Source organism: Vipera berus, assembly GCF_964194415.1.
Source record: "Vipera berus genome assembly, chromosome: 2".
NCBI lineage: Eukaryota > Metazoa > Chordata > Lepidosauria > Squamata > Viperidae > Vipera > Vipera berus.
In genome coordinates this window covers 213,371,631-213,515,460 of record NC_138203.1, presented here as the reverse complement: position 1 = coordinate 213,515,460, position 143,830 = coordinate 213,371,631, and the positions used below count along the sequence as shown (strand labels likewise).

Here is a 143,830-nt window from a genome sequence, read left to right as displayed (position 1 = left end):
TAGTCCCTCTAAAGAAGAAAGAAACACAATCAAATATGTGAACAACCGGTTCTCTGTGTGGATGCCGCTTCCAAAAGTCCATTCTGGGCAAAGGCAACAAAAAATTAACTACCCGTTCTGCCAAAGTGGTGTGTATTGTGTAGTGGGTTCTTGGCCGCATGGTCAGACAACAGACAAAGGATTCAACATGGCAGCTCTTTATTGGAAGCAGTACCGAACGAACAAAGGGGTTACCTGTACCCCCTTATATACTTGGCCAGGTGCACTGGCAGCCAATCCCTTATTTGGGTTTTCCCGCCGGGCACTTACCAGCCAATCCAGATACAGTACAGTGCCACCTGATGGTCACAATGAGCTGCTGCTATATTTTATTATCCCCATACATAACACCCCTTCCCCCATAATAAAAAACAATAAACTTTTTTTATTTTTAAAACACAAGTTTCTTGGTCTTGTTTAGACACCTTGCGTCCTTCCTTATGTCCTTGCATAGTCCTCTAAATAAGCTGGTGGCCGATGAGTCCTGGTTGACCTACTCAGGGGTTGTTCTTCTCCTTGATCAGCAGCAGCATGTGTTGAGTCCTGGCCCTGGAGCCTTGCAACCCCTTGCTGTTCCGGCCTGCAAAAACCCGCAGGCAACATTACAGAGTCCGGGAGATCTTCTTCCTCCCCTAAACCCCAAGTTTGTGGCTGTGAGGATTGGTCACCCTGTGACCCTTCAGGAACCTGTTTCCTGATTTGATCTATGTGTCTCCTGACCTGGCGACCCCCCTCCACCTCTACAATGTAAGACAGTGATCCTGTTCTGTAAATTACCTTCCCCAGAACCCACACATGTCCCGGCCCGTAGTTCCTGGCCCAAACCAGGTTTCCCGTGTGAAGTTCCCTAGGGGGCAAAGGTTGTTCCATCTCTGGGGCCACTCTGTCAGGATGGAGTCTGTCCAACTTTGTGATGAGACGTCCGCCCCAACACAGTTCCGCTGGGCTCTTGCCTGTGGTTGTGCACGGGGTAGTGTGTTGAGCCAGAAGGAATTGGGCCAACCTCTGATGCCAGTCTCTGGTGATGATGCATCTCACAGCGTCCTTCGTCATCCTCACCATATGTTCTGCCTGCCCATTAGACGATGGGTGAAAGGGCGCAGAGGTGACATGTCTAATCAAGTTGGCCCTCGTGAAATCCTGGAAATCAGCAGATGTGAATTGCGGGCCATTATCCAAAACTATCACATCAGGCAGGCCGTGAGAAGCAAAGAGTGCCCTTAGAGCCTGAACCATTTTGGCTGTGGTCATACTGGTCACTGGTACCACCTCTAGCCACTTGGAGTAGCTGTCCACTACCACTAAGAAAGTGTGGCCTTGAAACGGACCAGCATAATCTATGTGGATTCTAGACCAGGGGTTGTGAGTCACTTTCCACTTGTGAACCGGTGCGTGTGGCTGATTTGGCCTAGATCTTTGACATGTGTAACATCCCACTACCTGCTCTTCAATAGCTTTATCCAGGCTCGGCCACCACAAATAACTCCTGGCCAAGGCTTTCATCCTGACTATGCCCGGGTGCCCCTCATGTAATGACTGTAAAACCTTGTCTCTAAATTTCTCGGGAATGATGACCCTGCTACTCCACAATAGGCATCCCTTATGGAAAGACAGCTCATGTCTCCTCATGAAGAATGCCTGGAATTCTGGCCCAGGACTCTTTTCTTGCCAACCGGAGGCCACCCACACCAGTACTCTGCTGAGGATCCTATCTGCTGTGGTACCTGCAGCAATGTCCTTAGCATGGAGTGGGCATTCTGGCAGGTCCTGGATTGCCATAATCTGTTCAGCAGGTGCTGGGTCCGGTTCTGTAGTGGTAACTGGTAATCTGCTTAATGCATCAGCATGACCCATGTCCTTTCCTGGTTTATGAACCAGTTTGCACATATATGTAGAAAGGAATATGGACCACCTCATCATCCTTGGAGATAGGATTTGCCGGGTTTGTCTGTCAGTCGTGAACCACCCCAACAAGGGCTTATGGTCCATGAAAATAGTGAATTCCCTACCGTATAAGTAATCATGGAATTTCTTGACCCGACACTATTGCCAGGGCCTCTTTGTCTATTTGGGCGTAATTCCTTTCTGCCCTTGACAATGTCCGGGAGTAATAAGCGATAGGTCTCTGCTCCCCATTGTCTTCTATGTGACTTAGAACAGCACCCACTCCATAGGGGATGCATCGCATGCAATGCAGATGGGTTTGTTTTCAATAAAATGACTTCAGCTCTTCAGGAGAAACAAGATCCCACCTTCATCACCACTATTGTGTAGTGGGTTCTTGGCTGCATGGTCAGACCGTTGAGTTACATGACAATAGGTCTTTTAAATTCCTAAAACTTTGTTCATGGACCTTGGTCCAATTCCAAGGAGTTTTCTTATCTAAGAGCCTGTGTAATGGTTCAACAATTGCTGCTTTGTGGGGTAAGAAAGCATGATAGAAATTAAGCAACCCCAAGAAAGCTTGCAATTCAGCTTTGTTCTTTGGAGTAGGAGCCATTTTAATTGCCCTTACCTTTGAATCAGTAGGGTGAATTCCTTTGGCATCAATTCTGAACCCCAGGAATTCAGTTGATGCCACTCCAATACTGCATTTATCCTTCTTAAGTTTCAGCCTTGCAGAATGAAATCTGTTTAACACAGCCTGCAACCTGTCAGCCAGGACCACCTCAGAATCTCCAGCAATGAGGACATCATCAAAGTATGGGCATACTCCAGGTATGCCCTTCAGAGTCCTCTCCATCACCTCCTGGAAGATGCCTGGAGCCACAGAGACTCTGAATTGCAGTCAGTTGACTCTGAAGGCTGCTCTGTGAGTTACAATAGTCTGTGCATCAGCTTTCTCCTTGGTAACAGAGAGCTGCTGATATGCTTGTGCCAAATTGAGCTTGGCAAAGATGGCGCCTCCCTGGAGTGCAGAGAGGACGTTTCTCACCATCGGGACCGGGTAAGTGTGCGGATTTAGGGCCCGATTCACCATGGCCTTATAATCCGCACAAATTCTTACTTCCCCATTGGCTTTGAGTGGGATGACAATCGGGGTCTCCCACTCTTCCCCGTCCACGGGTTCTAACACCCCTTGACTCATTAATTTATCCAATTCGCTCTCAGTCTTGTGCTTGAGAGTGAAGGGGACTCTGCAGGGCTTTATTCTCACAGGGAGAATATTGGGGTTCAATTTAAACTTAATTGGGGGCCCTGTGTATTTACCCAGCTTGCCATCGAATACATCTGCAAACGCTTTGCAGACGGCTTCAAGGCTTTTGGTCTGGGTGCTATGGATTCCTGAGATCCCTATTCCCAGAGCCTGAAACCAATCAAGCCCCACTAAACTGGTCCTCCTGCCCTCAGCTACCAGGATGTCCAACGGACCCTGGAAATTCTTGAACCCCACTAACATAATGGCCACCCCCTTAATTTTAATGGGTGCATGCTGGAAGTCAGCTAACTGAATGCTGATGGGCTTCAAAGAAACCCACCATTTACTCCGGCCACAAACTGTTCTAAATGTATCACTAGAAATGATGGAGTCTGCAGATCCTGAGTCAAGCTCCATCTTGCAAGGTACCCCTTGCAACTGGACCTCTAATGTTATTTTTGGTGTGAGAACCCGGTGAATGTCTGTGTGAGAGATGGTCACCTTGTTCCCAAGGAGTTTGGTAGAGGAGGGCAGAGGAGATTTGAGATGAGGGGACTCAGTACCTTGCCACGCGTCCACCGATTGAAGTTCGTGCAAGTTGTCCCGCGTGCGATTTCTGCAGACAGCCGCGATGTGTCCTGTCTTACCGCAGGACTGGCACTTAACAGATCTGAACTTGCAGGTCACCCTCGGATGGTTTTCCCCGCAACTAGCGCATTTTTGAGTAGATTCTTTGCAGTTGCAACTTGTGCATTTGCTAGTTGATGTTGTCTTCTGCTGGCTTCCATTGTTGTCGCGCCGCGGTTGCTGTCGTCCTTGCCTTTGATGCACGGCATCAATCTCAGCCTCCTCCTCCACTTCTCCGATTTCGCCATCCACAGCCGCTCCGTGATGAATGGAACCACCTTGGCTGCTGGGTTGAGTTTGGGGGGGTCGCGTTTACAGCTTCCCCAGTGGCTTTGCTGGCTAGGATCTCATCCTGAGCATCTTGTAATGTGATCGCCGGCTGGGCATATAAGCGCTGCTGCAGCCGCTTGTCTCTGAGCCCACACACCAATTGATCCCACAACCTTTCTTCCAAATTAGAAAAATTGCACAGGCGCGCAGCTTCCTGGAGAGCTGCAATATATTCAGAAGCCGTCTTACCTGGCCTCTGGCACCGTTGGTTGAACTGGCCTCGCCATGCCAGTTCAGATATTCACGGCTTGAAGTGATTGTTCAATTTCTCCACGACGTCCTTATACAACACGGTCTCGATCGCTGTTGGCATGCAGAGGCTAATGGCCAGGTCATGGACTGCGGGGCCGCTCAGGCAGGTCAGGAACGCAGCTTTCTGGATGTCATCAGTGATCCGGTTAGCCCGCAAGAACCCTTCTACCTGGCTCAGGTGTGAAGCCCATCTCTCAGGATGCCGCATGTCGAACGGCAGCACATGTCTGTACTGTGCCGTGGCCATCCTGTTTCTCCATTTTGCTGACCACAAGCTCTTGCTTAGCTGGCCGAGGAAGGTTCAGGGAATTGCTTTCCACTGATCCTTAGTGATTTCAGCTCTTCAGGAGAAACAAGATCCCACCTTCGTCGCCACTATTGTGTAGTGGGTTCTTGGCCGCATGGTCAGACAACAGACAAAGGATTCAACATGGCAGCTCTTTATTGGAAGCAGTACCGAACGAACAAAAGGGTTACCTGTACCCCCTTATATACTTGGCCAGGTGCACTGGCAGCCAATCCCTTATTTGGGTTTTCCCGCCGGGCGCTTACCAGCCAATCCAGATACAGTACAGCGCCACCTGATGGTCACAATGAGCTGCTGCTATATTTTATTATCCCCATACATAACAGTGTGAACTGGCTGAATCCCACCACTGCACTGATGTCAGAAGAGTTTCTATTCCTGAATCTAATTTCCTGCAAGGAGAAATAAATGTTACAATCCTCACATGCACCATTAAAACTTTCTTCAGTTTCCCTGAAGGCCTCTTCTTGTCTGCCATCAAATGAAATGACTGGGGAATATAAATTTATTTATTTATTTATTTATTTATTTATTTATTTATTTATTTATTTGTTTCGATTTATATACCGCCCTTTTCCCGAGGGACTCAGGGTGGTTTACAGGGCAAATTAAAACAGTGCAATGTACAAATTAAAATAAAATAAAATTAATAGCCCCAAAAGAGTTTAAAATTTAAAATTTAAAACCTTAAAACCCCTCAGTCCAGGCCGGCTAACTCAAATAGCCAGGTTTTTAGGTCCTGGCGAAACGAGCGAAGGTTGGGGGTGATCCGGAATTCCACAGGCAGTTGATTCCATAGGGCAGGCGTGCCCACCGAGAACGCTCTCCCCCTGAGGATCGCCCGCCAGCACTCCCTGACCGGCGGGACCCTGAGGAGGCCCTAACTGTGGGAGCGCACAGGACGATGGGAAGTTGATGCTGGCAGCAGGTGCTCCCTAAGATAATCTGGACCCATGCCATTTAGGGCTTTATAGGTCATCACCAGCACCTTGCATCTCACCGGGAGGGAAACTGGAAGCCAATGTAGCTCGCGGAGTAGAGGCGTTACATGGGAGTATCGGGAGACCCCCATCACAACTCGCGCGGCTGCATTCTGCACCAGCTGAAGCCTCCGAGTGATCCTCAAGGGCAGCCCCATGTAGAGCATTGCAGTAGTCTATCCGGGAGGTCACAAGTGCATGAGTGATTGTGCGTAGGGCATCCCGGTCCAGATAGGGCCGCAACTGGTGCACCAGGCGATCTCCTTTGGCTTCTAAAGAAGTGCTTTTAATTTAAATGATACCAAGGCATTTGTGGTGATACATGTACTGTATATAACTATTGTTTGGTGAATAATGATATTTTTCACATTTTCCCCTTTGAACATATACTGTAGTTTTCTTGCTTATAATTTATGACTTACCAAATGTTTACTGTTCCCAAAGATTCATTTAATATTTAGTAATAGAAGCTGACTAACAGAAGCCTTTCACATTCCCTTATACTAATAGAATGGTGAAACTGAAAAGTGTTTGCAATGTCAACATTCTCTTATCTTTTTTTGATAAGGTTGTGGTGACTTGCATGTGTAAATATAAATGTCCAGCTAGAGCTTAAACAGCACTTGTGTCCGTGATAGCTAGAAGCTATTTCAGTGGAAGAACTCTGGTGTGACTGATCCTCTCCTACCAAGATGAAGGTGGCTTTTTGCCTGTTCTTCACCCTGGCACTCTTCTTTTTGCACTCAGGTAAGACAAGCACCACTTTGCAAAAGACCCTTTTCAGCTAGATGGCATTTTGAGACTTAGATCCACACTATCAAGTCGTTCTCACAAAAGTGGGCATTTTAAAGGCTCCTTCACATGAATGTCATGTTTATGCAGGATTTCCAAGCCCAAATTACAACTGGTATTATATAGAAATAATATAAATCTTTAGAAAATAAAACTTCAGCGCTCCAAAGTCCTGACACCAACAAATATCAAAGTTTAAAGACTAAGTAACTTTCAAATGTTAAAGCCACAGAAAGCATTTCTGATGTGAATCAAAACCTGGAAGCCTGGCTTTAATCAACTAAATTCTAACTACCCATTATACTTAGCCCAACATTGTATTCCAACAAAAGGGTTATAAATTTAGATTCACTACAGTGTTTTTGATTGCTTATTTTTGTGTTTATGTTGTCAGCTGATTAAAGAAATTGATATTTAATTTGATCATGTTTTTATTCAGTGATAGTTGCATTAATCTGAATATATTTGCATTTGAGTCAGAAAGAAATGCGTACGGTCAAATACTCTTTTTTTGCAGGGAAAAATATTATTTAGTTGGCACTTATTCAAGCCATGATTTTACTTTATATTGTTTATGGATTTGATCTTTTTTTTTTAGATGCTGTTGAAGAAGAAAAAACACCAGTAAGTGTGACCTATATAATGAACCCAAATGATCACAGTTGAGGATTTATATATGCAATGGTTTTGCAGGGGTGAGAGGCTGGGGGATGGGGAGGACAGATAGCAATAAAAGCAATGTCTGGGGTGAAATTTATGTGGACTTTATGGATTTTTTTTAAGGTAACCAATTTTTAGTACGAAATGGTAAAATTGTGATTTATGTTGCAGGGAATAAAAGACAGAACATTCAAGGAAATAGACCTTCCAGTATAATAGGTGTAGAGAACTGAAAAATAAATTAGATGTCTTCCTCCTCTTTTTAATATTAGAAAAGTACATGGTGGAAAATGTATTGTCTCTGACTTTAAGAAGAGCACAATACATTAATTTTTGGGGGGTCCTTGGTGCTCTCTGAGTTTGGTTGTTTCTCATTACCCAAACTAGGTAATTGTTAATCCACACTAGCACTGACATGTTATCTAGTTTGGGTAATAAAATATCTTCAAGAAAACAAATAAGCTCAGAAAGCACCAAGGACCCCTCATTTCAACACTGAGCTACAAATATTCTCCTTTATTGTTACATAAGTTATCAATATTTTTTTTAAAGAAGATGACAAAAATATGCTACCTTTTGCAGAATCAAGCTTGACATGAAAGGGAGTCTCTGCTACATTTTGTCTGACAAAACATTCAACAATCAATCCCTTCCAAGTATAGATGCTGAAAACTCAAAACAGGATTAGAATGTTGGAAGAAAGATGTTGCTGTATCACCCATTTGCTGCCCAATTGTCTCTCTCTGCGATAGTGATGACAAACTGACTTCAAGTGCAGTATTGCAGTCCTCCAAACAGATGGCCCCTAGAAGGATATGCCTTCATGCCAAAACTATCTAGTTGGGATTTGGCATCTTTTAAGCCCTATTCCTAAATATTATACTATTATACTATTCCTAATATTATTAGATACAGTAAAGGGTCTGGGAGGAGAAAAAAACAACAGGTTTCTCCTTTGAAATGCAGTAGTCCTAGACTTGGACTGCCTTCCACTTGTTTTAGACAGCAGTCATATTAAGAGCATTCTTAAATTACTTTAAATGCAAATAAAACAAAATCAGATTTGGCCCTAGTCATTTTACTCTGGAGGATGGCCACTGGGTCACCATTCAAGGGACACCTATATATCTGGGGTGTCAAATTGCTGACCCATGGGCCGGTTGTATCATGTGGAGGCTGCGCCCACCCCAGCTCCGGCAATGCATAAAAAGTCACGATACATAACGACACGAGTTCTATTTGCTGGAAAGAATGAAGGAAGTCTAAGACACCTAAATACCAGCAAATGCTAAAAAGAACAAACACCAAACCTTCAGAAGAAAGAAAGGAGCACCTTCATTCTGGATGGGGGGGGAAACAACTTCACCTGTTCCTGAAATTTACTTCAATCAAGAATTAAATTTTGGCATCTCAGTGGAGCTCCTCAGCTGCATTACTACAGCTGCTTTCTAAAAGCAGAGTTCTCTCAAATAGTTAGCTGGGTGGGATATCGTTAGAAATCATAGGTGGGGAGTACTGCTTTTTTAAAATGCATTTACTGAAGTGCAAAATAATGACAAATGTAAAATAATGACAAATGAAGATAAATGCAGGTAGAAGCATTTCCCCACATGTTTAACTGATATGCTGTAAGACATATCACAGCTCTACAATATTTGGGGAAGGTTCATTTTATTTATACAAATGGATCTTACATAAAACAGCAAGATGGACTGTTAACAGAAAGTTATGTCAATAATAAGCACATAAGAGTCATTACAATAATACTAATGGGGAATAAAATACCAGATTTTTATCTGATATAAAAAGACACATAACCTCAGGGCAACCTGGCTTCGAGAAGAAGGCTTTTTAAAGTTGTCCATGGAGATTCTCATTCACCCAGGTCATGATTGTCCCAAAGGTGCTTTTTTCCAAAAGGCAATTGCACTCTCAGGCTGGTTTACAAATGTCAGCACATTGTTCCCAACAACCTGAGTTCTCATTTTACCAACCTTGGAAGGATGGAAGGCTGAGTGAACCTTGAGCCCATCAGGATCAAACTCTGGCCTGTGGGCAGAGTTAACCTGCAATACTGCATTCAAACCACTGAACCGCCATGGCTCTTCATGGATTCTCTACATGGGTCAATTCCTTCTGATATGTAGACTTCATTGTCCAGAATTTCTCAACCAATATGACCAGTGTAGAGATTTCTGGGAGTTGAAGTCCCCACACATGGAATTCTACAAATTGGAAAACACTGTTTTATATCACTGGATTTGGAATGATACAAGATCTTTAGAAGCTTGAGATTAACCAAGAGAAGTTAAAACCCATTGTTCTCTCCCAAGGTTGATTGCACTGGCTTTCCCAGACTTGCGTGCACAAAGGAGTACATTCCCCATTGTGCTTCCAATGGTAAAACCTATCCCAACAGATGCTATTTCTGCAATGCATTTGTGTAAGTATCAGTTTCACTCATGATGCCAAAATGAACCACTTGAGTAAATTTCTTTGTAGGAGACCTGAATTTGTTGCAGTTTATATTTGTTACAGTTAGGCTGACAAAGATTGTTTTGATGTAAATGAATTCCCTCATTGGAGGACTTTTTCTCTATTGTGATACCATAGCGAGCTAAGATGAAGCAAGGGTTAATTTTGCTAATTACAGTAGATTCTACAATTCTAGTACTGTAAAACACGTTGGGTATGTATTTGTGAAAAGGGTTACACCTTCTGGTTTTTCAAATTCTGTGCTTTATCGTTCTCTTCATAGTGAAAGCCGTGGATTATTAGCATTACGCTACTATGGAAAATGTAAAAAGTAATGCAGTACTGATCCAGAGGACTGAGATATTCCTCCAAGCAACATTCCTCCATCCTTCTTTCCTCCACTTTTGTTTGTTTAGCCAGGGAATATCTTCTTAATTAATTTCATTTGTCAATAAAATGAACTATGCATCCTAACCTGCTTCTGAATTTCTTTTGCTCCATAATCTCTGTTCCCTAATGTTTATTAGATTGCAGGGTTACAAGATAGATAGATAGATAGATAGATAGATAGATAGATAGATAGATAGATAGATAGATAGATAGATAGATAGATAGATAGATAGATAGATAGATAGATAGATAGATAGATTAGATAGATAGATGATAGATAGATAGATAGATAGATAGATAGATAGATAGATAGATAGATAGATAGATAGATAGATAGATAGATAGATAGATAGAGCAACTCTTTTACAATGAAAGATTTTGTAAAAGTCTTATGGACAACCTCTAATCCAGGCATGTCAAACTTGTGACATCTCATGACGTCGCATGACATATCGGGGCTTTTTCCCCATTGTCGGCAATGGGGTGAGCACGGTTTTGACATGATGCATCTGGCCCGCAGGCCGGCAGTTTAACATCCCTGATCTAATCCATAGCATGAGGGGGCAATCATTTTAAGAGTGATTCTAAAACAAAAAAAGTGCTTTATTCTCAAAAAGGTACATTTAAAACACAACATGAAAATGGGGTCTGTGTTTCATAGCAGATTCCCAGGGACCTGGATTGGGATGGGTTTGGGGTTCCCTTTGGATGAGGGAATGGCTCAAAATGCACAAGATCCCATCACAGGTATGGGCGGGACCATAACTTTCTATAGTTATTCTCTAAAGTTTTGGAATTGTTAGGCAATTTCTTTGGCAATACAACTGTATTAAATCTGGAGCTGCTCCTGTAAAATGGGATTTGGTTCACACTTTGGTTTGTTTTAATGTCTTTTGTTTCATGCTCCATACAGAATTCTTGAAATCTATATGTTTTGTTTCATGCTCGTGACTCTCAAATCAACATTTTGAGGTTGGAACATTTTAAGGAAGAAATGTTTCATCTGTCCCTGCTCAAAGCCGTCCTTCTCAAAGCAGCCATATTTTGTTTCAGACTCGAAAACACAGGCAGTTTGTTCCACCCTCAAAACACTCAAAAGTAGTCATTTTAGGCTGGGAATATATCACGATGGAAACATTTTGCACATGTCCAGATATCAATTGATTGATAACATTTACACAGCCAGCTAATTCAATCAAGGTAAGTCTGGGTGGCTTACAAACATTGAACAAAACATAACATAAAAATAATAATAAAACTGTGGAACGTGAACCTACAAACAACAATAAAACAACAAAACTGTGAGTGAGGCAGAAATAACACCATCATCCAATTGGGGCAGCACACATCATGACTTAAAAGCCCAAGGAAAGAACCAGTTCTTGACAGCCTTTCTAAAGGCCCTCTGGGGTAGGGCTAACTGTATGTTGAGAAGAAGGTTGTTCCATAAATAGGGGCTGCTGCTGAGAAGACACATCTCCTGGCTACTAGTGAAGGGGTCTAGATTGTGTCTTCCCTATCAAAGTGGGTGAATGGGCAGATATTCTGTTGTCAGCTCTTCAAAGTAGACTATTTATTTATTTATTTATTTATTTATTTATTTATTTATTTATTTATTTATTTATTTATTTATTTTATTACATTTATATACCGCCCTTTCCCGAAGGACTCAGGGCGGTTTACAGGGTGATTAAAACAAAAAATACAAAAGTTAAAAACAATTTAAAAAAATTACATCTGTCCCTGAACAAATAAAACCCCAGTTAAAATTAAAATTAAAATTAAAATTCTCAGCCTGGGCCAGAGAGCTCGAAGAGCCAGGTCTTCAGGTCCCGGCGGAATGAACGGAGGTCGGGGGCAGTCCTAAGCTCCACAGGCAGCTGGTTCCAAAGGGCAGGCGCACCCACTGAGAAGGCCCTATCCCTGGGTGTCGTCCGCCGGCAATCTCTTACCGGTGGCACCCTGAGAAGACCCTCCCTGTGGGAGCGCACTGGACGAAGGGAGCTTGATGCCGGCAGCAGGTGCTCCCTCAGATATCCCGAACTGGGAACTCCATCAGTAGGCAACATGGTCATAAAGTGTAAACTGAACACAACCATGCCAATTCTTATCATAGAATCCTAGCAGTTCCAGCTGCAATCTTTAAGCAAAGGGTCATCAAGCACAATGTCACATGACTATAACTTGCAACTTCCTGCCAGCTTCCTCAGTGCCACTTTGCTTGTTGGAAGCTGACAGTGAATGGTGAATGATGATCATGCACAGATGGGACACTCTCATGATTTCCCCCCCACCCCGCCAAGTGCCCAAATAGGAATCCTGTTATGGGACGCCGCAAGAAGTGCAACTTTGTGGATCCATTGTAAGTCTCCTCATTCAGCTCCATTGTAACTTTGAACAGTTGCTGAATGAGACGCTAATAAGTGAGTACTATCTGTACTATTTTTTACCAGTACTTAAATAATGCTTCAGCCCACTCTGCTTATGCAACAATAATTTCCCTGATTCTCTACAGCTGGCGGGAAGGAGTCCCTGGGCCATGAATTGCTTTAAAGGTGACAACCAGCATCTTGACAACTGAGAACCAGTGCAGCTTCAGAGTAATGGTATTACAAGGGCACGTTGAGAAACCTCACTGCAGCATTCTGGAGCACTTACAGTCTTCAAAGACAACCCCAAATAGAGAGCTTTGCAATATCTAATTGGGAGATGACTAGGGCTTGAATGATTGTGAGCAGGGCCTCTCAGTCAGAAAAGGGCACAATTGGGGCATAAGAGGAAGTTGTGCAAAGACCCTCTGGCCTATGAGGAATACCTCCAAATTGCATACTGACGTTAAGTGAATGGTGGCAGAATAGAAGGGACTTTGGAGGTCTTCTAGTCCAACCCCTTGCTCAAGCAGGAAATCCTATACCATTTCAGAAATCATCCCTCTCAGAATCAAGGAAGGAAACTCTTTAAAACCTGTGGCCACTCAGTCTTGTTGGAGTTGAAACCTGTTCTTCCCCAACCAGGTCCCTATAACCTCCAGGCACTGGGACTGAACCTTGGCCACTTCACCTGGGTGGCCCAGGGCAGAGAAGCCCACGTGGTATCCTCAGTATACTGATGCTATGGCACGATGAAAGGAAACACGGTTCAAGGGGATTACACCTGTGCTCCTTCTAGACCCTCCCATTTGAATCTTTCCCTAAGGCCAGTATGGCTCAGCTGCCAATAAAATTTATTTCTTCCTCCTATCTGAGAGGTGAAGTCAAGTAAGCAATCAGAAGAATAATCTATTGACAGTCCAAAACCAAACAGAAGGGAAACAAAAGCTTATCTTTCCCCTGCCCCCCCGGGGTGGGTGGGAGATTCCATTCTAGCCCCGGGGGACAGAAACTGCTTTCTCCTCTGTGGGAACAGGTAGTCCAGAAAGCAAATTTGAAGCCCCCAGGAAACACCCTTTAAACCTATTGGCTGCTGCCTAGTGGCCAACCGTATAAGTAGCTCGGAGAAGCCTCAGTTCTCAGTTCTGTTCCAGTTTGACTAATAAAGCAATGTTCCTGCTTTCAACCTCTCATCTTGCCTCGTGCTTTGAAAGAACTCACGATACAACAGAAACTCTTTAAAACACGTGACCACTCAGTCTTGTTGGAGTCAAATCCTGTTCTTCCCCAACCAGGTCCCTATAACCTCCTGGCACTGGGACTGCTTTCCCCTCTGTGGGAACAGGTAGTCCAGAAAGCAAATTTGAAGCCCCCAGGAAACACCCAGAAAGGTGTGATAGCGCCATCTGCTGGCCCTTTAAAGCTACAATAGAGCAGAATTGTGTATGCAAACAGGTGAACGAACTTAGAGGCAACCCAGTGACTGCAGGCTAGGTAGCGGGCACAGCCTTGTGATCCAAGCCCTCATTCCCTGGTATGTTTGGGGTGAATGGATGTATAAAAAAAGGTGCGGCAAATGTATCCTCTGACCCTCGCCAGGCACACAGAAGCACTCAGTCCAGAGCAATTCGCAATTTCATTCTGCTCTTGAAAACTTGCACAGTTGACATAACTGATAAGTGGTCATATTGCTTCCTTATATGTTTTAGTTCACAATCAATACTGTCATTTATTATTATTTATTTTTATTTTTTTATTGAAAAGTTTTACAATTTTTAAATACAATGGACTCCCTCCTCCCCCTCCCCTCTCCCCAACCCTCCCCTCCCCTCCCCCCTCCCCGACTTCCCAGAGCTGAATACAGGGTATAATAATACAAACATAAACTAAAATATGCTAACAACAAAAATAAAACATTAAGTTCTATCGGACTTTAACTCTCTATAGTCATAATATTAATAAAGTAACAAATAACTAATCATACATCATAAAAATCCACTACTTATTCAAATGCTAAATGAAACTTTTTAGTCCCATATTTATTCTGAATATATTCAATCCATCTTCTCCATTCCACACTATATCTCTGTTGCGATTGATCGTTCAAATATGCCGAAATCTTTGCCATTTCCGCCAAGTTGGAAACTTTCAAAGTCCACTCTTCTATAGTCGGCAATTCCTTCTTCTTCCAGTATTGCGCAACTAAAAGTCTTGCCGCCGTAATTAGATGCAACATCAACTTAGTGTCTATAACAGTAGTATCTGTAATAATACCCAATAAAAACAATTGCGGAGAAAACTTTATCCTTTTCTTAAATATCTTTTGCATATTCCACCAAATTTTAATCCAAAAGGCTTTAACCTTTTTGCAAGTCCACCATATATGAAAATACGTTGCATCCTCACAACCACACCTCCAACATTTGGGCTGGCAGTTCGGATACATACTTGCTAATTTTTTGGGATCTAAATGCCATCTATAAAACATTTTATAAAAATTCTCTCTTAAATTTTGAGCTTGCGTAAATTTTACATTTCTCACCCAAATCTTTTCCCAAATATCCATTGTAATAACTTCTTGGAAATTCTGAGCCCACTTTATCATACAATCCTTAACAAGTTCCGTTTCTGAGTCAATTTCTATCAATGCATTATATATCCTTTTAATATGTCCTTGACCTTGATCTCTAATTTGTTTTACCAAATTTTCATCAGTCATCGAAAAGCCAGCTTTCTGGTCCTCTTTCCATCTTGCCTGTAATTGCCCATACTGAAACCAAGTTTGTACAATCTTTTCTTCTTTTAAAATATTATATGGCTTTAATTGCCATACATTCCTTTCTAGACTTAAAATTTCCTTATATGTAGTCTCATCCTGTTTGAATCCCACATTTATATTTTCTATTGCATGTTTAGGTATTGCCCAAATTGGTATCTTATAATTTAACTTATGTCTATACTTTTTCCAAACTCGCAACAGAGCATACCTTAAAATATGTATCTTAAACACATTATCCACCTTCTTATCATACAATAAATATGCATGCCAACCAAATAACAAATCATGACCCTCAAGATTTAATAATCTCCCTTGTGTTAAATTAAACCAGTCACTTATCGATGACAAAGCAGCAGCCTCATAATATAATTTAAAATTAGGCATTTTATCTTGCATTATCTTAAATTTAACTCGTGGCTTTTTCCCTGCCCAAACAAATTTATTAATTCCTTTTTGCCATTCCTCCAGATTTAAATCCTTTTTAATTATAGGTATCATTTGAAACAAAAACAAAAATTTTGGCAAGACATTCATCTTCACTGCTGCGATTCTTCCCAATAAAGACAATTGTAATTTTTTCCAACTATCTAATTCTTTTTGTATTTTTCCCCATAACATTTCATAATTATTTTTATATAACTTCACATTTGAGGCTGACAGATATATCCCCAAATATTTAATCTTTTTAACTATTTCAAATCCCGTTAACTCTTCTAGAGCAGCCTTTTGTGGTACAGTCATATTCTTAGACAATATTTTAGTTTTTTGTGTGTTTATCTTAAATCCAGGAACTTTCCCATATAACATTATTATCTCCATCAATTCTACAACTGAGTAATCCGGCTGAGTTACTGTAATAACCAGGTCGTCCGCAAACGCCCTCAATCTGTAATCCTGATCTCTTATTTGAATTCCCCTAATTTTATTTGAATCTCATATTTTAATCAGTAACATTTCCAATGTTAAAACAAACAATAAAGGTGACAGCGGACACCCCTGTCTTGTGCCCTTTTCAATATTGCATGATTCTGTCAAATTGTTATTTACTATTATACAAGCTGTTTGCTTCTGATATATTGCCCTAATAGGTTGTAAAAAAAATTCCCCAAATTCCATTTTCTCTAATACTTTCATCAAAAATTGCCAGTCCAATTGATCAAAAGCTTTTTCCGCATCCAAAAAGATCAGCGCTGCGGGGATCTGATTATTTCTTTCCAAGAATTCCAATAGATCTACAATATGTCTCACATTATTCTTCATTTGTCTACCACTTATAAATCCAGTTTGATCACTATGAATCACTTGTTGCATTACCTTCATTAATCTATTGGCTAAAATTTTTGCAAATATCTTATAGTCAGTATTTAAAAGCGATATTGGTCTGTAGTTTTTGGCTTGGGTAGCATCCTGATCTTCCTTTGGGATCAATGAAATAAAGGCAGTTTTCCACGATGGAGGCACTCCTCCTCCTAATTGAATTGTCTTAAACAATTCTCTTAAGGGTTCCACCATTTCTAACTGTAAATTTTTATAATAAACGGCAGTCAAACCATCAGTCCCCGGTGCTTTACCCACTTTTAATTGTTTAATTGCTAGAAAAATTTCTTCATCAGTTATCAATTGGTTCATCCCTTACTTTTGTTCTTGCGTAAGAACAGGAATATTAGCATTCATCAAGTATCCATCTATATCTACATCTCTAATCTTATCTCTAGCATGCAACTTAGAATAAAAATCAACAAAAGTCTTTTTAATAAGATTCTGCTGATATACTACTTTACCCTTATGTTCTATTCTATCTATATTGCAAGCTCTTTGCTTCTTCCTTAACAAGTAAGCTAACCATCTACCCGGTTTATTAGCATTACAAAAAGTGTTATGTCTAGCATACCGTAGGTTAGTTGCCACTTGATCTGCCATTAACATATCAAACTGACCCCTTAGTAAGGTAATTACCTCTTTGATCTTCCCATCAGATGGATTCAGAATTAAAGCCTTTTCTTTTTCCTTAATTTCATCCTCTAATTCTTTCCTCTTAAATTCCAATTTACGTCTATGTTTATTGTTCAAATATATTGATACACCTCTCATATAGGCTTTACTTGCATCCCAAACCATCTCAATAGAAGTACCTTTATGCATATTAATTTTAAAAAAATAATTCATCTGTTTTTTACACTCTTCCACATTTTCTTGATAGCTAAACAAATTTTCATTTAAATGCCAAGACCGTCTGTCTCCATTATCTTTTTCTATCTCCAACCATACTGGACTATGATCAGATATAGTTCTTGGACAAATCTTGATCTTCTTAATCCTAGAAAAAAAATCATTAGTAATTAATACAAAGTCGATCCTGGAGAAAGATTGATGCCTGTCAGAGAAAAAAGTAAAGTCTTTTTCTTGCAAGTTCCTTTCTCTCCAAACATCTCTCAATTCCAAGTCATCCTTCATCTCGAAAAAAGATTTAGGCAGTTTAGCATGACTTGGCGTGCTTTTAAAAAGACCTCCCTTGTCCATTTGTACATCCAAGACGCCATTCCAATCTCCCATAAAAATACAAGATTTATAATCCCACTGAATAATCTTGCTGTGTAATAAATTGTAAAAGTCTCCTTGCTGTTGATTAGGAGCATATAATCCAACCAAAAGCGTTTTCTTGCCTTCTATTAATAATTCAATTATAACATATCTTCCTTGTTTGTCTGCTTCAATTAAACTCGCTGTTAAAGTATTCTTGACATAAATAACAAATCCATTTTTCTTATCAGGCGCAGAAGCAATAAACTGTGTGCCCAACCTAAAGTTTACCAAGTACTTTTGATCAACCGCTCGAATATGTGTTTTCTGTAAGCAAATAACATCGTTTTTAAATTGCTTTAGATATTGAAATACTTTCTTTCCCTTATGTGGTGAATTTGGACCATTAACATTCCAGGTTAGAAGCTTTGTCGCCATCTTTTGCGACCTGAAGCTTTTGGAGCGCCCCTTCCAACATCACCTGCACTCTCTTTGGCTTCGCTCCTCCCACTGCTTCACTGTAAGTAAGTTTTTGAGATGCAATCATAGCTCTCTGCTGTTCTTGCTCTTGTCTCATTCGTCTAGCTGCAGCCCGTGTCATTCTTTGGTCTCTGACCTCCTCCGTTGGTACTGAAATCTGATCCACTCCTGTAGCTTTCTGGAATTCTCCATCTTTCAACTGCGTAACTCCTTCAGCACCTTGTATACTCTCACTTTGTGGTTGACGCTCTCCTTCGCCATTCTTCCTTTTAGATTCCAGAAGTGGTATGGGGCCTGTCTTCAAAATATTGGCATAAAAATCACATGCCTGTAAAACTGTGAGAAGACGGTATCTCGTGCCTGCGTGCATCACCACCATACCTACTGGGATCTCCCATCTGAACTGGATATCCCGTCTTCTTAATTCTTCTGCCAGAAAAGCAAATTCTTTCCTTCTCCTTAAAATTCTTGGAGGGATCTCTTTTAAAATTAAAACTTCTTGCTCTGCAACTGTAAATTTGTTATTATAAAAGGCTTGAATAACCTCATTTCTAATTGCTCTCTTTGTAAAATAAACCACCACATCTCTAGGTAGCTTCCTTTGTCTTGCAATCCAGGAATTAACACAAAATATTTTATCTATATCCACCATAATATCTTCTGCTGAACGCCCCAGAACCTGTTGAAGAGCTTCTGAAACTACTTTTTTCAAATTTTCCTTAGGGTCTTCCTTCAACCCTCTAATTCTCACAGCAAACTCCATCTCTCTATGCTGGACCAATAATAAATCGTCATCAATCTTTCCCATCACTGTTTCAGCATCCGTCATTTTGGTATCTAATCTCATATTATTTTGGCTAAGTTCTTCCACTTTCTCATCCAGACGTTCAATACAAACAGCCATGCCTTGAAATGCAAGTAAGATGTCTGCCCTTATTTCTGTATTCTTCTCCTCAATAAGCTCAGCTAATTGCTGAGATTGCTTTTTCAAAGCCTCTTGCAAAACATCCTGCAGATCTTTTATTGTCAAGGCTGGTGCAGGTGCGGGTGCCGGAGGGGGGGCATTAAAGCCTGTAATGAAGATTGCTGAACTGGCGAAGCCCCTGTGCTTCTAGGAACTTTAGTTGACTTGGCAGCCATTTTCACCCACTTAATTCTATTGCGCACTTTCACTTTTAAAAGTCTCCAGAAAGTTTATTGAGTTAAAGTTCAAATACTTGCTCTGACAGCATTCTCCTGCACAGCTCTGCCTGCATCCAAGTAATCCAAAGTTCACTCTCGCTGGCAGGGATGGTTGCAGCATCCTGCTCTGCTCCAAAGCCTTGGAGTAGAGGCGTCCCGGAGTCCGGAGCAAACTCAGGCTGCGGGGGGGGGCCTCAACCCTTCAACCACCAGAGTTTCAACTCTGGCGGTCTGGGGGAGCTCTACCCCTGCCTGGGTTCTCACCCCCTCCTCTTCTCCCGAGGAGCGGGCTTCCGAGCTGCCAAACAGCTGATCGTCACTGTTTTTGCCAGCTCTACAGAGACAGCGGGGCTGACAGCCGAAATGGCTGCCATCAACGGAGCCTTGCCACCTGGAAGCTCCTGTCATTTATTATTCAAACAGGAACTAAAGGACACACAGTTGAGCTTCATTAACCTGTATACAAAAATAAATCGTGGGAATTCTTTATGACAATAATATTTTATCATGGGCTACTTAAATATCTCTTAAAGTAATGAGCAAAGAGATTTACAGCTATTTTCCTTGTCTGTACTGTTCTATGTAGGTTAAATATTTCACAGTGGCCATCTAGTGGATATTGTTCATTCTCGCACAGCATGAGTGAATTGTGCTTGAAATGTGGATGATAGTCTTGACTAAAAGGTGAAAGTAGATCTGGGTGTCACAAAGTAATTCTAAACCCCTTTCAAGAGGGAAGGGGACTTCTTGGCCCTCCAAAATGTGAATAAAACCTACCTTTCTTCTTACCTCTTTGAAGTCTGGTTGCCACTTGCTTCTTCCTTCACAGGTCATTTGTCCTGAGTTCTCTTCTAAGAAGGAACATCTTAAATTGATACATATGCTACTATCACATCATAATTCCATAAGAAATTCAAACCAAGTATCTTTTCAAATTTTATCTAGCCAAACACAGATGGCATTTTTTTCTTAATACTTTGACATGTCTTTCTCAAAGGACATGAAGAATGGAATAAAAACAAGTGACTACTTATAGAAATTTAATTATATCCAAAGAAAAATCTCTATTAAGACTTCTCATACTTACAGCTCCTGGGCTGGTCTCAAGCAACTTTTTTTTTAAAAAAAAAACCTGATCAGGCTGATGAAAGCATAGTAAGGAGGAGAACCAAGAGGAGTTCTTCTAACCCCACTATCTTGCCAAGATCAGCTCATAAATTAACCAGGTGCCTTTTCAAATTTTATCTAGTCAAATACAAGTGGCATGTTTATTTTTCTTTAAAATTTGTCAAGTATAAGTGATCATTCTTTATTTTTAAAATATTAGGTCTGCAAAGAATGAGAGTGGTTTTTGCTTACAAAGGAGGTGGGAGGCTGGAGGTAAAGATAAAGATAAAAAGTAAAGATAAAGGTGGATACCTCAGAGTTATGCCCAGAAGGTGTTCTTGGTGTAGAAAAGGCTACCTATCTCTAGCCTACAATTTAAAAATAAGACCACCTTTGTGTGTTATGTGTATGTATATAACATATTATATTGTTTGCCATTCTTACAATTTTGCGCTTTTAAGAAGGAAGGAAAGCCACAAGTGTGTGAAAGGGAAAACATTAAACTTGATCAACCTTCAGATACCAGTTACTTGTTTTCCTAAACTAGCCATATTTTCTAGTCCCTCCAAAGAAGAAAGGAACAATTTCAGCCCCTGATGTCAGAAGAATAAGATGGAGTTTCTATTCCTGAACCTAATTTCCTGCAAGGAGGAAGAAATGTTGCAATCCTCACATGCACCTGAAGGCAACATCTTGGGGAATATTAATTTACTTTGTTTGATGATCTCCTTTGGCTTCTAAAGAAGTTCTTTTAATTAAATGACACCAATGCAACTGAATCAGGGCTGAAGATACACCTCAACATCTTCTGCAAGCAATCTTAATTCTGGGTGGGAAAAGATGGCAATTTCCATGGACATTTAGCACCTGATTATAAGATACTGTATGTTAGTGTGGCACTCAGCAGATGTTTGCCCTTTTTATTTGTACTATGACAACATATACAGTATATTATTTGAGAATAGAATAGAATAGAATAGAATAGAATAGAATAGAATAGAATAGAATAGAATAGAATAGAATAGAATAGAATAGAATAGAATAGAATAGAATAGAATAGAATAGAATAGAATAGATTCTTTATTGGCCAAGTGTGATTGGACATACAAAGAATTTGTCTCTGATGCATAAGCTCTCAAACAACAAAGTGAAAGTTATAGATCATAAATCAGAAGATGCAATCCTAAGTCATAAGATACAAAAGACAATTGATAAATCTTATATACCAATAGGAGAAGGTAGTAGGAAAGATGAGAAGATGAGGAAGATGAGGAAGCGAAAAGAAGGGAAAGATGACAAGATGACAAAGATAACAGCAGTGCAGCCCTATTACATGGATAAATATCTTTAGGCATAAGACAATGCTGTGGGTGTTAGGTGTTTAGAAGAGTGATGGCATGGGGGAAGAAACTGCTTGTTTTGGCATGCAATACTCTTTAGCAGCGTCCTGAGGGGAGAAGTTGAAACAGTTTATATCCAGGAAGTGAGGGGTCTGTAGATATTTTCTCAGCCCTTTCTGGTTTGTGCATTGTACAGATTGTCAGTGGAAGGCAGTTCTGGTTGCAACTGATTTTTCTACAGTCCTAACTATCCATTGAAGCCTGTAAGTTGTCCTGTTTGGTTGCTGTGCTGAACCGGACAGTTGTAGAGGTACAAATGACAGACTCAGTAATTCCTCTGTAGAACTGTATCAGCAGATCCTTGGGCAATTTGAGCATCCTGAGTTGATGCAGAAAGAACATTGTTGTTTTTTTTAATATGAGTTTTTATTGGGTTTTTCCCCATACATTCAGTAATAATTTTTCAACAAACGTGCTGTCTGAGTTTACATTCACTAATACATATTTAATTCCTAATCCTTTATTCTTTCCTCTAGCCATTGATAAAATAAGTCCCATGTCTGATAATATTCCATTTCTTCTTTCTGTTTCAGTCTCATAGTCAGTCTATGCATCTTTGCGCATTCTAGTATTTTTTAAAATTATTTCTTCATCAATGGTATTTCTTTTTCCAGTATTGAACAGATATAATTCTTGCTGCTGTTGTGACATGCAAAATCAAATATAAGCTTTGTTTGTTAATCTTTTCTGGCATGATACCTAATTAAAATTTAAAAAGTTCAGGTTTAAAATCTACATGTTCTCCTAACATCTTCTCAAGCCAGGTATGCATCTTTTTCGAATAACTCTTTATTTTGTCACATGTCCACCAAACATGGTAATTGTTGCCTGACTTATATTTACATTTCCAACATCCATCCGACATGTTTTTAAATGTGTTTGCTTGTCTTGCTGGTGCCAAGTGCCATCTATAGAACATTTTATATAAATTTTCTTTGTAGGAAATTGACATTGTCAGTTTCTAATTTCTTTCCCATAAATATTGCCATTTTTCTAATTCTATATTATATCCAAAATTTTTCACCCATCTTATCATTGTTTCTTTAACTTGTTCGCTTTCCATTTTCAAAGTTAATAGAAAATTATACATTTTCTTAATTAGTTTCTCATCAGAAGTTAACAATATCTTATTAAACACCGTTTGTTCCTTATAAAATCCATACAGTTTAACATCTTTATCATATCTATCTTGCATATGATAGATTGATACCCTGACTTTAAACATTTAACATTTAAACATTTCTTGTTTAGATTTTAAATTCCCTTCAGAGTTTAGAATATCTCTGTATGTCCAGATTTTTTTCAAAGGTCACTAAATTTGGGTGTACAAATGCTTCCATTATTAACAACCACCCTGGAATTTTCAAATATATTTTGCATTTTATTTTTCCCCATGTTGTTAATAATGCACTTCTTATATAATGATTTTGGAAATATTTATGGACTTTATTTTTCCTGTACCATAAAAAAGTGTGCCACCCCAATTGTAAATCATGCCCCTCCAGATGCAGTAAGAACATTCTTTGTTGTGCCTTTTTAATGATGGTTCTAATGTTAGATGTCCATTTCAGGCCCTGGGAGATTATAGAACCCAGAAACCTGAAGATCTCTACTGTTGATACTGTGTTGTCTAATATTGTAAGAAGAGTAGAATAGGAGGGTTTCTCCTAAAATCAACTATCATCTACAGCAGGGGTGTTGAACTCAATTTTATTGAGGGCTGCATCAGCATTGTGGTTGCCCTCAGGGGGCCGGGTGGGTGTGGCTTGGGTGGGCATGGCCTAATGGGTGGGCGTGGCTAGAGTGCGTATGGCCCACTGGGTGGGCATGGCCAGCTCTACATTGTTTGCATCAAGGGTGCCTATGGGGGCCTGGGCAGGAGTGGGACAGATCTGAGGGTCTCTGGCAGAAGGAGGGTCTCTGGGCCAGGGCCAAGGCAGTGGGGGCCATTCCCTCACTGTTTCCAGGATGGCTTCGCAGGCCACATGAAACCACTTCGTGGGCCGGATCCGGCCCCCGGGCCTTGTGTTTGACATGTCTGATCTACAGTTTTAAGAGTGTTCAGCTTGACTGTTCCAGCTGCACCAAAAGGCAGGTTGTTCTACATCCCTCTGTATGCAGACTCATCATCACCTCAGATGAGACCAATAACTGTTGTGTCATCTACAAACTTCAGTACCTTAACAGAGGAATCCTTTGAAATGGAGTCATCAGTACAGAGAGAAAAGAATAATGGAGAGAGTATACAGTCCTGGGAGGGGGCTCTCATGCTAATTGAACAGATATTCAATGTGATTCTACCTAGCTTCACCTGGTGCTTCCTATATGCCATCTGCAAGTGTGTTCAGGCACAGCTAGTTGAGTCAGTTTGGAGAGAAGGATTTCTGGAATGACAGTGTTGAACACCGAGCTGAAGTTTTCAAAAAGGACCCTTGCATAGGTCTTTGGGGATTCAAGATGTTGTAAGATGTAGTGCAGTGCCATATTGACAGCATCATCTGCTGATCTATTTGCACAGTAGGGAAATTGCAAGGGGTCTAGCAGCAGATCTGTGATGGCTTTCAGGTGGGCCAGCACTAACCTTTAGAAGGCTTTCATAACTATGGATGTCAGAGCAATCGGTCTATAGTCATTCATCTCTGTGATGGAAATCTTGGTAGAGCATTTGAAGCAAGAAGCAAGAAGTGACAAAACACATCTCCAGTGATTTATTAAAGATATGGGGAAGATGGGGGTCAATTGATCAGCACACATTTTTCAAGCAAGAAGGATTTACTCTATGTGAGCCTGGTGCTTTTCCAGACTTTGTCTGTGAAATAGACCTTGAACCTATTTTATGTGATCACCAGAGGTGGGGGATCAGAGATGGAATCAGGTGTAGGAGACTTGGCTGTTGTTGGTGTGTCCGAGATGAAGAGGGTAATGATAGTTTCCTCTCAAACCTACAGTAGAAGACATTCAGGTCATCTGCCAATTGCCGATTCCCTTCAGTAAGGGAGGGTGGTTTGCTCTAGCCAGTGATATTTTTCAGCCTTTTCCATACATTTGCTGAGTTCATTTGTTGACCTCTGATTCCTCAGCTTTTCAGAGTAGCTTCTCTTTGCTGCCATTATCTCCCTTGGCCTGATTGTATAGCATTTTATATCCTTTCCTGTAGACTTCCTCTTTGACACGACGTAGTTGTTTAAGCTTAGCTGTGAACCAGGGTTTATTATTACTGTAGATGAATAAGGTTTTGATCAGCACACATACATCTTCACGACAGCTAACATATCACGTCACAGTGTCAGTGAGTTCATCCAAGCCCGCTAAGGCAACTTCAAAAATGCTCCAGTCTGTGCAGTCGAGGCAAGCCTGGAGCTTTAACTTTGCCTTTTCAGTCCAAGACTCACTGTCTTAACTATTGGTTTTATGATTTTGAACCTTTGTCTATAAACAGGTACCAGGTGAATCATACAGTGATCAGAGTGTCCCATAGCTGCTCTTGGTAGAGAGCAATAGGCATCTATTAGTGTTCGGTAGCAGTGGTCTAAAATATTCTTGTCTCTAGTGAGACAGATGACATGCTGAGTGCATCTTGGCAGCTCTTGGCTTAGGTTAAAGGTAAAGGTAAAGGTTCCCCCGCACATGCGTTCTAGTCATTTCCGACTCTAGGGGCCGGTGCTCATCTCCGTTTCAAAGCCGAAGAGCCAGCACTTGTCCGAGGACGTCTCCGTGGTCATGTTGTTGTTGTTGTTGTTAGTTGCGAAGTCGTGTCCGACCCATCGCGACCCTATGGACAATGTTCCTCCAGGCCTTCCTGTCCTCTACCATCTTCTGGAGTCCATTTAAGCTCACGCCTACTGCTTCAGTGACTCCATCCAGCCACCTCATTCTCTGTCGTCCCCTTCTTCTATTGCCCTCAATCTTTCCCAGCATTAGGCTCTTCTCCAGTGAGTCCTTCCTTCTCATTAGATGGCCAAAGTATTTGAGTTTTAGCTTCAGGATCTGGCCTTCTAAAGAGCAGTCAGGGTTGATCTCCTCTAGGACTGACCGGTTTGATCGCCTTGCAGTCCAAGGGACTCGCAGGAGTCTTCTCCAGCACCATAGTTCAAAGGCTTCAATTCTTTGGCGCTCAGCCTTTCTTATGGTCCAGCTTTCACTGCCATACATTGCAACTGGGAAGACCATAGCCTTGACTATACGCACTTTTGTTGACAGGGTGATGTCTCTGCTTTTTAGTGTGCTGTCTAGATTTGCCATGGCTTTCCTCCCGAGGAGCAAGCGTCTTTTAATTTCTTGGCTACAGTCCCCATCTGCAGTGATCTTGGAGCCCAGGAAAATAAAATCTGTCACTACCTCCATTTCTTCCCCATCTATTTGCCAGGAATTGAGAGGGCCGGATGCCATGATCTTGGTTTTCTTAATGTTTAGTTTCAAGCCAACTTTTGCACTCTCCTTCTTCACTCGCAACAAGAGGCTCTTTAGTTCCTCTTCACTTTCTGCCATTAGAGTGGTATCATCTGCATATCTTAGGTTGTTGATGTTTCTTCCGGCAATCTTAATTCCAACTTTTGATTCATCTAGCCCTGCCTTTCTCATGATGTGCTCTGCATATAAGTTAAATAGGCAAGGCGACAGTATACAGCCTTGCCGGACTCCTTTCCCAATTTTGAACCAATCAGTGGTTCCGTGTCCAGTTCTCACTGTTGCTTCTTGGCCTGCATATAGGTTTCTCAAGAGACAAATAAGATGGTCTGGTATGCCCATCTCTTTAAGGACTTGCCAGAGTTTGTTATGATCTACACAATCAAAGGCTTTAGCATAGTCAATGAAGCAGAAGTAGATGTTTTTCTGGAACTCTCTAGCTTTCTCCATGATCCAGAGTATGTTAGCAATTTGATCTCTAGTTCCTCTGCCTCTTCGAAATCCTGCCTGTACTTCTGGTAGTTCTCGATCCACATACTGCTGAAATCTAGCTTGTAGAATTTTAAGCATAACTTTACTAGCATGAGAAATAAGTGCAATGGTGCGATAGTTTGAACATTCTTTGGCACTGCCTTTCTTTGGAATTGGAATGTAAACTGATCTTTTCCAATCCTGTGGCCACTGTTGAGTTTTCCAAATTTGCTGGCAAATTGAGTGTAGCACTTTTACTGCATTGTCTTTTAAGATTTTGAATAGCTCAGCTGGAATACTGTCACCTCTACTAGCTTTGTTGTTGCTCAGCTTTTCTAAGGCCCACTTCACTTCACATTCTAGGATGTCTGGCTCAAGGTCAGTGACCACCTCATTGTGATTATCAGGGACATTAAGCTCATTCTTGTATAGTTCTTCTGTGTAATTTTGCCACCTCTTCTTAATCTCTTCTGCCTCTGTTAGGTCCCTGCCATTTTGGTCCTTTATCATGCCCATTTTTGCATGAAACGTTCCCTTCATCTCTCCAATTTTCTTGAAAAGATCTCTGGTCCTCCCTATTCTATTGTTTTTTTCTATTTCTTTGCATTGTTCATTTAAGAAGGCATTCTTATCTCTTCTAGCTATTCTTTGGAATTCTGCATTTAATTGGGCATATCTTTCTTTTTCTCCCTTGCCTTTTGCTTCCTTCCTTTCCTCAGCTATTTGCAAAGCTTCCTCAGACAGCCATTTTGCTTTCTTGCATTTCTTTTTCTTTGGGATGGTTTTGGTTGCTACCTGTTGTACAATGTTGCGAACCTCTGTCCATAGTTCTTCAGGCACTCTGTCTATCAGATCTAATTCCTTAAGTCTATTTGTCACCTCTACTGTATATTGAACAGGGATATGATTTAATTCATACCTGACTGGCCTAGCACTTTTCCCTACTTTCTTTAATTTAAGCCTAAACTTTGCAACAAGAAGCTCATGGTCTGAGCCACAGTCAGCTCCTGATCTTGTTTTTACTGACTGTATAGAGCTTCTCCATCTTTGGCTGCAGAGCATATAGTCAATCTGATTTCTGTGTTGACCGTCTGGTGATGTCCATGTGTAGAGCCGTCTCTTGGGTTGTTGGAAAAGAGTGTTTGCTATGACCATCGTATTCTCTTGACAAAATTCTATCAGCCTGTGCCCTGCTTCATTTTGTACTCCAAGGCCAAACTTGCCTGTTATTCCAGTTATCTTTTGGCTTCCTACTTTAGCATTCCAATCTCCCATGATGATAAGGACATCATTTTTGGGTGTTAGTTCTATAAGGTGCTGTAGGGCTTCATAGAACCGGTCAATTTCATCCTCTTCAGCACTGGTGGTTGGGGCATAGACTTGGACTACTGTGATATTGAATGGTTTGCCTTGGATTCGAACTGAGATCATTCTTTCATTTTGAGGGTTGTATCCCAGTATTGCTTTTCCTACTTTTTTATTGACTATGAAGGCTACTCCATTTCTTCTGAGGGATTCTTGCCCGCAGTAGTATACCTGATGGTCATCTGAATTAAATTCACCCATTCCTGTCCATTTTAGTTCGCTGATACCTATGATGTCGATGTTTAGTCTTGTCATCTCTTGTTTGACCACGTCCAGCTTTCCTTGATTCATGGATCTTACATTCCAGGTTCCTATGGAGAAAGAATCTTTACAGCATCGGACTTTCCTTTCACCACCAGACATATCCACAGCTGAGCATCCTTTCGGCTTTGGCCCAGTCGCTTCATTCTTTCTGGCGCTACTAGTACTAGCCCTCTGCTCTTCCCCAGTAGCATATTGGACACCTTCCGACCTTAGGGGCTCATCTTCCAGCGTCATATCGTTTAGCCTTTTGGTACTGTCCATAGGGTTTTCATGGCAAAGATACTGGAGTGGTTTGCCATTTCCTTCTCCAGTGGATCACGTTTTGTCAGAACTCTCTGCTATGACCTTTCCGTCTTGGGTGGCCCTGCACGGCATAGCTCATAGCTTCATTGAATTACACAAGCCCCTTCGCCACGACAAGGCAGTAATCCATGAAGGGGTCATGACTGGACGCCAAAGGCGCACGGAACGCTGTTACCTTCCCACCGTAGTGGTCCCTATTTTTCTACTTGCATTTTTACGTGCTTTCGAACTGCTAGGTTGGCAGAAGCTGGGACCAGTAACAGGCGCTCACTCTGCTACGCGGCATGCGGGATTCGACCCGCCAAACTGCCGACCTCCTGATCGACAAGCTCAGCATCCTAACCCACTGAGCCACCGCGTCCCTTGGTTTAGGTTAGTACTGTTAAAATCTTCTAGTACAATGAGTAGGGAGTCTGGATATCTCTGTTCAGCCCACAGGATTTGGTCAGCTAAGGTTTTCAATACCTTGTTTATGCAAGGTTGAGGTGGAATATATACTGCAGCTAATATGAATGATGAGAACCCTCATGGGGAGTAAAAGTAAAAATTAATGAATAATGCCCCTAAGTTCCCATCACAAAATTTATTTAGTGTAGTGACATTTTTACACCATTAGTTGTTAATATAAATACAATTACCCCCTCCCATCTTTTTACTTGATATTTCTGCAATTCTGCCTGCTCTTTTAATCTGAATAAATGAACAGAACTCACAGGGGGAATAGAAGGTTATGTAATTAATGCATAGCATCTCTAAGTCCACATCACAGAATTTCTTTAGCATAGTGGCCTTTTTACACCTTCAATTGTTAATATAAAAGCAGATACCTCCTCCCTTCTTTTTACTTGACATTTCTGAAATGAGCTTATTTTTGATTAATTTATTTTTTCTATTTATTTAAAATATTCATGAGCTGATATATCCAATATCTGATAGAATTATGGGACTTGGAGGATACGGGTATTCTGTAAGTTGAACTTTGTGCACCTCAGAGTTGCCAAGGTTGAGGAACAGCTTCTTGGCTACTAGATTGCAAAAATACACATAGAGTAGCTCTGTAAGGAATGGTGAAATGGTCACATGCATTCTTCTTGGCCATAGATATTCAGTTGTAATATTTACACAATTTCATTGCTTTTTGTTGGAATTTCATAATTGGGATCATAACTAAGATATACATGCTGAAGGTTATCATGAGTTTATCTAAGAACTGAATTCTGTGTGTTCTTTAATAGGTGTATAACTGTTGTTTGATGAATAATTATATTTTTTTCATTTCCCCCTTTGAACATATAGTTTTCTTGATTATGATTTATGACTTACCAAATGTTTAATGTTCCTAAAGATTTACTCAATATTTACTAATAGAAGCTGACAAACACAAGCCTTTCACATTCCCCTATGCTAATAGAATGGTGAAACTGAAAAGTGCCTATAGGTACCTGCAATGTCAATATTCTCTTATCTTTTTTTGATAAGGCTGCAGTGATATATTTATATACTGTATATAAATGCCCAGCTAGAGCTTAAATAGGAGCTGTGTCTGTGATAGGTAGAAGCTATTTCAGTGGAAGAACTCTGGTGTGACTGATCCTCTCCTACCAAGATGAAGGTGGCTTTTTGCCTGTTCTTCACCCTGGCACTCTTCTTTTTGCACTCAGGTAAGACAAGCACCAGCTTGCAAAAGACCCTTTTCAGCTAGATGGCATTTTGAGACTTAGATCCACACTATCAAGCCGTTCCCATAAAAGTGGGCATTTTAAAGGCTCCTTCACATGAATGTCATGTTTATGCAGGATTTCCAAGCCCAAATTACAACTGGTATTATATAGAAATAAAAGGGACGCGGTGGCTCAGTGGGTTAGGACGCTGAGCTTGTCGATCGGAAGGTCGGCAGTTTGGTGGGTCAAATCCCGAGTGCCGCGTAGCAGAGTGAGCGCCTGTTTACTCGTCCCAGCTTCTGCCAACCTAGCAGTTCGAAAGCACGTAAAAATGCAAGTAGAAAAATAGGGACCACTCCGGTGGGAAGGTAACAGCGTTCCGTGCGCCTTTGGCGTCTAGTCATGCCGGCCACATGACCATGGAGACGTCCTCGGACAAGCGCTGGCTCTTTGGCTTTGAAACGGAGATGAGCACCGGCCCCTAGAGTCGGAAACGACTAGCACGCATGTGCGGGGGAACCTTTACCTTTACCTTATTATATAGAAATAATATAAATCTTTAGAAAATAAAACTTCAGCGCTCCAAAGTCCTGATACCAACAAATATCAAAGTTTAAAGACTAAGTAACTTTCAAATGTTAAAGCCACAGAAAGCATTTCTGATGTGAATCAAAACCTGGAAGCCTGACTTCAATCAACTACTAAACCCTACTTACCCATTATTCTTAACCCAAGATTATAGTCCAACGAAAGGATTATAAATTTAGATCCACAAAGTTGTTTTTGCTTGCTTACGTTTGTTTTTATGTTGTCAGCTGTTTAAAGAAAATGATATTTAATTTGATCATATTTAGTCCAACTGTTATTCAGTGATAGTTGCATTAAGTTGAATATATTTACATTTGGAACAGAAAGAAATGTGTAAGATCAAATACTCTTTTTTTAGTAAAGAATTACTTAGTTGGCCCTTATTCAAGCTATGGATTTTCTTCATATTGTTTATGGATTTGATCACTTATTTTTAGTTGCACTTTATAATGGTTGTTCTCTGTCATTTTTTGTATATAACTCTTTCAATCACCTCAGGTCGTATAACCTATGCGCAAGAAAGCAAGTGAATACCTTATTTGTTATCCAGCTGGAGGCTAACTGTTTGCCAGGCAGATAAGGAAGTTGTTATTGAAATTTAATGCAGAAGGACTATATTTCTATAGCTAAATATTAATCTGAAACAGTTTTATCATCACAGTATTTGCATATACATTCCCTACATAAAGCACAGACATAGAAGAGTTATTAGATCCCTACTCTGGTGGTGGAATCTGTGAATTAGAAAGTGCTAGTAGGAACCTAAGAAAGATCAAACAAGGCAATCATGAAGACAGCAGAGGTTCTGCTCCTCACCCTGATGCTATTCTTTTATACGGGTGAGTCCCACATCATAATTGCTAAAATCCCTTTCCAAAGAAGCCTTGCTCTTAGAAACAGGTATATCCATCATGTATTCCTCAGAAAGAGAGACATTCTCCTGCAAGCTTTCTAAAAGTTTCTGCAATCAGAAATGATCCTTTAAGTTAAGGATACAGTGGAAGGGCTGTAATGGATTCCAAAGTCTACCATGTGGAATTGATCCTCTTACATGAAGAAATCACACATTGCTAGTTGGTGAGACAGGAAAATCCCCATGTAACGAGGTAAAATCTATAGGCAAAAAGCTTCCATATCACAGTAAGTGCTTATGGTGTACACTTTATTCATGGCTGACGTTAAGATGCAGAAATTTCACAAAGTTTCAAAACTTGCATCCAGTTTCAGATATCTATGGAAGGAAACTTGAAGATCATAAGATAATTGGTTCATTTATTGTATATTTATTTTATTTATGTTGTCAACTTAATGGATTGTTCTTGTTACAAATATAATTCAGTGATATTAGAAATAATGTCCACATATTGGTATATAGATATAGATTTCTTTTGAGATAATAAAGGAGAATGTGTAATAAAACACATTCATGTTTACATAATCCAAGAAATGTTCTGTAGTCAACCATTTTTCAATATCAGCATTTATATTACTGTTGTTTGGTTCTAGATTTTGTTACCGAAGCAAATGAAGAACCAGTAAGTGCAATTCTGTCTTTTAATACATTATTACTTCCATATCATTATAGTTGAAAATTAAGATCAGTACTTTTTACGGAGCAAAGAAAAATCAAAATCAAATCTAAGCATGAAAATAAATTGCAATGTTCTTTTTGACAGATTTACATGGTGCAGATGTAAACTCTAATTCTAATTGTGTTCAGTTTCTAAACTGAGAAGTGGGTTGGCTACTAAAATAATGCATGGTTAAAAAAACATGGTTCAATATCTAAATTATTATTATTCTGTCAGAGGCATGTAGAAAAGATAATCACTACTGCTGAGAATAGTCACCTACATTCTTCAATTTGTTTATAATTAATTTGTTCCATGAGAGATCAAAATTCACCTAAGATAACAAACTGATGAGAATAATAGAATTGAAAAGGGATTGCAAAAAACCTCAAGATCTTTCCAAAGTGAGTGAATTGGTGTCAAAATGGCAAACACGGTTCAGTGTAAGCAAAGACAGATAAATGTACACATACACACAGTGGCGGGATTCAAATATGTGAACAACCGGTTCTCTGTGTAGATGCCTCTTCTGGAAGTCCGTTCTGGGCCTGGGAAACAAAAAATTAGCTACTGGTTCTGTTAAACTGGTGCAAACCAGCTGAATCCCACCACTGCACACACACACATATACATTAGTACAAAACCCTAATCTTCACAGATGTATTTATGGAATCTGAATTGGTAGGTGATTAGTTAAGAAGAGAATCAGCCCAATCTGCAGTTTCCATGCTTGAAGCATTAGAAAGGGAATGAAAATAAATCAGCCAAAAAGCAACATGTTTATATGAACCTATGGCTTCAGGTGGCTGCATTATCTCCACTTTTAACACACACATACACTTGCACACCCCCAACTACAACTTCAGTATTTTTAGGCCTTTACCATGTGTTTGCTTCGAATGTTCTGAGATCAGGATTTCAGTGTTTGCAATCTGAAAAGGCTTTCATGATTAGTGAAAGGTGATAGCTGCAATAATAAAACTGTATAAATCTAGCTAATATAGACTAAAGATCTACATAAAGTTATCTTTAATCTGTTACAGCTTCATTGGAGCAGATAAATATGGTTCCATTTACTCTAGTTTTGTGCCAGCTTCACTGGAATAAATTAATGGATTGAGGCAATCAGAAACCTTGTCTTGTCTCAGATGAATCTAAGACATGATTATAGAATCATAATCTGGCTATGTCTTAAATCCTGCTCTATGTTCTTCCTGTGGAAACTGTCTATACAAGGACAGGAACTTAAAGTCTTCTTAATCAGTGCCCCCCAATCTTTTGGGCAGCAAGGACTGGTTCCATGGAGAAATGTTTTGCACCGGAATAGAGGGGGTGTGGTTTTGTGTGCTGCTTGCATCCCGCGGATGGGGCTTCGCTTATTTGCGTGAGCCGATTTCTGGCATGCCGTGGACTGATACCAGTCCATGGGCTGGGTGTTGTGAACTACTGTTTGAAATGATCCATTTAATGATATTCCACAGGAGAATTTTCTCCCCCCCCCCCCAAATTATTAAGATTTAAGCAGAAAATAAGGCCACTGTTATTACTATACGTTTTGAGATAACATTGGTTGCCCAAGAATGGGTATCTAGTTTGGGCTACCTTGCCTTGTCTTAAATATGGCTTGGATCCAGTTCAACTTAAGTTTTTTTGCAGTTGGTAAAACAAGGCATTAATGGCTGACCTAGGTTTTGTTAGGCTTAAAGTAAGATTAATTTTGGATTCAGTTTTATATACTATTTATGTCAACAGTAATGAGTCTGAGGCCTTCCAGTATTATGTTACTGGATGGACTACAATTACCAGCCATCCCAGCCAGCATAGCCTGTGGGTGAAAGAAGATGGGAGTTGTAGGTTTCTGAATTCCATCTCTGATCTAGAGTAAAACCAGCTATCTTCTAATTAGCTTCTACCTAGCCATTTACGAGGGATCATTCTTGTTTGAAAGAAGGACAGCATATACAATATTCAGCCACCTAACTATTAATGAAATTCAGCTTAATAAGATACAGCCTTACCCAAGATGTCCCAAAGGTGCTTTTTCCAAAAATCCACTGGACTTTCTAGGTTTTTTCCCTTTGGAAACATTTTGCTTCTTGCCCAAGAAACCTTTTCAGGTCTTGGATGAGAGGTGAATTTTTCTCAAAGAAAAAAATCAAAATATTCCAGTTGCCTTTTGGAAAAAGAATCTTTGTGGAAATCATGACCTGGACAATTGAACATCTCCAATCTCCCTAAGATGTTACAGACCGCCTTGGCAAAATGATACAGACCTTTTATCCTTATGAGGAAGTGACACACATGTCCCTCAAAAAAGGAACACTGATGGAACATGTAGGCTTAAAGTAAGATTAATTCTGGATTCAGTTTTATATACTATTTATGTCAACAGTAATGAGTCTGAGGCCTTCAAGTGTTATGTTACTGGAAGGACTACAATTACCAGCCATCCCAGCCAGCATAGCCCATGGGTGAAGGAATATGGGAGTTGTAGGTTTCTGATTTCCATCTCTGATCTAGCTATCTTCTAATTAGCTTCTATCTAGCCATTTTTGAGGGACCATTCGTTTGGAAGAAGGAAACCATATACAATATTCAGCCACCTAACTTAACTATTAATGAAATTCAGCTTAATAAGATACAGCCTCACCCAATATGTCCCAAAGGTCCTTTTTCCAAAAAGCCACTGGACTTTCTAGGTTTTTTTTCCCTTTGGAAACATTTTGCTTCTTGCCCAAGAAACCTCTTCAGGTCTTGGATGAGAGGTGAATTTTTTTCAAACAAAAAAAAAATCAAAATATTCCAGTTGCCTTTTGGAAAAAGCATCTTTGGGGGAATCATGACCTGGACAATTGAACATCTCCAATCTCCCTAAGATGTTACAGACCGCCTTGGCAAAATGATACAGGCCTTTTATCCTTATGAGGAAGTGACACACATGTCCCTCAAAAAAGGAACACTGATGGAACATGTAAATCCAACCACCACGTTTTTATGTGACTAATTTTATAACACAAGGTTTATTTATTATGTCAGTCCTAAGATCTGAAAAATGTATTGTTGCTTTCTGCAGATTCAGTGTGGTGACCAAGTACAAGACTTCTGTACTTTGGAGTTTATGCCACACTGTGGTTCTGATGGGGAAACCTATGCCAACCAGTGTTTGTTCTGCAATGCTGTTGTGTAAGTATAACTTTCACGTTTGGAGAATGGAAAAAAAAAGTGATGCTCAGAGCTATTTTGTCTCATTCTGCTTCCTAAGGATTTTCTAACATAAATGAACATTAGAACTTGGAGAAAGGGTCTGTTTTGTCAAGTGAAGTGGCCATCAGAAGATGCGGAGTTCATCACCAATTTCAACAGACCTTACATTGGGAGTCAACACTTCTTGTGCTTTTTATCTTTGTATTCATTTAATAATGAGTAATTTTACATCTTCTGAATTTTCACACCCCACTTTGCTTTTCTCTTACCAGAAAGAGTCGTGGAGCACTTAAACTAAAACACCGTGGATCATGTGAGGAAATCAACTACTAGAGATCCACTTTGCTAAAAAAAATCAACTACCATCCTATCATCATAATGAATGCCATAATAAATCAATTAACAGAATGAGAGAGATAAACTATTTCACATTTGTTGATCTTTAAATGGCTTGTGCAACCGTTGAATCAAAGGATGGCTCTCTTTCAGAACATCCTGAAATTTACAAAATTTACAAAAAATAAATGGCACAATATACAAAATTACTACTGCATTCTTAATACATATTTCTAAGCTCAAAGAACGAACCTTCACCCTCATATATTTCTAAACCTTGGAAGATTTTTTTCTCATGGAATCACTCATATTTGGCTGCAGAATTTTACAAACAATATCATTTTCCATATAATGCCAATTTTCTCACATTTCCTAATCTTCTTGTTCCCACATCCAAGGAAATCTATTAAAAATAGTTCATAATACCATTAAATGCAGAATGTATTTCATGAAGTATTATGGAAAAATGAGGATAAGCTGTATTGTTTGGAAGGGAAGAGTCAGTTCCTTTTAAAAAAATAATTCTTGCCAAACAAAAGAAAATTGTAGGTTTAGATCTCACTCTTTTACTGTACGCCAGTCTATATAAAACTGAGTATCATTCACTGCTAAGAAGCTGGCTGGGAAATTCTGGGAGCTGAAGTCCACAAGTTACCAAGTTAAGAAACACTTTTCTAAAGTAAATACGCCTTTACAATGCACTGTGCAACATATGTAGGGCTATAAACTATGTCTTGAGCACTCCTTCAGTCAGCTTTGAAGCTTACTAATTAATGGAAAACTGTTCATAACTTTATACCTGAAAAAGGACATTTGCTCTTGGCTGCACCATAGCAGATAAAGTGATTGGAATCCATCCATACACGACCAACTAGAAAACGTAACATAGAAGGACTCGTTGCAAATCAGATTTCACTTTTTATAAAACTTAAAGGCAGAAAATTAACATTTGTGGAAATAAACAAATGGGATCCAGGGGAAGGGCCTTCTCTGTCATGGCTCAAACCCTTTGGAACATTTTACCCCGAGGTGAGATTTGGCTCCCACCTCTTCAGTCCTTCCACAGGAGCTTGAAGACCTGGCTCTGCCAAATGGCAGGGGGCCATAACATCACATTGGAGGTGTGATGTTGTCAATTTCCATCCTGCTCTCCTCCCCCCCCTTGCAACCTGTTCTTTCCCTCCCCATCCTTTAACTATATTTTATCTTGATTGGGATTTTTATTTTTATTTGTTTAAAGATATTTGTTAGGATTTTAATGTTTTAATGCTGGAAGCTGCCCACAGTCATTTGCTAGGAGATGGGCAGCAAATAAATTCAATCAATAAAAAACAAACAATCCAATTTTCTCTCTGTCAGAAGAATCTGCTTTCAAATAGCAGAACTGCAAGAGATATCTAGGCAACTGATCAAACCAATATATCCAGCGCAACTGCTACCATTCTAGGATATTCTGCAAATACACAGAGAAAGTACACTACAATTTCGTATTAATAGAGAAAGCTTGTTTGGATAGATCAAGCCCATCCATTAATTTCATTCATAGTTCAGATTACAGAAAGGATCATGTGTCTATTTTCTATGGTTATATACCTTAAAAAATTAAGCCTCTTTGGGATTGAGCATGCTAATTACCCACAGTATTGTTTACCACAGCTATGGAAAGTCCTGTGCATTTTGATATGGGGGTATAGGTACTGTAAATTCTTTGAATTCCTACATTATGGTTTCACAATTAACTGGTTTTTTTTAAAAAAAAACCTTTGCTGATGTTTGATAAATACCAAGTCGTACTTTTCATTGGCTGTATTAAATGATGCATGTGCTTGCTTTCATCTGGATATAGAACTTGACTGAAAATGTAGCGGGGGCAAACTATATTGGAAATTACTACACTAATTCAATTCTTTAGATAAAACTGAGGGCAAACCAACACAGGCTTCAGAGGAGAAAATAACACTTATAGGTCTCTACAAACTTCACAAAATCTGCTCCTTCTAGTTGAATTAGACTCTAACCCACTGGCTGAGAATACTACAAGTTGTAATCCTAGGAAGCCAAATATCTAATATTGCATTACAGCAGTTTGAGTGACTAAGTGTTGGGACAGCTTGTTTTTACAGCTGGATAATTGTTTAGTCGCTCCAATGCTGCATGATTCATTCATATATTATAATAATAATAATAATAATAATAATAATAATAATAATAATAATAATAATAATAATAATAATAATAATAATAATAATAATAAAGTTGGAAGGGACCTTGGAGGTCATCTAGTCCAACCCCCTGCTCAGGCAGGAAACCTGATACCATTTCAGGCAAATATCTAAGACAATAGCTTATGGCCCCACTTTCAATTTGCTGATTGGCAAGAATTCATGGCAAACAAGTTGAATAAAATTTGAAAAGCAGAAAACTAATTAGAACTAGTGTTTTCAAAAATACAGGATGTTTTACAATACATAATTTTGAAGAAAAGTAAAAAATAGTGTTTTTAATGTACATGGGAAATGTGGCATTTGTTACCTAGGAAAAGCAAACCAAGCCACTCTCTAAAGTATCTTTTCAAGGACTTGATAAACCATAAAACCTGTTCCGCACACCAATAACAGTTGGAAGGCTAAAGAACATTGATAACGCTGGAAGATACTAGAAGCAAGCAAAGGCTCTGGTAACCAAAGTCAATGTGAAATAAAATTTATGAGTTTAAGCTCATAAAAGTAACCAACCTTGTAAATATTGTCTTTGTTTTCTCAATGTATCATTGTTTTCATACTTCTAATCACCTTACTTCATTAAATCCACCCTCATGATCAATCAAATATATTCTAATTTACCTAACACTATATACATGGGTTGCATCCCTACCCTAGAGGTTTTACTTCTCCTGATTGCAAGAAACAATCCATGTTTCAATGGAATTGTTAGCTAAATTTCACTTCTGATTTTCTGGCCAAACAGCTCAGTGGCAAGACAATCCACCACAACACATATCTTGGCATTTGAGTCTCTGAACGATTGTTGTATATTGGTTTCATATCTCCAAGTGTTTCTTAGATTCAAGCAAGAACATCTCGCAAAAACTGAACTACTAATGACCATTAAAATCAAATATTACCTACATCCTTAAAGCTGAGTGTGTGTTACAAAATTAAAAATGACAGGATGCCAATTTTAAGAAATGCATTTATTATCATTTTTCATATTAGCATGCCTGTTCTACATTTCAGAACTATTTTGTTATCTTAATTTGAAACAGGCAACCTGCTTTTGAGCATAAGAACAGCACAGTGAGGGACTATCGGTCGATGTTTATCATACTTCCACAGTGTGGGCCAAAGCAGAACAAATTATGTGATGCTTTAGAACAATTGTTGCTGAATGTTGTCAGTGACAGCACTTGTATCCTGAAGAAGATTGATTTAGAACAGAACATCAAGTGCTCATTTTTTAAGAAGTTATTCTTGGTTCTGTTCAGGTTTAAATCCTTTCTCTTATTCAAAACATTTTGTATAAAGAATCTTGTCATTCAGATCTGTGCATGAAGGTATATTTCCCTCTTGATCGTGCTTTCCTGCATAAAAGGAACACTTAACAAACCATTACATAATCAGACAATTTATAATTCATAAACTTAAATATCATAACATGAAATGTACTTGTTTCTCAAATTGAGAATACAAAAAAACTGGCTCCATGGTCAAGATCAGAATTTGGAATTTGATTTACAGTACAGATAGACTGAATAATTATTTTCCATCCCCCACCCCTTGAAAAACAATACAATCTTCAAACTTTTGGCAATACTACAATAGCAGTAACAAGGAGATTGTTCTACATAGCCTCAGAGATAAGGTTATCTCCGAGTTTTCTTTTCCTTTATTTTGTCAGCACTGATCTTCACGAAAGAGACCAGAACAAACCAAAAGGCCAGGTATAAGAGTCACTCAGGTGGATGAAGTCAGTGTCCAGCACTACTTTATTCTAGCTTATACAAGATCAAAAGATCTCTATCTTCTGTTTGGTTTCAGCATCACAAAATTAAAATTACTGTCCTTGTTTCTTTGAGAGGTACCTGAAAGAAATCAAAACATTTTGTATGTATAACACGAAATATAATTCCCCATGAACACGATATACATAGAGACACTGGGCATTTCAAACTGATACAACCGCTATGAGCTGATTGATGTTCTGGAAACATATATATATTGTATGTATTCATTTCAGATTGGGTACCATGTAGCCTTCACAACCATAATGGGAAGGAGAATAGCACACCACTTGTGGATAATGTTCCTTTGCAATTTCAATAAAAAGCTTGGTGTGGCTTTTCACTTGCGTCAACTACACTTCAATCTCATGTATTGCCAAGCCATAAACATAATTTTGAGAGATTCCATTTCCTTGATCCAGACCAGAAGAGATACCAGATTCCAGCAAGGTCACTGAAGACATCCTGGTGATCAGCAGATTGGCAATGGCAGCTTATTTCAACCCTCCAATTATGATATTGGCCCTATTTAGACACTCAAAAGAGTATCTGTAGAGAGCTTGCAAGGTAGTGTGTGGTGAATGCATTTTTTCCCAACCTCTTGGTGCGAAGAAGGAAGGTCTGAAAAGATGTTGTAAATATGTCTATTTCTAGGAAAGACTGAAAACTAAGTTCAACTCAGCATACCTACAACTTCCCTTCAAATTGTTCCATTCAACCAGGGAAAGAAAAGATGTGGATTTAGTTCCGGAACACGCGACTGCCTTTTTTCATTTCCCTAAACATTTGAATGTGAATTCTAAAAATCAAACATAAGTGCACTGTACATCATGGCCAAGGATGTAGCTACTCTAACAATTTTAAGACAACACACATCTCATGACCAATCCTAATTCACTTATATATCAAATTATATAATCTTTACCTTTCCCAGTGTTTGTGGTTCAACTCCAAAAAGTCATCTAATTTTGCTATTTCCTTGAGATACTGAGTAAGTTTTAAAAGCTCTTTATCTTTATCTCTGTTTAAATGTGCCTTCATGAAGGGTTTTATCTGTTGACCAAAAAATAAAATGGGAGTTAATTACATAAAGAGTATACTAACATGGTGGATGGTCTGTTTGCAGCCTGATCTCCTAGATCAGCTTTAGCTGATCACTGACACAGTTCAGCCAATCTCCAACCTCCCACCTCAGATCATAATGATCTCTTACTCTCTCACTACGATCAACGTCCCAAGCATGCTGTGCAAAGGACCTTGGATATGCTCCTGTGTACTAGTCATATCCATGCAGCAACTCAAAGATCCAGGCACATTTTTTTCTAATACCCACACTTTAATTAGCCATGAGGCAGCAACTTGAGAGCAAGAATAATTTCCTTGTGCATGGGACTTTGGGTGAATCTTCCTAACAAAAATTGTATTTGCTGAAAAAAGGCCACTAAGTTTGGCATGTGAGGGTACAGAAGCCTGGTATTCTACATTTGAGAGCTTACGTCAGCTACCTCCTTTGAACAACCCCCATAATATTCAAACCAGCTAAACTAGTGTAAACAATGGTCTCTATGTATTGGACAAAAAATACAATTGCATGCCAGATAAAGGAATACAAAAACAATGCTGCAGTAATCACTTACTGCAAGCTCATTCCAGAAATAAATTTATTTTTTTAACTTTACCAGCTTTCCATTCTGCATCATTCTCACAGAGAACATTGGTTACTCTGACTTGTTGCTAGAGACTGCCCTCCAGTGTACAGTCATTACATTATAGCAGAGCTACAATACATTATTTTCCTTCCAATCATAAATATATCCAAGTGCCCGTGAGAGAATGAAGAAACTGTGCAGTCTTTGGTGCTCTCTGAGCTTGGTTATTTGTTGCAGATGTTTCATTACTTGATTAGCTGACTTCACCGGTGCTAGTGAGCATGGGAGTTCCACCTTCTGAATGAAGCTCAGAGAGCACCAAAGACTCCACAGTTCAACTCTGAGCTATGTATATTCTCTTCCATTATAATGAAGAAAATAACCTCATGTCAACTTGTCTGAATTTAAATGTTATTATGATGGGAGTCATATAAACCTTTGCAGAGAAGGGGTGTTCTGTTATTTCAGAAGGCAGGCATCATAACAGAGGAGACGACACAAGATGATGCCATTTAATTGATGAGATCAAGAGCACACCCGTTCTACTTGGACCGTATTGAATAGGCACCAACAATTGGAGATTGGAAATCCCTCAGCTAACCTGGCCCTGTGTTATAAGAGCACCGAAGTACCTTGAATTCACCTGGAAGCTGACTGGTATAGCTTGCAAAGCAGTGGGGTCAACATGAGCATAACGTGAGAATCCCGCCTATGCTGCCACATTCTGGAGTAGCTGTAGCTTCTGGATAATCCTCAGGGGCAGCTTGATATGGTACAGAATTGTATATTCAAAGTACTTGCTCTACCAGATTATATAAGGTTTTGGTTTCTCCATGAATCTGAGAGTCTATGACAGGGGTGTTAAACTGCCGGCCCGCGGGCCGGACGCGTCATCCTAAAACCGCACCCACCCCATTGCTGGCAATGGAGAAAAAGCTTAGATACGTTGTGCGATGTCACGTGACGTCGTGAGTTTGACATGTCTGGTCTATGACTTAGGAGGGGGAAAAAAGTACACCATGCATGTTTAATTACAAAGAACAAAAAGTAATTGGAATAGCAACTATTATTACCTTTGTTACAATGGCATCTACCAGGTTCCATGTCCTTCTAAAGAAGGTTATAAAACTTATCCCAAGCACTATTTGTCATGCTTAAGCCTTGGTGACAACAAATTAATGCTCTATGCTAATTAAAATTTGCTGTATCTAGTAAAACATCTGGTCTTGATTCTTCCAACAGAAACATTCCCATAAGCAGTCACCCACAATTTGTCTTGCTGTCAATAAAATCTGAACACTGCTTGTTTTTTCCCCCCGGGAAGGAAACACTGATATTGTTCTGTCAGTGTTGCGCTCTGTCAAGTTTCCCTCCATATGATCAACAGATTTTAAAGCTATCTGCATTCTTTAACCATATTTTCCCAAAACTGGAGAGATTAGGAAGGCAATACTAGCTTGCATGACAGCCAAGAAAAACATCTTCCTAAAATCTTGTCAAATTTGAGGATGGGAAGAAACAGATCTGCAAGTTTACCAATAATTTCAGAACAGGTATGCAAGCACATTTTTGTTCCTCTCAGAACACATTTCTCCCAATTAAATAACTCTGACAGAAATACTTTAACACCAGCAGGAAGAAACTTTTACCAGTTATTAGCAAAAGTTCCAAAATACTGCTACTGAATTATTCAGTGATATCAAACAATTGATATAATAGATATTTTACTTAAATCAGAGAATACTGTACAGCAGCTAAAGCTGCAGTCCTGTATACTATACTATTTATTTACATGTTTCAACTCCTTATTTCCTGTCAACTAACAAAAAGTGTTATGTAAGCCTTTCACCTACCCATTTTTTTAATGTGCACATAATATACTAAATTAATATTCAGGATTGATTTGTACAATGATTTGAAATGCTTTATCCACTCTGAATCAGGAAAAGGCAACCCAGTCACCAAAAATTAGCAGCAAAACATGGGACAAAGTTTGATTTTTCTTGTTATTTGTATTAAATAGGTTTAACATACCTAACATACTGTTTTGTTAAAATCCCCCAAGCCTTCCTCCAAACTAGCTACTGCCCTCCAGGGGTATCTGCCATAATTTCCTTAGCTGGGAAAAAAGGCCACTTTAAAAAATTGCATCAGTGCTAGCACCAAAAGGGTTTTACCACGTTCTATACCCAAAAGTTAGTAGTAAAGTAAAAACATGGACTTACTCAGAAGTAGTTGCACAAGTTTTAAAAGAGCTGGAAAAAATTATCGTTAAGTAGAAAGACAATGTGATGTCAGTGGGTGAGGTGCTAGATTAGGATTGCAGAAATCCTAGTTCACTCAAGCTTTTCTTTCCAATATTAGACTGGATATACTTAGCTGCTAAGGCTCGGAACAGAACCAATGTCCCCATGCTGTTGTGTTAACAACATAACAGAGGGATTTGTATAGATAGTGGCATGAAAAAAATGGAAGCAGCTCTCCAAGTAGCCACTATGCTGACAGGCTCAAAGACTGGCTCCAATGAAAGCATCAAAACTGTTCACATGTAAATCTACCCAAGTTTACCTTTTTTTAAGCCAGCTGACATTTTTTTCTAAGTTAAAAATTTTTTACCTTCAGGCCATTCTGTGGGTTCATCAGAAAATTTCGACCAATGTCATCAAACATAATAGTATTTTTCTTGCTGTAAAACTCTGAAAATTTGCCCCATATAACTCCTAGAGGTTTCACCTGTAGAAGCAAAGTTAGAAGAAAATCAAGTAAAATTGCTGAGTTAAACAATTTTAGAAATCTAAGCCTGCAATCTAAGCCTACTCACTAACTTGGAATGCGTATCACTGAATTTAACAGAATTTATTCCAAAGCAATCCTTAAAATGAAATATGCGATAAGGTCTCCAATTCAGTAATTCATCACAGCATTAATCTGGGAAATTTGAGAATTAACTGCAGCTTGTCTCACTTTTCTAAGCTGTTTGAGCATCTCCCTCCCTTTCTGTAAGAAATATCCTGCTTTCAGATGTCTCAAACACACAAAACAAATTGCAGTTCTTATAGTGTACATTTGTACTGAATACTTCAATTATCTAAAACAATCATTCCTTAGATTATTTTACTGTGGAGTTCCACTAGTAACTAAACTATATACTCTAACCCAGGGGTCTTCAAACGTGGTCCTTTTACGACTTGTGGACTTCAACTCCCAGAATTCTTCAGCCAGGGTGAAGAATCATCTTCAGACATACTGCTGATGGAAAAGGTTTCATTGGGAGTCACTGGGTCCTTAATCCACATTTTACAAAATAAATAAATAGACTACACAAATAAATAGACTTCTAAAAATTGAGAAAACATCCCCTTTATAGAAAAGTAATTGCTCATACATCAATTAAGCCTCGCCTTGGAGTGTGCACAGTTATCATGGCGGCACTATCCAACATGAAGGTTATCTTGTAGTTTGCATTAGTGCTTACTCCCAGCTCCTGCAATGCAAAAAGAACAATGAAATTTCGTGCACTAGCTACCTCTCTGCTGTAATTTACAAAGCAGAAACAACTTGCCCAAATAAAAGAGATAAAAAACACTACCTAAAACTTGTCAAAATAAATGCCTACTCCTGTCTCCAAGGAGACTCTGAAGGGTGAGGGTTGGAATGCAGGCCTTGTTTGTTTGTTTATAAAGTTTATAGACTGCCCATCTTACCTCAAGGTAACACTGGGTGGAGTCGTACCTACAAATTGTGGCACTGCAGGCAACGAAAGCAACAGCATTGGCTGCTTTACTAATTTATCACAGTCAATAGAAGGCATTCCTCATTTTATTTTTATTTATCAGGTTATTTAATGCTGCAGACACATTTTAAAATGTTCAGAAATGTAAAAAGATTACTCTACAAAAAGGCATTTTAATGTTCAAAGAAGCAGGCGCTTTTAACAGGCCAATTAGCTAATTTCTTTTTTAAAATCAACGTGTTTGAGCACTTGGCATCTTTTTTGTGTGACAAACTATTTCGAAGAGACAATGCAACTCTCCCTATACAAACACGGCAGCTTTATTTTTGTATCTGGTTGGAATGACTACTATTGTTTCAAATCGCGGCCTGGGTTTTGATGGGAAATGCTGGAAAATGTGCTTAGCTTCAGGAATGGGAAGCCAAAAAACACCTAGCAGTCCTTTGGGCCTGGTTATACACTGTATATATATATAAAAGTGCCATGCATGCATACATAGAAGACTAAACTGTGGCCCGTCCACTCAAAAGCTAAGAATGCTCAACAATGTCATGCAAAAGCACAAATCCTATGAACAAGTTTACTAACCGAGTATTACACAATGGTTTTAAATAATGGATTTAAAGTAAGATAAACTGCTTAATGGTAGCTTTTGATTCTTCTGTGACTACTATTATCACCTAAACTAATTGTCATATTTAAGAATTGCCCATCTCTTTCACAAAGAGATACTACAGTAGTGGACTGATCTAACTTAAGTAAAGTGCCTTCTAATGTTCCTGATTATACATTCACAAACTGAAATAGTTAAGATTAAAAATAGGACACATTTTCCATCATGGCTATACGCGGCTATCCCGGTACAATTTGCGAAAGTGACTAAGATATTTCAAATCTCCCATTTCTGTTGGTAGTATGTAAAGCTGGCCAGACATCCTATCTGCAGAACTGGGGTTTTAATGTACAGGGTGAATTTAATGCTTTTTAAATTGGTTTTAACTTTTGTATGTTTTGATTTTTAATTCCCTGTAAACCGCCCTGAGTCCTCAGGGAAAGGGCGGTATACAAATGCAAATATTAAATTAATTAAATTAAACTTCCAATCCACCAACCCAGAGCCATACGCTGTGGTCTGCACACACAGCTGCATTATTCCTGTAGTTCCAAACAGGCTGCAGGAATAGAAATAGGATTATGCTTTTTTACATATAGTCTGTGAGGAGCTGGGTAAGAGACAAACTGGGGGGTGATTTAGCATAGCTTTCCTATGCTTAGGAACTCTTGAAAAAATTATGTGGTGGATTACATGAAGTCCTGCCAAATACATGATCTAACATAATGAGTGAGAAGACAGCTAAGCTGTCTTGTTCTTATTTTTTTCCATTCTTCAGATGTATATATGGGAATGTGCCTCTGGGGACTATGTCTACAGGTTAGACTTGAGGGATCTACTAGAAAATATCTGGTCCAGAGGAAAAAATATGGGATGATTTCAGGATCTGGTGGTGGGCAGTTATTAGATTCCTACAGATTTAACTCAAGACTCTGCTGCTATTTTGGCACTTGACCATAGGCCAAGATAGGAGAGTACATCTGCTGCTAATGTCTACAAGGGAACAAATGAGACATCACATCCCATGAACTCTCCTAAGAAAAGTTCCCCAATGACCTGGATTCAGATTTAACTCTTCAGAAAGAAGAAGTTCCTTTTTATTCAGGAAAATAATCTGATTGAACTGTGGCTGCTGGGGTTAAAAAGAGGGTTGGTTTTAGTCAATTTATTTGCTCCTCTACAGCTCACAGGACCATCTTCCAAACAGTTCCAACCACAAGGATATTTCTAAGGCATAAAAGGAGAATTGGTGGAAAAGGAACTCCTTGTCCATTTATTTGCAGGAGCTTCCTGTGGGCAGAATTAAAACACTTCATTCGTGAAAACACAACGATCCAAGCCAGTGGAATCCTTTATTCTAATTTAAAGTGGATTTATAATTTTGTGAATAGATCATTTTAAAACAACCACACAAATTCTAAACAATCTAAACAGATCGTTAGAAACAGAAAGATACATAGAAAACTTACTTTCATTTTAGCTTCAATCCATTTCATATTAGTTGCAGCTGAAGTAGAAAAAGAGATTATAAAATGAAAAGTTGTTCTGTTTTTAAGATAAGGGTAATCATTCTGATATTTTTAGTTTAGCTTTCACTCCCTTATTTATAATTAAGAAATCATCCTACCTATTCAAGTCCAATGGACCTGCCCATCAGCTCCTTATTAAGAAGGAGCTATAAAGGTAAAGGTTCCCCCGCACATGCGTGCTAGTCGTTTCCAACGCTAGGGGCCGGTGCTCATCTCCGTTTCAAAGCCAAAGAGCCAGCGATTGTCCGAGGACATCTCCATGGTCATGTGGCCGGCATGACTAGATGCCAAAGGTGCACGGAACACTGTTACCTTCCCACCGTAGTGGTCCCTATTTTTCTACTTGCATTTTTACGTGCTTTCGAACTGCTAGGTTGGCAAAAGCTGGAATGAGTAACAGGCGCTCACTCTGTTACACGGCACTCGGGATTCGACCCGCCAAACTGCTGACCTTCTGATCGACAAGCTCAGCGTCCTAACCCACTGAGCCACCGCGTCCCTAAGGAGCTATACGTTCTACTTATTTAATGATTCTGGATACTTCGAAGAAAGCTTTCCCCAACCTGGTACTACTCAGATGTATTGGAAGAAGTATCAGAACTCCTAGCTGGAAGACATGTGATTGTAGTTAGAGATATAAACCACATAATGCTACCATATATGAATAAATAAAGGCAGAAACAATTCAAGGGTATATGTGAAGTATAGACTTATTCTATCCTGCATTCACTTTAACGGGAACCTATAAGAGCAGGAGGAAGCATTAAGATATCATTTTATAAAATATGAACATCGAAAGAATAATAGACAAATGACTCAATAACTAGTGCTAAGAGTGTTTGATACCTCATGATATAGATTCATAGAACCATTTAAAAACTGCACAACTTTAGAAAAAAATTGGAGTCATATTGCCACTTTTTTCTTCCTCTTTGATCTGGGCAATTGTGCTCCTTGGAGATCAGGAAAAGCTGTCAAATCAGCTTGCAATAAGAAATGATAAGGCACAGGGAACATGCCACTTAATGTATCATTCCCAAATTGTTGGGCAAAGTGCAATAGTTACTTTTCAAAACGATTTCTAATCTATTTTTGCCCAAGAAAAGCTGTATTTTTCATCAACATAGTTTGCACAACAGTCCAAAGTTAAAGAGGATTAAATGTAACAGAAAGACTGAACACCAAAATATATGCTTCAATATCTATCATCAGATTCATGCATTGCAAATAAAAATGGCAAGTAATCAGATCATTTGTTTGTAAAGTAAATGACTTACACCAAATTACAATATCATAATCTTCATAAGCAGATGTCAGAAACTCATGAAGGTAGGGCCTCATCAGCTCAATTCCTGTTTCTGCGCATGACCTGTGATCTAAGAAGAAAGTCATCTGATTCATTTGATTCAGTTCAAATTTCCTTTGAACATCATCCCCATGGACCTCAACTAGTTGCAAACAGTCCAGTGCTGTTGACCTGTGGTTTTTTTTTGTTTTTAAAAAGCCTAAAATACTACAAATCAGAGCTTTCCAGAGAAGGGAAATCAGGAAAAAATCCACTCTCTCATCTCCATACCAGCTGATAGGTACAGTGAGGGAAAACGAATTGTATGTTTAGCCACTGACAAAGAAATCATCAGTCTATAATTTTAATGGTAGGTTTATTTTAGTTTAACAGTGAGAAACAGAATAACAACCCAAAAAAAAATCCAGAAAAACGCATTTTAAAAAAGTTATAAATTGATTTGCATTTTAATGAGTGAAATAAGTATTAGATCCCCTATCAATCAGCAAGATTTCTGGCTCCCAGGTGTCTTTTATACAGGTAACGAGCTGAGATTAGGAGGACTCTCTTAAAAATCTCAGCTTGTTATACGTATAAAAGACACCTGTCCACAGAAGCAGTCAACCAATCAGATCCCAAACTCTCCAGCATGGCCAAGACCAAAGAGCTGTCCAAGGATGTCAGGGACAAGATTGTAGACCTACACAAGGATGAAATGGGCTACAAGACTATCACCAAGCAGCTTATTGTCAATCTCCCTTAATAGCCTTAGAATAAGCAGAGTCTTCTCCTGCAGTACTAGCCTAAAGTAGTTTAAGGCAAAACACCACCTCCTCACTTTAACTTCAATTTAGAGTGAAACTAAATTGCTCTATACAAGCCTAATAATGATTTGTTTTTATATATGATAACTGCAGTGAGACTACTATAAGCTTAAAAGTGGAAAAGTTCAATACCTACAATGGAGGAACGGTTGATGAAAATATTGGAACTGGTCTGGCAATTAATGCATCAGACTACAATGCAGACCAGGGTTAGAGTGCGAATTCTAGCCCTAACCAAGGCTGAAAGCCAGCTGGGTGATTTTGCACCAGTCACACACACTCGGCCTAACTCGCCTCTCAGGGTTGTAGTAGTAGGGATAATAGAAGGAAGGAAGGAAGGAATATTAGGTATCTTCACCAACTTTGTGTCATTTATAAAAATAATAAAGGCAGAACAAAAAATCTAAAAAATAACCCTTACAGAGATGGCTAAATTAACTTCACAGCTTAGAGAGAAAACATATTTAGGACTGAGTGGAATCCCTTAGAGATTTGCTGCATAAAATGGGAAAAAATGAACTTGTGGTTTTCCTGAGTAGAAAAAAATTGGAGAATGGAAAAGAATGAGCTTTTTGTGTACAGTAAGAGATTATTTGATAGTTTTACTTATATTTGCTGCAAAGGAACCTGGAAGATTTTTCTTTCTATTTTGTTTTCATTCTTCCTACATTTTTTCTTTCTCTGTTTAATGTTCTTTGTAAAAAATTTAATTAAAAAATAAGATGATTCCACAATATACAATTCAACAAATACAATCGCCACCTTGAAGACATGACACTACCAAATTGCTAAATCAGATTTCAATAACCTGGGGATCAACATTAGGCCTAAGTGATGAGTTGTTTTTCAGCTTGCTTTTTTTTTTTACATATACTACCATCAGCACAGATTCTTCTTAGCTTAAGTTCTATTTGTTACATCTAAAACAGGGAATTAAACTTTACCTGAAACCACAATCTGTATACATTGTTCCAACCGACCTACTGATTTCACATTTTTGTTTACATCTGAATTTAAATATAACTTAATCAAAGCTATCTCATAGAGAATTATAATGCTTACCGTGCTATGTTTTATGTTAAATTACTGTTATCAGTGTTTTCCCCGTAAGTTATAAAGAGTAAGCATACATTGAAAAACATGACTGCAACTGATTGACTGCCTGCTTGTTTTCATGTTCAACATTTTATCTTTAAAGCCTTGACCCATAAATTTACCAAAGAACTGACTATATGTATACCATACAATTAGCCTTAGAGAACATATTTTACAGCTGGGGATTAAGAGTCTTTGGATTAGCAGGTAACAGAAAATGAAATATTTTCATAATCAACTTGACTTATTGAACTAGTTTCACTTAAATATGTTTATATTCCCCTCACTGGTGGTTTTTCAAAAGATGCTGAAAATGTTTTGTCTCATGTTGCTTACTGTCTTATGGTTTTACACTGTCATCATGATCTGCCTGCTACTATTCAAACTATTATTATTTGAGATATAATTATTGTTGTAAAGCATGCCTTAAGAGCTATAAAGAATATAATAAAAGTAATAGAGAGTCAGGATATACAATATTAAACAGCGAGGAACAGTTTCAACCTAAGGTTAATGACTTACCAAACAATGTGTAATCAACATCGAGAACCAACAATTTCTTCCCTTCTCTTGGAGGATTCAGTATTTCTATTTTGTAGTCCTTAACTCTGCGGGAGATTTTCAGCAGATTCTCCTCCCTAAACACAAACAATATAAGCATCATGTAGTTGTAGTTTCTTTAGCTAGTCATTCACTTATTACTCTACACAGTGACTCACCGATTTTCTACTTCAACAACTTCCTCTTCAATATCAAAATCATTCACTACATCTTCATTATCAGGAGGTGGCCCAAGGACATCTTCCTATAATGAAGGTAATTTTTTAAACAAATTAGCACAGAGATAGTCACATGTTTGCCTAACTTGGTGGATTAGCCAAAGCCCAGAACAATAACTGCTAGATAGCTATTCATACTATAGAAATTAACAGAGAGTAAATATGGTTGGAAAAGGGAGGCGGTGGCTCAGTGGGTTAGGATGCTGAGCTTGTCAATCAGATGGTCGGCAGTTTGGCGGGTCAAATCCTGAGTGCCGCGTAGCGGAGTGAGCGCCTGTTACTCGTCCCAGCTTCTGCCAACCTAGCAGTTCGAAAGCACGTAAAAATGCAAGTAGAAAAATAGGGACCACTATGGTGGGAAGGTAACAGCGTTCCGTGTGCCTTTGGCATCTAGTCATGCCGGCCACATGACCACGGAGACGTCCTCGGACAACCACTGGCTCTTTGGCTTTGAAACAGAGATGAGCACCGGCCCTTAGAGTTGGAAACGACTAGCATGCATGTGCGGGGGAACCTTTACCTTTTAAATATGGTTGAATGAATTGATAGACACTATGCTCACAGGACATCGGCAGCTGCCATTTAATTAAAGGCTACTGCCAACAACAATAGAACATGGAAATAAAATGGAAAGCAAATGGAACTGTATTCCATAAGTTCACATGATACATATGAATCCTGCATTTGAAATAATACATTTGGTCCAATACTTGCACAAAGGGCCACCCGGAAAGTTTTCACAAAAGCAGGCTCCTTACATCATTTTAACATGATTTTCAATGATTACATTTTAGTGAGTTTTATAGCCATTAGAAATTGGTTTCTGTGTTTTAATAGAGCAATAAGATATTTTACCAAACTTTCCTCACGAGTCCCCATCATCATGATTTTCGTATTTGGTTTCAATTTCAATGATCCAAGCTTCACATCATTTTCTGCTGGCTTGCCTGCAATATAAACAGATTAGACTTCCTAAGTAACATTGTGCAATTTCCTCGTTTATTCTGCATGACATTTTTGAATCACTGAAACATTAAACTCAATGAAGGTTGTTAATAATAATAATAATAATAATAATAATAATAATAATAATAATAATAATAATAATAATAATAATGATGATGATGATGTTGGAAGGGACCTTGGAGGTCATCTAGTCCAACCCCCTGCTCAGGCAGGAAACCCTATACCATTTCAGGCAAATGGCTGTCCAGTCTCTTCTTAAAAACTTCCAGTGTTGGAGCATTCACAGCTTCTGGAGGCAGGTTGTTCTACTGGTTAATTGTTCTAACTGTCAGGAAGTTTCTCCTTAGTTCTAGGTTGCTTCTCTCCTTGATTAGTTTCCATCCACTGCTTCTTGTCCTGCCTTTGGGCGCTTTGGAGAATAGCTTGACTCCCTCTTCTTTGTGGAGCCCCTGAGATATCCCTTTAACCATATAAAACAAATCAGTGTTGACCAAATTCTCACTATATAACTTTTTCTATGACTGAAAGATGCCCAGAGTTGCCCTGAGGAAAGATTAGTAGCTTATCTATATCTATCTATCTATCTATCTATCTATCTATCTATCTATCTATTTACTTTTCTGCTATGCATGCTGGAAAGGCTTCAATAAATCAGTAAGAATTCTCTTAGCTGCTTCAGCTTGGTATTTATTTTATTTCATTCAGACAAGAAACATTTCTTTTTCTTTTCAAATAAGAACAACATGTCTAAAGAACTGCTAGGGCTTACACCCTGAGCAGTTTCCACTTGTTTTTCCTAGGTAGCTGAAATCCCTGTTAGCTTATACTTTAGTCCTTTGTGTAATGATATTAAAAGTATTGCAGTCACAACTAATACAAACATTGTAGAAAATTAAGAACTGTACAATAAAATACAATATATTTTTCAGTTTTTTCTACTAATGCAGGTAACTAATTGTGTGTTTGTGGTTTTGAACTCCAATCCTGACCATTACAGCTAAACTGCAATGGTGGTTGTTTTACACATTTTGGTTTCTTTGAATGCTGAAAGCAATTTATTCATTAACTGGAATGACTCCCCAACTCACAAGCATGACCATGGAGTGGAGGCAAAGTAGCTAAGATGAATACTCATGCCCCAACACTGGCTTAGCATTTTTCACTTATGACCATTGCAGCATTCCCATGGTTGTGTGATTCACATTAGGATGCTTGACAACTGGTTCATATTTATGACATTTGCATTGTCCCAAGTTCATGTGATAACCTTTTGTGACCTTCTGACAAAGTCAATGGGAAAGCCAGATTCACTTATCAACCATGTTACTAACTTAACTTCAGTGATTCACTTAACAAATGTGGCAAGAAAAGTCATAAAATGGGACAAAACTCACTTAACAAATTTCTCACTTAGCAACATAAATTTTGGGCTCAATTGTGGTCGTTAGTCGAGGACTACCTGTACATCACATGACATACAAACAGAGCACATACATAAAATTAGTTGAATATTCAACATCTATGCATTAATACATCACTAGAATGTTCTGTTAAAGAGGATGGACAATTGTTGACTGCACAAGCCTGATATCAGTCTGCTTCTTGTACAGGGTGCTAGGGATAAACCTTAGACACTAGGGTCTATGTTGTATTTTTTAAGAAGTGCTTTCACATTTAGTCATTTAAACAACCAGCACTATCACAACTACTTCACTTAAGAAAGAGACAAAGAGAAGATTACCTTTTACTTTAAGTCCCAGAAGCTTTTGGCGTTCTGGTAGCACTCCTGTAAGTCCTTTGAGTGATTGCTTGAGATCCAACACTGTGTCCTCTTCTGATAAGGTGGTTATTAAAAATTCTTGCCCACCCCATTTTATAATGAGAGACACGGCCATGTTTGTAACATATATTTAAAACAATCCTGTGAAAAAGCAAAATAAATATAGAAAAAAAAAGATCAGACAATTCCAGATATCTAAACTTTTTTAGATATAATAGGAAAAACAACCTAAATATTTAAACTTGAGTGTCATCCTCAACACACTTAATGGGACTCGCTTCTCAATACATGCCGTATATATCTGATGGCACTGTAACAAACCTAGGACATTATTTTTTCAATACCTTACAAACTTCTATATTCTTTTTTACACAATACTTTTCTAGTAACTTTAATAAAATAGACTCCTAGGAAAGTATGCATAATAGGTATTTAGAAATTGAAGGGGGAAAAGTGTTAAGAGAAAACAGCACAACCACACTGATCAACAGATCAGCAAAGCATGCAATGCATTCAAATCTCTAGAAGAGAGCTTTATATATAACGGTACCTATAAAACCAGCACCATATGGAAAAATTACTCTCAATTTAATAATTCTTTAACAAAGAATAATATATTTCACAGACAGACCAGCCCACCCCTTGCCTAAATAACTACTGGAATCTGATTCAAGCAAACGAAGGCTCAACAATTTACGAGAGAGAAAAAAGCATCTGCTTTTATCTATTTTCATACTTCTCTCTGTTTAATCCTACTGCCAACTTCAACAAATTATCAACGGGGTGGTTTTATAGAAAGATGCTTCCCGTATCAGTCTGCTTATGCACGGAATAACAGCGTTAAGAGCCGGTAGCCCTTAAGCCTAACCCGCGCTAGATTTGTCCCTTTTCTCGGCAAGCGGAAAGGGCACCCCGCGGCGTAGAAGTTTACAAGACAGATCCCCATCAGCCGAGTCAGGGCACGTTAACTCAGCCAGACACCAGAACTGCAGCGAGCCTAATTTCCGAAGACTACCTGGCAGCTTCAGACGCCCCTCGGGATCTGCGCGGAGGAAGCAAATCCACCTGCAGATCGGGAGCATGCAGGATGCAGAGCGCTCCCTGCCCGCAAAGGTTACCCTTCCTGCCCTTTCCTGAATGCGGGGTGGGGTGGGGTGGGCGGTTCTTGCCCTTCAGGAATGGCTGATTACCGGAGGCAGCTCCATCGGGCACCCGCGCAACCAAAGAAAGGACCAGAACCGGCGGCTACCCTACCTCGCTTCTAAGCGACCGCCCCGACAACCAGACCCGGGCAGCCAGGGCCCTCACGAACCGGAAGTACTTTCAGAAGCAGGAGGCTGGAAACGCAGAGACAAGAAAAGAAGAGGGAGCCCTCGGAGACTTGGACGTGGGACTTCCGAGTTTCAGTTTAGGGACCCTCTTTTCCTTTGAAGAAGCGACCGCTGCTCAGAGAAGTTAGGAAAGAAATTTGTTGGTGAAGAAAAAGAGTGGAGCTCTCAGTTGACTTTCATTATGTGTGAAGCATTTTATTTTTTTATTATATGGATATGTTTATTTTAACGTGCGTTTATTATACTGGCGGAGAGAGAGAGAGAGAGAGAGAGAGAGAGAGAGAGAGAGAGAGAGAGAGAGAGAGAGAGAGAGAGAGAGGTGTAAATGTAATTATAAACAAAAGGGTATGTTGGTATGAATTTTAAATTGTTGAAGGTGGTATGAAGGTAGGTAGAGATGATTTGCATAAAGGCGTGATAGAAGAATTGGAGCCGCTTTGCAGAAGAAGGCATCAACATGGTGAATGAATGAGATCCAGAAGTAAAATCTTGTTTAGATGAAGAAAGTGGCCATGTCCTTATATGAAAAGGTCAGGAATACTTAGTGTTTTCCTGAGTTTCTTGGGGAGGAAATTTGGTTTGATTTTCTTTGAGACTTGAGATTACACTAAGCCTATTTTAGATCTGCAGAACAATGGTTCCCATCTACAGTGGCTGGGAAATCATGATATAAAACAGATTTTTCTTCAGGTTATTAATATTTAGTGCTTTCCCAAATAAGTATGAAAGCCAGGTTTGCCCCATAAGAACAGATATGAAATTGCTGTTTGGTCAGTATTGGTGAGATTAACTGGACAGGCAATGATTTCTAAATAATCTTCAAAAGCAACTTTATGGTTCTTGACAGTAGTAAGGGATGAAAGATTATTACCTTAGAGAATATTCAGCTGCAGTGGCGTAGCGTGGGTTGTCAGCACCCGGGGCAATTTGCGCCCCCTAACCCGGTGACGTCACGGCACCACCGAAAAGACGCACCCCGCAGCGGCGTAGACTTTCCAAGAAGAGTCGCGCGCATGCGGGATGCTTCCGGGTCCCTCTCAAGGGCGGCTGGGCGGGGCTCCGACCTGCAAGAGCCGCTGCATTCAAGCTCGCACGTGAGCCCCGCTAAATAAAGCCACGCATGCGCACGAAGCTAGGCCAGCCGGCCGGCGGGTCCGTCTTCGCTCGGCCAAGCCTGCCAGGGCGCCTGCGGGGCGCTTGCGGTTGGCCTGAGCCTGGGCGGAGAGTTGGGCGCTTCTATTTATTTTATTCAGTTTATGTGGCCGCCCATCTCACCTGCCGGACTCGTTTCGCTTTGCAAGAAAGAGCAGCTCGAGAGCGGAGCCAAGCCGACTCTGTGCAGCCCTTGGGGCTCCCTGAGCAGCTCAGTGCGAGCGCGCCCCCCCCAGATGTTGCGCCCGGTGCGGCCCGCCCCCCCTGCACCCCCCACGCTACGCCACTGTTCAGCTGGTATACCATACCTAGTTGGAAAATACAATGAACAGTTTGTTCATCTACAGCAAGATCAACAGATTTTTCAGCTTGTCTTTTTTGTTTGTACTGGACTTTTGCACCAAGAAAGAGAATCCTGGTTCTCTGAAATTCCAAAATTCAAAAGTATAACTTTCAATCTATACCAGGGGTCGGCAACCGAAAAAAGGAAAGGAGCCACTCAGAACCGGTTCCGTCGCACAAACAAAAAAGTGGGAGCCGCAAAAAGTGCGCGCGCGTGCGTCCACTCACGCGCATGCGCAAAAAACATTTTGCGCATGCGCAAAATGGGAGGCACCTGCGCGGCAACGGGTCTCCCTTTGTAGAGGTGCGCGCCGTCCCGTTTGGAGACCTGCCGCGTTCGTCAAATGGGGCCAGGCCGGCGCGCGCAGGGGGGAGGGGGCGACGGGGGCTTTTCTCCTAAGAACAGCGGCTTTTAAAAGTGGGAGGGTCGGAGCACCGCGGGCAGGTCCGGAGAGGCGGGGGACGAAGCCCCGCTTGCCTGAAGGGGGGGCAGAGAAGCGAGTTGCTGCAGCCCACGTTGGGCGGCTCCCGCCCTTTGTTCAGGCGCCAACATCCCAAGGAAGCCCGGCCAGGAAGCCCGCCCCCCGCCCGCTTTTCCGGAGGGGGGCAGAAGGAGGGAGCACGTCCCTCCCTTCTTTGTCTGCTCCGCGGCTGCCCTGCGGGAGGGGAACAACGCCTCGCGTGCCCAGCCTGGCCCCTGGCCCCGGCGCAGGGGGCGAGAGAGGCGGCGTTTGGGCCAGGCCAGAGGACGAAGCCGGACCGTGCGAGCTGCGCTCCCCCCTCCCTCCGAGCAGAAACCCGATCCTTGCCGCTCCCGAGGATCTGCGAGGCTGGGGGAGCCGCCCTTCCCCTCGTTTGCCCCGGCGGACGCTCCTGGCGCTGCTGCTAACGGGCGCTGCTGCTAATTCGTCCTTATCCTCCCAGGGCCAGGCGGAACGGAGAAGCGTGGTCGTTTCGCAGCTTTCCAGCCCAACTCACTTCGTCCCTCATAAAACCCAGGCAGAAAAGGCCAGCGCGCTTCCCAGAGCTGCGCTCTTGACTCGCCAAAGCTTGCCGGGCGCTGAGCTCGCCGGCGGAATAAAGAAATCGTCTCTCCCTGTCTCACGTGTAAATAAATCGTCACCCTCACTTACTTGACCACCGGCTTGTCATTCAGGGAAATAATGGTTAATCGATGGAGACGTGTAACGTGTTAGTTTGCAGTCCTTCATCATCCTATTTTCTTCAATTGCCCCGGGGTGTGTGTGTCGTGTGCTTACAGAATCGATGGCGGGGGTGGGCGGGGGGTGGGAACGGACTGAGACGACCATTCAACCCGCGTGGAGAGCCCATCAAGCAGCGTTCTGAGGGAACAGGGGAGCGGGACGAGATCGGGCTTTTGCCCTTCGGCTGAAGGCGAGGCACTCGCCTCTAGTTGCAGACCTGGCAAATGGGGGATAGCCAGAAGTTGCACGGAGGGGGGGAAAAAACGGGGCCCGCTACGAGTCGCTTCAAGGGAGTCGCGGCACTTTGGGGAAAGGCAACTTTTTTCCCCCGGCTCCGCAAACGAAAAGCGCCGCGCGCCTGAGTCTCAGAGCACGCCTGAAGGGGAAGTGAGAATCCAGGCGACGGGGAGGCCGAGTGTGTGTGTGTGTGTGTGTGTGTTCATTTTCCCCATTTCTCACAACCAGGTCGCAAGGGGTTTTGCCCTCGTTGCCTGTGGACGCGCAGGACAAGTCCTCCGTCCCAGCCACGCTCACAAAAAAAGTTCCTCCTTAGCCGAGCGCCTCGGGAAACAGCATTTTAAAAGAAATGTAAGCTTGTCATCAACATCTTCCCCTCACAAATCTTCCCTTCCAAGCGGGAGCACTGCAGCAAACGACCAGCGTCGCCATTCCCAAACAACGCAGTTCCTTGGAGCGATGCGGACAAGTGGGAAAGGAAGCCCGGCGGCCGGACCGCGCTCCCGCCCCGCCTCCCCAAGGGCTCGCGCGCGTTACCTAATGGCTTGCGCGCGGCCTCTCACGAGGTTGCTGCCCCTCGAGAGCCCGCTGGCTGGCTGGCGCTAGCTCCATCTCTCTCTCTCTCTCTTCCTTCCTCCTTCCCTCCCTCCATCCCTCCCTCGGTCTCCCCGTCCCTTTTCTGGCTCAGCCCCACGTCACCAGGAGACCAAACGGGGACATCATGGCGGAGCGGAGGAGACACAGGAAGCGGATCCAGGTACCGGGCTGGCTTATCTCCTCCCTCTTTTCGCAACCGCTCTGCGGGATGAGTTTCCCTTTTCCTTCTGGCTCACCCCCCCTCCCCCGGTCACCCTACCCTCCCTCCCCCCCTCTGCCTCCTCCGAGGCCGCCGCAAGTCAGCATCTCTCCTGCCATTTCTGCGGCTTTTCCGTCGCCCCCGCCGCCGCTCCCCCTTCCCCGCGGGGCCAACCGCATCCGGAGCCTTCTTCCTCTGGAGGGGAAATCGTGGCTTCTCTGGGCAGTTCCCGCTTCTCTGGGCAGAGCGCCGCCTTGAAGGTTTGGAAAGCTGCGCGCGCACCTCCAACCGTTCGGAGAGGTGTGCGCGCACCAGGCGACTGGGAGCCGCAGGAGGCGGCTCAAAGAGCCGCATGCGGCTCCGGAGCCGCGGGTTGCCGACCCGTGATCTATACCAACTTATACAACAATGCATAAACTTAAACCTAGCACTGAAGGTTTGAGGAAACAAAAGGTTTCGCCTTGGCTCCTTGTATGCAGTCACCTTGAAAGAATTTCAGCATGAATGGGAGATCTTAAAACATTTTATGAACTAAAAACTGTATACAAGACATACATTCTGTGTAGGAATAAATGTGAATTCAGTCTTGTGCATGAATATGCCAGTAGTGAAAGGTGCAGAGGCATTGGCATGATCAAAGACTCATCAAAATGGGAACAGCAGGGTTGTGCCTTCATGACATCTTTTGTATGTGCACCACACTGCTTTTGTTACTTCCCACCTCCAATTATTTTTCAAGGTAAATACAAGCGAATATGGGCCTTTTCAAAGAATGAAATATTAATTTTTAGAGTAGCAAGTGTTTTTTTTTTCTTTGCTTGGCAATGAATGAGACAATATTGAAGATTTCAAGTACTTTTTTTTGAAATGTTAATCAAGGATGTCATGAATAAGTAAACTAGCAAATAGATTACTGGGATTCCTAAGTATATTATGCTAACAAATTGGTTGATACTTTTTCGTATGGTTGTTTCATTTCTAACAAAATTAAAGGCTGTCTTAATTGGTCAAATAGCTCGTTATAGTATGATGTTTGTAGTAAGTTGAAAGCATGCATTCTGAGATTAGCTTTGCTGAGTTTGAGATGACGAAACAATCAGTTGCAAATTTATTTGCAATATTGGTGTATTTGTCTGAATTTGCTTCCCATATTCTATGCTGAAGTTCTGAAACCTATTAGGGTGGGGGGTTTTTTTTTTAGAATAAATAGTAGAAATGTTATATTCCTTCAGGCTGGACTTACTCTGTAAGTGGTTGGCACCAAAAGGATGTGACTTGGCTAAAATTAGCCAGCTGGCTTCTCTGGTTAAGGTAAGTAGAATTCAGGTTTTACTACTAGTAGTTCAGCTCCTTCACCACTAGGCCACACTGACTTTCGTAAATACTATAAAAATCTTATATAAATAAGTACATATTTGTTTTGTGGATATGATTATGGTATCTCCTTGGGGACACAGGGGTACAGGCAATTTTTGGGGGGAATTCCTGTTCAAAAGTGCCATAGAAACATAGAAAACTGATGGCAGAAAAAGACTAGTGGTCCTTGAATCTGCACTTTGAGATTTTTTGTTTTTTAAAATTTATATATTTTTAATTTTTATTTATTTTATCTTTTGATTTTTTATGGATGGACATGTTTAAACTGGAAGTTGGTTCCAAGCTTCCATTATTCTTTCTGTGAAGTAATACTTTCTAATATTACTTTTGAACTTCCCTCCTGTCAGTTTGACATTATGTCTCCATGTTCTTGATTTTTGCTTACTATTTTGCTGGAATTGGGTATGTGTAGTTTAACGAAGAGAAGGGTGAAGGGTGACATGATAGCAGTGTTCCAATATCTCAGGGGCTGCCACAAAGAAGAGGGAGTCAAGCTATTCTCCAAAGCACCTGAAAGCAGGACAAGAAGCAATGGATGGAAACTAGTCAAGGAGAGAAGCAACCTAGAACTAAGGAGAAACTTCCTGACAGTTAGAACAATTAACCAGTGGAACAACCTGCCTCCAGAAGTGGTGAATGCTCCAACACTGGAGGTTTTTAAGAAGAGACTGGACAGCCATTTGCCTGAAATGGTATAAGGTTTCCTGCCTGAGCAGGGGGTTGGACTAGATGACCTCCAAGGTCCCTTCCAACTTATTATTATTAATACTATCTTTTGAACCTTATTTACACCTTTAATATATTTAAAGGATTCAGTCATGTTACTCTTTTCCCTTGTGTTCTGCAGGCTATACATATTCAGTTCCTCCTGATACATTCTGTCCCTCAGACCTTGCACCATTTTTGCCCATCTCTGGACTTGCTCAAACTTATCAATATCTTTTTTTTAAAGTAGGGTCTCCATAATTGGACACAGTATTCCAAATGGGGTCTGACTAAATCCTATATAAGCAGAACTTGGACCTCCTTTTCTCTGTTGGTGATCCCTCTAATGATGCATCCCAGAATTTTGTTTGTCATCTGTAGGAGTTCCACATACCACAAACCCCCATTATGTTCAATTAAGTTTACTGGTTTGCTACCTGAAACAAGGTTTCTTTCTAAATTTGAACATTGGAAGTTTAGTGCAAAGAAACTCACATTTTTCAAAATTCTCTCTGCTAGAATTTTTCTCAAAAAAGCGAGTGAAGCAGAAGGGATGCTTTTGTTCTGAGATTTTAACTGCAGCATCCGAAATGTGCAATTAGTGAAACTGAAAGGTTCCCATGGAGATCATGACTTTATAGCCATTGAATTGGCCCAGTCAGTGGAATAATTTAAATTAATCCTTCAGACTGTAGATTCTGTGACTAAATGAACATTTAATGCCATTTTGAAGACCTCAAGGCAGAATGTTCGTTTGACTATCGCCCCCCCCCTTTACTGTATCCTATACTGAATTTTTTTTTTCATTGCCAGTGACCATGGAAGTAGGAATCAGAGAAGATTAATGCTATTAAATTAAATTTAAATCCATCAGATCATTTTAAATGCTGACATATGACATTTCAGATGGGGTTACTTCACAGTAGAATGCATAGAAATAAATCCCATTTCCGTATATCTGATAAGTCAGATTTAGTTCTTAATGACTATGTATCCATGCATTAGCCACAATGCAGGAATTCTGGCTCCTCGGAATTGTTTTAAAGCCTTTGGATCACTTGATAATCTACCCTCCAAATACTAACCAAATCTGATCTTACTAAGACTTGTGGGATCACAGAAGATTCTGCTACTTATTCATAAAGGTAAAAGGTAAAGGTTCCCCCGCACATGCGTGCTAGTCGTTTCCGACTCTAGGGGCCAGTGCTCATCTCCGTTTCAAAGCCGAAGAGCCAGCGCTTGTCCGAGGACGTCTCCGTGGTCATGTGGCCGGCATGACTAGACGCCAAAGGCGCACGGAACGCTGTTACCTTCCCACCGGAGTGGTCCCTATTTTTCTACTTGCATTTTTACATGCTTTCGAACTGCTAGGTTGGCAGAAGCTGGGACGAGTAACAGGCGCTCACTCTGTTACGCGGCACTCGGGATTCGACCCGCCAAACTGCCGACCTTCTGATCGACAAGCTCAGCGTCCTAACCCACTGAGCCACCGCGTCCCTACTTATTCATACACATCCTTAAAAATGATGTCAATTATGTCTAGGCAATTGATTCCATGAAGCACTGTATAATTTGCAACAATTTCTTATTCTTCTTGGAATAATTGCTTTTCCCTCAGAAACAAAAGCTCTCAACTTTTTCAAATTGACTTGGAATGTTGAAAAGTACGTTTTCTATACAGTAAAGCTTTTTAAATTATAATTGCAGATTTTGGACCATCAAATGACCCTTTGAAATGCTTGGCATGTTTTTTTAAAAAACATCTGCCTGGTTGTCCCATTGAAAGATTTATGTATTTCTGAGTCATAATGCTTTCCAGAAAGAAATTCTATCCAAATTATCTGTTTTTGGGAAAACATGAACTATCCTTGCAAAAAATTTTTTTTATAATAAAGCTGTACAAATGCTATGTCAAGAAAACAGAGGTCATGGGAAATTAAACCCACAAAATTCTCTTTCCCCCATATTCAGGTACTATATATCCATATCCAAAGACAGTTTAGTTAGTGGTTAGGGTATTGGACCAGAAATGGGGAAACCATCTAGTTTTAGTTCTCCCTTAGGTATGGAAGTCATCTGGGTGACTGCGCCAGGCACACTCAGCCCTAGGAAAAAGTAGGCAATAGCAAAGAATTTCCAAAAATGTTGCTTAGAAAAGTACATGACTTGTCCCTTGTAACTGTCAGGAGAAAAGACTGTCTTAAAAGCACTAAATGGATATACTGTAGTGATTAATGTATGTATGTATGTATATATATATATATGTGGGGGGGGGCTAGGTAAGTGCATGGGTAAATACATACTTTCTTTTGACAGGAGGCAATAGAATTTCATTTTTAATGTGGGCCAGTGTGCTCATAGTAAAAAATGACAATAAAGGTCATCTAATCTTAAAATCCCTCTCTCTTCAGGTAATTAGAATTGTGTGTGGCTAAAACTATTAAGGTTCATCTGGCAAGATAATACTTACTGAGTGTTAAGTGGATTCATTAATTCCACAGGTAAGTGCTCATCCTGGAACAAAGTGCTTGATATCAACAACTTTATTAGAAACATCCTACAACACTGCCAGATTACTAATAATGATTAATCTTAAACAGAGCAATAGCATTTACACTTATGCCAAAAGATATAAAGCTTCTTGGATGAGAAGCAAAATGTTCTCAAGGAAATACAAAATCCAACTGCCTTTTGAAAAAGCACTTTTGGTACAACCATGACCTGGATTAACTGAGTATCTCCATAGACATTTAGGCTTGTATCCCACCCAATAGCACTTTATAGCACTCTCTGGGTGGTTTACAATGTAAGCATTATTTGCATATTGCCAACAATTTGGCTCCTCATTTTACCAATCTGGGAAAGATGGAAGGCTGAGTCAACCTTAAGGCCCATCAGGATCGAACTCCAAGCTGTGGGCAGAGTAAAATATATAATTTCAGATACTCAAAAATGAATCACAATAACAGCTGTGATTTGTACCTAAGGCAAAGAAAGAGAACAGTTAAAAATAAACTCCAAAATCATATTCTCAAATAGAGATTAAAAAAACAACTGAGATCTGAAAGTGATTTTTTCTGAGACAACCAAAAGATTATCTTTACAATTCTTACCCTTCTGAAATTGCAATGTTTAACATACTTTCTTGGAAGTAAGGTTCACTGAACTCACTAGATTTTCATTCTGAGTAGCCTTTATAGGACTGCATTGCCAAATTAAGTTATCTTGGAAAATTTGCTAAGTACAGGCCATATAGATTTATAGATGGAAAGGACTGAAATCAATGGGTCAATAAATCTCTAATGATAATCCAAATTTTCATCTGTGTTGTCGGATGTGCTTCTTGAAATCTGAAAGCATTTTTGCTATTCACATATGAGATAACTTAAATCAGAGCAAATTATGTGGAACCATACATACTTTAATGTGAAGTTCTGGGCACATATCATACAGCACAGTTACCATAGAAAGACTGGATTACATTAAAACAGAAATCACAGATTTGTAATATAGCACTGTAATTTGTATCATACTGAATGTCATGGAAGATAATTATGTCTGCTAGAATGGGACATATATGCTTTGTCAGCAAATATACCCATGTCTATGAAGACACCCAATTTTACTCCAGGGCATCTACCCTTTCCAGATTATGGTTAGGCATGAGGGAAGATTCCTTTCTCCTCAGGCACAGAGTATTTTACTCCCATTTATGTTTACTTCCAAATAAACATTAACACTACTGAGGCTTTTGAACTTTGGTGCTGAAGAAAACTCCTGAGGATACCATGGGTAGCTGAGAAAGGAAACACACGAATCAAGGAGCAAATCAATCCAGAGTTGTCACTTGAGGACAGATGACCAGACTCAGTTTTTCATACTTTGGACACGGGAGGCAAAGACCTAATGTCTGGAACAGACTTTTAAGTGCTGGGGAAAGTGGTAGGAAAGATAAGAGGACAAGCAGCGGCAAGGTGGATGGCCCCGATTAGAGCAGCGATGGGGTGCGCCGTCGGAAGACCAGGTCCTGGATAGATCCTCCTGGAGAAAATCTACGAGTCATACCATCTATGCCACATATTCCACCCAAACTCATTACATTCAGAGTCACATAAATGGAGCAAGCTTTCGTAAAGCCACCCGGGCTTGGTTCCGAGCTCTGCCGTTCCGAGTTTGCTTCTTCCACACACAGTTACACCATCCACCCTTACTCGAGCGAGGGCACCATTAAATAGCGTGCTTACTTCTTAGTAAAGGGAGGCTGGAATGAAGCGCTTGGAAACCCCGGCGCGGATCAGAGAGTTATGCCTGCCCTCGTAAAGATAAGGTGACCGGATTTGCAGCTCCGAACAGCTTTCCCGGGAACATGGCTGCCTCAGGCAGCGCTGGGGACTGGAAGGAGAGCCGCAAATGCCGCGCTCCCCAGGAGAGGGCGGCCCTCTCACACTCGCCTCCCGCCACCGAGCAGCCAGCCACTTTGTCTCGGTGCCCCCGGAGCGCATGCGCTCTTCGCCGTTAGGGTAGGGGGCGGTGGAGGCTGCCTGATCTTGACGGTTGTTGGCTGAGCTGGAAGCGTGCAACGCAGGAGCTCGCGGGGGCCCCGGGCGCCCGTTAATGGAGAAGGAGAGCTTGTTTCGGGTCGGCTTTGTGGCCCTTAGCGGGTAAACAGCGGCGGCAGCGGCAATGCTGCCCTGGAGGCGCGATCCGTTGCAGCCACGCGAGCGCAGGCCAGGCATGGTGCCGTAGCGGCTGTTGGAGGAATTGCACGGAGGAGGAGGAGGAGGAGGAAGAAGGAAGACGGGAGCGGACGGGCAAAGCAACCGGGACCCCCCTTCTCCAGCCCCGGCTGGGGTGAAGATCAATCGCACGGCCAGGTGAGAGATCCGCACGAACCAGCCGGGTCCGGATCCTCTCTCGCGGGAGATTTCTTTCTTAGGGCCCCCGTTGCTTCCGTTTTCTGCCCTTCCCCTGGTTTTGCTCCATCTCGGCGTTATCCTTCTTAGACCCTCGTCTTTCTCCGACCCCCCGTCGTCGGGCTGCCTGTCAAGTTGGCTGACTTTCCCCGCTCCCCGGGCCCGCAGATCGCAAGCCTTCGGCAGCCTGGGCCTTCTCCGCCCCTTCCCCCCGCCAAACTCCCTGCTTGGCCAGTAAAAATCGGTGGTCTCTCAAAGGCCCAGGAAAATCCTTTTGCAATGTTGCAGCCTAACCCCCAATTCCACCCCTTCCCCCCTTTTAACGAGGGGAGGGAAACCTTGTAACGTCGTCTCCCACCTACCCCCACCCCACTCATCCCGAAGGAACGCCAATTGCTATCGGGAATCCCCGTCGCTCCTTTCCTGCTGGGCAGGCGGCGTGGCCCGCCTTCAATTGGCAGCTAGCTGTGCTGGGGTTACTAGAGTTCAAACGCGATAGAGCTTTCCCCGGGACCCGAGACGAGGGGGGCGTTCTGCAACCCATTGACAAACGTTAGGACTTTTGACATTGCATTCAGAGTCCGAGGCAAAGAACAGGGAAATTCCTCGATTCTGCACGGAAGTGGGGCGGCGGCGGCGGGGAAGAGACCGCGTGGGCTGGGAAGACTTCGGTTTCTAAGGAAGAGATTGGACTCGCGCGATGAGAGCCATCAATTAGGTTGATTTGAGGGCGTGGGGAGGTGTGTGTTTGACCCTGGTTGTGATTTTTTATTATGCATCGCTTGTGGTGTTCTGTTTCCTTAAATGATAAAACCACTGGTTTCTGAAATCTGAAAGTTGGTGAAGGAAATAAAAGCCATATCCAAGTCAACCAAGCTTTCCAGATCATGGGACTAGGACAAAAGGCTTCCATTTGTTGACTGGCCATAGTTGGGAGTTTTACCATCAGTAAATTCCCTTCCTTTTAAAAAACGTTCCTATTACGTGCAGAAAGTCTACGAGGAAGTGGAGAAGTTCAATTATTTTAGAAAGTGAATGCTTATGGGGAAAAATGCTTTGTTGGAGGGCCTCTGCCTGCTGCTCTTGATAGATCAATTCTGTTAAGCACTTTTTCTTCTCCAAAATTGAAACCTCTAATTGTCTTTTTTTAAAAAAAAAAATCCACTTGAGGCCATTTAGTTCAGTTCGCTGAGTTTATGTGGTGAGGCAGATAGTTACGGAAAGCTTTCCTCAAATTAGGTAGTATCTTTTTTTCCTGGCAAGAACCGAAGAATCATGTGCTAATGAGTGAGTTGAACTGGTTTAAAGGAAAATGTGATGTTCTAGTAATTCCATGAACTGTATTAGAAAACAAAGAAGGGGTAACCAGTAGTTCAAATTTGTTTTAATTGAAGTAGACTTCAGAACAGAATTTAAAATAGTGACCCAGATATAGTTTGGCTCTTGTTTTTACTGATTATGTTTGATACTGTTAACATTTTTCCCATTTTCTCTTATAAATATACAACAGTTAATACGTGGTAAGTTCCCCCCTTTTAACTTTAGATATGCAAAACTGCAATCTTAGATTTACTATCTTGGAAACAACAGGATGCACTACAAAAATTTGAGCTGTAGATGATATCTTCAACTTATTTGGAAGTAACTGCTGCTACCCAAAATTACAGAATGTGCACAAAAGTGCAATAAGGCAAATTATCATGGAACCTTTTGCCATTTTTGTTCATTGCATTTATGTTATGGCTTTTTCTGAACTCTCTAGGCCAAAGAATGAAGGTCTTATCTAAATTTATTTCATATCAGCTACCCTGTAAAGTAGGCTGAGATAAGAAAGAGAAAATGACTAGCCTAAAATCATTTGGTGAGCCCAGTAGTGGAGTAGAGATCTGAATCTTGGTTTCCCCTTCTCAAAGGTAATATTCTTTAACCAATCAAAACACAAATTTTATGTTTGTAACTGTGTTTGGGGGTATGACCTCTAGTTTGCTTGAGTCTCAAAAGCAAGCATCTCTGATAGTTTTACTATAGTTGTTGATTTTCTTATGGGAATGGTCGCTTGCAAAGGTCCTGTGTTATAATGAGCAGAAATTTTTTCAGCTGCAGTTCTACCTAAAATAGTGCGGAAGCTCCTTGTTTGCTACAATTCTACTTCTTTAATAGCTGTTTGGGGCACAACAGCCTTGCTGGAGAAAAGTAATATAAGGGGGAAATAAAATAGAATAAAACAACAAATATATAAAAACAGTAATTATAAAAATATAAAAAGCAGTATTAAAAATTAGAATATTAAAAGTTTGAAATGTACAAACCATACACAGAGAGTGAATATATCAACTACACTGGAGCAGTCTAAGAACATCTCTGGTTCCCTAGGACCCTGAGGTCTAGTGACATAACCAGGTCTTGGGGCAGTGCTTTTTTTGTCATAGAGTGCACCGGAACAGAGTTCCGGCACCTTTTTTTCATTGGATTTTCCATGTTTTAAAAGTAACTTTTGAAAATTTGATGTTTTGTCCATTTGGACTTGAATCTCCCTGTTGAGCGTAGCAGGTCAGCTACGGTGCTTGTGTGTTGAGTCCGATGCTTGCATACTTTGTGTTGGTTGTGATGGCGTTCGGCTTGTGGCACTGCCCGGCTTGTGATTGGTCATGTGGTCAAGCGCTGAGTGCTTACTGCAGGCAGCGACCATTATGTTTTGTTACACAACTGACGTGTGTGTGTGTGTGTGTGTGTGTACAGTGATTGACTACATGCAAAAGGTAAATAATTTATTTTAAAAAATCATTGGTGAATTGAAAATCTTTTTAATTTTTAGTGTAAAATTTATGAACATTAGCCCTAAATACAATAAATTAAATTTATGTTAAGAACCGAATATATAATTTTTTAAATAAAAGATTAACAAGATGAGTTCTGACACCTTTCGTCTTATAAAAAAAAGCACTGTCTTGGGGGATGTCCAGAATGTTAACAAAGATGATTTTGGGTAGGTGCTATAAGCAGAAAAACTCACCTCCAAATGTAAGCTTTAACATACTAAAATTATGTAGTAACCAACATAAGAAGGTGGTTAATTCCCCAGACCAGGCAAAAAAACCCTTTGGATAGCACCTTTCTCATGTTCATTTTCCCTCTCCTTGTACATTGACATTTTACAAATCTAACATGGGGGTTGAAATGTCCTAACCAGCTTTCTGTCACTGGACAGAGGCTGCCTAACAAATCCCTGGGGATCCAAACTGCTTCAGTTTTTTAACCAGCAAGGTGAAATGCTGCTGTAGCTTTGGAATTATCAGAATAATCTGATAAGTGATAGCATATTTTGTGGATTTCTGGTTAGGGGGTAAATTTCCCAAGTCAATTTATTTACTTAGGGTTGCTTACAAGTAGAATCCAGCATGTGGCAAAAAGGTTGGACAGAGTTAGTTGGAGCTTAAACATCAAACACCCTGTCACAATGGAGGCCCAATCACACACACACCCCCTTATATTTGCTGAAATAATTCATTTCATTCTTCTAGATCTGAACATGGTAGGGTGTGCCTCCTTTTGGAAGCACTGTAAGCAGTAGTCTAGCAAAAGAGCTTTGGTGGAGCAGTGGGCTAATGCCTCCTTAAGTAACACCAGCTGCCTGCAATTAGTGCAGGTTCACATCCCACCAGGCTCAAGGTTGACTCAGCCTTCCATCCTTCCGAGGTAGGTAAAATGAGGACCCAGACTGTTGGGGGCAATAAGCTGACTTTGTAATAATGCCGCTTGGGGGTGTGTGTGAAAGCCCTAATAAGCAGGCATATACATAGAATGAAGGCTACTGCTAAGCTTGTAAGCCGCCCTGAGTCTTCGGAGAAGGGCGGGATATAAATGGAATTAAAAAAAAAAGAGTCTTGGCAAACAGTAATCCATTTTAGTTTTATTAGAAAATGATTCCTTACTGTTAAAGTATTGTGCTAAATAGCTGCCTATAAATGCTTTTTGATTATCTGTCAAGAAGTTGTTGTACATTATCCTGTGAACTATGCAATGAGTTTGGTTTGTTTAATAATGTTTCTTTAGTAGCTAAACATTGTATTATTATATCTTCTTTCTTTTTATGTTTTGTACTGAATTCTCTTAAGCTGCCCAGAACAACCTTACTCTATTACATGTTTCTATTTTATTTCAGTCAGTTCAGTGAACCATAGTAGCTACACCTGGCAAAAGGTAGTAAATGGGGCAGAATCTTGCAGGTTTTTGAACTGTTTCAACAGGCATCTTCTTATTTGCTTTTTTGCACTGCAGAAGTTCTCCAGAATTAGCTTTTGAGTTCTATTTGTCCTGTTGACAGAAAAAAACCTGCTTTGAAATAAGTTGTGAGCCAGTTTAGTAGCACTATTATTTATGATGTTTAAAACAATTTGCACATGTCAGCCAAATAGTGCTGCGTAGTTTGGTTTTCTCAAATGGTTCCAGGTAAGAATACAAAAATCTTGTCTTGGATGCTAGAATAGCTGGCAATAAATATTAACAAACATACATTATATTTGAAGAGAATGAAGATTTATTGAAGACAGAGAAAGAAGAGAGTGAAAAGTTCCCTTTTTCTCTTAAACGTGAAGATAATTTAACAAACAATGGGCCAGGGGAGAGATGGATACAGGAACAGTGTGTTAAGTGGTCCAACACTGGAAGTTTTTAAGAAGAGACTGGACAGCCATTTGTCTGAAATGGTATAGGGTTTCCTGCCTGAGCAGGGGGTTGGACTAGATGACCTCCAAGGTCCCTTCCAACTTCAACTACTACTTCTTCTTCTCCTTCTCCCTCTTCTCCTTCTTCTCCTTCTTCTCCTTCTTCTCCTCCTTCTCCTCCTCCTCCTTCTTCTTCTTCTTCTTATTATTATTATTATTATTATTATTATTATTATTATTATTATTATTATTATTATTATTATTATTATTATTATTATTATTATTCTCGACGTGATGTCCCGTTGCCTGGAAGCGGTCCGGGTTTGGATGGGGAGAAACAGGCTTTGTCTCAATCCTGCCAAGATTGAGTGGCTGTACATACCGGCATCTCGGATAAACCAGGTTGTTCCACCACTAATGATGGGGGGGTGAGGTGTTACCCCCCCGTCGATAGGGCTCGCAACTTGGGCGTCCTCTTGGATTCACGGCTCAATTTTGAAGACCATATAGGAGCCGTGACCAGGGGGGCTTTTGCCCAGCTTCGTCTGGTGCACCAGTTGCGGCCCTATCTGGACCGAGATGCCCTACGCACAGTCACCCATGCGCTCGTGACCTCCCGGCTAGACTACTGCAATGCTCTCTACATGGGGCTGCCCTTGAGGACCACTCAGAGGCTTCAACTGGTGCAGAATGCAGCTGCGTGAGTTGTTATGGGAGTTTCCCGATACTCCTGTGTAACACCTCTTCTCCGTGAGCTGCATTGGCTTCCGGTTGCCCTCCGGGTGAAATTCAAGGTGCTGGTAATGACCTATAAAGCTCTCAATGGCTTGGGTCCGGATTATCTAAGGGAACACCTGCTGCCGGCATCAACTTCCCATCGTCCCGTGCGCTCCCACAGGGAGGGCCTTCTTAGGGTACCGCCGGTCAAGGAATGCCGGCGGGTTATCCCCAGGGGAAGGGCGTTCTCTGTGGGCGCGCCGGCCCTTTGGAACCATCTTCCCACGGAGCTTAGGACTGCCCCCGACCTTCGCTCATTTCGCAGGGATTTGAAAACTTGGCTTTTTGAGCTGTCTGGCCCAGACTGAGGGGTTTTAATTATTTATTAATGGGGTTTTAGTTTAAATTCAGGGACTTAATTTAATTTTAGTTTTAATCGATTTTAACTTTGTATGTGTGTATTTTTAATTTTTCCCTGTAAACCGCCCTGAGTCCTACGGGAATAGGGCGGTATACAAGTTTAAATAATAAATAAATAAATAAATTATTATTATTATTATTATTATTATTATTATTATTATTATTATTATTATTATTATTATTATTATTATTAAATATATGGGTTTCTTGACCTAATTTCAAAAGCTTTTTGCAAACAATTCAAACTTTTGGCCAAAGTAATTCAATCCTTTCCCAACTGTGTGCTGGATGGGAGGGTGGGAGAGCTATGGAGGTGATGTCACCAAAAGGAGAAATACCTTTAAAACTACAGAGAACGTATTGCCCACAGCTTACTTCAACGTTGGAACCACTTCTCTTGAGTGTTCCACAGAATAAAAATTAAATAAAAACCTTGGGGACTTTTTTAGTGCTCCAACTAATGAATCAGTGAAAGGCTTTTTGCTCAGTTATTTTCTATGAGCTTAGAAGATTCCAGAATATGGGCAGCTGCCCTGTGAATTAGGGTAGATTTAAATCAGATTGGTATAAATAATGGTTTAAATCTCTAGTTTCATTTTACAGTTTAAGCACCAATTTTTCTCAAGCCAGGAAGACTCAATAAAAAGGCATTTTTGTTTGATGTAGCCCAAATTTATATTCAGGATTCAGCAGTACTTGCAGATTTTGGTTTTTAGAAGGAAAATATTATATAGACCAATAAATCATATTTTTTCCAGATAAATTTAATGGACAATGTTTCTTACCCCTAATTATAACTATTCATGAAAATATGCCCCAAATAGGATCTGTTTTATGGCGTGTTGTTGTGCTTAGAATTGATTGATATACCAGAAGCTTATCCCTCAAATCTTCAGGATCAGGTTGTAGGAATTCACTTTGTATTTTGTTTTCAATGTCTTTGTCCTGGCTGTGAATATACAGTATATGTTCAAAAGCCATAGTCCTTCCCAAAGTTTCCTCCATTATTCCAAAACCCCTGTATTCATTGACCTTCTTTATCATTGAACTTTTAGAAAGAGATCTGTTATCAAGCAGAATGTAAGATCTCTCCCATCCTCCCCAAGAATAGACAGAAATAGCAATATAACAGAGACAAAAATCCTGCTGAATATTCAACTTCTCCTGTTTGTCTTCCTAGAGTTCTCAGCTCTGGCTGAAACTAATTTTGGAGACTTTTCTTGGCTGAATAAATGAGCGCATTTATACTCTTGTATATGCGTATATCTGCAGATATATATGCCTGTTAAAAGCCACATGCTTAATAAAGATGGAGTCAGGGCAAAAGAATCAATGTTAATTGAAGTAATAACTTGGTTAAAATTAAATGCCTGTAAACTAAGGTACCTTGTATATACATATATGAGTAATTGGTTCATATCTGTAAGTGCCAGCCATTTTATGTCACACAGAAAATGCTGAAAACTGGCAAAAAATGGCACAGATTGTGGTCATGTGACTTCAGGACGGTCCCTTCTTCTTCCCATTTTACAGTGATTTTTTTTAAATTTCCATTTCAGAAAGTAATACAGAATATTTATTACATGTTATGTTCCTGATTACATTCATTTATATGATACACAAAAGTTTTAAAATCTTATTTAAATAGAACCCCCCTTTTTAAAGATAATTGATTTTTATTCACCCCATTGTTGATATCATCACCTAGCTTCATTGTATGTACAATTGAGCAGCCTTTTACATTCTAAAATAAATACATTGGGTGTTTTTTTATGGCTGGTCCAAGTTATATGACATAAGTTAGCTTTGCTTCATAAGGCATGTCCTTTTGTAAGGAGGCTTCCATGTGAACTATTGCTTTTTATAGTGGAACTATTTGAAATTCGTCTTACCTGTGAATTATATTAAATTCTATTCTGCGCATGCCCAAGATGGCGGATGTGCTCGGCCGAGCTCCGCGAGGAGTTCCAGCTATTTTGGCGACCCTGGGAGTCCTACGGAGGTGTTTTTGCCTCTGTGTTGGGGCCAGGACGGATGGCTGTCGACACCGCTTTTTTGTAGTGGTATAGTCCTCCGTACCTGGAATGGGCCCTGTGAGTTTCAGCGACCTTCGGAAGGGCCTCAGTTGAACCTGGAAGAGCCCGGAAGAGCCGCGGCTTGCAAGGCTCCGACCAGCTGATTCTCGGAGCCGATGGAGCAGTGGCTTAGAACGGCGCTTGGAATGGCGGAAGAACGGCAGCAACGTCTGGAGCAGCTGGCGGGGAGGTGAGCTGGAGTGCCGTGGCCATTCCGACGTGGGGACCCACGGCCCGGAGTTGGAGTGCTGGCGGTCCGTGTTGCTGACCGTTGGGCGGCACAGGTCACCTTTGTGTCGCCCGCACTCCGTGAGGCTAGCTAGACCAAGTTCGTGGCCTAGCGGAAGATTCGTGGGGATTTTAGTTTTTTCCCCCACTTGCCCTAATGTAACCATGAATGCATGGTTTGGCGGGCTGAGTGTTGGCCTGCTTAGTCTAACATTGGGCTGCCAACTGCATCTTGGAGCTATGGTTCTATGGCTCCTTTGGTATGGCGGGGTGTGCTGGATTCGAGTCTGTTGGTATTCCGCCGGCCGGTGTTGGACCCGCTTGTTGCCTGACCTTTTCCTGATACGGAGAAGAACTTTTGCAGCTGGGACATCTTTCTATTATGTTATTCAGCAGGCCTTTATGCCTTTGGTCAATAGCTGCCTAATTCCTCTGTCTTCCATGACGCCAAAGGACTCAGAAGGACCCGGGTGTTGAGTCACTGTGAGAGTGTGGCTCAGATGTGCCATCTGCTACCCCCCCTAGAGGTGAGAGATCTATGGGGGGTATGCCTTACCCTGGATGTGTATTCCAGGCTGCTTCCCTGATCAGGCCTGTGACCGTCGTGAGAGGGCGGTGGCCGACCTGTTTCAGAGGTTACTCAGCTAGAGTGGCAGTGGAGCTGGTTAGGCGGACTGGAGATCTATCTACCTTCTAGCTTTAGATCCTCCTTATCGATCATGGGACTGCCTTTGCTGGACTTGCATGGACAATTTTGGCTCGCCTATATTACACCAGCACGGACTTATTCACTCTCAGGGGTGCCCCCCCTTCCTGGGTGTGACCTGCCCTTTTCTCTACTTCTCCTCTTGATGACGGGCCCAATTGTTGGGACCCTGAGAGATAGTTGGGCAGGGATAGGAGCCTCTGGTATAAATCTAATAAGAGGCTCCTGGTTTGCTTTTTATCAAAATATTTTAAAAGGTTAGGGAGAGGGGAGGGATTGCGGGTTTGGTTGGATTTTGGGGGGTGTCCACCAACCGCTGTTCAGTCCAGGCTCGGGACAGATCGTGGTGGGATGGGGCCTGGGTTGGGCGCCTCTGGGGCCCCGGAGTGGGGTGTGGGATTTTCTATCCCCATGACATCTGGGAATGGCAGCAGGCGATTGTACAGAGGGCCGTATCGACATCCGGGAGCGCGTCCCCACTGTCTCCAAGCGGTGATGAGCTCCAACTCTCTGGTTTCGACCCGTGGTTCCGGGAACGAGCGTGAGCAGCCACCTGAGCTTAGGCTTGTGTATTGTAACGCCAGGTCCGTAGTTAATAAGGCTCCTCTCATCCGAGATTTGGTTGAGGAGGTGTCCCTCTGACTGAACTCTGCCCTCCAGGCTTCCGGGTGCTCCACCGGCCTCGGGCACAGGGTAGGGGCGGGGGTGTGGCGGTGGTTGTGAGGGAAACCTTATGTCCATGGGAGGCCACCGTTGTCCAGATATCCGGGTGTGAGTCACTCCTGAGATGTGGCCCTAGGGCTCAGTTGGGCTTGCTGCTGGTGTACCTTTCGCCCAGTCGCGTAGCAGCAGCCCTGCCTGAACTTCTTGATATCCTCTCGGGTTTGGTGATTGAGTTCCCGAAACTTATGATTTTGGGGGACTTTAATCTGCCATCCCTGGGGGGATCATCAGAGTTGGCTCGGGAGTTCATGGCTTCCATGACGGCCATGGACCTGATGCAAGTAATTTAGGGCCTGACTCATGGGGGGGTCACACGCTCAATTTTGTTTTTCTATCTGGTTAGATGATCTAGGTGGGGGTTTTCCAATTATTATGCCCCTGTCATGGACCGATCATCTCCTGCAGCTGGCCTTCCGTTTCGCCACCCCCTGTCGCTGGGCCACAGAACCGAAAAGATGGTTCCGCCCCAGGCGCCTAATGGACCCTGAGCAGTTTCAGGTGGCGCTTGGGTCCCCGCCTGCCGCCTTCGCTCACAGCCCAGCCGATGCCTTGGTGGAAGCCTGGGAAAGGGCAGCCACGGAGGCACTCGACCGTGTTGTACCCATGCGGCCCCTGACCTGGCACAGATCCCAGTGGGCTCCATGGTTTTCCATTGAGCTCCGGGAGATGAAGCGTCGGAGACGGGGCCTAGAGAGCTGTTGGAGATCCAGCCGGTCTGAATCCGACCGATTGTGACTAAGGTCCTCTACGAGGTCTTATCTCATGGCGATGAGGGCGGCAAAGTCTAATTACTTTGCTGCCCTCATTGTGTCCGCAGATAACCGCCTGGCCGCTCTTAATCAGGAGGTGAGGGAGGAGCCCTTGCAGGGTCGTGCCAAGGAGTTTAGCCAACATCTGGTGGACAAAATCGCTCGGATTCGGGCCGGTTTGGATTCCGACTGGGCAGAGTCTGACGGAGGTGACACGAGCGTTCTTGGTGATGTTATCTGGGATGAGTTCGACCCTGTGACTCCGGAGGAGGTGGACAGGATCATGGGGAAGCTGAGCTCCAACACGTGTTTATTGGACCCGTGCCCCTCCTGGCTGGTTTATGCGGCTCGGGAGGGGACACAAGGCTGGCTCCAGGCAGTGATAACTGCTTCTTTGAGTGAGGGTAGCTTTCCTGCCGCCTTGAAGGAGGCGGTGGTGAGGCCCCTCCTCAAGAAGCCTGCCCTGGACCTGGCTATTTTGAATAACTATCATCCGGACTCCAACCTTCGCTTTCTTGCGAAGGTTGTTGAGAGCGTGGTGGCGCATCAGCTCCTCCTGTTCCTGGAGGAAGCGGATTATCTGGACCTGTACCAATCGGGCTTTAGGCCCGGGTACAGCACGGAGACGGCATTGGTCACGCTGGTGAATGATCTCTGGCGGGCTCAGGACAGGGGATGTTCCTCTGTCCTCGTCCTATTAGACCTCTCAGCGGCTTTCGATACCATCGACCATGGTATCTTACTGCGGCGTCTCAGGGGGTTGGGAGTGGGGGGCACTGTTCTTCACTGGTTCTCCTCCTACCTCCTGAGACGTTAGCAGTCGGTGCTGACAGGAGGGCAGAGGTCAGCCTGGAGGCCTCTCATTTGTGGAGTTCCTCAGGGGTTGGTCCTCTCGCCTCTCCTGTTCAACATCTATATGAAGCCGCTGGGGCAGATCATTCGAGGTTTTGGAGTGGGATATCATCAGTACGCCGATGATATCCAGCTTTTCATCTCTACCCCAAACCACCCCAGTGATGCCCTTGATGTGATGTCCTGTTGCCTAGAGGTGGTTTGGGTCTGGATGGGGAGGAACAGGCTTCGGCTCAATCCCGACAAGACTGAGTGGTTGTACGTTCCGGCATCTCGGGAAATTCAGTTCATTCCATCTTTAACCATGGGGGGTGAGGTGTTACCCCCCGTAGATAGGGCTCGCAACTTGGGTGTCCTCCTGGATTCACAGCTCAGTTTGGAAGACCATGTAGGAGCTGTGATCAGGGGGGCTTTTGCCCAGGTTCACCTGGTGCGCCAGGTGCGACCCTATCTGGACCGGAATGCCCTGCGTACAGTCACTCATGCGCTCGTGACCTCTCCTATAGACTACTGCAATGCTCTACATGGGGCTGCCCTTGAGGACCACTCGGAGACTTCAGCTGGTGCAGAATGTGGCCGAACCAGTTGTGATGGGGGTCTTCCGATACTCCCATGTAACGCCTCTTCTCCACGAGCTACATTGGCTTCCAGTTGCCCTCCGGGTGAGATTCAAGGTGCTGGTGATTACCTATAAAGCCCTAAATGGCATGGGTCCGGATTACTTACAGGAGCAACTGCTGCCGGCGTCATCTTCCCTTCGTCCAGAGAGGGCCTCCTCAGGGTGCCGTCGGTCAGAGAGTGTCGGCTTGCGGCCCCCAGGGGGATAGCATTCTCTGTGGGCGCGCCAGCCCTTTGGAATCAATTAGTGGTTGAGCTCCGGATGGCTCCTGACCTTCGCTCTTTCCGCCGTGATCTGAAAACCTATTTATTTGAACAGGCCGGCCTGGTTTAAGGGGTTGGGGTATTTTTTAATTATTTATTGTTAGGGGTTAATTAATTTTATTTTATCTTTTGTATGTAATGCTTTTATTGCCCTGTACACCGCCCTGAGTCCTTCGGGAGAAGGGTGGTATAGAAATTCAATAAATAAATAAAATAAATAAATTCCTGGGCTCAACAAACTGCAATATGTAGATAAACATGCTAGCATTGGACTCAACTCACACTATTTGGTTTCCCTTAAATTTGCCTAACTGAAGACCCTGATGTCATGGAGCTCCTGTATTTTCTTTATTCCATTGCCCCTCCTCCAGAAATCAATCTGAATGTGGCAGTTACAGATTAGATATATTAATGTATGATTCCTTCTAAAGAGAAGGGAAGCAACTCTAAGCAGTGCAGAACATCATTAGCAAATTATTGGAACAGAAACTTGTGCCTTAACTAAAACAAAATGCATTTTTAATGATTGTTAGAATGAAGACAAGGTTTAATGAGGATGCCCACAACATTCAAAGAGTTTTCAAGTGAGCTTAAGCTGTATCATGTGATAAAGACTATGATCTGCAAGCTTGCTTTTTTAATCTAAAAGATAATCATTTAATTCTTTTCATATCTTGAGGGAAACGCAGTAGTGATGAGAGGCAGTTGAATGCTTCCATTTTGTTATTTTAGTGATGTTTTTATTCTGACTATTTTCAGGGGTGCAAAGATAACTTAAAGCAGACACGTCAAACTCGCGCCATCACGTGACATCGCGCGACGTATCAGAGCTTTTTCTCCATTGCCGACAATGGGGTGGGTGCGGTTTCTTGATGATGCGTCTGGCCCGTAGGTCGGCAGTTTGACACCCATGACTTAGAATATATCTCCATCCATACTTACGGTTTTACTACAGTAGTTTTTTGTCTTCCACCATGCTGTGACTTTACCTACTATTCATTCAAGCTGTGCTCTATTAAAATAGAAGCTCAGCTTTTCTGCTTCCTTTTGAAGACTAGCTTGACAAATTCTAGGGTTATGTGTGAATGTTCATTGGAGGTACCCAGAGTTTTGAATGAATTCAAACCTGAGAATGGTGTGGAGAATATTTGGTGGTGCTTGTCAGTGACCTATGGCAAGCTCATGGTGAAGGTGGTGCATCTATTCTGGCTCTCCTTGATATGTCAGTAGCTTTTGGTACCACTGACCAAGGTAAACTTCTGGTTGTGGTGAGGGCCACTGTTCTGTAATGGTTCTCCTACTAGGTTAGTGAAATGGGAGCTGTTGACTCCTAGGCCCATGTTCCTCAGGAATCTGCCTTATCTCCCTCCTTTTTAATATCTACGTAAAGCCACTGGGGGAGATTATAAATTGGTTCAGGATTCGGTGCTGATGATACCCTGCTCTATGTCTTTGTCCCCAGCTGTCCCAAGTAAAAGTGCTGAGTCCTTTCTCAGTGTCTGGAAGCTGGGGGCATCTGGATAGGGAAGAAGAGGTTGTTGTTCAACTCTGTTAAGAATGAGTGGCTATGGGTTTGGGGTTTTCTGAACTTGGAAGTTGCAGAGTTTCTAGGGTTCTGGATAGGATGACACTATCCTATTCAACTTGGTGAACAATCTGTACTCCACTCCTACTCAAAGAGCAGATGGCAGCAGTGACCATGTGATCCTTTGCACAATTGGATCTTGTGCACCAGTGACACTCATTCCTGAACTTGGAGGCCCTGCTCATGGTCATTCACACTTTGGTCACTTCCCAATTAGACTATTAAAGCATTATAGGTAGTTATGGGATCAGCTTGTTATACCACAAAATATTGCAATCCTGTGAGCTGCACTGGCTCCTAGTCGGATTCTGGGTATGATTCAAGATACTGGTAACACTGGGCATAGGATTTGGCTTACTTGAGAGATCTCCCAAGAACATTAGCGAGACTCACATGTTCCCCTGAGGGTTTTAGCATCTTATGGTATCTAGAAAGCTTCTCTGTGGTTGCCCTTGCTCTCTGAAATGATTTTCCCCCAATATATAGTTGTCCCCAACTCTCCTTGCTTGTTGGAAAGTCCTTAAGACTTGGCCCTTTCCCCAATTATTAGGGGTCGATTGAGTGGGAGCACCCCCTGCCGCAGGTTGTTTTGTTGTGTGCTTGGTTACTGTTTTACATTTTGTATTTATAAATTTGTTGCTAGATAGTTATTGTTGGTACATTGCCCAGAGTCACACAGCAAATTGGGTAGCCTGATAAATCTTAAAATAAATAGATACAGTGCTCATCAGTATTACATCTATGGCAACTGTTAAACTTACTTGCTGCTTTGGATTCTTTACAGTCAGTCCCACATCACGACCAAGAAACAGCATGGCTGCAAAGGAGAAATTGGAAGCAATGTTGAATGTGGCCTTACGGGTGCCAAGCATCATGCTTTTGGATGTCTTATACCGATGGGATGTCAGTTCCTTCTTCCAACAGATCCAAAGAAGTAGCCTAAACAACAATCCCCTCTTCCAATACAAGTATTTGGCCTTTAATATGCATTATGTGGGTGAGTATATATCTATGTGGTCTGTGGAGAGATTATTGTTACAGACTAGTGTTTCTCAACTAGGGAACATGCTAATTGGGGAATTCTGGGAGTTGAAGTCCATATAGCTTAAAGTTGTTGAGATTGAGGAATAGCGTTGTAGACAACTGTTATATTCCCGCTGAAGTAAAACCTCTTTCTGACTAGATTTAGAGCATCCAGTTATGTAATAATTGACCCTAGGAACTAAAGGAATCATTTTGTGTGCGTTGTTAGAATTGCAACCACACTTTAAAAAGACATGCAAATATTCCAGAGACTTTTCACTAGGAAGTTACTGAGAAACAATCTGTTCTGAGGTGGTGTTTCCTAGACAGAAAATTCTGTTTGAAAAGGCACTTGTGCCATGCTTCAAATAAAATATTCACCACTGCTTTCTGTCTCTTTTTAAGATGAACTCAGCCATGCTGGACACAACCACCCCCCTCCTTTTTATTCCTGAATGGGGAATCACTTCCTCAGGAGACACTAGAAAGTAAAAAAAAAAGCAGGGATTGTAGTTGCTTGGATAGACAAGAAAATTGCATTCAGATAAATCAGTACCTTGTTAGAAAAAGTGTTCAGTTCATCTTGCCATGTTCCTTCATAGTGGTAACAAAAGGAAAATTGAGGCATTTGCTTTCAATTTCAGTGAACAATAATTTGTCATTAACAGATCTGCTAGGGTAAATGTGTTTATTTTTAATTATAGCTTATTGGAAGAAACCAGATTGAATCAGTCGTTTTTATTGTCTTGATTCTCCCAGGAAAGGCAATGTTAAAACTGATTCATGCAGTGGCCAGTGCATAAAAACAATATGGGGGTAGTGGGAAACAAATACAATAGTATATAATCTCTTTTTTCATGCTGGCTGTACCATGTTGTCCTAGGCTCTGTCATAGCACTAAATTATGGCTTATTATTCATCCCTCCATGAAACTCTTCAAAGCAAAACAATTTCCTTCAGGAAGAAAAGCAATTGGAACAAGAATTAATTGCACTTCTTGTGGAAGAAGCTGTTGGTTTAAGTAGTTTCATGCTTTAAACAATACACTTGGGCCCCAAAAGTGTAAAGTTTAGGTCAAGACTATCAAGTAGAAACCCAGAGTCTATCTAAGCGCCTCTTGAATTTCACAATGCAGTCTACCCTATTCCAACCACATTAATGAGATAGTCCTTTAATTCTGAAACAATTTTTAGTTAAAATATTTGCAACTTGCTGTACCTTTATAAATGGATCTCAGAGCAGAAAGAAATCAATAAAAGAGATCAATATACAATAACAGGAATGTTAAAATACCCATAAGACTTACATACTGCATATTTGTCATTGGTTTTCAATCTCCATATTATTAGCATATTTATCAGGGTGTACAAAGACTTGGCACTATTATTTGCAAATATCTGAGACTTGGAACAATATGGTTGGGTTTATGAAAGCTTTGTGCATTGGAAACAATTTACATCACAGCTCTTACTAAGCCATAATGAAGTTGAATAGTTTGGAGATTGGTGTAATATGTGAACTTATCTTACATATAAACTGGGTTTTTGTGTCGTATTAAACCATTTTTAAATTCTGGTTTCGCAATATGTGTGATATAATATGGAAGTTTATAATAACAAGATAGCTCTTATTTGTTTTGATTTAGACATGGATTTGGGAAGATGAGCAATAGCCTATGGGAACGTCCCAAGTTGTCGACTGTGCCATAATGAACTCTCTTATAAAAGAAGGCTGGGGTTCCTGTCACAGTTCTCTAGATCCTGTATCATATCCATAATTTTGCTTTATAACTCCTTATTGAAGTCGGTATGATTTTTGATTCCTTGGTCTTATACTGTAGTATGGGGCTTGAGAAGCCCTCTTTTTCTGACTGTATTCAGAGGTTTTCAGCTAATGAAAACTATTTCTGATATTCATCTGAATAATAGATTAACTTTTCATTAGCGCACTTTAGCTTTAAAGCATGGTGCAAACGTGTGATGTTCTAGATCCCTCACCATTAAAATGAGTGGAACTGCTGGTAGTTATGGTTTGTTACTATCTGGAGGATTACAGTCTGTCTACCTGTGCTTTGAAGAGTCCTCTTTGGAAGGCTTTTCAATATTTCCACACAGGAATATCTGAAGAGACTCAAGTGCTCAAAACAGTAGAGCAATCTCTATTTCCCCAAACACTGGGATCTTCCACTTCAAAGAGTTTTCTCTCATTTTGAGATGGGCATATTATATTTAAGAAGTTAACATACCTTCAAACCCATCCCCCTCCCAATCCCTGCAAAATAATGCTAAGTGCTGCTCTTGGTCTCCGAAATGTTGATCTAAGTGATACCGTTTTTGCTTGGCGTGGTTCATTAGCTCAGTTTTAATCCTGTTACTGTAGGTGTAGGATTAGTATCTGCTTGCCTGTCTATTGCCTGCAGCATCTTGCTTTTCTTTGGAGATTACATGTTATATATTGTTCACCGCCACAGTTAATTTATGCCTTGCAGAGATACTAGAGCTATCTGCTTATTCAGAAGAACCTAGTTTTTTTCTTCTCCTCCTCTCAAATATCTAGATGGTTCTGCTTTAATTGAGAATATCTCTTTAATGATTGGCTCAGAGAATGGAAAATCTCATGTTCAATATACTGTAGAAGGAGTCAGATTCATAAGCCAATTTGCACGTTGCAGTTACAGACATATAGTACAGTTGCAGTGTTAAAATAAGAGTTATGTATCTTATGAATAACTTTGGGCAGTCAGTAGTCAAACCACTGGCTATGTGCATGAATGAATGGTCAAACCAGAAAGTGGAGTCCTTGGTGCTCTCTCAATCTGGTGCCATGCTCAGAGAGCACCAATGACTTCACATTTCAACCCTGAGCTACATACATTCTCTTCTATTGAAACCAGAAATCTTCTCTGTGTTAACAGTTTCCCAGTTTTCCTGAGTCAGGGAACTATGACTAAATGTCTCCGGAACAAGGCAGTATTTGTTTCTGTACTTTGAACTTGGTTAATATCCCTATTCAGATAAAGTCCACGTTTGGAAGATTTCCTGGTTTACTGATTTATTCATATATAGAAGGATCATCTGAGCAACCAAAAGTTATGCTAATATCTTGGCTTACTATCTTAAGATGTATTCATCAGCAATCTTTTTCCCCCCAGCTTAATCTATATCACTGAATTCTTTGGAGGAGAATACTTGGAACAGGGTGGGAGATGAAGTGTATATGACATCCCAAACTTTGGAAGGAAAGAAGGGTTTAAATCTAAAGAAATAAAAGGCATATTATGGGAGCCTTGGTGGAGCAGTGGGCTAATGCCTCCTTAAGTAACACCAGCTGCCTGCAATTAGTGCAGGTTTGCATCCCACCAGGCTCAAGGTTGACTCAGCCTTCCATCCTTCCGAGGTAGGTAAAATGAGGACCCAGATTGTTGGGGGCAATTAAGCTGACTTTGTAATAATGCCACTTGGGGTGTGTGTGAAAGCCCTAATAAGCAGGCATATACATAGAATGAAGGCTACTGCTAAGCTTGTAAGCCGCCCTGAGTCTTCGGAGAAGGGCGGGATATAAATGGAATTAAAATAAATAAATAAATAAATATCGGGTACAGCATCGTAGAACAAAATAGGAGGTGCAACTGGAAGATGACATTGAGGCTTCAGCTCTAGAAAAAAGTTTTGAAACATTATTAGAAGCATTATTGTGGCATGAAATATTGAGTTATAGCGCAATGACGAGGGAAGGAGAAGAATGTTAGCATAGCGTTTCCCTGTCAGCTAAAGAGAGTAGAAAACCGTGGTTTGTACCAGGCTAGTTTTTTTTGTATTTTTAAGGCTTTCTGTCAAGACCTTTCATGAAGAAGGGATGGGGCAACCAATTCTATCTTGACTGTCCTGCTACATTCCACGATAGTCATAGAAGAAAAACCATCCTCCAGAATTAACAGGGAAGCGAAGCAAGGTGGCAACGGAACAGGGAGGCATTTTTCTTTTTTCCCCAGTTAGTGTTGTACTATTGTGCTGGACATGAGACAGATTTCAAAGTGAAGTCAGATTGAAGATAAAGTCAGTGTCATTTTTTTGGCTTCCTGACTCTGCTTGGCTTCGTGGTGCCAGGATGAATGATGTAGCAGGATTCAGTGGGAGTTGTGCTGGATGTGGGTGGAAAGCATACCTGCAATTTGCATTATTGCTGACTTTTCTCCACCTTCTTTACCAACACAGCTCTCCTGCATAAATGCACTGTTCAACCTATTAGGGTAAGCTCACATCTCAATTAGAGTATGGCTCTGTTTTTAAAAAATACTGTGCAGTGTTTGTTTTCATCAACTTCCATGCCAGTTTTTCTTAAGAATCCCTGTGTAGAAATGTATTTCCAATTGTATTATTTTTCTAGACTACATATTCTATCCATTTTTTTTTCTACATTCCCCACAAATATATGTATTTTTTCAGATGGTAAACTCCAGCTGTGAATGTGGAAAAGTGGAGATTTGGAAGTCACTGCATTCTAGTTTGCACATGGGCTTAAGAAGTGTTCGCTGGAAAAATGTGCAAATGAATTTCATCCCCATCACACTCTAAACAGACCAATTCCTGTCTGAATTTGCAGTCCCTCTTTGTGCTTGTAGCCCATTGATTCTACACTGTAATGTTTGGGAAGGTCAGCAGTATTTCCCCGTTCTTGCAAAGCAACAGAATGAAGTCTGGTCCTGCTGATTGGCAGGTTAGCTCTAGCAAGTCATGAACCTATGGCTTACTTACAGTTTGCGCTTCTTCATTTTGCATTCCATCATAAGCTGCCACTAATTTCCTCTGTCTCACCTCTTTGAGTAGAATAACTAACTAGTTACATATCCTTTGCTTCTTGTTGCCATCTGAATGGCTACCTGTTTCAATCCTTGACAGGGGCTTCAAGGAATGTTTCTCATTTATTCTCACTGTAGTATCAGAAACAGCAGAAGCGTTCAGCCTCGACGTTGTGTTTGCAGAAGCAAATGAGATTCAGTCTTGGAAGTTGGGGAGGTATTCCAGGCAAAGGTTAGCAGCTCAGTATTTAAAATCAGAGGAATCTTGGTATAAATGAAGTTTGCAGAGTTAAATATTCCAATTTTCTAAAATCCAGTGGTTACTAAGTGAAACTGTGATTGTGCTTATAGCTTACTGTTTTCTTGGCTTTACTGAGCATTTTTATAGAACTAAAAACACATTTTAAAAAAATATATTAAACTACAAAAGGAACCATGTCAAGAATCTAAAAGACAGTGAAAAGTGTCTTTCTTTCTCCAGTTATCTGCCGTTGTTAGTTGGAATACTTAAATTGTGTCATTCTCAGAGGATGCAAATGTATAGGCCTCTCTTTGCTCTCAGTGAAATAAAAATCAAACAGCAAGAAGCTTAAACATTAAAACAGCAGGTGCCCGGGAAAATACTGTGATACTGGATGCAAACTGTTTATGAACAGATGTACTACAGGTACACCTTATTTAACAACCATTTATTTAGCACTGTTCAAAAGTATAACGGTGCCGAACTAATGACAGTTATGGCTGGTCCTCAAAGTTCCAGCAATTGTAGTGCGATTCAAGGTGCTGGTAATAACCTTTAAAGCCCTACATGGCTTAGGCCCAGGGTACTTGCGAGACCACCTGCTGCCATTATCAACCTCCCATCACCCGGTTTGCTCCCATAGAGTTGGCCTCCTCAGGGTGCTATCGGCCAGGCAATGCCGTCTGGCGACCCCTAGGGGGAGAGCCTTCTCTGTGGGCACGCCGACCCTCTGGAATGAACTACCTCCGGAGCTGCGGACGGCCCCTGACCTTTGGTCTTTCCGCCGTGACCTGAAGATTTGGTTATTCCAGCAAGTGGGTTTGGACTGACTATGTTTTTTAAATTTGGCTTTTATTGAGTTAAATTGTCATGTGTCACATTTATTTAATTCTTTTTTAAATTTTGTATTCCATGTTTCTTAATTTTTTTGTTGTGAGCCGCCCTGAGTCCTTGGGGAGAAGGGCGGCATATAAATTCAATAAATCTAATCTAATCTAATCTAATCTAGTGGCCCCATGCCACTTGGTCAAAGTTTGGGCACCAGCATTTACGACTGCAGTGTCTACTTCAACTCCCTCCATCTGCCTACCTCTTCCTCCCCTCCCCATCATTTCTGCCCTTCTGGCCACCCTGCAATCTGCTGTCACCAACCCTTGCTGCCACCAGGAGCCTCTCCATGGCCTTGCAAAGGGCCAAAGCAGTGCACCTCACCAACAACAAGAGGAAGAAGAGGGTGAAAGTTGAGGGCAACAGGTAGGTGGTGACAGAATCCAAGGCAGCAGAGATGAGGTGGGGGAGTTGTAGCCAGGCAAGCCTGGCAGGGCAAAACTGTGAGGACTTTGCCTAATGACAGTGTGGTCCTTGCCTAACAACTGCAACTGGGACTACTAGAACTGCCATCACTAAGTGGTATGGTCACGTAATGTTTCACCTAAAAACCACTTCATTTGTAATTTCTAGTTCTAATTAGGGTCATTAGGTGACGATTACCTGTAGACGTGTAACTTTTGTAGCACCCTTAAAGTTGGCATCCAGTTTACTTTCCAGGAGAGCTTCATTAAAACATTCAAAATATTCTGCTTTTTTAATCAAGGCTTTAATAACGCATCTCAAAAGTTTAAATCTTGTGGCAAATGCATGTCTTTTCTATTAGGTAAAGTACTTTATTCACGTGTATCTGTTTTGATAGTGTAGAAATCCATTACTCAATCAAAATGAGAATGCATACTTTTCAGTTCTTTCAGATTCCTGATTAGGGAAGATATTATCAAACTAAGCAGACACACACAGACACGGTCCTAAGATAGGGAAGAAAAATTCAGAGAATATGAAAGAGCTTCACACTCTTTCCAGTTTTTTTCCCATCACATGGATCACCATGCTTTTGATTACTTTTTAGTAAACCTTTGCTTGTCATGCTAAACATACTCAAACAATTTTAGTTATAGAATTCCATGAAGATACACACGATTTTACAGCAGGAGCTTAAAAAAGGCCTCATTAATAAATGCATGTAAATATTTTTATATCCGAGGGATTTGCGAGCGTGTATGGATTTGCTCAGTGTTTTCCTCTTGTTGTCTGTAATTAATCACCAGCAGTGCTTTATGTTTAAATATTTACTGCTCTGATTGTTGTGTGTTGCAGTGCACATATTCTGGATACTCACCCCCTTCTGAATTTGTGAAGAGCAATGTCGGGAAAATATTTTGACAGTCATGTAAGGATCCTCCTGCGTGAGGAGACAGAAGGACATGTGGGTATTTCAAGAAGACCGAGTGACCTATTCTTTTCAAAACTGCAGAAATTGATTCCACTAGTTTGATGATTACCATTAATATTCTTAAAATTAAATCAAGTAAAGCATCCATATCAATTCCCTTTTTCAAGTATTTTGGTTTAAAGGGAGCTCAGAGCAAAATGCTTCCATTATTATAGGGATATATGTTTAAATGCAGCCTTTTTCAGGATTGGGGAACATAAAGCCAAATTCAGATGGGTAGCTATAAAATTGAATGTATGAATGAATTATCAAAGCCAAATTCAGTTGGTCCTCACTAGAAAGTATTCTTGGTTTCATCACTACGAAGTTATGGTCCCTGTTACTATAGTTGCAACCTGGATGTCTGTTGGATTATCTTCTTTGTATATTTGTTCAGCAATTAAGTTGAAGTGGGGATGCCATCTTATTTGTTTATTTTAAAAGATTATTGGGCCACCCATCTTATGACACACAACTTTGGGTGGCTAACAACGACCTAACAGAAGTTACCATTACTGTACATTTACTCTGCAACTAGTCAGGGGTCTTAGTGATGCAAATGCCCTCAGTATTGTGATTCCCTTCTTGTTTATTTATGGCTGCTACCAAATTTTTCTAGTGTTAACTTTTCATATGAGCTAAAGACCATCTTGTTTGTCCAAGCGTTTGGCTAAATCTGTGTTCCTATGTCATGTATGTGTTTCCATCATTGTAACGATCTTGTTTTGTGGTTTTAAGTGTTGATGTCTGTTAATCTTTTTTTTTGCTGGTTGGTTAGTTGGGGTGGGATCACTTTCAGATTACTTTTGCTTAAACTAAAACCTAAAATTGGTATAATTAAACATGTTTTAAATATCAGGGACCTTTTGACAAAAATTGTATAATATCCTTCTATCTGCCTTCCTAACGTGGACTATAATTACATGGGTAATAGCAGTGCAGAGTTTTTGAAGCCCTTGAATGTCCTTGTCTAGGCAGATTCAGCCCTGGTTGAATGAATGAGAGACTATCAGTGAATTCCAGGGCTGTAGGCTAGACCGGGAAATTAGAAAAAACATCCTGGAAGAAGGCAGTGGCAAGGAACTTCCATGTTGTTGCCAAGAAAACAGTATGCTTGTGCCTGTCTATTCAGCAAGAGCTGAGCTTGATTCAAGTATCTGCGGATGTCTTCTCATTTCAGGGGTGATTAAGATAGGGGAGCAACTTCCTTACACAAAAAAGATTATTACATTTCAGTCGAAAGAACTCAGTCCTGGCTTATCACAACTCATCCAATTTCCAATTTTCTCACACCCTCTTCCCCAGCTTTTGTCTGCCTGCTGCAAGATACCCTTTGCCATCCTTCATGGCCATGGGACTCCTCTGCACATTTGTAGAGGATTAAAAAAGATGTAATATAATGTGCAGTAATAAAGATATATAGAGGTAGGAGTGGGTGAAAGCATCGCTATTTTCTAGAAACTGAACTTCCCCATATCAGGATTAATGGAATATTCTTTGCAAGTGATAAATTCATTGTTTAGGGTCTAAGTTGAATCTTGATATAGATGGTCATTTCACCTCTTCTGTTATTGCCTCCTTCTAAATGAATAGAACAGAAAGGATAAATATATTATGACACTGGTTGCCAGTATTCAAAGATATGGTGGTAATATTCCCTCAAATAGGCATATGTTTGCACATACCTACCTCTCTCATATATGAACAATCACGGAAGCAAATGTTCTATGCCTGTGCATGAAATGCTCAGATTGTAGCCTTGATTAATGACACCTCCAAGTGAGCTTCATGCTTAAGCAGACATTAGGCTGAGTGATCTAATTTTTGAATTTTTCATTTTAGGGTACAGCTATTTTTAAGAGAACACACAATGTTGTGATATGGACTTGTATCTCTTTTCTGACGACATGGAGGAATGAACTCCTCTGGAGTATGATGATCAATCTCCATCTTGAGTTCCTTTTAAAAAATTAGTTATTTAACACAATGAGAAGGCACATGAGATCTAATGCATTTCTCTTGGGCTCAGAACTCACTGTACAATCTATTTCTGTTCCCTTTCCATCGTTACTGGTTGTTAAAATGCAGGCGTTGCTGTTTCAAGCACAGAGGGTGAGCCCATAATGGGAAATATTTACTGAACAGTTCCCACACAGTTAGTGACTATGATGGGCTTGCTACCTTTTAGTGCTTTAAAAAAAGAGAAATTCAGATTTCTCAACTGACATTGGGTCCAAAATGAAGTTGTTGAACATAGGAAACTGCAAAAAAAGTTAATATTGGAAAGGCTGCACAACCCCAGATTTACAGTTTCTTTTTATGTCTCAGCCATAAAACAGTGTAATGGAGAGTGTAATCAAGGTTGTCAAGGTTTAATTATGCTTTTAAAAATGAATAGGCTTTCCTTTTTCCCTGTGAATAGATCAGATTCAGTACTCCACCCTTTAGCTAAACCAGAAGGAGGGCTAAAATATCTGGCCTAAATACAGGCAGTTTTGATGATTGTGCACTGATATAAATCTGAACATTGGGTTTTTAATCTACTGACTTGAAACTCTGATCCTGATTGTGACTCATATTGTATATGCATAATATAGCATAATGTCATTGGCATTGCCTTTTGCTGACACCCATTCAGGAACTTTGTTTACTATCTGAAGTCACTACTCGGCTTTACTATTGGTATGCTTCAGATCTTGATTTTTAAAATGAACTTTTGGCAAAAGCAAATGTACTTTTTATGATCCATTTCAGGCAGTCACAGCCTGCTGCTGCTCCCGCCATTGTAGGTGACTGGAAGAATCAGTTTGTAGAAAGAAAAAATTCATATGATGGTGATAATTCTTGCAAAATTAACTCTGTTCATTGTCTTCTTTGTTGAAAGACACAAGATCATATTTTAAGGCTTTTGATATCTGGCTTAGTGGTTGACATGGGAAGGAGAAAATAATTTGCAGTTTTGTTTCCCATCAGCAATCATTACAGGAACTAGGCAGGAAACAAATTTCCTATTCAGAAAATTGGGTCCTGGTATACTTATTTTTCTAGAACATAGACTATTTTTCAAAGTAGATAATATCTTTTATTGAAAAGAAAAATGAGCCCTCTGAAACAATGGATTTGTGATGGCTACTTTTTAACAGTTTGCACAGCAGGGGAAAACTGTTATCCCTCAAATACAGTTTGTTGGTATCTTAGACTGACATTGAAATTAAGCATTAAACCAAGTAGCCTAAGTTTTTGTGGCTAAGAGTTCACTTATTTGTAGTAAAGATAGGAGACAGGGTGGAGGAACTGTGAGGAATGTCCACCCTAAACATTGGATCTCACCAATGTTTTGGGGGTGACATTCATAACTGTTCCTCTACCCTGTCTTCTATCTTTACTACAAATAAGTGAACTCTTAGCCACAAAAAATATTGGACTGTGCTGAAATAGACAGATTTACACAGGATCACAGGGAAAGAAGATACAGAATATTTTCAAACATGGAATTTATGTTATCAGTAGTTGGGAAAAAGGGGGAAAGACTAAGAATGTAAACTTGTATTATTAAGTAAACAAATTAACCCAGACAACACAACGTTTATTAAGCACTAATCAAATGTAATAATAGAAAATTAATTTAAAAAACGGGGGAAAAAACATTGGATCTCAGCAGTCTCAAGTGGGCACTCTGTTTCTTATGATCCTGGGAGAATTTTTAAGATAAAATGTCACAAAAGATGACTAGAGCAGTGGTGAAGGAAGTCAAGTAAAGAAGATGGATTTTTTCATTTTGAACAGAAGTGAGTCCATGTCTGGGCTTATAAAGTGATGATGAGACTGACCAAATACCAGTACAATTCTGCCATCCCTTGGCTTTGTTTAAAGCTTTGTTTCAAAGGTACATGCAATAAACTACCAATAAACTAGTTTTTGTTAAAACGTTTGTTAAATATTTTACCAATAAATTGTATCCTACATTTTGTATGCCACCAAATCATTCGTGTTCACTATGCTTGGAATATATATGGGCATTCTCCAAGGAGATGATTGGAGAAACATCTTTTATGATGCCCGGGATTCATTTGAACTTGTGGATTTTGAGGCAGTGAATAAAAGGCCCTGCAACATAAACTCTGTCACCTGTGCTTATATTTTTTGCTGTTCTAGACACTTTAAGGGCAACCAAAGGTTTGCCAGTGGTTGGATTTAGGACGTAGTTAATGATTCTTTGAGGAATGGATTTGTCTTAGCTGTCTTGAAGGAGGCAATGGTTTGATGGCTTCTAAAAAAACCATATCTGGGTTCAGTCATACTGGATGACTTCTGCCCAATATCCAACCTTCTTTTATTAGGTAAGGTCTTAGAGAAAGCAGTGGGGCACAAGTTGCAGAATTTTCAAGGTCTGAGTGCAAAATGCATGATCTGGACCCCTTTCAGTCATGGTTCAAACATAGGCATGAGACTGAAACTTCATTGGTCAACCTGGTGAATGATATGCAGTAGTGACTACAGTACAGTAGTAATAATTTAATAGTAATAGTAATAGTAATAATTTAATTTGTATACCGCCTTTCTCCCGAAGGACTCAGTACTTCTGAGCAGCATTTGAGACACACATTCTTGGTATCTTCTGCATTGCTACCAAGATTTGGGAAGGATAGCACTGCATGCAAATATTGAGAGGGGATGATTCTACTCCTTTGTGAAAGGCAGTTCCAACCAATAATGCTGGAGATGGACAGGTGAAATTGGTGACATTTGGGGTTCTTTTTAACATACTGGGAGAGGTCAATCCTTTGAGTCTAATTAAAGATATAGTTGAGGCCTCAATTCAACGTCTGGAGGTTGTGAGTGACTGGATAGGAACAAAAAGGCTGAAGCTTAATTCCAGGAAGATGAAGATGCTGTTCATCCAGAAGCTTGGGTGATGCTCGGGTCTTCATGCGTAGAGGTGAAGTATCAATAATGAGACAGGGAAAGCATGGAGGTCCATAGGAGACATCACAACGTCCTCACACCAATGACTGAAAATCATTTAGTAAGGATTTCGATAGTTAACACTGTATTATCTCAATTTCTTATTTAGGTTATATCTTCAGTGTTGTGCTCCTAACCTTGCCTAGACAACACCTGGTTCAACTCTACCTGTATTTTCTAACTGGACTGCTGCTGTATGCTGGGCATCAGATCTCCAGGTAAGACTAACATAATTGATTTCCTTACCTGCCAGTGTAATTACCTTGACGTAGCCTTCTCATTCACTAACAAATTATAAGTGAAGGTGATCTTATTGTAAACTGATTTGTGCCAGTAATTGTTGATACGTATCAGTCAGCCATATGGGTGATTGTTTTAGAGACTTCAAAGTCTGCTGTTAAAAAAGTTTAGTATTATACAGTTGAGGCTAAAGAATCAAAGAAAATAACTGCTCTGGATCTCATACTCTGTAGCAACTGAACCTGCCTATTCATTCTGTGCAGCAGAGCCTGCCCACACTTCATAAAACAAGACACAGAACATCAAGAGAGTCTGAACTTACTGGATGAGCAGAAACCATCAGAAATAGGCATTCCTTTGTGAAACCTAAGCTGTATGCTAGGAAGGGCTTGTTAGGTAGTAACTAGCACCTTTATTTATTTATTATTGGGACTTATATGCCGCCCTATCTCCCGAAGGACTCAGGGTGGCTAACAACAATATAATACAATAATACAAAAGTTAAAAAGAAATTAAATTAATAGCCCCAGTAGAATAAATTAAAATTAAGTTAAAAATTAAAAACATAATTAAAATCCCTGTCAGTCCAGGTCAGCCTTGAATTGCAACCAGAAAACCTTGAATTGCAACCAGAAAACCCAGTACAGCTAATAGAGCAATACTGACGCATGGGCCTGCCAAGGCACTGCCTGCATGACTGCAGCTTCTGAGTAGTCATCAAGTGCAGCTCATGTACAGTGCATAGCAGTAGGTCAATGACAGGTGCTCAGAGGTTTTTTTTTCCAGGTAAGGTTATAAGATGGTGATGGAATAGCATATCGTATTGTATAAATAAAATATCAAACATCAGTGTAGTGGTCAGTATCAATCCCCAAGGTTTAGTGGGACTCTTGTTATCTGTAGTGCTATTAGTTAAAGTAGTATTTGTTAAATTATTTTAACAAATTGTTAATTAACAATCTGAAACTTCAGGAAGGGATCAGTGAACTGAAGAGTTTGGGGATCCCTGGCCTAGCCACTGATAAAGTTGAGTTTTGGCTAACAGAACCTTTGATATGAAGCGATGCTCCTAGACTCCTGATTCTGGCGTAAAGTGGTTCAGTTGAGTGCCATCATTCTCATACCCTCTGGGAAATGAATGAAGATGTGTAGCATAACACTCTCCTAGCTATGCATCCTTTATTTGATTGTAGTATCCTCAAATTGGTGTTGATTCTGAGCGACCACACAGGTAGATTCTCTCCAGAATGTGGTCTCAAGTAGTGAATCTATCTTGGGGTGACATCTTCCTTCTGCTTAGAAGATTATGCATCCTTAGGTATAAACAGAAGGCATGACTATGTCTAATGAATTTGAAATTCATTTCTGGATGTGCTTATCTTTATCTAAATCACTTTGTTTTTGTTTACAAAATGGTACATTCCAGTCTTGAGGTTAGTAATATATTGGATACATAAGTTTAAGTTTAAGTTTTATTAAATTTTTATACCGCCCTTCTCCCGAAGGACTCAGGGCGGTGAACAGGGCATAAATAAAAATACACAAATACAAAAGTTAAAAAAGAATTAAATTATTGCCCAAAGTAAAACAGTAAAAATATACAAATATTAAAACCCTGAGTTAACTCCCCATCAGGCCAGGCCAGCTTGTTCGAATAAATGGGTCTTTAACCCGCGCCGGAAGGAGCGGAGATCCGGTGCCATCCGGAGCTCAACCGGCAGTTGGTTCCACAAAGGCGGAGCGCCCACAGAGAAGGCCCTCCCCCTGGGGGCCACCAGCCGGCATTCTCTGACCGGAGGCACCCTGAGGAGGCCCTCTCTGTGGGAACGCACAGGGCGGAGGGCAGTCGACGCCGGCAGCAGGTGGTCCCCGAGGTATTCCGGACCCATGCCATGTAAGGACTTAAAAGCCATCACCAAGACCTTGAACCTCACCCGGAAGACAACTGGTAACCAATGCAGCTCGCGGAGCAAAGGTGTAACATGGGAGTACCGGGAAACTCCCAAGACAACTCTCGCGGCCGCATTCTGTACCAGTTGGAGCCTCCGAGTGGTCCTCAAGGGAAGCCCCATGTAGAGAGCATTGCAATAGTCAAGACGAGAGGTCACGAGCGCATGAGTGACCGTACACAGGGCATCCCGGTCTAGATAGGGCCGCAACTGACTGGATTATGCTGATGAAATAGGTGCATATCTTTGTCCAAGTATTTCTTAACAAAAATCCATTTAGGTCTATTACTTGGCTAATTATTAATTATGTTTTAGCTTCTACTCTACTGAAAACTCATGCATATTACTGTTGAAATGGTTATTTGAAAATGAATTACTTTTTAAAAAAACATTCTGAGCATTCCACTTTGGAGCTATATATCCTTTTGACCACAATGAGTACAATGCATCTTTAACTTGTAGAGATTTTTCCTGCATTAGCAAAAAGATGCATAGTTGAAGTTTCTAAATGCTTCTAAAATTACTCTTCGTTTAGATATAGTTACTCATGTATGCACTCATTGCTTTGTTCTGCATTATTAAATATCCAAATCATTCAGTTTTGTTACTCCCTGGTTGGCTGTTACACCATAGCGAATAAAGTATTGGTTAAAACAAATAAAGTTCAGTATTATAAATGAGATAAAACACTAAGATTACATATTACATCAAAGCAGTGTAAAAATAAAATAAGTAAAATAAATAAAAGTGGAAATAAGACCAGTGAGCATTGTGTAAGAATAAACAAGAATTTATTGATTTGTTGAATCTGTTGATGCTTTCTTTCCCAGTCTCACTTCCTCATCTGGTTGTGGGCAGTGGGGGGCTGTAGTCCTCTATACATTGAAGATCTGCCACTGAAAGTTTGGAAAACGACAGGATGACCTCTTTGCTGGGGTGGATTTAAGAGGGGCCTCTTCCTTAATTTAAGGAGGCAGAGGCATTCAGCTGCAGATGTGTAAAGATTACCTTGGTATCTGGGAGATAGTATCTGAAGTTCCACATAACATGGCCTTTAAAAGTAAGCAGTATCCATTTAAATTGTATTCAGAAGTGGATTAGAAGTTAGCTGTATCAGAATAGGCATGGAAGGTTTCCATTGACTGATTGTGATTGGTAATTTAATGACTATCTTCTAATTTTGATCAGCTAAGCAAAAGATTCGATTACAGAAGATTACAGAAGATTAGTATACATTAAATTTAAGTAAAGTTTTCTTAAAGCAAAGGCAGTTCTAGGCAATGCCAGAATATCATCAGCTTGTCTTTTCATACTGTAGTTCTCTCTAGCCAAAGGAGGAAAATACTTCTTTTAAATGAAGGAAGTGGCAGAATAGCCCATTTTAAAGCAAATTATAAGAACACCTATACATTTCTAGAACACAGATTTCTTCCTGGGAGGTGGAAGAAAAAAGTTCCATCAAACAAAGAATAGAATTGAAAAAACCCAAATGTGTATAAGAATTAAACTTCTAGATTAACTCAGGCATTTCAGCTTTAGATAGTAGCCCAGAAAAAGCTACTACAGCATAACTTGCACATTTTTGTAACACTGAAATATTTGTAATGAAGAACTGAGCTTGTGATTGGTATAAACCTGGGGTCCCCAACCCTTGGTCTGCAGCCCGGTGCTGGACCATGGCTCATTAAAAATTGGGCCATGCAAGCAGCAGGCAAGTGCATGAGTGTGCAAAGCTGCATTTGTGCAAGTTGCACATGGACACATGAAACCATCCCCTCTTCCACACCCCCTCCCACCACTCCTGCCACTGTCAGTCCGCAGAGCTGGAAAGATTGTGGACTGCTAGTATAAAGAATAGTTCTTTAAAATATTTTTTTTTGGAGAATGTTTCTTTTTGGGGGGAAAATGACATGGAGAATAAATTGTATGTAAAGAGCAATTAGGAAAAATATTTTCTGGCACAATATTTGTATCCCCCCCCCCTAATTTTTATTGGCCAGTCTCTCACTTTATGAATGACTGTTACCTCGCTTGTTTGCATTAGCAGTTACAGTCCTTCCATGCCAGGATTATGATCTTCACTTTCTGTCACTAGGAAAGAGAGCTGAATCACACTGTTCATTTTTTTCTTTATTTTTGCTCAAGGAAAAGGGGTTTGCAGAAAGTTGTAATAATAAACAGGATAGGGATTTACGGCGTAATAGGGGAAATGTTGGAATTAAAAGTTGGAATTAAGATTGCCAGCAGAAATATCAACAACCTAAGATATGCAGATGATACCACTCTAATGGCAGAAACTGAAGAGGACCTAAAGAGCCTCTTGTTGCAGGTGAAGAAGGAGAGTGCAAAGGTTGGGTTGAAACTAAATATTAAGAAAACCAAGATCATGGCATCTGGCCCTCTCAATTCCTGGCAAATAGATGAGGAGGAAATGGAGGTAGTGACAGATTTTATTTTCCTGGGCTCCAAGATCACCGCAGATGGGGACTGCAGCCAAGAAATTAAAAGATGTTTGCTCCTGGGGAGGAAAGCCATGGCAAATCTAGACAGCACACTAAAAAGCAGAGACATCACCCTGCCAACAAAAGTGCGTATAGTCAAGGCTATGGTCTTCCCAGTTGCAATGTATGGCAGTGAAAGTTGGACCATAAGAAAGGCTGAGTGCTAAAGAATTGAGGCCTTTGAACTATTGGTGCTGGAGACGACTTCTACGAGCCCCTTGGACTGCAAGGCAATCAAATCGGTCAGTCCTAGAGGAGATCAACCAGATCCTGAAGTTGAAACTCAAATACTTTGGCCACCTAGTGAGAAGGAAGGACTTACTGGAGAAGAGCCTAATGCTGGGAAAGGTTGAGGGCAAGAGAAGAAGGGGACGACAGAGAATGAGGTGGCTAGATGGAGTCACTGAAGCAGTAGGCGTGAGCTTAAAGGGACTCCAGAAGATGGTAGAGGACAGCAAGGCCTGAAGGAACGTTGTCCACAAGGGGAAATGTATACAGCGCTTTCCTTACCAGTCTAATGATACAACTTCCTGGAGCTGATAGAAGGAAAAGGACGGGGAAGTGGTATGGAAAAGGTTAAGCCACTTGATCAGCAAAAAGTCCCTTGAATTGTGTGTAACTGATTGGCAGGAGAGGGGAAGTTTTGAGAGATATCCATTGTGCTAGCTGTGAGAACTGGAAGATGAATTTTCCCCTTTTTGTCTTAATTTCATTTTTATTTTCTGTTGCCAGCTAATTCGCAATGACAGTGTAGTAGAATCTGTTATACTTTAGGGTAAGATAAGATGCAATTATATTGTTACTTTTTTCTTTGAGTTATATCTGCTGCACCTTTCAATATATCTCGCTTCTAGAAACAACCATTTTGTTCTTCCACTTATAAAAATGGATGAAGCACAACCATCAGTTTATATAGTAAAAAACAGCTCTGTTAAACATACTTATTAAGAAAAGAGTCTCACAACCCATAATTTGAGAAATACTTTTATAGAATATTTTCTGGTTTCTGGAATTCATCTCTGGAAAAACCTATTTATTCTTGCAATAGGTTTTTGAGAAGTGAAACTGAGCAGACAGATATTGGCAACTTTTGTAATAAAGGCAGCAGATCAGCTGGATTTTGCAAATACAGGTGTAAGTCCTCAACTTACAACAATTCATTTAGTGACCATTCAAAATTACAACGGCACTGAAAAAAATGACTTATGACCAGTTTTTTCAGTCTTAACAACCATTGCAACATCTCCATGGTCATGTGTTCAAAAGTTGGATGCTTGACTACTGGTATCTATGACATTAAGACAATTTATGACATTGTCCTGGAATCACGTGATCCCCTTTTGCCACCTGGGGAAGCCAGATTCAGTTAGCAACTGGGTTACTAACTTAAACACCTGCAGTGGATCACTTAACAACTGCAGCAAGAAAGCTAGTAAAACGGGCCACAAATCACTTAAAAAGCTGACTTTGTAATAATGCCGCTTGCGGGGTGTGTGAAAGCCCTAATAAGCAGGCATATACGGTACATAGAATGAAGGCTACTGCTAAGCTTGTAAGCCGCCCTGAGTCTTCGGAGAAGGGCGGGATATAAATGGAATTAAAATAAAAAAAATAAATAAAAAATATTTTGGTCTCAATTGTGAGCCCAAAGAGCTGTGGTGGCATAGTGGTTAGAATGCAGTATTGCAGGATAACTCTGCCTACTGCCAGGGGTTCAATCCTGACCGACTTAAGGTTGATTCAGCCTTCCATCCTTGTGAGATCACTCAAATGAGGAGCCAGTTTGTTGGGGGCAATATGCTGACTCTGTAAACTGGTTAGAGAGGGCTGTAAAGTCTAAGTGACTGTCCTGGATTAACAACAGTAATTGGACTAGAATATATGTTGCTAAGCAATGCAATTGCAAAGTGTGATGTCACATGACTGCATTGCTTAGTGATGGCAATCCTAGGAGTCCCTGTTGCCATTATTAAGTGAAAATTGTGGATTGTTAGGCGAGGACCACACATGACTGCAACTTGCAAACTCCTGCTGCTGGCTTCCCACAAACAAAGTCAATAGGATAAGCTGGATGGAAGTTGCAAGGACAGCTTGCAACCAGGCTGGAAGGCAGAAGAATACTATAGAACAAGACAGAGGGTTGCTGCTATGCCACACAAGTGTGTGCCTGCTAGGGAGGGGATGGTGCAGGACATGTAAGCTATGGACTAAAAGGTCTCTGCAATGTCGTACTCCGTAGTGGGGCATCTCTGGAGAAAAAGTAGTGGAAGCAATTAGCAATGTTTCCTGCTGGCTTTGCCATTGACCTGGCTTTTGAGAAGCCAGCAAGGAAGATTGCAAATAGTGATCACATGACTGTGAGGTGCTGCAATTGTAGGTGTATGCAGTTGCCAGATGCCTGAATTACGACCATGTGACTCAGGCGGTGGTACGATGCCTGGAACTTCAAGGACCAATTATAAATACCACTTGTTCAGTACCCTTGCTATTTTGAGTGGTTGCTGAAGTGGTTATTAATTGAGGACTACCTGTACTGTATTACGTTTTATTGTTTTAGATTGAATGAATAGGTTCTATTTTTTAATGAACAGAACTTATTGTGTTTTTTAAAAAATAAGCACTGTTTATCAGCTGATAGTTTAAGAAATAGTGACAGATTTTATTTTCCTGGGCTCCAAGATCACTACAGATGGGGACTGTAGCCAAGAAATTAAAAGACGCTTGCTCCTTGGGAGGAAAGCCATGGCAAATCTAGACAGTACACTAAAAAGCAGAGACATCACCCTGTCAACAAAAGTGCGTATAGTCAAGGCTATGGTCTTCCCAGTTGCAATGTATGGCAGTGAAAGCTGGACCATAAGAAAGGCTGAGCACCAAAGAATTGAAGCCTTTGAACTATGGTGCTGGAGAAGACTCCTGCGAGTTCCTTGGACTGCAAGGCGATCAAACCGGTCAGTCCTAGAGGAGATCAACCCTGACTGCTCTTTAGAAGGCCAGATCCTGAAGCTAAAACTCAAATACTTTGGCCACCTAATGAGAAGGAAGGACTCACTGGAGAAGAGCCTAATGCTGGGAAAGATTGAGGGCAATAGAAGAAGGGGACGACAGAGAATGAGGTGGCTGGATGGAGTCACTGAAGCAGTAGGCGTGAGCTTAGATGGACTTCAGAAGATGGTAGAGGACAGGAAGGCCTGGAGGAACATTGTCCATAGGGTCACGATGGGTCGGACACGACTTCGCAACTAACAACAACAGTTTAAGAAAATATAGTTGTGCAAGTTAACATAATCAAGTTGAAGGAGTTAGGTATACAACAGCTTAGGTTTTGTTGTATTTACAGCTAGTCATCTTCTAGTAACTGCCTTGCTTAGCAACTGTTCAGTTAGGACGGTGGTGAAAAAATAAATTTGTGAGCAATCCTTGCAGTTATGACCTTTGCTGGTCTGTGAAGCAAAGAAAAGCTGAAGTAAGATTGTAAGCAGAGTCATAGTTTCATTCAGTGACCACTTTGCTTAACAATTAAGTTGCCAGTTCCGATTGGTAAAGAAAAACTACCTGTATCTTTTCATGCCTTTAAGGTATTATAGGGAAATTGTGATTTAATAAGGGAAGGAGCAGAAGGAGAGATAGGTGCAAGCAAAGAAGAAATAAGTAACTACGTAATTTGGGATGGGCAGGAGGTCAGTTATGTGGCTAGTCTGTACAGCATTTGTCTGTATCTAAATTGAGTGAATCAATATAGACATAGAAAGAAATTGCAATTGATGCAACTAGTTAAGAGATTATCTTTCAAAATCAAAACAGTATGGGCCTATTTCAGTGATAGAGCTACTATGAACCTTGACAATTGATGACTCTCAGATAAGCTGGAATGCTTATTTTTCTATACCTTTGGCAAAATATTGGTCCTTTTATCTCTCAGATACAGGCAAGGTCATCTATCTAGCAGAGATTTTGAAATATGCCCAGATTTTGGCCTTTGGTCAATTGCTTGCACACAAAGGAAGGTTTCACAAAGCAAATATGTTATTAGGGAGGTTTGGTAACTTTAGGAATGAAATTCAAGTGAATTAATGAATTCTTGGAATAATTCAGTCATGTCTGTTTAATAATAAGGCTGAGTTACCAGGGAGGAGAAGATGAGATCATGATCTTTTTGGGAAGTATATATTAGTGGGGGAAGAGATTGATAGCTAAATTTGTCATAGACCTTTTTTGTCACCTAATAAAAATCAATAAATTTACATCATCAAGATTTGTCACTACTGTAGTGAGAACCATATGGAATAGACATCTGTTTTTATTAAATAATGTTTAAAAATTGATGGTGGTATAAACCATGGTTAAACACCATGACTTTGCATCTTGCATTATTCTGGTCTTAAATTTCCCCATTTTGCAAATATCTCATGTTAAAAGTCCTTTAATACAGCTCTTTTTTTTATTTTAGGGATTATGTGAGAAGTGAGCTAGAATCCGGTTACGAAGGGCCAATGTACTTAGAGCCTCTTTCCATGAATCGTTTTGTGACAGCTTTAATTGGTGAGTACATCAAACAACATAACCTTCTATAGAATAGCAAGGTTTTGCTCAGCATTGCAATTAATAAAATAGATCTTATGCCACCAGTAACATCCTCTGAGTAATCCAGTAACATTTTATGTCATGTTGTTGCATGCCCTGTGCCTCCATGCAATCCTTTATAATAGTAGAAAACAATATTAATAGCAACAATTCCTATTCTCATATACCAGGCTGGAATAGGAAAATAATTTCAATTAGCATTGTGTCACTTCAGCAACAATATACTTCTCTTTTTAATTCTTTGACTTAAACTGGAAAGGAGGGAGGAGATAAATGAGCCAGGTGCCATTATATTCTTAATCAGGAAATAAATAACTTCTGTTGTGAGTTTTTTGTGTATATATCATTGTACAAGTAGCCCTCAATTTATGACCGCAATTGAGCCCAAAATTTATGTTGTTAAATGAGAAATTTATTAAGTGAATTTTGCTCCATTTTATGACTTTTCTCGCCACATTTGTCAAGTGAATCACTGCCGTTCTTAAATTAGTAACATGGTTGTTAAGTGAATCTGGCTTCCCCATTTACTTTGCTTGTCAGAAGGTCATAAAAGGGGATCACATGACTCAAGAGCACTGCAACCATCATAAATGTGAGTCAGTTGTCAAGCATCGGAATGTAAATCATGTAACCATGAGGATGCTGCAACGGTCATAAGTGTGAAAAATGGTCTCATGTCACTATTTTCAGTGCCATTGTCACTTCAAACAGTCACTAAATGAACTGTTGTGTAATTCAGAATAGTGTTCTATTGTGATGGCACCAAGATCCAGTTAAGACATATTGAGAAACTATGATTTCCCATTGTGTAAAAAGTACCTGCACAAATAGGTTGTCGTATTTTTCGTCTTTCACGACCACACATAAGAATTCTGCTAAATAGATAGTTCAGTAAATAAGTTCAACTCATGCTTTGATTTGCTGTTCTTTTTAAAGAAACCACAGTTCCTTCTATTCAAATTCAACATCATGGAGCTATAGCTTCTTTAAACCTAAACCTAATATATGTGAAAAGACATCAGGAAGCGTATGAGCTGAATCTAGTTTACCTTGCATCAAATGGTGTTTAACCTATTTGATCTAGTGCAGGGGTGTCAAACTCAATTTCATTGAGGGCCGCATCAGCATTTCAGTTGCCCTCAAGGGGCCAGGCGGGTATGACCAGGATGGGCGTGGCCTACTGGGTAGGCGTGGCTAGAGTGCATATGGCCTAGTGCACAGGTCTGCAACCCGTGGCTCCGGAGCCGCATGCGGCTCTTTCAGCCGTCTCCTGCGACTCCCAGTCCTCTGACATGTGCAGTCCAAAAAAAAAAGTGGGACTAAAAAAGTTCGACCAATCAATTCAAATATGCAGGGTAGGTGCATATCTCGCCTTGGCTCCACTCTTCAGTCAAACCCTGTTCTGCGCATGTGCACACATTTTTTTGCGGCTCCCAGTTTTTCCTTTTGTGCGGGAACCGGTTCCGAGTGGCTCTTTCACTGTTTCAGGTTGCTGATCCCTGGCCTAGTGGGTGGGCATGGCCAGCTCTACATCATTCGCATCAAGGGTGCCTATGGGGGCCTGGGCAGGAGTGGGACAGATCTGAGGGTCTCTGGCAGGAGGAGGGTCTCTGGGCCAGGGCCAAGGCAGTGGGGGCCGTTCCCTCACTGTTTCCAGGATGGCTTCGCGGGCCGCATGAAACCACTTCGCGGGCCGGATCCGGCCCCCGGGCCTTGTGTTTGACATGTCTGATCTAGTTGTAGTGCAAGCTGTCATGGATTCTTTCACAGAGCTCTCAGATTACTTCTTTCTGGGATACCAGATGTCCAGACTGTGGAATCCCAACATCTAAACAACTGTTCTCTCATGACAGCTATCCAGTCCTCTTTGATCAACACAGAGGATGGAAGCAGAGCTTCTCAACTATCAACAAAGAAAATGAGTCAACCAATTTATTGAATTGAACTTGATACTGTATTCAGGCTTGAAGATGGGTGGGCTTTTGGTTTTCATGATGGCTTTGTGATTTTGGCTGGTTTTTTTTTTAAGATTTACAGTAAAAGATTGGCACATTCTTTCAAAGTGAAAAACATTCCAGCTTTGTAGCTCAAAAGATTTATCATCCATGGAAAGATTACAGCTGGTCTGACAGGAAATCAGTTTTCCATTTTAATAATAAAATCTAAACAGCTTTCTTATGGAAACTGTGATGTGTGACCTGGTCTTGGTTTTTCATTCATTTTGTGTTGAGGGATGGATAACGGTTTTGGAAAAAGTTTGCTCTATGGACAACTTTTCTATCTTCCCTTTGGGGCTAATTTTCTGCCATTCATTTATAAGCATGATTATTTGTTCAAAGAGAAGAAGTTGTTTATTGCAACTTTAAAATATTGTGGTCTCTTCTGTCTTTCATATACACTGCCAGTTAATATTTTACAGTTGTTAATTCTTTTGAGAGTATTCCCATATTTAATTTTTTTATTGAAAAGTTTTATAAAAAGTTACAATATTATCCCCTTCCCAACCCCCCCTAACCCCCCCTCCCCCACTTCCCAAAGCTGATTACAGGGTTACAAATATATAGTAATCATAATCTAACATTAATCAACTATATAAAAAACCAAATACATAATACACTTTAACCCGCCTTTAACATAATTACCAACACTCTAAAATACCCAACTTCTAAAAAAAAAAATTTAAATTATAACAATAACAATCTAAAATTTACTCATAAGCTAAATGGATCGTATTTAATTTTGATGAAAACATTTACATGTGGTTTTTTTTTTTAAAAAAAAAAATCCGATTATTCTTTTAGTCCCTTTGCTAACTAAACTAATTCCCAGGGTTTATTATGTAGATCACCGAGATAAGAGTCTCTCTGATTGGAAGAAACACTAGAAAAAAGAACCAGATGGAGAAGGCACAGGGAAAGTAGGAATGAGATCACAGCATAATGGTATTGTGCAACTCCCAATTTAAGATCAGTAGGAACTGTAGCTGTGTGGATATGAGGAAAGATTCATCCTAATCTTACTACAGAAGTTCATTTATTGGATCCAACTTGTTACATTTATTGTAAAACATCAATAATACTCAGAAGGTAAAATCTATAGTGTTTTGTTACATTTCTTTGGTTCCCAAGTAATACATTTTGAAAAGGAAGTAGGAGAAATCCCATCAGGCTTCTAACAGGAGACCAAAATGGAAGACGTTACAACACAAAAGTAGATGCTTAACATCTGGGCACAATCACACTGTTCATTCTTAACATCTGGGCACAATCACACTGTTCATTCCCATCCTGATTTGTTAAGCTATATTCTTTCTTTAAGGTCTATTGATTTTTAACCTTTTTAGCCTTATGAGCCTCAGCACACCTCATGATTGTTAAATTAATCATCACTTGTACAAGTAATATGGGAGAAGAACAGAGAATTTAAAAGTGCATTTTAATCATTACGTATCTCACAGCAAAATGGGGGTTGGATACTTGGAAGTTATCCAAAATCCAGAGAGATTAATAAACAAACTGGGAGACTTGTCAGGATGGAGGCAGCCAGCAGAGAAGCTGACTTCTAACTCAGCAACTGATATAACATTTTAGTAAGATGATATGTTTATGAGTAAGCCAGTGTTGCAATCATTCCAATCCATGCAGCTACTTTTAATGATCTTTTAATTTCCAACTGTTTTGAATATATAATGGGATCGTGCATGGCTCAGAAATGTTTTGAAATAAGTACTTTGGACCTATGCATGAGCACAATATTCTCTGTTGTTTTTTTTTACTAAAGCAGCCCTCTTTTTCAGACTTTGATACAGTTGCTTTAAGCATAGTTGGCTTCAACAATTCAATGCCTCAAAGGAACTGTAGCTTTGTTCATGCTTAATAGAAAGGTACTGTGCTCATATTAGAGCTAAAACATTTATTTAGATCATTTCCAAAGCAATTGCAGCAATAGAATGGAATGGAATAGAACGGAACCGAACAGAGCAGAGCTGGAAGGGACCTTGGAGGTCCTAGTCCAGCCCCCTGCTTGAGTAGGAGAACCTATACCATTTCAGACAAGTGGCTGTCTAGTCTCTTCTTAAAAACCTCCAGTGATGGAGCGCCCACAATTTCTGAAGGCAAGCTGTTCCATCGGTTAATTGTCCTCACTGTCAGGAAGTTTCTCCTTAATTCCAGGTTGCTTCTCTCTTTGGTCAGTTTCCAACCATTGATTCTTGTCTTGCCCTCTGGTGCTTTGGAGAATAGTTTGATGGCCTCTTCTTTGTGGACTGCTATCATGTCGCCCCCTATTTCTTCTTTTCATTAGACTAGCCAAACCCAAGTCCTGCAGCCATTCTTCATATGTTTTAGTTTCCAGTCTTTTGATCATTTTAATTGCTCTTCTCTGAACTTTGTCCAAGGTCTCAACATCTTTTTTGTAGTAGGGTGACCAAAATTGGTTGCAGTATTCCAGGTGTGGTCTTACTAGGGTTTTATAAAGCAGTACTAATAGTTCATGTGATCTTTTTTTTTATTGAAAAGTTTTTCAATACATTTTATCTTTAACAAAACAAAACCCCTCCCAACCCACCCAACCCGACCCAACCCTCCCTCCCTCCCCTTCCCCCCCCGACTTCCCAGAGCTAAATACAAGGTATAAAAGTAGAAACAATCATAATCTACCATATGCTAACAACGAGTTATTAAGTCTATCACACTTTAACTCTTATAAAATGACTACAAGCAATATAAATATCACATCAATACTTATTCAAATGCTAAATGAAACTTTTTAGTCCCATATTTATTCTGGATGTAATCAATCCATTTTTTCCACTCCACAATATATCTCTGTTGCGAATGGTCCTTGAAATACGCCGAAATCTTTGCCATTTCCGCCAGGTTGGAAACTTTTAGAGTCCATTCTTCTATAGTTGGCAGTTCTTCCTTCTTCCAATATTGCCCTACTAAAAGTCTTGCTGCCGTAATTAAATTCAACATCAACTTAGTGTCCACAACAGTAGTGTCAGTAATAGTGTGTGTTTTTTTTAAATAGTTCATGTGATCTTGATTCTATGCCTCTGTTTATACAACCCAGAACTGTATTACCTTTTTTGGCTGCTCCTGCACACTGCTGGTTCATAGTCAAGTGATTGTCCACTAGGACTCCACGTTCCCTCTCACAGTTACTGTTTTTAAGCCAGGTCTTGCCCAATTTGTACTTGTACCTTTGATTTTTTTCCCTGCCGTTTACAGTTAGGCAGAAATTCATTGGGTTGGATAGGGCCCATTGTTCAAGTTCGTCAAGATCTTTTTGAATCCTGAGTTTGTCTTCTGGATGGTTGGCTATTCTTGCCAGTTTAGTGTCATCTGCAAATTCGATGAGTTCCCCTTCTATTCCCTCATCTAAGTCATTAATGAAGATATTGAAGAGCACTGGGCCTAAGACGGAACCTTGTGGTACCCCACTGCTTATTTCTCTCCATGTGGATGTAGTGCCATTGTTTTAGATTCAAAACCAAATACATTTTCTCTTTCAGGCATATGATTTGAATTTGGGCTTTTCCAGATCTAAACTTATCTAGGACTAGCTGTAACCTGAGTACAGTTTGTCAGCCAGCTACAGATCCATCTGATGGTGTTGTGGTCTACTAAATGCCTTACTGAAATCTAAGTATACTATGTTCACAGCATTTCGCTGGTCTACTGATTTAGTCACTTTATCAAAGAATGAAATAAGATTGGTTTGGCATGATCTGTTTTTGACAAACCCCTGCTGGCTACTGGTTATACCGTATATACTTGAGCATAAGCCGACTCGAATATAAGCCGAGACCCCTAATTTTACCCCCCAAAAATGGAAAAAAAAAGTTATTGACTCGAGTATAAGCCGAGGCTGGAAAATGCAGCAGCTCACCTTATGCTCCTCTCCAGAGATCTTCCCTCAGCAGCGGCTGGCAAAGTAGCTCGCACGCGAAACAAGCCTGGCAGAGGAGCCGGAGCGGCGAGCAAAGACGCCCGCTCGGATCCTGCAAGGCCCCGGCCGAGACGCGCCCCCAGCAATGGAGCCGCTCCGGCTCCTCTGCCGGGCTTGTTTTGCATGTGAGCTACTTTGCCTGACGCTGCTGGGGTCGCGTCTCGGCCAGGGCCTTGCAGGATCCGGCCCGGGCGCCTCTGCTCGCCCTCAGCAGCACCTGGCCCGGAATCACATGCGAAACAAGCCCGGCAGAGGAGCCGGAGCGGCGAGCAGAGGCGCCAGGCCCAGATCCTGCAAGGCCCGGCCGAGACGCGCCCCCAGCAGCGGAGCTGCTCCGGCTCCTCTACCGGGCTTGTTTTGCATGTGAGCTACTTTGCCTGACGCTGCTGGGGTCGCGTCTCGGCCGGGGCCTTGCAGGATCCGGCCCGGGCGCCTCTGCTCGCCCTCAGCAGCACCTGGCCCGGAATCACATGCGAAACAAGCCCGGCAGAGGAGCCGGAGCGGCGAGCAGAGGCGCCCGGCCCAGATCCTGCAAGGCCCGGCCGAGACGCGCCCCCAGCAACGGAGCTGCTCCGGCTCCTCTGCCGGGCTTGTTTTGCATGTGAGCTACTTTGCCTGACGCTGCTGGGGTCGCGTCTCGGCCGGGGCCTTGCAGGATCCGGCCCGGGCGCCTCTGCTCACCCTCAGCAGCACCTGGCCCGGAATCACATGCGAAACAAGCCCGGCAGAGGAGCCGGAGCGGCGAGCAAAGACGCCCACCCGGATCCTGCAAGGCCCCGGCCGAGACGCGCCCCCAGCAACGGAGCCGCTCCGGCTCCTCTGCCGGGCTTGTTTTGCATGTGAGCTACTTTGCCTGACGCTGAGAAGACCCGCTTGGGCACTCGGGTTGGTGTCAGTCTCCGCAGGCCCTTCTCGTTTCCAGGAACGTCAAGCGCGCTTGGCTCCCCACCCCCACGGCAGGGCAGGGCAGGGCAGAGACTTGCTCGCCCTTCTGACGGCCCTGAAGAGAAACGAAGGGCTTGCAAACTCCCCGCGAGAAGCTGGGCGAAGTGCGCGGCTGGGCGAGTGTCTGCCTGCGCGCGTATTTACGAAAGAAATGCTCCGAGAGTTCTTCTTTCTCCGCCCCCTTGGGGGGAACTCTAGCTCGGGCTCGCTCGCGCGCAATTCTCTCTCTCTCTCTCCGCCGTGGCGATGGTGGGGCACCAAGGTAACCTGAGAACACGGCAGGGAAGAGCCATATTTAACTACCCTGTTCCCTGCTTTCCGTGTGGCAGACCCGTATGTGCCAGCTCTCGGGTCTCTGGGGACTGGCGGCTGATTAGGCTGGGCCTTTGGCCGTCCGCAGCTGAGGCGGCGGTGGCGGTGGCGGAATCTGATGCCGAGGCAGCGGGAAAGAGTTTCTCAAAAGCCCCGAGGGCTCCCGAGGAAGGCATTGGGGAGGAGGAGCTTTGCACCTTGGAGACATGATGGAGCCGCTGTGACGGTTACTCCAGAGAGAGTTGCACGAAGCCAAGGCGTCTCTCTTCCTCCTCCTCACCGTTTCCTTTGCTTTTCTTCGTGCTTTTTATTCCTCTGCGGAACTCTGCTGCTGGATTTTTCAGCGACTGCTGTAGCCGCGCTTCTCTTCTCGGCTCCGAAAATAGGGATTTCTACTCTCTTCTTGGTCACTTTGCTGGGATAAAATGCCATTTCTGGCTCTGGGTGTGTAAATTGAGAGGCAATCTGGATATAAATTCTAACTAGCACCCGAAGTTGAAGTCATTAGAGATGCGTCAGGCAAAGTAGCTCACATGCAAAGAAGCACGGCAGAGGAGCTCGCCGCTCCGGCTCCTCTGCCAAGAAGAGAGTAGAAATCCCTATTTTCGGAGCCGAGAAGAGAAGCGCGGCTACAGCAGTCGCTGAAAAATCCAGCAGCAGAGTTCCGCAGAGGAATAAAAAGCACGAAGAAAAGCAAAGGAAACGGTGAGGAGGAGGAAGAGAGACGCCTTGGCTTCGTGCAACTCTCTCTGGAGTAACCGTCACAGCGGCTCCATCGTGTCTCCAAGGTGCAAAGCTCCTCCTCCCCAATGCCTTCCTCGGGAGCCCTCGGGGCTTTTGAGAAACTCTTTCCCGCTGCCTCGGCATCAGATTCCGCCGCCGCCTCAGCTGCGGACGGCCGAAGGCCCAGCCTAATCAGCCGCCAGTCCCCAGAGACCCGAGAGCTGGCACATACGGGTCTGCCACACGGAAAGCAGGGAACAGGGTAGTTAAATATGGCTCTTCCCTGCCGCGTTCTCAGGTTACCTTGGCGCCCCACCATCGCCATGGCGGAGAGAGAGAGAGAGAGAGAGAATTGCGCGCGAGCGAGCCCGAGCTAGAGTTCCCCCCAAGGGGGCGGAGAAAGAAGAACTCTCGGAGCATTTCTTTCGTAAATACGCGCGCAGGCAGACACTCGCCCAGCCGCGCACTTCGCCCAGCTTCTCGCGGGGAGTTTGCAAGCCCTTCGTTTCTCTTCAGGGCCGTCAGAAGGGCGAGCAAGTCTCTGCCCTGCCCTGCCCTGCCCTGCCCTGCCGTGGGGGTGGGGAGCCAAGCGCACTTGACGTTCCTGGAAACGAGAAGGGCCTGCAGAGACTGACACCAACCCGAGTGCCCAAGCGGGTCTTCTCAGCGTCAGGCAAAGTAGCTCACATGCAAAACAAGCCCGGCAGAGGAGCCGGAGCGGCTCCGTTGCTGGGGGCGCGTCTCGGCCGGGGCCTTGCAGGATCCGGGTGGGCGTCTTTGCTCGCCGCTCCGGCTCCTCTGCCGGGCTTGTTTCGCATGTGATTCCGGGCCAGGTGCTGCTGAGGGCGAGCAGAGGCGCCCGGGCCGGATCCTGCAAGGCCCCGGCCGAGACGCGACCCCAGCAGCGTCAGGCAAAGTAGCTCGGCCGTGCGCAAGTCCTCGGTAAGTTCTTTTTTTTGTTGTTCACTGGAGTATAAGCCGAAGTGGATTTTTCAGCCCAAAAAGTGGGCTGAAAAATTCGGCTTATACTCAAGTATATACGGTAACTTTGTTTGCTGCTAGTTGTTCGCAGATCTGGTTTTTTTATTATCTTTTCCAGGATCTTCCCAGATATTAATGTTAGACTGATTGTCTGTATTGTACCAGTTTATAACACATAGCAAAGTGCTACATGTTCTCCATTTATAAAAACAAACATTTTGTAGAAAAGATACACAAATTCTCCATTTACATATAGTTATACATAGTTTTTTCTCAGAGTACTTAAAGCTTGAGCAAAGATTGAACAAGAGAGTCACTGTGGTATAGTAGTCAAGGTTACAGCTAGTCCTAGATAAGATTAGATCTGGGAAAGCCCAAATTCAAATCAATTATACATATGCCTGAAAGAGAAAATGTGTTTTATTTTGAATCTAAAACAAACAAGTTGTTAAATTTGTTAAACTCCAAAGGTTTTGCCAATCTGTTCTGAGTTATTTTATGGGGCAAGGCTTCAGTGTCTTAACCTCTCACTTCTACTTAGCCCATCGTGTCATGAAATCTCTAGTGAGCCACTCACCCACTTGATCTTCCCAGATCTTCCCCCAACTGCTGCCAATCTCAGTAATCTTCCTGGTCTCCTCCTCCTCTGCACTTCTCTTTGGTAACAACCTCATTTTAATCTGTGTTCAGAACAAAGCAGTCTCGTTTCATTCCATACTCAGACCTTCGTTCAGTTCAGGCACGAACCATTTAAAATCAGCTGTTCTGTACATGAACCAGTTTGTACATCCCTTAAATTTAGTCTCAGGCCTGGAAACACACCCAGGTGACTTTTAGTGCACACACACTTTGTCCAAGTTACCCGAAAGGAAAGTTGCTGGGATACATTGGTGGTGAATTCACTGAATACATTGCCTTGAGCTCCTGGAAAGAAAGCAGAATGTAGATTTAACAGTGATATAAAAGAATGGTATAAATAAGATAATTTACCAAATACAGTGTAAGATAAAAACTGCAGTAATGGAGGTGATAACATCATCATCATCATAAGACTTGTTTGTTGATGAAAATATCAAATAAAGGCTTGGTTCTGATGTTTGGCTTTTGTATTACTGTATCTACACAATTTCAACTCTTTATCTACAGCCTGATCTTGTTTGTTTGTTTATATCCCACCTTTCTTTTTATAAACAATTCAAAGCAGCGAGCATATGTAACAGTACTTCCTCCTATTCTCATTACAACAACTTTGCGATGTGGGTTGAGGTGAGAGAGAACGACCGGTCCAAGGTCATCCAAATGGCTTTTATGACTAAGGTGGGACTTGAATTCAGAGTCTCCCAGTTTCTAGCCTCGTGCCTGAACCACTTTACAAGGTCAATTCTTGCATTAGACATCAGGAGCATGAAATACACATTTGCTTACTCATTAGGAAAGTCTATTGATCAATATTCAAAATTGATTTTGTTTAAATTTAAGATTGTACATGAAAATTACAGTTGCAAGTAACCTGATTTTTGCACTGGTGAAGGCAGAATTGTCTTTGTTTTAATGAAACAGTGTTTACTGAGTCAATAGGGTTAAGTTTGAACCTGTCTTAGGAAGGGTGTGTTTCTGTTAATTATCCTCACTGCATTTTTTGCAAACATGTCATTGCTTCTCTAAACACTGGAAAGATGAAGTCAGGCAGAATCAATTAAATAGTTTCTTTGATGGTCAAAACTTGGTGAAGAGTTAATATGTAGCCAGTGACTTGTAAGGAAATATAAACATTTTAAAAGGGAAAAAAAACAATGGTTGTTTTATACTGTATTAGGCAATTTGGATCTCAAGTGTGCTTTTATTACTCCTAAGTATCACATCTTAGAGCAAGAGTTACTAGTGCAGTTTAAGGGTGCTCAGCATTTATGGATTGTAGTAAGAAATTTATCAAGAATGCAGTGTACTTGCGACCTCATCATGCACTTTTCAAGATAATGTTCACACACTCTTCCGTGGTATACCCATGATCTTGGAAGTTATTGAAGATGTTATTTGAAGTACTCTATATTCATAGATGTATGAGTAATAAATACATTGTTCCCGTCTGGTCTTTTTTTATAACACTGTTGCAATATTCATGATTATAAGTTGATTTTGTTTATATAAAATTACCCTTCAAGGAAATTTTTCCACAAGTTGTTTAAAAATGATGCTCTAAGCCAAGTGTATGAGGAACTAATTGTTTTCAAATTTTGGGACCGCTTTAATTCAGAAAGAATGGAGCTTAAATATTAATATTTTTTTTAAAAAAGAGGCACATATAGGATTATGTTTCATTGCCAAGAGTTAACATTCAGTTGTTTTTTATATTTATATGCATATTTTGAAAGTGACTATTGTTCATAAATGCAGTTTCTGCAGATTTCTGAGAATGGGCTACTGGAATTGGGCAGTGAAGATCCAACTAACAGCTGCATGCTTTCCCATGATTATTTTACAAAATAAAAACTTATGCGATTTTTAAAAATCCGTATGAGACCTTTATTTCAGTGGCATAAAAAGTAGTCTCCTTTGAGTCAAACTTGACTTCTGGTGATTTCACAGAAGGGTCATGTGATTTTCACAGCAAGAGTAAGGAGGTAGTTTGCCATTACCTTCTTCAAGGATATATAAATGATATTCCTCTTTTAAAAAAATAAATGGCCAAACTCATAAATACTCATATAAGTTACGGGTCATTGTTAAATGAGAGGGACAATCAAAGATGTGATACTATTGGTTGGATTTTCAGGGATAGAGAGGAAAAAGAGTTATAATGACAAACTTTTTTTTTTGGTAAAGTGATAGGATTTAACTGTTTGGTGTTCTTAATCCTTGGCAGGTCAGCTGGTGGTCTGCACCCTTTGTTCTTGTGTCATGAAAACCAAGCAGATCTGGCTCTTCTCTGCTCACATGCTCCCTCTGCTGGCCCGGCTTTGCTTAGTTCCTCTGGAAACTATTCTCATCATCAACAAATTTGCAATGGTGTTCACTGGCTTGGAAGTCCTCTATTTCCTGGCGTCGAACCTTTTGGTGCCAATTAATTTAGCAAAGTCTGCCTATAGAGAACTTGTCCAGGTAAGAGCTATTTTGTAAACAGTACTGATGGTATATATTTTTTAAAAAAAACAAAAACTGACCACTGCAAATTATTCTGTTTTTTTTTCTGTGGGTACAAGATAAATATAGGTAGTCCTCGAATTAGGAGCACAGTTGGGATCAGAATTTTCATTGCTAAGCAAGCCGCAGAAAGTCAACACACGTGAAAGGCTGAGAGGTCCTGATAATACCCCTGGACGAGTACTTAAGGAGTGTCCGTAAGGATGTCTTACAGACATCTTCAATCTTTCGTTGCATCAGGCTGTGTGTTCCATAGTGTTTTAAGACTGCAATCATTGTACCAGTGCCCCCCCCCAAAAAATCTATAATTACATGCCTTAATGATTACCGTCTAGTTGCACTCACTTCCATTATGATGATGCGTTTTGAGAGAGAACAACAATAACAATAATAATAAAAGTTAGAAGGAACCTTGGAGGTCATCTAGTCCAACTTCCTGCTCAGGCAGGAAACCCTATCCTATACCATTTCAGAGAAATGGCTGTCCAGTCTCTTGGTAAAGGACTGTATTGTTTCATGCTTTCCCTCTACATTTGACTCATTACAGTTTGCCTATTGGAAGAACCGCTCTATGATGCACTTTCCTGTGTGCTTCATCTTAGCTTGGCGCACCTAGAGGAGAAGAATACTCATGTGCAAATGCTCTGTTGATTTTAGTTCAGTGTTCAACACAATCATCCCTCAGCATCTGGTGAACAAACTGGGCCTATTAGATTTTAATACTCCTTTATGCAACTGGATACTTGATTTCCTTATTGATAGGCCCCAGTTTGTGCGAGTTGAGAGAAAAACTTCCAGTTCCATCTCCTTGAGTATGGGTTCCCCATACTATCTTGAGACCGTAACTGTTCACCTTGCTGACCCATGACTGCTATGCCAGGTCTGCTACGAATCATATTGTGAAGTATGCAGGTCACACGGCAGTGGTGCAGTAAAAATAACCTGGTTCTGAATGTTAATAAAACAAGATCGTTGTTGATTTTAGAAAGAGCTCGCATAGTCATGTTCCACTTTGTATCAAGGCTGCAGCTGTGGAAGTGGTCAACATTATTACGTGTCTGAGGGTGCAGATAACTAACAATCTGCCTTGGTTTCTTCATACATCATCTTTAGTGAAGCTTGCAAACCAGCATCTGCATTTCCTGCAGGTGAGGAGAGCACCTCTTTATCCTTCTGTCCTGGCCACTTTTTTAAAAAATATATTTTATTACTTTTTTACAATAATAATATTTAGTGCTTAGTAAACAATGTGTTGTCTGGGCTCATATATTTAACAACAATCAATAATAGTTAATTTCTATGATTCTATAATCAACATACTAGCCAATGATACATTTCCTTGATCTTCTCTTCTTCCAATAGTATTTTCCTTTTGCTAACATTCAGGATACTGCTACTCAAGGCCTTGTTAGAGACCCCACACACCCACTTCATGGTCTGTTTCTGCTTCTCCCCCTGGGAGGAGGTTTCGAAGTATGTTTAGTAGGACTACTAGATTCTGCAACAGCTCCTTATGCCATCCTTATTGTAAATTTGCAGGATTCTTTTTTCTCGCCATGTATATGTGTACACCCGAACTAGACAGTGTTGTTTCTCTGTATTATATATGTGTGTGTATGTGATCATATGCATACACTTTTGTCATATTTATGTAGTGTATATTGGAGGTGGTTACCCTTTGAGAGCTGAATGCAATGAAATTTCATTTTAATATATGCTGATTAGTGTACATTTAAAATGACAGTTTATTTTATTCTATTCTATTCTGGTTGTAAAGTGACTCATGCCCTTCTTTGTGACTGTTGTTAAGTGAATCACTACAGTTGTTAAGTAAGTCATGTGGTTGTTAAGCAAATCCAACTTCCCACATTGACTGCTTGTGGGATACTGGCTGGGGAAGTTGCAAATGGTGGTCACATGACCCCATATCGCTGCAATGGTCGTAAATGCAAGCTGGTTGCCAAGTACCCAAATTTTGATCGTATGACTGGGAATGCTGTGACGGTCGTAAGTTGAGGACCAGTTGTAAATCACTTTTTTCAGTGCCAATTGTAACTTCAAATGGTTGCTAAATGAATGGTTGTAAGATGAGGATTACCTTATTTCATATGACTTTCTAGGTAATGAGTGAAAAACCTGGTAATAATGTTTGGTGTGTAATTGGGAATTTTAAGGAAAAACATATTAGAAAATATTGTCTTGGCCATGAGCAGTAGAAGACATTTTAAAGTGGGAATTTTTATTTACTGCTGCCATTTAAATGTATTTTGAATATCAATTGATAAAGCTCTTGGATTTTTCATGAGACAAACAGTATTGATGCAGAAGAATGGAAATATTTTGGAATAAAATAAATCTTTTGTATATTTGCTTTTGTTTTTTAAGTGCTGGAATACAAGTGAGACAGGTCTAAAAGAGCTAACCTTCGTTTGGAAAATGCATTGAAGCTACATCCTATATCAAGCTTTATTGATTGGTGTAATTAGTTATTAAATTATGAGCAAAGCGTCATGGACTTTAGGCTGAACTGTTGTGATGTAATGACCTCAGTGCCTGCAACTCTTCTTTAAATATTTTTTATTCCATCCTTATTATTTTTTATAAATAACTCAAAGCGGCAAACATATGTAATACTCCTTCCTCTATTTTCCCTACAACCCAGTGAATTAAGAGAGTGACTGGCTCACAGTCCTCCAGCCAGCATTAATGCTTAAATTGGGACTAGAACTTAGTTTCCTTGTTTCTAGCTTTGTCCCCTAACCACTAGATCAAAATTTTCTGCCCTCCTGACTTTTGTTGATTTATCCTGTACAATTTCATCTACAAACAGTACATTTTGACACCGTTCCAAGATTCTAAATCATGATTTTCTTTCTCTTTTCTAAATGTTGCTTCTTATGTGTTTGTAATAAATCCTTTGGATTCACAAATACTATGACTCCTTAAGTTGTGAAGTTAATGAACCATTGAAATAACTAATTATGCTGTTGCAATCTCAAATGCAGCTGTAGAATTGAAGACATATAAATAACCATCAGCTTGTTAATTAACAAGATGGTCTGCTCTTTTTCAAAATAGCAATCTTGTAATTCCATTTTCTTCCTGTGTAGCTGAGGGCAGGGGTCCTCAACCCCCGGTCCGTGGACCAGCACCGGGCTGTGGCATGCCAGAAACTGGGCCTCCCAAACAAGCAAAGCCCCATCAGCAGGATGCAGGCAGTACATGAAATTATGCCCCCTCCTGTGTGCAGAAAAACCTCTCTCCACGTAACTGGTCCCTGGTGCTCAAAAGGTTGGGGACCTCTGGCTTAGGGAGAATTCAATGCGCAATAGTTATAAAAGCTGTTTCAACTAGCTAGTTTATTCCATGAAGAACATGTTTCTGTCTGAAATATTTCAAGTAGCCCATCCCTAGAATCTTTGCAACTAAAATTTCTATCATCTCTAGGGGGGGAAAAAAAGACTGACCTGAAGGGTGATTAATATCAATTAATGGGACGCTAAACATGTAACTAATTCTACATTGGGAACCAGTAACACTTAAGGATTGAAGAATGGGAGTGTTTTATTTTGCATTTTTAACATTTTTTGCATAAAGTAGTATGAAGCTGCAGCGTATTTCCTTTTTCTGAAGCTCAAACTGGCATGTTTGGTTGTCCATCTTTCCTTTTATTCTCATTAGAAATCTTCTAAGTTAGGTTTGGCCACAATTTGGCAACTAGTCCCAAATAATTTGCTGAATGGAGATGTGAACCTGGGTCTACAGTTCAAAACATTTTGACCAAAACAATTAGTCTGTGTTGCTTGAAGCTAAGGAAACTGCATAAAAATATTGGAAGATGAGTTCTTGGTTTGCCTGTGTATCCATTTTCTCTCTCTGATGACATAAAAGTTGGAAAGTCTCCATTACAGATCTTAACCGTAGCTAGATCTGCTATCAGTACCATGAGGATGTGTATAAATTACCTAAATCCTAACCATGCTGTATAAGGATTAGATGCCACTTAATTGGAGCACTGACACATGCTTTCATGCTGTGGGCAACTTTTTCCTACTTCTTTGCATGCAGACTGGGCTGCCAATAGGACAGAATCCTTAATAAGCAGCAGCTTCCCTGGAATTCTTCCAAATAGCCTAAGAGAAGAAACAATATCCAACTATTTTCTGTGTACAGATTTCTTGTCTTCCTTTTCTGTGTATGTCATTGCCTCCTTAGGTTTGTTCCTTAAGTTTCATCCTTTGAACTGTGAATGCTCCAACACTGGAAGTTTTTAAGAAGAGACTGGACAGCCATTTGTCTGAAATGGTATAGGGTTTCCTGCCTGAGCAGGGGGTTGGACTAGATGACCTCCAAGGTCCCTTCCAACTTTACTATTATGATTTAGAAGTTACCTGATTATGTCCTCATTGTCGCATGCACAATGGTCAGGACACAAAGGCAGCTTACGTTGGCATTTTACAAAACAGCTATTGCATCTGTAGAATTGGATCTATTTCATTTTTTCCCTTTCCTATGAAGATCTGAAGGTAGAGTATGTGGCATACTTCTTCCATCCCATTCCCCAAAAATAGCTGATTTTCAGAACCCCAAAAAAGTTAAGAGTACCCTAGGGAGGGAACTTTGCAACCATTGAGAAATGCCAACTCTGTTACAGTTAAGGATCAGTGCTCATACTAACATTTTACCAACTTTCTTTGTAAATTATATTATTACGCAGAATATTTAAGCTATTTAGAAGATACCCATGTCATGCAATTTTTGCAGGAGAGGTGCTAATAAAAAATAAACAGTGTTTGAGAACAACAGGGTACAGTATAGAACAGAACAAAAGAAGAGTATTATATAAAGTAACATAATTGCCACAGAGTTAATTATCCCCCAATTGCATTTCAAGCAATTGGTACGCAATCTAATGTAATTATAGCTCAGTGATTTTCTGTTAAGATTCTAATCTTGCATAATCACTAGTTAGGAATAGCAACTTTTGTTAATAGCTCATTGTAATCACAATCTTATTTCTCCTAAAAAAAGAAAGTGCATGCTCTGTGATGCTTAAAAAAAATAATCTAAAAGTTCCTACTGAAATTGAAGGTTTTTATTACACAAAGCCAGGCTGACAATTGACTCATCTTACACAAAGTTGATCCAGTTTATACTGAGCTTGAAAGGGCTATCGGGAGATGAAGATGTGCAGGAGAGTCAATTTTGTTTTGCAGGTACCTCTCCAGGGGATTTCAGTTCTAAAACCACATTTCTTGGAGGGGAAAAAGTAAAGGCAGAACTAGTTGCAAAGTTTAGCCCATTTCTGGGTGCAAATTACATTCCTTGCAGTTCTCTTTGATGAGCTTCCATGGATTTCTTAACCTGTTCCTTTGTCAAGGAGTCTTGGGAAAGGACACTGCAAATGTCTTCCGCACTATTTAAGAGAAATGGCTGGAGCAGGCTTGGCCCAGAGCATGGGTAGAATTCTGTGAATTTTGGAAATAAAACTTTCCATTTTAAATATTCCCTCCTCAAAAATCCTTTCCCCAAACTGAAGTCAAATAGCAATAGCAACTGAACGCTTTTTAGACGTTTTTGGATGTTAGATGTTCAGTGCTGCAGCCACAATGCCTGCCCCCAGAGGCTTTTCTAGGAGCCAAGTAGACTCTTGTATGCTCAGCACTGCTGTAATTAAACTGGAAGCCACACAGATTTTAGGGGAAAGTGTCTCCTCCCCAGCTCAATTAGTCATTGGGATCACACTTCATTTTCCCCGTGTTTGCTTTTCTATCCCACATTAATCCCCTGCAGCGATTCTTCCTTTGAGAAAATCAATCCCCAGTGCATCTACCTGGACATGCTGTCCTTTAGGAAAACTTCATTTTCATTTCATTCATTCAATTTGCTGTCCGAAAATGCAGAAAGGAAAACAAAAATATTTTTTTATCTATTCTTTAAAAGCTCACAAGGGAAAAAGCAAGCAGGCAGAATGTTTCTCTTGCTAGATCAGAATTTGGTTCCTGATATTAGAAGCAGGAAAGCAAAATTTGGCTACTGACAGTATTGCTCTGCCAAAAATTCTATATCCTGGGCAATCTGCAAAAAGGGTTGCAATGTTCCTGATTCTACTATCTATAGAAGAGACAGTATAGTCTCTGCTGCAGCTAGGTGAGAGTTGCACTTTATTTAGGGCTGTGAGGTGCCAAGTCATCACATGGGTCTTAATAATAAACAGAATCGTCATGCACACATCAGTGTCTGCACCATGAACTGTTAATTAAATAGCAATAGCAGCAATATAGCATAAAGAGTGGGAGGATGTAGTGATTCATATTTATGTCACCAACTTCTTTTAAGCTTGAGTTCATGATTTGTCAGCAGAAATGTAGCAAACAATAGTATGTGAGTTATGTGTGTGTGCATACTTTAGCTTCTAAGGCAGCATTTTTTTAAAATTTATTTTTATTCTGCCTTTATTATTTTTATAAATAATCCAAAGTGGTGAACATATGCAATGCATCTTCCTCCTCCTATTTTCCCCATAACAACAACCTTGTGAGGTGGATTAAGTTGAGAGAGAGTGACTGGCCCAAAATCATCCAGCCAGTTTTCATGCCTAAAGCCGGATTAGAATTCATAGTCTCCTGATCTCTAGCCTGGTGCCTTAACCACTAGACCAGGGGTCTTCAAACTTGGCCCTTTTATGACTTATGGACTTCAACTACCAGAATTCCTCAGCCAGGCATGCTAGCTGAGGAATTCTGGGAGTTGAAGTCCACAAGTCATAAAAATTTGAAGATCCCTGCACTAGACCAAACTCACTCTCACTATGCATGTAGTGAGATGAAGCCGATTTTCTGGAACCATTTCAGTTGTGATTTAGTCTACATGGTGCTAAGACTCTAAGATTTCCTTAGTACAGGGCTTTGGTACGGGTATCACCTGTGGTACATTGGCACCTGGAAGGTGGTACACGACCATCCTACAAAAGTGGTAGCGGGGGAAGGGAATGAGCTGAACCGGTGGCAGCACTGCACAAGCCTGAGCGAGAGATGGCTGGAGCTGCAGGGCTGTCAGGGCTCAGCAGAAGCGCCAGGATCAGCACTTCTTCGGGGCTGTCAGGGCTCAGCGGAAGTGTCAGGATCCAGCTGGAGCTTGGCGCTGATCCTGGCACTTATGCTGAGCCCAGAAGAAGCGCCGATCAGCTAGAATGTTGCAGCATCTCCAGGGACTTGTGGTTTACAGTCAGATGCTCGGCAACTGATTCATATTTATGACGGTCACAGTGTCCCAGGGTCATGTGAAATGACCAAAACCTGCTGCAACCACCCAGCAGAGGGGGGGGGGGAATAAAAACCAAACACCCCACCCCTGCTGCCAATCCTCAACAGAAATGCTCACAACATTGAAAACCTCAGACAGGAGGAAGAGCGCCGCCGGGCGGGCAGGCAGGTGTCTTGCTCGGCTGTGGCTTGGAGGGCACTTTTTCAGTGCCATTGTGATTTTGAACAGTCACTAAGCAAACTGTTGTAAGTCGAGGACTACCTGTACTTCATCACTTTTTTCCTTCTTTTTTTTTTGGTCAAGTTTTTGACACCTTGCTAGGTGACTGGTGGTACTCGGATGTTGCCATATCCTAAAAGTGGTACAATGGGTGAAAAGGTTGAAAAGCCCTGCCTTAGTAGATAACCATCACAGGAGATTGGTAGGCTGTGCAACCTTACTGATTCCCTTGGATTTCTTGCCAGCTTGTGATACCATATCCTTCTAGGTCATCTAGTAAGGTTAGGCCTTGGATGTACTGCTGTGGTCCTTCATGTCAGTACTTGTCAACAAAATAGTCCTGGGAGCCTTTGAAGGCCATTGACCTATGATGTCCCTCAGAGGTTGGTGTTGTCTTTTATAGTGCTGAAAATGGCAACAGAGGTCATTCAGAGGGGAATGTGTAGGGAAATTATTGCAGGCTGCAGAAGCGCAGCTGAAACAATTGTTTTTCAGTCTCCTGAAACAAGCCATGATAAACCACCTGTTCAGCACAAGGTGAATCAGCTAATTGTTGGCTATTAAGATACAGCTGTCATAACCAAGCCAGGGGAGTATCTTGGAGGTTCAGAGCCAATGGGAAGTGGGATTCTTTGTTATACATGAGCTCAATCCAATGAGTGTTTGTCCTTGTGAATAAAAGAGAGCTTTGGACATTGCTCTGGGCTCTCATCCCGAGGCAGGAAAGACTCTGTCTTTTTTCCATGAGAGACCACCACATGTGGTGACCCCGACGTGATTCTTTGAGACCCTCAGACTTACGCCTGGCATAGGCATAGTGCACTTCATCGGATCTTGCAGGACGGGACCGAATATTCAGTAAGTATGGGGAATGATTTTTCAGCGTCACAAACACTCCATGCGAAGGAGTTACGCCAGATCTTAAAGAATACGTTTCCTGCTTTTTCTCAAGTAGGTTTAGAAGACATAGAAAACTTACTCAGGGTTATTTCAGCTCAATGTCCCTGGTATCCTGAACAAGGTACTTTAGAAGTTCAGGATTGGAAAAGGATAGGGAAAATTTTACATGAGGAACCAAGAGCCTCAATTAATCATTTACTTCTTTGGGAGAAAATTTTGGAAGCTTTAATAGCACATTCTAATCCTTTGTTCCTTTCACCAGAACTTTCTGCCCCACTACCTCATGTGTTAACTCCAATGCCTCGTTTAGTAACCCCAAAGGCTGCGGAGGACATTAAGTTAATATCCAAGTCATGTACATCATTACCTGAAATTAACAATTTGGAGGGTTCCAAAAAAGTTGATGAAGCAAGTACAAAAAGTTTAAAGTGTCAAGGGACAGTTGGGGTAGTTAGAGCAGGATTTGATGAAGCCCAAGGGAAAGGGTTATTGTCACCGGAGGAATTAGTAGAAGGTTTGGAGGCTTTTCCTGTAACAGTGGATATAGATGGTCAAGGAAATAGGCAATATCGTTGGCAGCCATTGCCTTTTTCTATTTTGAGAGAAATTAGGAAAAGTATAACTGAGACAGGATTGCATTCCTCCTTTGTGCAAGGAACCATAGAAGGGATATCTACAGGATATAATATGGTTCCACAAGATTGGAAGGATTTGTGGAGAATGCTTTTAACACCAGCACAGTATGTAGTTTGGGATTCTGAATATCAGCGTAATGCTATTGTAGCTGGAAATAACTCTGGAGGGGCTTACACTCCAGATCAACTTTATGGTTCTGGTCGATTTACCACTGTTTTACAACAAGTAGGAGGAATTCCTGATGCTGCTTATCCTGTAATTGGCCGTTGTGTGATAAGCGCGTATAAAAAAGTACCTCAGTCAGGCAAACCCACTAAGTCTTTTACTAATGTCCGACAGGGGCCAACTGAGCCTTATCCAGAATTCATTGATAAATTGAAAGAGGCTATTGAGAAACAAATTGATAATGCAGAAGCAGTTCAAGAACTTTTGTTGAAATTGGCTTATGAAGCTGCAAACGCAGACTGTAAAAAAGCTCTAACTAATATAGTGAGTCAACCAACTTATGGAATAGCAGATATGTTAAGAGCATGTTCCTCTGTGGGAACAGGGGTGTGGAATATGAGTGCTTTAGCTAACGCTTTGCAAAAAGGAAAATTTGGTCAACAAACGGGTAATTGTTTCAACTGTGGGAAACCTGGTCATTTTAAGGCACAATGTCGAGCTCCAGGAGGAGGGAATAGTGTTGGAAGCAGACAGGGAAATAATAAATCTGGAGTTCGCCCGAAACAACCTTGTCCTAGATGCAAGAAGGGATTTCATTGGGCAAACCAATGTAGAAATGTTAAAACTTCGGGAAACTGGGATGCGGGCTAGCAGCTAGCCCAGGAAGTAAAGCTGCTTGTTGCCAAAATGAACAAAGTTATAAGGGCAACACTATTTGTGAAAAATTGTCTGTTCAGAACGTTCCCACAGCCACCAAGGGTAGTGCAGGTATAGATTTGATTAATCAGCAAGATATTAATTTGGATTTTCCTGATGTTGTGACTTGTATGCCAACTCAACTTTGGGGACCATTGCCTAAAGGAACAGTAGGTTTAGTCCTTCCTCGTTCCTCAGCAGCGAAAAAAGGGTTTCACATAATTCCTGGAGTAATTGATTCGGACTATTTAGGACAAATTATGATTCAAATAATGGTGAAAGTTCCTCAATTAGCAAGTAAAGGGGACTCCGTGGCTCAATTAATACTACTTCCTTATGTAACACCTGGGGGAAATTCTGAGCGGATTCGAGGAACTGGAGGGTTTGGCTCTACAGATACTGTGGATCCTCAAATCTTAGCTATTATAAAAAATTTACAAAAGGAGAAACCTAGGCAAATTTGTTTTATTAATGGGAGGCCTTTTTCTGGAATTTTAGATTCTGGAGCTGATGTGTCAGTCATAGCTTCATCTGACTGGCCCCCGGAGTGGCCAGCCATTTCTGCACCGTCTGTGTGGGGTGTGGGTGGCTCTCAAGCTGCTCGCCAAAGTCAGCGTTGGTTGCAAGTGACAACGGAAAGAGGAAACAGAACAGCCAAATTAAGACCAGTGATTTTGCCAATTCATGTTAATTTGTGGGGAAGAGATTTGTTAGAACAGTTTGATGCAGTTATAAAATTACAAGATTAAAATGAACATCACAAAAACAGCTTTACCACTAGAATGGGACAAAACACAAACAGTATGGGTTGAACAATGGCCTCTTCCAAGGGAAAAATTGGAAGCTCTTCATCACTTAGTAGCAGAGCAATTATCAGCAGGTCATATTGAACCCACAACAAGTCCATTTAACACTCCTATCTTCGTTATAAAAAAGAAATCAGGCAAATGGACGTTACTCAATATCCTCCTTTTGCTCCTTGGAAATATTTACATGTTTCTATTGATACGTGTTCTGGGTATATTTTTGTTTCTCCTCAAAGAGGAGAAAAAGTAAAACATGTGATCAATCATTGTATTAGAAGTTTTTCAATAATGGGAAAACCTGTACAAATTAAAACAGACAATGGACCTGCATATTGCAGTGTGGCTTTTGCAGAATTTTGTGATAAATGGGATATTTTGCATAAATTTGGTATTCCTTACAATTCTCAGGGTCAAGCAATAGTAGAAAGAGCAAATAGGACATTAAAGGAGGCTCTTGACAAACATAAAAACAAAAAAGGAGGAAATGTGACTAATTTACCAGTGTTGCAGGAATGGTTATCTTTAACTTTATTTACTTTAAATCATTTAAATATTTCAAAATTAGATTCAGTTTTGGACTCCACAGCTGTGGACCGACATTTTGGTCAACAGTTAGAGGTGCAAAAGGCTAAAGTTTGGTATAGAACTCCACCTGATCCCATTTGGCATGGTCCTGTGCCTTTGTTAACATGGGGGCGAGGATATGCTGCTGTGCTTGCTCCAACAGGTCCAGTCTGGATTCCAGCCAGGTGTGTAAGACCATATCATGAACCCATGGCATCAAGGGTTATACGATCCTATTCCGGATTTCCGAAAGAATCAAAGGATAACAATCAAAATGCCAAAGGAAATTCCACCTCAGAATGAACAATCTGTATCGCATAAGGAGAAAACTCTTGGAAATGATGTGGAGAAGGAAATTAAAATTGAAATGTTTGTTAATTTTATATGTATAATATTTGGGATTTGTTTGGGTATATTGTGTAATGAAATAAATGTTTATTCAGTTCAACTGGAAAAAAAAAAAGAACCGGAGCAAGGAGCCTGGAGAAATAATGTCTATGTGTTGCACCTTCAATCTACATAATGAATGAGTTGCCATTTGGTCGTTTAAGAAACAGAAGAAACGTGAACTTTGATCAAAGTCCAATAAGCTGAAGGATTGGAATGCAAATGGCAAGAGGACTTATACCACCATCAGAAGTTGCCATGAATTATAGAGATTTGCATTTGTTTGAATCATTGGATTGTAGCTATGTTTAACCAAACTATCAAGACTTTAAATTGTTAGAACAAAAGGTTTCAGACATTAGAGATGTATTGTGGAATCACATGGCTTTAGATATTATGTTAGCCACAAAAAGAGGGGTGTGTGCTTTAATTTATAGTCACTGTTGTGTTTATATTTTTGATTTTCATGTTAATATTGCTCATACAATTGATGTTATGGGAAAGATGGTTAAAGAAAAATTCTTTAGTTTATACTGGCTCTGCAGTGACAAGTCCTTGGGATTGGTTATGGTCTTGGCTACCTGATTTTGGATGGGTGCGACAAATTGTCCCCATCATAATTGGAGTTATATGTTTGCTGATTGGTTTGTGCTATTGTATACAATGCTTACCAAACTTATGATTTATGACCACCCTGGAAAGAGGTGTTATACGCCTACAAAGTAACTTTAAGATCTGTATGGCAGTTAAACAAAAAAGGAGGAGATGTAGGGAAATTATTGCAGGCTGCAGAAGCGCAGCTGAAACAATTGTTTTTCAGTCTCCTGAAACAAGCCATGATAAACCACCTGTTCAGCACAAGGTGAATCAGCTAATTGTTGGCTATTAAGATACAGCTGTCATAACCAAGCCAGGGGAGTATCTTGGAGGTTCAGAGCCAATGGGAAGTGGGATTCTTTGTTATACATGAGCTCAATCCAATGAGTGTTTGTCCTTGTGAATAAAAGAGAGCTTTGGACATTGCTCTGGGCTCTCATCCCGAGGCAGGAAAGACTCTGTCTTTTTTCCATGAGAGACCACCACAGAATGCATCAGCTATACTAATGACAACAAGCTCTGCAGTTTCCTGTCTTTTAACTGCATTGAAGTATCAGTACACGAAATGTTTCCTAATCTCCTAAGATCTTTTCAACAGCTAAACTTGAAAAGAATCCAGAATTTTCTGCTAATTTTAACTACTTAAAGGGCTATATAAATTTGACAAATAAATAACTAAAATTTTAGTTGATACATAACTCAGCAGTAGCCAGGTTGCTGACTGGTGCAAGATACATTAATCGTGTGGTGCTGGCCCTGAAAGATCTGCAGTGGCTACTAGTTGTCAACTGGACAAAATTTAGGCTGGTTGTGTTCCAGGGCAATGATGAGCGGACCTTCTGAAGATGCTTCCATCAAATATATAACAGAATAACAGAGTTGGAAGGGATCTTGGAGGTCTTGTAATCCAACCCCTACTCAAGCAGGAAACTTTATCCCATTTCAGACAAATGGTTGTCCAATCTCTTCTTAAAAACTTCCAGTATTGGAGCATTCATAACTTCTGGAGGCAAGTTGTTCCACTGATTAAGTGTTCTAACTGTCAGCAAATTTCTCCTTAGTTATAGTTTGGTTCCCTCCTTGGTTAATTTCATGGCTGCCAAGCTATGGAATATACTCCCTAAACTGAACTATTTGCTTTCAATTCTTGCAGTGTTAGGGAATTCTCTTTTGCCAAGCATCTAGTTATTAATATCTGCCCTCAGTGTGGAAGGGACTGCCGCTCTCGAATTGGCCTTTTTAGCCACACCAGATGCTGCTTTAGGACCTCTTTCCAGAGCATGATATCATAGTCTCTTGAGACTGAAGGATGCCAATTATTGAGTTATTAATTATTTTTAATGACTAGATTAGTTTTGTTCTGGTTTTAACTTTGTTAATTTTGTTTTGATTTATACTTTGTAATGGTAAACTCTCTTGAATGCTGAAATAAACAGAAAGGCAGGGCATAAATTCAATGAATACATACAAAATCCAACATAATACCTTGTAGGTGTATTATATACCATTTATCTAACTCAATACTATTCAATAATACTCATGTACCATTCACTATATATATTCATGTAACATTCAGATAACACTCAATAATTCTTGTACTATATACCACTCATGATCTAAAGCCTGATGGCAAATGATTGTAGATGTGGGCCAATGTACATGGAAAATAATGGGTAGGGAAAACTCATTGCAAAAGCTCATTCATTTGAGATAAGCATTGCTTGAAAGCAGCTACCATTGTCCCAGTCCCCAAGAAAACTGCAGTTGAATGCCTGAATGACTACAGACCTATTGCATTAACGTCTGTAGTCATGAAATGCTTCGAAAGATTGGTTCTCCAACATCTTAGGACATACCTCCTAATGGACTTTGATAAACATCAATTTGCCTACAGGGGAAATAGGTTGACAGACGATGCCATAGCTACTGCTTTACACTCTGTAGCAAGTCATCTCGAGAGACCTGGAAGTTATGTCAGGATGCTTTTTGTTGACTACAGCTCGGCTTTCAATACCATTTTGCCGAGCATTCTCATCGAGAAGCTGACTGACTTGAAATTCTCCCCCGCCATCTGCGATTGGATTCAAGATTTTCTTAGGGATCGGTTACAAACAGTGAGGGTCGGGTCTGCTTTGTCCACCCCCCTGAAGCTTTGCACCGGCACGCCACAGGGCTGTGTGCTTAGCCCCTACCTGTACTCTTTATACACTTACGATTGTGTATCATCTGACCCATCCACTGTGATAATCAAGTTCGCAGATGATACAACTGTGGTGGGTCTTATTACAGGTGGGGATGAGACAGCATATAGGGCGGAGGTACAAAAACTATCCATATGGTGTAGTAACAACAACTTGCACCTAAACATTGGCAAGACGAAAGAGATGGTGTTAGACTTCCGGAGAAAAAAGGAGGAACCTGCCCCACTTTACATCAGGGAGGACTGTGTGGAGAGAGTTTCGTCCTTTAAATTTCTGGGAGTCTACCTCTGTGAAGATCTGACCTGGAAAGTTAACACAACCCAGGTGGCTAGAAAGGCCCAACAGAGGCTTCACTTTCTTAGGGTCTTGCGGAAGAACAGGGTAGAACAACGGCTAATGACCCTCTTTTACCAGTCTACTATAGAGAGCGTCCTCTCGTATGGTATTGTGGTTTGGTATGCTGGTCTGACAGCCGCGGACAGGAATATTACAGAGGGTAGTGAGCACAGCACAAGAGATTGTGGGCTGTTCCCTGACACTGGATGACATCGCCAGGGCTCGCTGCCTTGGAAGAGTGAGGAAAATTCTCAGGGATGACTCACACCCTGGACGGTATCTCTTTACTCTCCTACCGTCCGGTAGGAGATATAGGAATATAGCCAGCCGTACCAACAGGCTGAAAAATAGCTTTTATCCGTGGGCTGTTAGGCTTTTAAATGGGACATAATCTCTGTGAACTTATGCAGAATTGACTTGGGAGGCCGGTGTGTGGTGTAGTTGGTTCACATGGTGTGGTAGGATGGAGGGTTTGTTGTCACTGTGTGTTGGGGGGAGAGAGCACGGGGGGAGGCTCAGCTAATCTCAATGTACACATGTTGTAATTTGACAATGGTTTATTATTATTTATTATTATTCATGAGGTATTTATTTGGATTGATGTTTCAGAATTTAGCAAGAAACCCATATCTTCTCTTCCAGATAGTAGAAGTTTATGGCTTGCTGGCCCTGGGGATGACTCTATGGAACCAGCTGGTGGTCCCTGTTCTCTTCATGGTCTTCTGGCTTCTACTGTTTGCTCTTCAGATCTACTCCTATTTCAGCACTCGGGATCAGCCAGCCTCTAGGGAGAGGCTTCTCTTTCTGTTCCTAACAAGGTAATTAGCAATTGTCCACTCTTGGCCTTAGTTAATCTATCTGGAAGGGCTGAAAGCTCTGTTCTACCAATGACATGAATCAGTTACAGATAATCACATTCACCTCACAAGCATCTGTTTCCCTCTCTCTGGCTCCTTGCATTGTTTCTAGAACAAAGAATTCTGAAGGTCTTTTGTAATATTTTATTTCCTCATAAAATTAAATGTTTATCAGAGAACAGTGTTGGGAGAAGTGGGGGGGGGGTTAGTAACCAAAATGACCAGAAATGGGTAGCTTTGGTATTTTTTTCAACCTAGAAACTGCTCAATTGAGGTGTAATCTTTCCTAATGGAAGAGCTTCTTTTGCACTCTGATTTATTTGATCTCAACATTACAGTCCCTTAGGACCATGCATTATACAATTTTGTGTGTTCTGAGCTCTCTCTAGAAAATGTGTTAAATAAACCAATCTTCATGATTCGAGGATTTGAAAAATTGCTCTTTTTAAAGACTGTCCTCAAAACTCTTAGTGTAATTGAATAAAGTGTTAGTGAGCAACATAATAATGAAATACTGGAAAAGAACTAGGAACACATGAATTTCATCCACTGAAGAAACTCAGTTTGCTTTTATTATAATAAGCCAGATTAAATAGTTTGAATACCAGAAATAAGTGGAATTTATTCTACTTATGATGATTCTGATTATGGGGGTCACCATCAAAAAGAGATTTAGATTTATGTGACAATTTAATTTCTTCCATTATAGTCACATTTAGTTTACGGAAGGTGATTCGTGGCCCCACAAAATCCTGTAAGTGTATAGAGAAAATATCTATGGAATAGTTCCAGAAAATATATCCATTATAACAGGGGTCCCCAATCTGTGGGCCATGGCCCACTACTGGGCCACATCTGCTTGGCCATCGGGCTGCATGAAGGGATGGCCAGTGCACGTGCACACTCGCATGCACTCACTCCCCCCTCGTGCTAGTGCCGCCCGAAGCATCCCACCGGTGCTAGCACCACTCTGTCCCGAGCATCCCACCAGCACTAGTGCCACCCTGAGCATCCTCCTGGCGCTACTGCTGCCTCGTCCCCAAGCATCCCACCAGCACTAGTGCCTCCCTAAGCATCCCGCCAGCGGTATTTCCACCCCACCCCTGAGTGTCTCATCGGCACTAGCGCCACCCTGAGCATCCCGCCGGTGCTAGCACCACCCCACCCCAGAGCATCCCAGCAATGCTGTTGCCCATAGTGTCCCACCAGCGCTAGCGCCCCCATTTGGAGCACTCATGCCCGCCCACCCCCATTTACAAGTGTGCATGCACTCACGTGCATCCATTTGTAGGTGCGCATGTGCTCACGCATGGCCCATTTGTGTGCCCACGCATGGGACTCATTTTTGCACGCGCAGGCACACAGCCCATTTGTACACACACACACATAGCAGTGCCTGCCTCCCTTTCCGGGCCGCCAAACCAAAAAGGTTGGAGACCTCTGCATTATATAGTTTGCCTAACCACTATTAACTACTTGTTTCAAATGCTTGGCTAAACGGGAAATGATGCTACAAATTCCATCTGTTGAATTTTGCATCTTTAGGGACAGTTCTGAATTGAAGTATCATTGAACAAAACTGAATGCGTTTTGGAGCCACCAGGCAATGATTTTTCATTAAACTCGTCTCTGGCACATGGTCTTCTCTTTGAATACTGTTTATCCAACAGTGTCTCCTTTGGAAAGAAATTGCAGAATGGCATACGGTATACCTGGCTCTCCTCTGTGTTAAGAACTTTATGGATTCTAATTTTGCTGCATGCTCTTTTCCCTAGTATTGCAGAATGCTGCAGCACTCCTTACTCCCTGCTGGGATTGGTATTCACTGTCTCTTTTGTGGCACTTGGCGTTTTAACACTCTGCAAGTTTTACCTGCAAGGCTACCGGGCATTCATGAATGATCCAGCTATGAATCGGTAAGTGTCCAGATAAGAGTGCCTCTAACCCTTTAAGGGCCTATCCCAAGTTTATTATCCCAAAGCAAATTGGACATATTGCATAGTGTAATCTCTTCAAAACAAACACCCCCAAATGCCTTCAGGTACTATGTAGATACAATATATGTTTTCTAAGAAGCTTACTATTTTTTTTAATAGGACTACAATTCTCCTTTTGTCCCATCCATATGCTTAACATTGCTGGATTGGGGAAGGCTTCTTTAAATCCTCTGGAATCTCTGGACTCAGGCAGACAATAAGGGTCACTGAATCTCTTCTTACGACCTTAACTTTCTAAAGTACAGCATCTTTGCTACCTCAGGTGGAATTGGCATTTGCTTGCCATCTTGATATATAATATTCTTTGCATTGTTCCTCCAATTTCTTAGCTCCACAATGTGTATTCAAAATTATCAGAATCCAAAACAATGTTTCTCAACTTTAGCAACTTTAAGGTATGTTGACTTCAAGTCCCAGAATGCCCTCGTCAGCATGCTGACTTGGGTATTCTGGGAATTGAGGTCCAGACAAATTAAAAGTCACCAAGGTTGAGAAACACTGACTTGTAAACTTCTTTCTATCACCATTTATCTTTATTTCAACCTAAAAACTTGCTTTCAGTTGTATTCAGCAACAGGTGAAGCTTTTTTCTTTCAGCAGAAAAAAAAAGTATTGAAAACATTAGTCGGATGTTCTCTAGAAAAAGCTTATTAATCTATAGAGAGTTAGGACTTGAAAAAGAGTCAAACATGGAAGAAATCAAAAGTGATTTGGGACCATTTCAGGTGGAAATCACATGAACAAAACCATCCTGGTTCAAATCATTGTCATTATAATTACTGAAATACTTAGATATTTGACATGTTTAAATTATGTGGGCAATGTACAGAAATGTGCAGCAAATATAAAATGTATTCAAACAATACAACATAAAATATATTTATAGTGCACATGGCCGTACAAATGCAGTATAGATCACTGATTTGTAGATTACAGAGCTGTGCTTTAGGGAGCCAATGACAGGCAACATTTGTTCATTTGAGTTACTGATGAATGGCTAACATTAAAGGATGGTGTTTTGCCTGTCCATCCAGCAAATTCACAAATAGCTTAAAGTCAAGATAAAATCTCCCTCTGAGAGTTGTTGAGCAAAAATCCTTTGGCTGGGATCATCTGATAAGGCTGATATTTGGCCACATCAGAAGGCTTAGGAAGATAGTTGTATGGTAGTCATGTGCTTTTAAAACTGCCTCAGATCACTTGAGAACTACAGTTTTGTTCTTGATCTTTTTTTCATTGCCTTTAAAAATGTATCTACAAAGGGGGATGACAGAAGGAGTCACACTTTTGATCCTGGCTGTGCAGACTGGACTCATTGAATTACAAGTGGTGCATCGGGCCTTCCTGCTCAGTATTATTCTCTTCATTGTGGTGGCATCCATCCTGCAGTCCATGCTGGAGATCGCAGACCCCATTGTCTTAGCTCTGGGAGCTTCAAGAGACAAGTAAGTCAACAGCGTTCAGTACAGGCAGCCATCATTCAATTGTTCTTTGTTCTGCAGGTAAATATTCTGTGTCTTGATTCAGGGCTGATAATTTAGCACAACAAAGGCCAGACTTCAGGAATTCTGAGGCTCATGTACTTTTTCTTCATGCGTTGTTTTGGGACAATTCAAATGACAAGCTACATTGTTTTTTTTTCCTGCTATAGTTTACAGGGCAAGCACAAACCATAGCTTATTGTGACATGGACTAAACAGACAGCAGTTTGTCTGAAACTAAGGAATTGCTGCTTGATAGGGGGAGCACATTTTGATAGAGGATAATAAGGCAATATGGATAATATGGTTTAACATGTTGTGTGAATCCAGCCGTTGTGTTCCACAAGGCATGGTTCATGTGTCAGGTTCATGTAGGTCAAGGCCAGTATGACTTTAAAATAAATCCAATTTAAGACAAGCCGTGGCTTGCTATATGCTATGGTGAAGGAAGAAGGAAGCAGCTGAGCCTAAGAGCCCTTGAAAGCTCAGCCACTACCTGGATGATTTCTGTTCTTTGCATCTGCAGAGATGAGATACCATGGTGTGCAGATAAGTTGGGCAGTCTCTCTTCTGGCTGGCCTTATGATGTCTGTTGTACGGAAAGACTTCTCAGGCTCCACAGTGAAGGTGGAACAAACTGATCCAGTAGCAAGAAGAATACATGGGATGCATATAAAATCCAGGGAAGGATGGCGAGTGTCTGGAGAGAGTAAAAGAAATATGCTTTTGTCAGAAATTGGTTCTAAAATTGGGTTAGTGCTACTTTCCATCTTTTACTTTTCCTCTCTACTTCACTTTTTCCTCTCCAGGATAGCCAGAAAGGACTGTATATAAGAGGAGGTTTATTTTTATCCACTGGGCCTGTTATGCTGGAGGTCACCTGTTACTGGCATCTTTTGCTTGCACCATGTTGTCATTAATTTTTTTTAGCAAAGGGAAACAAGGACAGCAGAACTACAGGAGAGCAGCTAGCTTAATTCTGCATGTTGATCTTGGCACATGGAAATTCTGATCAGCCAGTTTCAAACCAGAGAGTGGGAAGAAGATCTAGAAAAAAATATATATATAGTGGAGTAGTGTTCTTAAATATTCAGTTCTGAATCTTACATCTTGAAGTTACCATGAATGATTGATAGTACAGTATTCAGGCCCTCACCATACACAGATGAGATTTGCAGAAGCATGTAACTAGCTTAGTTCAATTGAAATAGGTCATGAGCAAGAAGCAATGTGATTCTCCTGTTGCATAATAATGATTGATCCTATGAAATGAAAGGCGTTTCATTTGTTTATGCTCACCCATTGATAAAGAAGCTAAGCTGTTGGCGTTAATTTTGTGGTCTGTTTTTGCATTCCCTACCATCTACTCTTTGAGGCAACTGGTCTTACTCTGTTATTTTGGGACTTGATTTCCTTCATCCACATGCATGCCGAAGCCAGATGATTGTATAACTTTGACCATCCCAAGTGTAATATGATAATGCAGTTAGAATCACAATGCAGTTTCCATTCCAAAAATACCATTCCAATAGAAGAGAGTTATATGCAAAGACCGCACAAATATACATGCTGTTCCTATGTATTTGCACAAACTTTCCTCAGCAGTTTTTTCTTCTATTAATTCCACATTCATTTGTACAGACAGCAATAATGTGCTATCTGAACCTTACTCTCCCCAGAAAAAAGTGGGTGGAAACCTCACATTCTGAAAAACTAGAAAGCAGTCAGCCAGGTTGGACATCCTTCTCTGTGCATAGTGAGGCTCAACCAAGGCAGAGTAGGCCACATATCAATCAAGAGAAATAGCTGGATGGCTTCAGAATTGTGTTCAGTTACCAGAGTTTAACCTGGGGCAATCTCAGTGGCAGGCTTTTGTTATTTTTGTTGTCCTGTCGCATTTTTTACCTGCGCTGCTGACGATGCTGAGCATTAGTTTTTAATTTTTTCAGAACTCAAGACTGAGTCAGAAATTCCAACAAATCTATTTGAGGCAATGCCCGTTACATGAGCAGTTTAAGATTACAAAATAGCATGCAAGTATTATGTTTCAAGAAATTTGTATCAGGCAAATTGGATGTTTGTGGTGGTTGTCAGTTAAAAAAGGAGGTCAAGAGTAACTGTCCATGATGTTAAAGCCATGTCTTTTGAGTAGATCTGAAAGGTTTTGTGGGAAAAGCATACATTTGTTTTCATCTGTATGAATACATATAGATTGGACCCTGGACAAATACAAATCTGGACATTCTGGGGAAAAAAAGTTAATAGTAGCCAAATCAGGAAGTATTGATGGTTGAATGGGCATATCCCCTCAGAAAATTCTATTCAGTTCAATTGAGTGGTGATTTAATTTAAAGCAACAGGGTTGTATGAAATTGTATTCTGCAAATTAACTGACAATTGCAGCATGTCAGCATAAACCCAAGGCTTTTGTTGTAATATAATATTCTCTTAAGGCAGGGGTAGGCAACCTTGGCTCTTTTGTGACTCGTAGACTTCAACTCTCAGAATTCCTGAGCCAGCCATGCTAAGGGAAAAGGGGGAGGTTTCCAAGCTGAGCCATGCTGGCTCAGGAATTCTGGGAGTTGAAGTCCACGAGTCATAAAAGAGCCAAGGTTGCTTACCCCTGCCTTAAGGCAAGTGTATCAAAGGCCCATGGTTGAAATGCTAGGGTCAGGTGTCTCCCAGATTCCTCCAAATTTAGTCACCAAATTATTAAGCAGTATCCAAAGGGAACTATGAGGCACAAATGGATTCTACTTACATACTTTCAGTATAAAGGCAGAAATGGAAATTATGATAGGAAAGGCACTATGTTTGAAAGTGGGACACCGTGAGTTCGAGTCCCACTTTAGCCATGAAAGCAAGCTGGATGACTTTGGGCCATTCATGCACTCTCAGCCCAACCCACCTCACAAGGTTCTTATTGCAGGGAAATAGAAGGAAGAAGGTATGTTGGATATGTTTGCCAGTTTGAGTTATTTGTAAAAAATAATTAAGGCGGGTTACAAATAAATAAAACCATAACACAGGCTCCCATGCCATCTGTGATTGCGCTGAAGTCTATGCCCAGTTCTAAAGGGAAATTTCTTTTTCTAGGAGCCTTTGGAAGCATTTTCGTGCCGTGAGTCTGTGTTTGTTCTTGCTGGTTTTCCCAGCTTACATGGCCTACATGATCTGTCAGTTTTTCCACATGGACTTTTGGCTGTTGATCATCATTTCGAGCAGCATTCTCACTTCTCTCCAGGTAAGTTATATAAGGGCCTCTTTATTCCTGTGATCAACAAGAGCAAGCGGTTGGAAAAAGCAGAACGGAAATAAGTAAAGGGGCATTTTCCATCTGTTCTCCTAAAGGAGATGTGCAAAATATGCAGCCCAAGGATTGCCTATGCCAGGGGTCGGCAACCTCGGCTCTTTTATGACTCGTGGACTTCAACTCCCAGAATTCCTGAGCCAGCTATGCTGGCTCAGGAATTCTGGGAGTTGAAGTCCACGAGTCATAAAAGAGCCGAGGTTGCCGACCCCTGGCCTATGCCAATTGATTATGTGATATTTCTGACTCCTAGCAGACAGAGAGAGAGAGATGATAGAGAAATATGGATATACAAGAATAGTTTTCCTTTTGAATGAATAAGGCCAATAAACATTCATATTTTTTTTGTATTGGAGGGATCTTTGCAGATTTTGGAAGGGCAAAATGGGTCTCATACGCTCTGTGGTTCTTAAGACATCCCTTTTGCCCTTAGAACTCTTTTAAGATTTCTCATTGGCTTGAGCCCAAGTCTTGCCCATTTTTGGAGTATGGCCCTTGACATTCTAGACAAATCCTGTTATAGCCTTTGAGCTAATGAAAGTTGCACCTCCCTGCTTACAGCTCTTTCTGCTCCTGGCCAAGGACAACATATTGGCTTATTTTGTAGAGATTACTAAACTATGTCGTAATAAATTTATATCCATGTATAAAATATCCATGGCCACGGAAATATAAATATAAAATTTTGGTCTCAAAACATGGAATAGAACCCAGCACTTGCATTTTAACTGCAGTGTTTGTTTGTTTGTTTGTTGTTTATTAAATTTAAGTACACCCCCCCCCCCCGCTCGCTATCTCAGGTCTGGAATCAGAGCACGTGTTGAGCTTGTGATCAGAACTCTGTTTTATCCAGGGGTGCAGGAGCTCTCAATTCCGGTACACCGTCTTTCTCTCACACTTTCTTTTTCTCACAGGCATACTTGCAAGCCCTGGATCTGAAATTTGTTAGACAAGATTTAATTTAGCATATGGCATTAATAGCAGTTGATTTATAAAATGAGTAATTTACAAAAAAAACAACAACATACTGGGTAATATTAGAAAGCTACAGAACCTCGTGACTTGCCTGTGTTAATCAGAAGCTCTGGGGTTTTTTTCTCCCTCCTTCAGGTCCTGGGGACGCTTTTCATTTATGTCTTATTTATGGTGGAAGAGTTCAGAAAAGAGCCGGTAGAAAACATGGATGATGTTATTTACTACGTTAATGGCACCTATCGGCTGCTGGAGTTTCTCGTGGCTCTTTGCGTTGTGGCCTACGGCGTATCGGAGACGATCTTTGGAGAATGGACCGTGATGGGCTCCATGATAATTTTCATTCATTCATACTATAATGTGTGGCTTCGGGCTCAGTTGGGATGGAAAAGCTTTCTTCTCCGCAGAGATGCGGTCAATAAGATCAAATCGCTGCCCACGGCCACCAAAGAACAGTTGGAGCAACATAATGACATCTGTGCCATATGCTACCAGGTAAATGCTGCCATTGAGCTGAACCTCAGCAGCTCTGGCTCCTCCTTGTGGTATTTTATAAAAAGACTGAAGCTTCGGGTTTGATCAAACTCTAAATGAGACAACCAGAAATTGGAAGGGACAGAGAAGGGAGCAGAAGCAGGTTGCGGGCCAGAATATAGGATCAGCTTCTCCAGTTGCTGAATCAGTAAAGGAGAGGAAAAAGTGGAAGATTATATGAACGGGGACCCTACATTTCCAAAATGTCTACATGCCACATGACCATCACTTACCTTGTTAACCTGCAAAGTTTAAGGAGCAGAGAAGTGCGTCAGCTTTGCTAGCAAACTACTGCTCAGCTGCCCCATCATGGGCTAACTGAGGTGGTAATGAAAGGCCGGCTGCTGAGGTAGTATCCACATCTTTCATTTTGCAGAGAAGTAGTTAAAAGAACCACATTGATTTAAAGGCAAGTGTTGTGTAATGGACTAAAATGCTCACATTCATTTTAAGTCCATCACTGTTTCTCACAGCTGAAGCAGAGTGGTTGTAGAGGGAGAAATGAGAAGAGCCACTGTAATATATACCATCTTAAGCTCCCAGGAAAGGCGGAAGGTAAAAGTGGGATGTAAACTTAACAATATAATATGATATAAAAAAAATAATAACTTGGTATTAAGGGCTTCACTTTGATGGTGGCAACTGAAATGAGTTAAAGGATACTTACCTAGAAATAAGATGTTGATAGGTGAGTCCAAGCAACTTTTTTCGATAGCATCCTATAATTGAAGTCTGTCATTTATGGTGGATTATTTCTTTATTTATATGTTTGCTCTCTAGTCTTAACTGGTTTCTACCTCTCTTGCCAATGACAGTTGCAGAATCCATCCAATCAGTCAGGCCTATTTCTGCCCTCTTGAGAGAACAAGTTGACCAGAAATTAAAAGGCCAATTATCTCAATTAGATTGTGCCATTTAAGCAGTCTGTGCAATGAAACTAAAGTAAGCACAGAGGTAGCACTTCTGTAGCAGGCTTTAAATTCCTCACATGTTTTGGTTGTCACTTAGTTTTTCCTTTTAAAACTTCTTCTTTATAGCTTTGGATTGTTTTTGAATACTGACATCCTGGTGTCTATGTGGTTCTTCAGAAGCAAAATGTGTTGTATTTTCATACCTGAATCGTAAGAAAAACAAATCCAAGTCACAAGTGAATAGCAATAGTTTTTAGGAATCCAGGGTTCACAGTGTTTCCAAAGAAAAGCATTTTAGGCAATATACCATATATCCTGGCTAAATTAAAAGTTCAGGGGTCAGGATATCCTCCACAAGGGATAGAAAGTCTGAGTCATGACTATTGCTACAGCTTTGTGAGATCAAGGTTTTGGAGGAAGATTCATATTGCACTTCTGCACCAGCAAGTTTGGGTTGCAGATGCAACCCTGAACAGCAATTTGATGTGTAGTTGAAGGATAAATACGGATGATCTTACAGTGTTCTGAAGATTCTTGAAATGGCCTTAGAAGCTCAGTACTTTAGAGTAGTGATCTCTATCTCTCCTCCAGCTCTCTAGATGACAGTAGTGGTTCTTCTCACAATACGTATAGAAAAATGCTGGAACACCCAGCAAGGCACATGTAACTGTGGAGCCTACTTTTGAGTAATAGAATGAGAATGTGGAGAATTGAAATCAGCTTGATAGAGCACAGATTAGACTCAACATAAGATTCTTCTTTCCATCTTTATTTGTGAAGGGATCTAGAAGTAGGATGAACCATGTTTTACTTTTGACTGAGGGTAAATTTAAGAAGCCAAATAAGATATACTTAATAATTTTGCCAGTGTAGACTGCAGTTGTTAACCTTTTAATCTAAACAGTGCCTCCCAGAATGAAATGTTAAGCTTCATGTTTTTTGATATTACACTTTACACAGGCAGAGAATATAAAGTAATCAGTCTCAGCATGGTGTGCCCCAAATGTACCCATTGGTGACTGAAAATAATGGGAGTTAAAATGCAATATATACAGGTAGCACCAAATTAAGAAGTCAGCCTATGTGTGAATAATGACAAATAAAAGTGTCAACAAAGGCTGGATGGTTGACTGTAATGATGAATATTAGACATGGGGAATATATTTGTGTTTCATTAGTATTTCATAATAATGGTGCCTCTTCCTTTCAGGACATGAAATCGGCTATCATCACACCCTGCGGTCATTTTTTCCATGCGGGCTGCCTTAAGAAATGGCTGTATGTGCAAGAAACCTGTCCCTTGTGCCATTGCCAACTTAAAAACACCACTCAGCCCCCTGGGCTTGGACTGGAGCCAGTGCCACAAGTAAATCTTGGAGCAGAGCAACGTACTGTTCAGCAAGAAGCTACTGGAGCCCCCAATATTCAACACCAGGAAGGGAATGGAGTTGAGCCTGTGGACGATGGACAAACTGTCATAGAGCAGGACTCTGTTGATGTCAAGGAAGATTACAACACTTTGGACAGTGCATCTTCCAGTGAAGCCAGCCAGGTAGCAACTGGCCCAGAAGGACTGGCTGAAAAACAGGAAGAGATGATAACACAAGATCTACGAGGAGGCATCCAGAATTGAACTAGCAAAGTCTGGTGCAAAAATACCTACTACAGGGCTCAGCAGATGGAGTCTTCTCCTTTTTCTTGTTGTGAGCAAGTTTAATCCTCAGAATGCTGGCCAAAATGTATTTATAATATCCCATGCTGATTTCTGTGAGCTGCTTGGTTTATGAGGCTGCCAGTGCATTAGACTGGAAACTGCTTTTAGAATCTGCCTCTGTGTTACAAAAGGGCAGAATCTGGGAACCTGAGTGGAGTGTCTGGGGCTGCGAATCTCAAGGGAAGGAAAACAAGAAGAGGGTGAAGAGAGAGAGACAGACAGACAGACAGACAGACTAGTGAAATAAAAGTCAGTATTGCTCATATTGAAGTGAGAAAGTTAAACAGAAGGACAATAGTATGTATGTCTCTTTGGCCTCATCATTCTGCAGCAAATGGAAATCGGTTAAGAATACTGACCAAAATCATGTAGAGGCCTGGAGTTCAACCAATGCCAATATGGATGACTGTGTTGTGCTAGAGCAGTGCTCCAGTATGTGTGTGGGGGTAATGCTTTGGGCATGTCAGATAGGGCATTTACATTAATGTAATCTATAGCAATCTTGATTTTTTTTTATGCTGGAGTATTCAATACTTAAATGTTTGGTCTTTTTTTCATTAAAAAAAGACATTTTGGATAGTACAGGCGGTATGAAGTAAATTAAAGCTCCAGTGACCTCTCTCTCATCTCCACCAGTGAGTTCAGGAGAGTGATGGGAGGAGTTTTAAGCTGCGGACTGAAGCCTCCTCAGTGCTGTTCAGTTACACACACACGCACACACACACACACACACACACACACACACAATTTCTTGCAGTTGAATTAAAGCAGTATTAATCTCCTGGCAATATTTGCACCTTTGGGAATGAGTACATAAATTGTATGATCAAATGCCGCAAATGCCAGTCCCTAAGGCTCTTAATAGGTTCTTCACCTATTTTTCCCTTTGCCCCTTCTTCCTTGACGAGATTGTGCGTGTATTTAAATTTTTACATTCATCATGGCTTTTTAGGTAGAACTGGGGGTGGGATGGGAACTGGTAATTTTTTTATGTGAATTTTGATATGAAAAGGAACGAGTCACTTATTTATACTTTAGGCTTGGCACTCAAAAAGTGTGGATCTTTTGGTTTCTGTTTTGTGAACCGTAGACATTTTATTTTTAGTAGCAAACTGATGTGTAGACTGACAGACATAACTGTATGTCTTAATAAACGTTTGAAGTTTTTTTTACATTTGATTGTTTTTCTTCATAGAGAAATTTTTCTTAATCTCAAAGCTCTTTTTGATAGTTTCCTGTCCTATCATCCTATCTCTATGGCATGTTGGATTTGTTCTGCCAGGTTAGGCATTTTCATGACTTGTTCAGATAAGTGGCAGATGTCCACTTTCCCATAGCTTCATTGCAGAAAGTCACACCTAAACTGGAGTGCCTGTTCCAGGAGAATCTTGAGAAGTGCACTTTAGTTCCACATCCTTAATGTTTCCCCCCCCCCCCAAAAAAAAGCAACAGCCATAGGCAGGTAGACCAAAATAATGTCATTTTTGTGTGTTTTGACTTCTCATTTTATGTTATTCTTATGGAGAAAACAAACTTCTGTATTGGCTGTCCCATTTCAGATTACAGCTGGAGTTACCTGCAGTTTATTGTGCTTTTGTATGAAATTAACATATTTAACAGAAAACGGCTTATCTAGGTTCCTTTGTCCCTGCCACATAGTTTTCTGTGCCCTCAAAGGACAGAAAGTGAATGTCTGATACTTTCTGTACATAGTCCTAAATTATTTCATTCTTTTGATAACTTACACTTATATGAAAATCAGGCAAGGCCAGTCATTTGAAGTCCAACTGAGAACATTTATTTAAGAGAATTATGAGTTTAAAAGAGTAGTTTTATTTTTGAACTCAGCTCAGCCTTGATTTATGGACCAATTACTTTAATCTTAGCTTCACTAGTTTTTCTTCTGGAGAATAGATACTCTCACATTGCAAGCCATTTTGTGAAGGTGCTCACAGAATATTTCAAATATGCCTCTGAGTTGCTAGCCAAACTACTTTAGGAAGAAACCTGTTTGTAGTGAGGAGCCCTGAAGCATTAGAGAAGGGACTAGGACTTGGAAAGCATTATGAGATTAAGAAAATCAAGATGCATCTAGCAAGCTGAATATAAAAAAAATACCTGAAGTGTATGATTAAATTTATTCTAATTTTCAGCAATATATATATATATATTTCCCCAGTTTTAAATATCAGAGTTGCCTCACTACCATAAAACTCCAGAGTTATCTGCAACTTTAATAATTGTGGCTTACTGTTTGCAGCATTCTTATTCAGCTGTCCTAAGCAGAATTAATTTAAAAGAAATCAATAGAACTTGCTCAGTATATCTAATTACCATCTGATTGTTTTCTATACAATGTGTATGGTAATTGTTTATCTTCTCAACCCTGAGAAGGAGGTCAATATATTTCCCATTTTATAGATGAGGAAATGTGACTAAAAATTGCAATCCTAAGCAGTTTATCAAATATAAGCACTCGGAAAACAGATTATCTCTCTGTGTGGCCAGAACAACACCAGGTTCTGCACAGAAAGGAGGTAGATGCACATTTAGAAGTACAAGAAGGCTGAAGAACTTTTGGGGTGACTTTTCAAAACTGTGGGGAAAAAAGCATGTTAGTTGGCACAGACGTCTGAGTGTTGTGGACTGGGAGAATTACACAGAAAACAGCAGGCAAAGATAGAAAACAATCAAAACCCTAAACAGCAGCAATGGATGGAACATGATTTGGCTTCATGCCTCCCAATATTGCA

The 143,830-nt window shown here is 40.9% G+C and overlaps 3 protein-coding genes across 12 annotated transcripts; 2 read left to right on the top strand and 1 right to left on the bottom strand.

Annotated features, from left to right (window-relative positions):
* Window positions 1–30,199: 30,199 nt before the first annotated feature.
* LOC308662896 (ovomucoid-like) lies at window positions 30,200–35,995 on the top strand (the record flags this gene model as incomplete). The annotated part of the gene is made up of 4 exons (XM_081319040.1): window positions 30,200–30,299; window positions 32,394–32,422; window positions 35,532–35,641; window positions 35,935–35,995. Exons 1-4 carry the CDS (start codon window positions 30,245–30,247, stop codon window positions 35,993–35,995), a joined length of 255 nt encoding a protein of 84 aa, XP_081175166.1. The 5' UTR covers window positions 30,200–30,244.
* A 3,181-nt stretch (window positions 35,996–39,176) lies between these two features.
* On the bottom strand, window positions 39,177–55,553 carry UBLCP1 (ubiquitin like domain containing CTD phosphatase 1). Of its 7 annotated transcripts, none has more exons than XM_081320766.1 (11): window positions 55,506–55,553; window positions 54,213–54,392; window positions 52,361–52,452; window positions 51,446–51,531; window positions 51,249–51,364; window positions 48,800–48,898; window positions 47,463–47,500; window positions 45,033–45,131; window positions 44,264–44,380; window positions 40,924–41,051; window positions 39,177–40,079 (listed from the first exon to the last, which is right to left on the bottom strand). In XM_081320766.1, the coding sequence occupies exons 2-11, from the start codon at window positions 54,364–54,366 to the stop codon at window positions 40,052–40,054; spliced, it is 957 nt and encodes a 318-aa protein (XP_081176892.1). In that variant the 5' UTR covers window positions 54,367–54,392; window positions 55,506–55,553; the 3' UTR covers window positions 39,177–40,051. The 7 variants fall into 7 exon arrangements, 5 of the variants coding, with proteins under 5 accessions (XP_081176892.1, XP_081176894.1, XP_081176893.1 ...); XM_081320768.1 differs by having other exon boundaries at window positions 51,446–51,527; window positions 52,366–52,452; XM_081320767.1 differs by lacking the exon at window positions 55,506–55,553 and adding an exon at window positions 55,267–55,333.
* Window positions 55,554–64,594: 9,041 nt separating this feature from the next.
* RNF145 (ring finger protein 145) lies at window positions 64,595–142,251 on the top strand. 4 transcript variants are annotated; one of them, XM_081319672.1, is made up of 11 exons: window positions 64,595–66,270; window positions 80,695–80,907; window positions 93,310–93,418; window positions 102,341–102,432; window positions 114,251–114,486; window positions 129,944–130,119; window positions 131,934–132,074; window positions 133,418–133,600; window positions 136,733–136,880; window positions 138,057–138,413; window positions 140,574–142,251. In XM_081319672.1, exons 2-11 carry the CDS (start codon window positions 80,724–80,726, stop codon window positions 140,994–140,996), a joined length of 2,049 nt encoding a protein of 682 aa, XP_081175798.1. In that variant the 5' UTR covers window positions 64,595–66,270; window positions 80,695–80,723; the 3' UTR covers window positions 140,997–142,251. The 4 variants fall into 4 exon arrangements, with proteins under 4 accessions (XP_081175798.1, XP_081175799.1, XP_081175801.1 ...); XM_081319673.1 differs by lacking the exon at window positions 64,595–66,270 and adding an exon at window positions 66,922–67,049; XM_081319675.1 differs by lacking the exon at window positions 64,595–66,270 and adding an exon at window positions 74,249–74,375.
* Window positions 142,252–143,830: the final 1,579 nt, after the last annotated feature.

Excerpts from the sequence above, each read along its gene's own strand:
- UBLCP1 (XM_081320766.1), bottom strand. The coding sequence starts at position 54,366 with ATGGCCGTGTCTCTCATTATAAAATGGGGTGGGCAAGAATTTTTAATA. Across the intron at positions 48,899-51,248 it reads TGTTGATTACACATTGTTTG|ATCACAGGTCATGCGCAGAA; the intron begins GTAAGTCATTAA and ends CTTTCTTCTTAG. Across the intron at positions 44,381-45,032 it reads CAAGGCGAGGCTTAATTGAT|GTGAAACCTCTAGGAGTTAT; the intron begins GTATGAGCAATT and ends TTGCTTCTACAG.
- RNF145 (XM_081319672.1), top strand. The coding sequence starts at position 80,724 with ATGGCTGCAAAGGAGAAATTGGAAGCAATGTTGAATGTGGCCTTACGG. Across the intron at positions 133,601-136,732 it reads CTGGGAGCTTCAAGAGACAA|GAGCCTTTGGAAGCATTTTC; the intron begins GTAAGTCAACAG and ends TTCTTTTTCTAG. Across the intron at positions 136,881-138,056 it reads GCATTCTCACTTCTCTCCAG|GTCCTGGGGACGCTTTTCAT; the intron begins GTAAGTTATATA and ends TCCCTCCTTCAG.